Source organism: Oncorhynchus mykiss, chromosome 30 (assembly GCF_057628025.1).
Source record: "Oncorhynchus mykiss isolate SJ-2025 chromosome 30, ASM5762802v1, whole genome shotgun sequence".
NCBI classification, from domain to species: domain Eukaryota; kingdom Metazoa; phylum Chordata; class Actinopteri; order Salmoniformes; family Salmonidae; genus Oncorhynchus; species Oncorhynchus mykiss.
Window position 1 is genome coordinate 6,885,001 of NC_143051.1, and position 115,000 is coordinate 7,000,000.

General features: G+C 44.7%; 2 protein-coding genes across 10 annotated transcripts in view; one reads left to right on the forward strand and one right to left on the reverse strand.

The window, feature by feature from the left end:
* LOC110489361 (CD276 antigen) overlaps positions 1 to 22,148 on the reverse strand; it is a 77,055-nt gene extending 54,907 nt beyond the window's left edge. For 2 of the 4 annotated variants that reach the window (XM_036971608.2, XM_036971607.2), the window contains exons 1-2: positions 21,197 to 21,458; positions 17,065 to 17,427 (exon numbers count right to left, since the gene is read on the reverse strand). In XM_036971608.2, the coding sequence (XP_036827503.1) occupies positions 17,065 to 17,427; positions 21,197 to 21,287 (454 nt within the window). In that variant the 5' untranslated portion in view covers positions 21,288 to 21,458. Of the gene's footprint in view, positions 1 to 17,064; positions 17,428 to 21,196; positions 21,459 to 21,737 lie in introns of those variants that run through there. The other 2 variants (XM_090228553.1, XM_090228554.1) reach the window with 2 other exon arrangements.
* An 18,036-nt stretch (positions 22,149 to 40,184) lies between these two features.
* Positions 40,185 to 75,033, forward strand: LOC110487852 (KH domain-containing, RNA-binding, signal transduction-associated protein 1). 6 transcript variants are annotated; one of them, XR_005041290.2, is made up of 11 exons: positions 44,532 to 44,878; positions 47,512 to 47,636; positions 50,406 to 50,522; positions 50,868 to 51,014; positions 59,883 to 60,034; positions 60,174 to 60,414; positions 64,759 to 64,826; positions 65,368 to 65,426; positions 65,725 to 65,934; positions 68,204 to 68,312; positions 73,982 to 75,033. XR_005041290.2 is itself a non-coding variant. In XM_090228558.1 (10 exons), exons 2-10 carry the CDS (start codon positions 43,574 to 43,576, stop codon positions 65,829 to 65,831), a joined length of 1,068 nt encoding a protein of 355 aa, XP_090084684.1. In that variant the 5' UTR covers positions 40,185 to 40,236; positions 43,516 to 43,573; the 3' UTR covers positions 65,832 to 67,144. The 6 variants fall into 6 exon arrangements, 4 of the variants coding, with proteins under 4 accessions (XP_090084684.1, XP_090084685.1, XP_036826780.1 ...); XR_016493774.1 differs by lacking the exon at positions 73,982 to 75,033 and adding an exon at positions 71,141 to 71,336; XM_090228558.1 differs by lacking the exons at positions 44,532 to 44,878; positions 68,204 to 68,312; positions 73,982 to 75,033 and adding exons at positions 40,185 to 40,236; positions 43,516 to 43,625 and having other exon boundaries at positions 65,725 to 67,144.
* The last annotated feature ends 39,967 nt before the right edge of the window (positions 75,034 to 115,000 follow it).

Below are 115,000 nucleotides of genomic sequence, written 5' to 3' on the forward strand. Positions count from 1 at the left end.
AGGTAAATTATTATTTAAGATAGATTCCCTTAGGTAAGGGTCAATTATTATTTAAGATAGATTCCCTTAGGTAAGGGTAAATTATTATTTAAGATAAATTCCCTTAGGTAAAGGACAAGTATTCCTTAAGGGATGAAGTTTTATGCAACTGGGCCCTGGGTTTACCTTAAGGAATAATTACCCCTTACCTAAGGGAATTTAACACAATGCAGTATGTTCATTTAACACTGAAAAGTGTGGACCTGCATAGACACTGGACCAGTGTTAAACTTAACACTCTCAATGTTAGAATTCTCTGTGTGTGTGTATGTGTGTGCGTGCGTGCGTGTGTGTGTGTGTGTGTGCTATGGTGGAAATGACAAGATGATGTTATAATGCTATTATAGCATCAAATGGTTGCTTTATGCAACAGAACATGGGGTTGTTATAGAGCACTCGTCTGTGTGTGTTCTACTGAGGATGGGCCTCTGGGAAATTTAACACTGACTGGAGATTTATTTATCTTTTGGGTGATAAAAACCTAAAGAGCATTCCAGAGAACATGAGTTAATGTTTCTGTTCTGTACCGTACCAGGGAGAGATGTACCTGTCACGGTCGTCCTCCTCTTCACCTGAAGAGGAGAGGCGAGAAGGCGGCGTGGTTTGTGTTCATGATGAATTATAATAAACAAAACACTGAACACTGAAACACACTATACAAAAACAATAAACAAATTAACGACCGTGAAGCTAATTAGACCTGTGCTGAACACAAGCCACTGACATAGACAATCACCCACAAACAAACAGTGCAACCCAGGCTACCTAAGCATGATTCTCAATCAGAGACAACTAATGACACCTGCCTCTGATTGAGAACCTTACTAGGCCGAAACATACAAATCCCGAAATCATAGAAAAACAAACATAGACTGCCCACCCCAACTCACGCCCTGACCATACTAAAACAAAGACAAAACAAAGGAACTAAGGTCAGAAAGTGACAGACTCTGGTCTCTGGTCTCTACACAATGACAACTGTATTTACAGCAAATACTGTCTACTGTGAATTATAGGTATCTTTCATACAAATCTTAACCTTGTGACCCATTCTGTACATCTGTTGTTCGTCATGTAGGTTGAAAGGGGTGTTTCTTGGCTATAAAATACCTTTGTACTTTTTGTCTCAGGGCTCTCAACAAATTATTTGGGGGTGATTTGTTGACCAGCCATCATTTTCGTAGAACACTTTATATATGTGTGTTGTATTGACCTGCTCCCTTAAGAGAATAAAGATTTAGTTTAACAATAACTCTGACTTGTGTGATAAGTTTGTCTCTCCTCATTTGATAGTAAAGAAATTAACCGCCCCTGTGACCGTGTGTGCGTGCGTGTGGTCACTGTGCGAGAGATGAATGACAAAAGCCAATGGGAGTGGAATAGAGAGAACAGACAGGCTTTACATGAAGGGGGGAACAGTGAGAGAACATACAGGCTTTACATGAAGGGGGGAACAGTGAGAGAACAGACAGGCTTTACATGAAGGGGGAACAGTGAGAGAACAGACAGGCTTTACATGAAGGGGGAACAGTGAGAGAAGAGACAGGCTTTACATGAAGGGGGAACAGTGAGAGAACAGACAGGCATTACATGAAGGGGGAACAGTGAGAGAACAGACAGGCTTTACATGAAGGGGGAACAGTGAGAGAAGAGACAGGCTTTACATGAAGGGGGAACAGTGAGAGAACAGACAGGCATTACATGAAGGGGGAACAGTGAGAGAACAGACAGGCTTTACATGAAGGGGGAACAGTGAGAGAACAGACAGGCTTTACATGAAGGGGGAACAGTGAGAGAACAGACAGGCATTACATGAAGGGGGAACAGTGAGAGAACAGACAGGCTTTACATGAAGGGGGAATAGTGAGAGAACAGACAGGCTTTACATGAAGGGGGGAACAGTGAGAGAACAGACAGGCATTACATGAAGGGGGAACAGTGAGAGAACAGACAGGCTTTACATGAAGGGGGAACAGTAAGAGAACAGACAGGCTTTACGTGAAGGGGGAACAGTGAGAGAACAGACAGGCATTACATGAAGGGGGAACAGTGAGAGACAGACAGGCATTACATGAAGGGGGAACAGTGAGAGAACAGACAGGCTTTTCATGAAGGGGGAACAGTGAGAGAACAGACAGGCTTTACGTGAAGGGGGAACAGTGAGAGAACAGACAGGCATTACATGAAGGGGGAACAGTGAGAGAACAGACAGGCATTACATGAAGGGGGAACAGTGAGAGAACAGACAGGCTTTACATGAAGGGGGAACAGTGAGAGAACAGACAGGCTTTACATGAAGGGGGAACAGTGAGAGAACAGACAGGCATTACATGAAGGGGGAACAGTGAGAGAACAGACAGGCATTACATGAAGGGGGGACAGTGAGAGAACAGACAGGCTTTACATGAAGGGGGGAACAGTGAGAGAACAGACAGGCATTACATGAAGTGGGGAACAGTGAGAGAACAGACAGGCATTACATGAAGGGGGGAACAGTGAGAGAACAGACAGGCTTTACATGAAGGGGGAACAGTGAGAGAACAGACAGGCTTTACATGAAGGGGGAACAGTGAGAGAACAGACAGGCATTACATGAAGGGGGAACAGTGAGAGAAGAGACAGGCTTTACATGAAGGGGGAACAGTGAGAGAACAGACAGGCATTACATGAAGGGGGAACAGTGAGAGAACAGACAGGCATTACATGAAGGGGGGAACAGTGAGAGAACAGACAGGCTTTACATGAAGGGGGGAACAGTGAGAGAACAGACAGGCATTACATGAAGTGGGGAACAGTGAGAGAACAGACAGGCATTACATGAAGTGGGGAACAGTGAGAGAACAGACAGGCTTTACATGAAGTGGGGAACAGTGAGAGAACAGACAGGCATTACATGAAGGGGGAACAGTGAGAGACAGACAGGCATTACATGAAGGGGGAACAGTGAGAGAACAGACAGGCTTTTCATGAAGGGGGAACAGTGAGAGAACAGACAGGCTTTACATGAAGGGGGAACAGTGAGAGAACAGACAGGCTTTACATGAAGGGGGAACAGTGAGAGAACAGACAGGCATTACATGAAGGGGGAACAGTGAGAGAACAGACAGGCTTTACATGAATGGAGAACAGTGAGAGAACAGACAGGCTTTACATGAAGGGGGAACAGTGAGAGAACAGACAGGCATTACATGAAGGGGGAACAGTGAGAGAACAGACAGGCTTTTCATGAAGGGGGAACAGTGAGAGAACAGACAGGCTTTACGTGAAGGGGGAACAGTGAGAGAACAGACAGGCATTACATGAAGGGGGAACAGTGAGAGAACAGACAGGCATTACATGAAGGGGGAACAGTGAGAGAACAGACAGGCTTTACATGAAGGGGGGAACAGTGAGAGAACAGACAGGCTTTACATGAAGGGGGAACAGTGAGAGAACAGACAGGCATTACATGAAGGGGGAACAGTGAGAGAACAGACAGGCTTTACATGAAGGGGGGACAGTGAGAGAACAGACAGGCTTTACATGAAGGGGGGAACAGTGAGAGAACAGACAGGCATTACATGAAGTGGGGAACAGTGAGAGAACAGACAGGCATTACATGAAGGGGGGAACAGTGAGAGAACAGACAGGCTTTACATGAAGGTGGGAACAGTGAGAGAACAGACAGGCATTACATGAAGGGGGAACAGTGAGAGAACAGACAGGCTTTACATGAAGGGGGAACAGTGAGAGAACAGACAGGCTTTACATGAAGGGAGAACAGTGAGAGAACAGACAGGCATTACATGAAGGGGGAACAGTGAGAGAACAGACAGGCATTACATGAAGGGGGAACAGTGAGAGAACAGACAGGCATTACATGAAGGGGGAACAGTGAGAGAACAGACAGGCTTTACATGAATGGAGAACAGTGAGAAAACAGACAGGCTTTACATGAAGGGGGAACAGTGAGAGAACAGACAGGCATTACATGAAGGGGGAACAGTGAGAGAACAGACAGGCTTTACATGAAGGGAGAACAGTGAGAGAACAGACAGGCATTACATGAAGGGGGAACAGTGAGAGAACAGACAGGCTTTACATGAAGGGGGGACAGTGAGAGAACAGACAGGCTTTACATGAAGGGGGGAACAGTGAGAGAACAGACAGGCATTACATGAAGTGGGGAACAGTGAGAGAACAGACAGGCATTACATGAAGGGGGGAACAGTGAGAGAACAGACAGGCTTTACATGAAGGTGGGAACAGTGAGAGAACAGACAGGCATTACATGAAGGGGGAACAGTGAGAGAACAGACAGGCTTTACATGAAGGGGGAACAGTGAGAGAACAGACAGGCTTTACATGAAGGGAGAACAGTGAGAGAACAGACAGGCATTACATGAAGGGGGAACAGTGAGAGAACAGACAGGCATTACATGAAGGGGGAACAGTGAGAGAACAGACAGGCATTACATGAAGGGGGAACAGTGAGAGAACAGACAGGCTTTACATGAATGGAGAACAGTGAGAGAACAGACAGGCTTTACATGAAGGGGGAACAGTGAGAGAACAGACAGGCTTTACATGAAGGGGGAACAGTGAGAGAACAGACAGGCTTTACGTGAAGGGGGAACAGTGAGAGAACAGACAGGCATTACATGAATGGAGAACAGTGAGAGAACAGACAGGCTTTACATGAAGGGGGAACAGTGAGAGAACAGACAGGCATTACATGAAGGGGGAACAGTGAGAGAACAGACAGGCTTTACATAAAGGGGGGAACAGTGAGAGAACAGACAGGCATTACATGAAGTGGGGAACAGTGAGAGAACAGACAGGCATTACATGAAGGGGGGAACAGTGAGAGAACAGACAGGCATTACATGAAGTGGGGAACAGTGAGAGAACAGACAGGCATTACATGAAGGGGGGAACAGTGAGAGAACAGACAGGCTTTACATGAAGGTGGGAACAGTGAGAGAACAGACAGGCATTACATGAAGGGGGAACAGTGAGAGAACAGACAGGCTTTACATGAAGGGGGAACAGTGAGAGAACAGACAGGCTTTACATGAAGGGAGAACAGTGAGAGAACAGACAGGCATTACATGAAGGGGGAACAGTGAGAGAACAGACAGGCATTACATGAAGGGGGAAAAGTGAGAGAACAGACAGGCATTACATGAAGGGGGAACAGTGAGAGAACAGACAGGCTTTACATGAATGGAGAACAGTGAGAGAACAGACAGGCTTTACATGAAGGGGGAACAGTGAGAGAACAGACAGGCTTTACATGAAGGGGGAACAGTGAGAGAACAGACAGGCTTTACATGAAGGGGGAACAGTGAGAGAACAGACAGGCTTTACATGAAGGGGGAACAGTGAGAGAACAGACAGGCATTACATGAAGGGGGAACAGTGAGAGAACAGACAGGCTTTACATGAAGGGGGAATAGTGAGAGAACAGACAGGCTTTACATGAAGGGGGGAACAGTGAGAGAACAGACAGGCATTACATGAAGGGGGAACAGTGAGAGACAGACAGGCATTACATGAAGGGGGAACAGTGAGAGAACAGACAGGCATTACATGAAGGGGGAACAGTGAGAGAACAGACAGGCATTACATGAAGGGGGAACAGTGAGAGAACAGACAGGCTTTACATGAAGGGGGAACAGTGAGAGAACAGACAGGCTTTACATGAAGGGGGAACAGTGAGAGAACAGACAGGCATTACATGAAGGGGGAACAGTGAGAGAACAGACAGGCTTTACATGAAGGGGGGACAGTGAGAGAACAGACAGGCTTTACATGAAGGGGGGAACAGTGAGAGAACAGACAGGCATTACATGAAGTGGGGAACAGTGAGAGAACAGACAGGCATTACATGAAGGGGGGAACAGTGAGAGAACAGACAGGCTTTACATGAAGGTGGGAACAGTGAGAGAACAGACAGGCATTACATGAAGGGGGAACAGTGAGAGAACAGACAGGCTTTACATGAAGGGGGAACAGTGAGAGAACAGACAGGCTTTACATGAAGGGAGAACAGTGAGAGAACAGACAGGCATTACATGAAGGGGGAACAGTGAGAGAACAGACAGGCATTACATGAAGGGGGAACAGTGAGAGAACAGACAGGCTTTACATGAATGGAGAACAGTGAGAGAACAGACAGGCTTTACATGAAGGGGGAACAGTGAGAGAACAGACAGGCATTACATGAAGGGGGAACAGTGAGAGAACAGACAGGCTTTACATGAAGGGAGAACAGTGAGAGAACAGACAGGCATTACATGAAGGGGGAACAGTGAGAGAACAGACAGGCTTTACATGAAGGGGGGACAGTGAGAGAACAGACAGGCTTTACATGAAGGGGGGAACAGTGAGAGAACAGACAGGCATTACATGAAGTGGGGAACAGTGAGAGAACAGACAGGCATTACATGAAGGGGGGAACAGTGAGAGAACAGACAGGCTTTACATGAAGGTGGGAACAGTGAGAGAACAGACAGGCATTACATGAAGGGGGAACAGTGAGAGAACAGACAGGCTTTACATGAAGGGGGAACAGTGAGAGAACAGACAGGCATTACATGAAGGGGGAACAGTGAGAGACAGACAGGCATTACATGAAGGGGGAACAGTGAGAGAACAGACAGGCTTTTCATGAAGGGGGAACAGTGAGAGAACAGACAGGCTTTACGTGAAGGGGGAACAGTGAGAGAACAGACAGGCTTTACATGAAGGGAGAACAGTGAGAGAACAGACAGGCATTACATGAAGGGGGAACAGTGAGAGAACAGACAGGCTTTACATGAAGGGGGGACAGTGAGAGAACAGACAGGCTTTACATGAAGGGGGGAACAGTGAGAGAACAGACAGGCATTACATGAAGTGGGGAACAGTGAGAGAACAGACAGGCATTACATGAAGGGGGGAACAGTGAGAGAACAGACAGGCTTTACATGAAGGGGGGACAGTGAGAGAACAGACAGGCTTTACATGAAGGGGGGAACAGTGAGAGAACAGACAGGCATTACATGAAGTGGGGAACAGTGAGAGAACAGACAGGCTTTACATGAAGGGGGAACAGTGAGAGAACAGACAGGCATTACATGAAGGGGGAACAGTGAGAGAACAGACAGGCTTTACATGAAGGGAGAACAGTGCAGAGATGAGAAGAAGAGAGGGGGCTGATTGATATATGTAGCTCGATAATGTAGCTCAGTTGGCCCTGGTATAAAGCAGTCGTCTGGATAGGGAATATGGGGCCATTCGGGAGGTAGCCAGTGAGGTGGGGAAGACTCCAGACCAAAATGACATGAATGTTTTTCCTGAACTTGTTATTCTTAGTCAGGACGAGGCTAGCTGACCGTATATTATTTACTCAAACACCGTCATCTTTCCTACCACGGAATCTAAATCATGTATTTTCACAGCCACCGAGATAACAGACATGTTTTTTTCCCCCACCAATATTCACACCTCCTTACGGGATCTAGTCCTGTGTAGTTCCACTAAAACTGGAAATGAGTGGAAGCCAAAAAATGGCCGGAACCTCTCCGGAACCTCTCCGGTTAAGCATACTTCTAGAGTAAAATAGAGGGACTCAATTGAGGTCAGCATGTCTGCTTCCAAAGCCAAAAATGAATCTAGGTCAGGGAAGAGCTGTGGCAGTCATGGCATTTTGTCAGCTTGTTATTGTCAGACAAAAGACTGCCGTGTCTCACGGTAATTTACCGTTAATTAGCATACACATTTAGCAGGCTTTACATTTAGCACCTTTTGAACAACATAAAAAAAAGTCTAACCATCACAATAAATCTATAATTCATCAGGTCCAAAGAAACACCGCTATGATATGAACAAAATGACACGCTTCAGAACAGAATATGAGTTGGTCTACTGTATGTTCTCTGGTTATGCTCCACATAGGCTGTAGGCATATTGCCAATATAGATACGTCATTTGACCCTTATTTAACTAGGCAAGTAAGTTAAGAACAAATTCTTATTTTCAACGACGGCCTAGGAACAGTGGGCCTGTTCAGGGGGCAGAACAACAGATTTGTACCTTGTCAGCTCGGGGATTTGAACTTGCAACCTTCCGGTTACTAGTCCAACGCTCTAACCACTAGGCTACGCTGCCACCTCTACACTCTAACCACTAGGCTACCCTGCCACCCCTACACTCTAACCACTAGGCCACCCTGCCGCCCTACACTCTAACCACTAGGCTACCCTGCCGCCTCTACACTCTAACCACTAGGCTACCCTGCCGCCCTACACTCTAACCACTAGGCAAATCTGCTGCCCTACACTCTAACCACTAGGCTACCCTGCCGCCTCTACACTCTAACCACTAGGCTACCCTGCCGCCCTACACTCTAACCACTAGGCAAATCTGCTGCCCCTACACTCTAACCACTAGGCTACCCTGCCGTCTCTATTCTCTAACCACTAGGCTACCCTGCTGCCCCTACACTCTAAAGACTAGGCTACCCTGCCGCCTCTACACTCTAACCACTAGGCTACCCTGCCGCCCCAGGTTAAACAGTACAAACATCTCACAGGCTTTACATGAAGGGGGAACAGTGAGAGAACAGACAGGCTTTACATGAAGGGGGGAACAGTGAGAGAACAGACAGGCTTTACATGAAGGGGGAACAGTGAGAGAACAGACAGGCATTACATGAAGGGAGAACAGTGAGAGAACAGACAGGCTTTACATGAAGGGGGAACAGTGAGAGAACAGACAGGCATTACATGAAGGGAGAACAGTGAGAGAACAGACAGGCTTTACATGAAGGGGGAACAGTGAGAGAACAGACAGGCTTTACATGAAGGGGGAACAGTGAGAGAACAGACAAGCATTACATGAAGGGGGAACAGTGAGAGAACAGACAGGCTTTACGTGAAGGGGGAACAGTGAGAGAACAGACAGGCATTACATGAAGGGGAACAGTGAGAGAAGAGACAGGCTTTACATGAAGGGGGAACAGTGAGAGAACAGACAGGCTTTACATGAAGGGGGGAACAGTGAGAGAACAGACAGGCATTACATGAAGGGGGGAACAGTGAGAGAACAGACAGGCTTTACATGAAGGGGGGAACAGTGAGAGAACAGACAGGCTTTACATGAAGGGGGAAAGAGTGAGAGAACAGACAGGCATTACATGAAGGGGGAACAGTGAGAGAACAGACAGGCATTACATGAAGGGGGGACAGTGAGAGAACAGACAGGCTTTACATGAAGGGGGGAACAGTGAGAGAACAGACAGGCTTTACATGAAGGGGGAAAGAGTGAGAGAACAGACAGGCATTACATGAAGGGGGAACAGTGAGAGAACAGACAGGCATTACATGAAGGGGGGACAGTGAGAGAACAGACAGGCTTTACATGAAGGGGGGAACAGTGAGAGAACAGACAGGCATTACATGAAGGGGGGAACAGTGAGAGAACAGACAGGCTTTACATGAAGGGGGGAACAGTGAGAGAACAGACAGGCTTTACATGAAGGGGGAAAGAGTGAGAGAACAGACAGGCATTACATGAAGGGGGGACAGTGAGAGAACAGACAGGCTTTAAATGAAGGGAGAACAGTGAGAGAACAGACAGGCTTTACATGAAGGGAGAACAGTGAGAGAACAGACAGGCATTACATGAAGGGGGAACAGTGAGAGAACAGACAGGCTTTACATGAAGGGGGAACAGTGAGAGAACAGACAGGCTTTACATGAAGGGAGAACAGTGAGAGAACAGACAGGCATTACATGAAGGGGGAACAGTGAGAGAACAGACAGGCTTTACATGAAGGTGGGAACAGTGAGAGAACAGACAGGCATTACATGAAGGGGGGACAGTGAGAGAACAGACAGGCTTTACATGAAGGGAGAATAGTGCAGAGATGAGAAGAAGAGAGGGGGCTGGTTGATATATGTAGCTCGATAATGTAGCTCAGTTGGCCCTGGTATAAAGCAGTCGTCTGGATCGGGAATATGGGGCCATTTGGGAGGTAGCCAGTGAGGTGGGGAAGACTCCAGACCAAAATGACATGAATGCCTTTTCCTGAACTTGTTATTCTTAGTCAGGACGAGGCTAGCTGACCGTATATTATTTACTCAAACACCGTCATCTTTCCTACCACGGAATCTAAATCATGTATTTTCACAGCCACCGAGATAACAGACATGTTTTTTTCCCCCACCAATATTCACACTTCCTTACGGGATCTAGTCCTGTGTAGTTCCACTAAAACTGGAAATGAGTTGAAGCCAAAAAATGGCCGGAACCTCTCCGGAACCTCTCCGGTTAAGCATACTTCTAGAGTAAAATAGAGGGACTCAATTGAGGTCAGCATGTCTGCTTTCAAAGCCAAAAAATGAATCTAGGTCAGGGAAGAGCTGTGGCAGTCATGACATTTTGTCAGCTTGTTATTGTCAGACAAAAGACTGCCGTGTCTCACGGTAATTTACCGTTAATTAGCATACACATTTAGCAGGCTTTACATTTAGCACCTTTGGAACAGCTACATAAAAAAAAGTCTAACCATCACAATAAATCCATAATTCATCTGTGTCAGGTCCAAAGAAACACCGCTATGATATGAACAAAATGTATTTCAGAAGAACAGAATATGAGTTGGTCTACTGTATGTTCTCTGGTTATGCTCCACATAGGCTGTAGGCATATTGCCAATATAGATATTTCATTTGACTAGGCAAGTCAGTTAAGAACAAATTATTATTTTCAACGACAGCCTAGGAACAGTGGGTTAACTGCCTGTTCCGGGGCAGAACGACGGATTTGTACCTTGTCAGCTCGGGGATTTGAACTTGCAACCTTCCGGTTACTAGTCCAACACTCTAACCACTAGGCTACCCTGCCGCCCCTACATTCTAACCACTAGGCTACCCTGCCGCCTCTACACTCTAACCACTAGGCTACCCTGCCGCCCCTACACTCTAACCACTAGGCTACCCTGCCGCCTCTACACTCTAACCACTAGGCTACCCTGCCGCCCCTACACTCTAACCACTAGGCTACCCTGCCGCCTCTACACTCTAACCACTAGGCTACCCTGCCGCCTCTACACTCTAACCACTAGGCTACCCTGCCGCCTCTACACTCTAACCACTAGGCTACCCTGCCGCCCCTACACTCTAACCACTAGGCTACCCTGCCGCCTCTACACTCTAACCACTAGGCTACCCTGCCGCCCCTACACTCTAACCACTAGGCTACCCTGCCACCTCTACACTCTAACCACTAGGCTACCCTGCCGCCCCTACACTCTAACCACTAGGCTACCCTGCCGCCTCTACACTCTAACCACTAGGCTACCCTGCCGCCCCTACACTCTAACCACTAGGCTACCCTGCCACCTCTACACTCTAACCACTAGGCTACCCTGCCGCCCCAAATTAAACAGTACAAACATCTCCCCTTATATGCTTATAAGTCCCGTTCTGTTATGTTATATTTTTAGATGATATTATAGTAACAATAATATAATTGAACAGTGTGGTCGGGCCACGGATGTTGGGCGATTAGGCTTGGCTCGCAGTCGGTGTTCCAATTCATCCCAAAGGATGTTTGATGGGGTTGAGGTCAGGGCTCTGTGCAGGCCAGTCAAGTTCTTCTACACTGATCTCGACAAACCATTTCTGTACAGACCTCGCTTTGTGCTCAGCATTGTCAAGTGGGAACAGGAAACAGGAAACTGTTGCAACAAAGTTGGAAGCACAGAATAGTCTAGAATGTCATTGTATGCTGTAGAGTTGACATTTAACCTTCACCTGAACTATGGGGCCTAGCCTGAACCAAGAAAATAGACCATTATTCTTCCTCCATCAAACTTCACAGCTGGCAGTTGGTAGCGGTTTCCTGGCATGCGCTTAACCCAGATTAGTCCTTTGGACTGCCAGACAGCAAAGAGTGATTCATCACTCCAGAGAACGTGTTTCCACAGCTCCAGAGTCCTAATGGTGGCGAGCTTTACACCTCTCCTTGGCATTGCGCATGGTGATTCATTAATGAAGCTCCCGAAGGAACAGTTATTGTGCTGTCGTTGCTTCCAGAGTTTGGAACTCGGTAGTGAGTGTTGCAACCGAGGAACTGATGATTCTTACACGCTTCAGCACTCGGTGGTCCCGTTCTGCGAGTTTGTGTGGTCTACCACTTCGCGGCTGAGCCGTTGTTGCTCCTAGACGTTTCCACTTCACAATAACAGGACTTACAGTTGACTGGGGGGCAGCTCTAGCAGGGCAGACATTTGACTAACTGACTTGCTGAAAATTTGCATCCTACGACGGTGCCACGTTGAAAGTCACTGAGTTCTACTGCCACTGTTTATTCATGGAGATTGCATCAATGTGTGGTTCATTGTATACACCTGCCAGCAACGGATGTGCCTGAAATAGCAGAAACCATTCATTTGAAGGGTAGTCCACATGCACTATTTACAAAAAAGTATATATCTCTCTCTCTCTCTCTCTTTCTAACTCTCTTTCTCTCTCTCTACATATATACAGTACCAGTCAAACGTTTGGACACACCTACTCATTCAAGGGTTTTTCTTTATTTTTTTACAATTTTCTACATTGTAGAATAAAAGTGAAGACATCAAAACCATGGAATAACACATGGAATCATGTAGTAACCAAAAAAAGTGTTAAACAAATCAAATTACATTACATATTTGAGATATTCTTCAAAGTAGCACCTTTGCTTTGATGACAGCTTTGGCATTCTCTCAACCAGCTTCATGAGGTAGTCACCTGGAATGAATTTCATTTAACTGGTGTGCCTTGTCAAAAGTTAATTTGTGGAATTTATTTCCTTCCTAATGAGTTTGAGCCAATCAGTTGTGTTGTGACAAGGTAGGGGTGGTATACAGAAGATAGTCCTATTCAGTAAAAGTCCATATTATGGCAAGAACAGCTCAAATAAGCAAAGAGAAACGACAGTCCAACATTGTTTTATTAAAACTTGAAGGTCGGTCAATCCGTAAAATGTCTTCAAGTACAGTCGCAAAAACCATCAAGCGCTATGATAAAACTGGCTCTCAAGAGGACCGTCAAAGGAGATGAAGACCCAGAGTTACCTCTGCTGCAGAGGATACATTCATTAGAGTTAACTGCACCTCAGAAACTGCAGCCCAAATAAATGCTTCACAGAGTTCAAGTAACAGACACATCTCAACATCAACTGTTCAGATGAGACTGTGTGAATCAGGCCTTCATGGTCAAATTTCTGAAAATAAACCAATACTAAAGAACACCAATAAGATGAAGAGACTTGAAATGTAGCATATCTGAAGTTGAATAGGACGGCCTTGACTAGAATACACTATATAAACTCTGCAAAAAAAGAAACGTCCTCCCACTGTCAACTGTGTTTGTTTTCAGCAAACTTAACATGTGTAAACATTTCTATGAACATAACAAGATTCAACAACTGAGACATAAACTGAACAAGTTCCACAGACATGTGATTAACAGAAATGGAATAATGTGTCCCTGAACAAAGGGGGGGTCAAAATCAAAAGTAACAGTCAGTATCTGGTGTGTCCACCAGCTGCATTAAGTACTGCAGTGCATCCCCTCCTCATATAGGGGTTGTTGCCATCCTGTACCTGTCCCGCAGGTGTGATGTTCGGATGTACCAATCCTGTGCAGGTGTTGTTACATGTGGTCTGCCACTGCGAGGACGATCAGCTGTACGTTCTGTCTCCCTGTAGCGCTGTCTTAGGCGTCTCAGTACGGACATAGCAATTTATTGACCGGGCCACATCTGCAGTCCTCATGCCTCCTTGCAGCATTCCTAAGGCATGTTCACGCAGATGAGCAGGGACCCTGGGCATCTTTCTTTGGGTGTTTCTCAGAGTCAGTAGAAAGGCCTCTTTAGTGTCCTAAGTTTTCATAACTGTGACCTTAATTGCCTTCTGTCTGTAAGTTTTTAGTGCCTTAATGACTGTTCCACAGGTGCATGTTTATTAATTGTTTATGGTTCATTGAACAAGCATGGGAAACATTGTTTAAATCCTTTAAAGTGCAGAGTTGAGTAACCAGGTGGTAGCCGTCTAGTAACAGTGACTAAAGTTCAGGGCAGGGTATTGGTCAGAGGACTGCTAGTGGTGACTATCTCAATGTCTGACGGCCTTGAGATAAAAGTTGCTTTTAACTCAAGGCCGTCAGACCTTGAGATAGAAGTTGTTTTTCAGTCTCTCGGTCACAGCTTTGATGCATCTGTACTGAAAAAAGTTCAGGAGTAAAAATGTGCTTAACTAGTCACATGATACGTTGCATGGACTCACTTTATGTGCAATAATAGTGTTTAACATAATTTTTTAATTACCAACTTATTTCTGTACCCCTCACATACAATTATCTGTAAGGTCCCTCAGTCGAACAGTGAATTTCAAACAAAGATTCAACCATAAAGACCAGGGAGGATTTCCAATGCCTTGCAAAAAAGGGCACCTATTTAAAGATGAGATTGAATATCCCTTTCAGCATGGTGGACAGATCTTGGGGGGACAGCTGTACCCTCTGCCCGAGACGATAACCGGGGTCCGGTGGCGGTACGCTTGTCGTCGATTCTTGGAGGTGGTCTTGAGAAGAGTTGACCGGGCTCTCTTCCAGGTACGACGACAGCGGCGGACAAACATTTGGGCCGAGGGTATGCCGACCTCTTGCTCTGGGAAGCGTGGGGGCTGATAACCCAGGGAACACTCAACAGGCGATAGACCTGTGGCAGAGCAAAGAAGGGTGTTGCGGACATATTCAACCCACACTAGTTGCTGGCTCCATGTGGTGGGGCTGGCGCAGACCAGGCAGCGAAGAGTCATCTCCGGGTCTTGGTTGGCTCACTCCGACTGGCCGTTGGACTGGGGGTTGAACCCGGAGGAGAAACTGGCCGACAACCTACTGAGTGTGTGGAACGCCTTCCAGAACCGGACGAGAACAGAGGACCCCGATCGGAGACCATGTCTATGGGCAGTCCATGGATCCTTAAGACCTGCTGGAGCAAGTCACGAGCAGCCTCTCTCCCAGACAACAGAGAATCAAACACCTTCTGAGCCTCCAGACTGAGGCAGACGGTGGACTGTTGCTCCCACACCACCGTAGCCCAGGCGAGTGCCCTCCCAGTCATCAGCGTTATGATGTACGCTATCCTTGAACGGTCAGTGGGGAACCAAGAAGGCTGCAGCTCAAAAATGAGGGAGCACTGGGAGAGAAAATCCCGGCAGGTTCCAGAATCTCCAGCGTAGCGCTCCGGAGGAGGTAAGCGGGGTTCTCAGGACAATGGGGTAGGCTGGGAGATTACTGGTGTGACCCGTTGCCCAGTAGGGAATCTGCGCAATTGCTCCAGCAATGCGTCGAACGCCTGGTCACGGCATTCTGCCAGGGTATGGAGTCCCTTCATAAGACATTGCAATAACTCCTTGTGTCTTCCAATGGTGACTCCTTGCTTGGAGACAGCATTGTTTCCATGGCCTCCAATTGCTCTTAAATACTTGTAAAACTAAATGCATGCTCTTCAACCGATCGCTGCCTGCACCTGCCCGCCTGTCCAACATCACAACTCTGGACGGTTCTGACGGTTCGGACAACTACAAATACCTAGGTGTCTGGTTGGACTGTAAACTCTCCTTCCAGACTCACATCAAACATTTCCAATCCAAAGTTAAATCTAGAATTGGCTTCCTATTTTGCAACAAAGCATCCTTTACTCATGCTGCCAAACATACCCTTGTAAAACTGACCATCCTACGATCCTTGACGATGTAATTTACAAAATAGCCTCCAATACTCTACTCAATAAATTGGATACAGTCTATCACAGTGACATCCGTTCTGTCACTAAAGCCCCATATACTACCCACCACTGCGACCTGTATGCTCTCGTTGCCTGGCCCTCGCTTCACACTCGTCGCCAAACCCACTGGCTCCAGGTCATCTACAAGACCCTGCTAGGTAAAGTCCCCCCTTATCTCAGCTTGCTGGTCACCATAGCAGCACACACCTGTAGCACGCGCTCCAGCAGGTATATCTCTCTGGTCACCCCCAAAATCAATTCCTCCTTTGGCTGCCTCTCCTTCCAGTTCTCTACTGCCAATGACTGGAACGAACTACAAAAATCTCTGAAACTGGAAACATTTATCCCCCTCACTAGCTTTAAGCACCAGCTGCCAGAGCAGCTCACAGATTACTGCACCTGTACATAGCCCATCTATAATTTAGCCCAAACAACTACCTCTCCCCCTACTGTATTTATTTATTTTGCTCCTTTGCACCCCATTATCTCTACATTGCACATTCCTCCACTGCAAATCTACCATTCCAGTATTTTACTTGCTATATTGTATTTACTTCGCTACCATGGCCTTTTTTTTTGCCTTTACCTCCCTTATCTCACCTCATTTGCTCACATTGTATATAGACTTAATTTTTCTACTGTATTATTGACTGTATGTTTGTTTCACTTCATGTGTAACTCTGTGTTGTTGTACGTGTCGCACTGCTTTGCTTTATCTTGGCCAGGTCGCAATTGTAAATGAGAACTTGTTCTCAACTTGCCTACCTGGTTAAATAAAGGTGAAATAAAAAAATAAAAAAATAAAAATTGTGGAGCTGGTCTAAGTCTGCTGGGTCAGTCATGGCCAGTTCGTACTACAAGAACTCAGGATAAGGGACAGATGCAGACAGATGTTTATTGACCCAAACAGGGGGCAGGCAAAAGACAGGTCAAAGGGCAGGCAGAGGTTCAGAAACAGGTCAGAGTCAGGCAGGTACAGAATGCCAGGAAGGCTCGGAGCAGGCAGAATGGTCAGAACCGGGGAAACTATGAAACAGAAATGAGAAAGCAGGGAGATGGGAAAACACGCTGGTAAGACCTGACAAGACAAGACGAACTGGCAACACACAAACAGAGAACACAGATACAGTATAAATACCCAGGGGATAATGGATAATTGAACAAAATACATCAGGAGAATTAGGAGGAATAGAGAAGGGAGAAGAAAAGAGAACCTACCTGCGTATTTGAGCTGGACCTCAGCCTTTCCTGTCCCCTTCATGTTATTAACCGAACAGAGATATCTTCCCTGATCCCCTGGACCTACACTCTCCAACCTGAGGGATGCGTTTCCCCCAGAGAGCTGGGAATGGAACAGTCCAGTGCGGTTGTGATACTCTCCGCTCTGGCGCGCCAGTTGGTCTGTTCCGTAGTAGAAACTGTGGACCACCCGCAAATCTTCTACCCTCTGCCATGTCACCACGAGACCCTCTTCCAGGGGGGAACCAAGGTCAAGGCTAGGGGGGAACACACAGCCCAAAACAGCCGGTTGGTTATAGACGGCTACCACTCTGGGCTGGGGCGCCTGTACTTCGAAGGCATCTGAGGGAACAAAGGAGAGACTTGAGTTTGTGTGTCTGGGTGTGTGTGTGTGTCATGGTAGGGACAAAAAGGTTAGTAAGATATTAACTTATAACAAAGGGGAGAGATGTGGTAGTGTGTGGTAGTGTGTGATGGTTTGTAAAGCAGAGGCGCTGGATTTCCCACCAGTACTCGGTTTCCATAAGCCGTAGGCTGGATTTTCCATCAGTACTCGGTTTCCATAAGCCATAGGCTGGATTTTTCATCAGTACGTACTCGGTTTCCATAAGCCATAGGCTGGATTTTTCATCAGTACTCGGTTTCCATAAACCGTAGGCTCCACAACGCACATAAATCATGTCCATAAATGCACACATCTTCAATTTCACTCAGTTAACAACCTGCCTACCAGTTCTGATCCACGGCCAGTGTAGAAGTCTAATGTAGGAAGATACAGTACGTTAGATTGCCCTGCAAAGAGGCGAGGAATAAAGGGGAAATCTGAGATTTCTACATCCAATTCCTGTATTTTTAAATGAATGACATATCATCATTGATTCTTGAATAATATATTATTAAAAGCCTCATGAGTTCAACTGTCTTAGTGTACGACATCAAACAGTCCAACAGTTTTACTTTTAATAGTAAATAAACACTAGTTAGTTTAAAAAACAACAACATTCCTTCCATTGTCTATGAATGTAAGAGTGGTTTTGGACAGTACAGTACTGGAGCTGGTCCAACTGGAGGTCAAATACATCTACTCATTTTCAGCCAAAATATTTTCACATCACCCTTCCCTTGTACTGTAAAATTATTTGTACACCCTCCCCAATCCTAATATTTACTCAAAACGAATGATTACTCCCACAAATGGAATTTGTGGCACAATCTATGCTTCGCAGGGCTACAGGCCGGAAGTTTGAGGGTTCGCCGACCACCATGGACAAGCTACCTCTTCCCTGCCTGTTTCATTACACAGAGATCAGAGATGAGACATCAGAGCCGGATACAGACAATCATCAGCTAAATGGAAATAAGATTTTCAACATTTATATTTATATCTATACTGTATAAAATCATTTTTATATGCAATGATTTTTCACCGACAGGTTTCTGTCCCAATGCACCACACTTAACCAGTAAGCAATGCATTACCGACTGCTGGTGCTTCCTCATGGTTTGTGTTTTTCATCAAACCAATCAAATAGAGTATGTCAATATGACAAGCAGAAAACACATCCCTCCCATCCCAGTATCAAAGGCTTGCCTTAGTTTGCTTGGGAATATGGGCAATATGGGCGGACCGTGTTTTGGGTGTTTCTGGGAAATAGTTTGACCTCCATCATCTAGGACGTGACGATGGTTCATAAAATCTACCCATTTCTGCCCATTTTTTTTTGCGTCTTACAGGCCTTCTCATACAGCTGCAACTGTATATGCATTTGTAAAGCAGGACCTTTCTTGAGTTGGGCTCTGGGATGGTGTAACTGTTGAGAATGGGAGTTTATGGTTGTGTGGGGGTAAAGGGTTTAGTGTGTGTGGGTGTATGTGTGTGTGTGTGTATGTGTGTGTGTGTGTGTGTGTGTGTGTGGGGGGGGGGTGTGGGTGTGTGTGTGTGTGTGTGTGTGTGTGTGTGTGTGTGTGTGTGTGGGTGTGTGGGTGTGTGGGTGTGTGGGTGTGTGTGTGTGTGTGTGTGTATGTGCGTATCCCACAACTGTTGCGAAGGAGTAAAAGATGTTAAGGTCAATATAGAATGATTCACAATAATTGTTTGCTAATATAATAATTGCTTGCAATAATGTAATGGTGAGACTGGTGAGAGGTAAAATCTTTTGCATAAATTGCCTACATTACTACAAATATTAATAGCTAATTATGGGAAATAAGAAACAGGATTTAAAACAAATATATATATATATATATATATATATATATATATATATATATATATATGTTTTGACGGCTATATATAATACAAATCGAGGTGAGGGCGATGGAAATGCATTTGGCAGTTCATCTACTTCTGTTCTGTAAATGGCACTGTGTGCTCTTTTCGAAGGATGGATCACAGTCTCTTCACGGATACGGGTGGGTCGGGGGTGGTCTGCCGGGCATTGGGATGACAATCCAACTCGGGATGAGGAGGGCTTTTAGTGGGTGAAATAGTGGGGACCAATTGGAGGTAGCAATGCAAATATCATGGTACAGCTATATAGACACTCCATCATCATGTTACTTTTTAATGGTACGTTTACAAACATATATTTTGATAAATAGAATTGAAAGTTGTGTATCATTATGGTAAGTGGTGAAATAAGTATAGCCAGTTACAATTGTAATGGGCTAGCAGATAATAAGAAAAGACGATCAGTATTTACCTGGCTAAAAGAGAAGGAATATCTATTGTTTACAGGAAACTCATTCAACAATTTTAGATTAAGTTTTGTGGAAAAAGAACTGGGAAGAAATTCAAAATGGGTGATGGTTTTAATTAACAGTAATTTTGATCCAAATTTGCAAATTGTCCAAACAGATTATCAAGGTAGATGGATTGTTTTAAATATGTTATTGGACAATAAACAGAAATGGCTCATTAACCTAATCGGTCAAAATAATGATGATCCAAGCTTCTTTAAAAATATATCTAAGAGTTTATCAACTCTACAAGCTACACTAGACTCTATTATTATGGTGGGAGATTTTAATACGGTCTTAAATAGCTCTATGGACCGGAAAGGAAATCACATTACAAACTATCACCCTCAGGCACTTAAGGAAATCATGAATGTCATGGATATATTGGAATTAGTGGATATATGGAGACTTAAATATCCTGACCTGGTGAGATATATAGATGGAGGAGGCTTAATCAAGCTAGTCGTCTTGACTACTTACTTATGCCATTCTCTCTGCCACCAAAAGTTTAAAAAGTGACTGAACTCCTCTCTACTTAACTACAGAAATAGGACAACGTGTAAGTGTTTGTCACGCCCTGGCCTTAGTTATCTTTGTTTTCTTTATTATTTTGGTTATGTCAGGGTGTGACATGGGGGATTTATGTGTTTTTGTACTGTCTAGGGGTTTTGTATTTTTATGGAGGTGTATACTATATAGGTGTTTATGTATGTCTATGGTTGCCTTCATTGGTTCTCAATTAGAGGCAGCTGTTTATCGTTGTCTCTGATTGGGAACCATATTTAGGTAGCCATATTCTCATAATAAACGCAGAGAACTAAAATATTGTGTTATTGTTACGCGTATTATTACTAGGAAGGGAAGGGAAGGGAAGGGAAGGGAAGGGAAGGGAAGGGGAGGGGAGGGGAGGGGAGGGGAGGGGGGGGGGTAATTTTCCTGAAAAGGTTATTCAAGGACCCATTAAAATGGGTTATTTGAAGAACCCCCAGTCTCACTTCGTAGAACTCCTAAAGGCAGGAAACGTTTCTTTTTAGAGTAAATGTCGAACTCTCTCTTACATTTCTCCAGACTTATCCAGCTGTTCACCAGAATAGCTATTTTCCCCTTTAAAGGTTTCGCTGTACACTTGTAAATTATATTTTGTCTTTAAATCGCTACAGTAGCCTTGCAAGAACGTCCTTCGCCCAGCTACTTTAAACTGTTTTAAACAATACCCACGGCAGAAGGCTGCGTAGGCTATTACTGTGTAATAATGAAATATTACTTTGATTTAAAAACCCGTTGGAACTGGCACAGCTACGGTATCTCAATACGTGTCCTTTTCATATAGAATTACAAAACAATCTGAAAATGTATTTATATTAAAACTTACCAATGTCACTGAGTGCAGCGATGAGCAGAATAAAGAACCACCCCGACATCTCGAATCCTTTGAGGGGACGCTGTAAAATAGACTTCACCATCGGGATAGGCGATCTCAAATGGAGTATACCGTAACACGTCTTACCGTTTTTTTCGATTGCTAAACTACAGTGGGCACAACTGGAGTCACATGCGCAAAACTCTTAACTACAGTCTGCACTACCAACAGTCACCTAACACTATGCACAACCCTCACTGAGATAACACACACTGTCACTCAGAACACACTGAGAGTAAAAACACTAGCATCAAACACCAATACAGAAAATACAAACGTTTCATCTTTACAGTTTGAACAATTTCAGTGACTTCATACAAAGTAATATTTTCTTCAAAGAAAAGAGTGACATTCTTTCACATGATTTATGAACATTTTTAGAACATAACAATTCTTTAAGGTAAATGAAAATTAGCAGTTTGCTTCAATAGTCTGTAGTAATTTACGGAATTACAGTAATGAGAAAAAAAAGGTAGAAACTAAAAGTACATACTGTAATTCGAACAAATAATTGAGGGGCTAATCCTGCCTCTCTCTAGCATCAGGCCACATGTTTTCTTCAACATCACATCTAATGTTTTCTCTTGCCATGCACCTGGGGAAGAACCTTCTGGAGTGCCTTATCCATCCCTGGCAGTCCTCTGGACTCGTGTCCTCACATCCGGCACGCATGGCTTCCAAAAGAGACATTTGGTCATGTGGGTGGTGACCAAACACTTTCCACCTCCAGGCAGAGAAAAACTCCTCTATTGGGTTGAGGAAGGGTGAATATGCAGGCAGGTACAAAACCATAAATCTGTTATGTGCTGCAAACCAATCTGTGACAGCTGCAGAGTGGTGAAAAGCAACGTTATCGCAAACTATGACAAAAACTTGGGGGTTTCTTACTGGCTCCCCCTGTTCTGCTGGCACTAGCTGAGCATAGAGCTGTTCTAGGAAAGCTATAAGCCTTTCTGTGTTGTATGGGCCAATGAGTGGTGTGTTGAGAAGCAAACCATCATTGGCCATTGCAGCACACATGTTGATATTTCCCCCCCTTTTGCCTGGAACCTCCACTGTGGCCCTTTGACCTATAACATTCCTTCCTCTGCGCCGTGTTTTGGCAAGGTTAAATCCAGCTTCATCGATAAATACAAATGAATGTGGTCTTTCCAGTGCTTCCACCTCCATTACTCTCTGAAAAACAGTAAGTGCACAGTTTTACTGTAGAAATGCTAGTGTTTTTTTTTACTGTAACTATTTTGTATAGCTGTGTACGTAACCTCAGACGTCTTACCTGGACATATTGGTATCTTTGCTCTTTTACCCGTTCACTGTTTCTCTCGAACGGTACAGTGTATAACTGTTTCATTGTAACTTGGTGTTTCTTTAGGACTCGAGCAATAGTTGTTGTGAAAATATGGAGCCTTGCGCCGTGATTGGCTCAGTGTTCTGTCACTCATCAAATCAAATCAAATCAAATTAATTTATATAGCCCTTCGTACATCAGCTGATATCTCAAAGTGCTGTACAGAAACCCAGCCTAAAACCCCAAACAGCAAGCAATGCAGGTGTAGAAGCACGGTGGCTAGGAAAAACTCCCTAGAAAGGCCAAAACCTAGGAAGAAACCTAGAGAGGAACCAGGCTATGTGGGGTGGCCAGTCCTCTTCTGGCTGTGCCGGGTGGAGATTATAACAGAACATGGCCAAGATGTTCAAATGTTCATAAATGACCAGCATGGTCGAATAATAATGAGGCAGAACAGTTGAAACTGTAGCAGCAGCACGGCCAGGTGGACTGGGGACAGCAAGGAGTCATCATGTCAGGTAGTCCTGAGGCATGGTCCTAGGGCTCAGGTCCTCCGAGAGAGAGAAAGAAAGAGAGAAAGAGAGAATTAGAGAGAGCACACTTAAATTCACACAGGACACCGAATAGGACAGGAGAAGTACTCCAGATATAACAAACTGACCCTAGCCCCCCGACACATAATCTACTGCAGCATAAATACTGGAGGCTGAGACAGGAGGGGTCAGGAGACACTGTGGCCCCATCCGAGGACACCCCCGGACAGGGCCAAACAGGAAGGATATAACCCCACCCACTTTGCCAAAGCACAGCCCCCACACCACTAGAGGGATATCTTCAACCACCAACTTACCATCCTGAGTCAAGGCTGAGTATAGCCCACAAAGATCTCCGCCACGGCACAACCCAAGGGGGGGGGGGGGGCGTCTCTGACATGGGTAGGCAGACCGTTCCATAAAAATGGAGCTCTATAGGAGAAAGCCCTGCCTCCAGCTGTTTGCTTAGAAATTCTAGGGACAATTAGGAGGCCTGCGTCTTGTGACCGTAGCGTACGTGTAGGTATGTACGGCAGGACCAAATCAGAGAGATAGGTAGGAGCAAGCCCATGTAATGCTTTGTAGGTTAGCAGTAAAACCTTGAAATCAGCCCTTGCTTTGACAGTAAGCCAGTGTAGGGAGGCTAGCGCTGGAGTAATATGATAATTTTTTTTGGTTCTAGTCAGGATTTTAGCAGCCGTATTTAGCACTAACTGGAGTTTATTTAGTGCTCTATCCGGGTAGCCGGAAAGTAGAGCATTGCAGTAGTCTAACCTAGAAGTGACAAAAGCATGGATTAATTTTACTGCATCATTTTTGGACAGAAAGTTTCTGATTTTTGCAATGTTACGTAGATGGAAAAAAGCTGTCCTTGAAATGGTCTTGATATGTTCTTCAAAAGAGAGATCAGGGTCCAGAGTAACGCCGAGGTCCTTCACAGTTTTATTTGAGACGACTGCACAACCGTTAAGATTAATTGTCAGATTCAACAGAAGATCTCTTTGTTTCTTGGGACCTAGAACAAGCATCTCTGTTTTGTCCGAGTTTAAAAGTAGAAAGTTTGCAGCCATCCACTTCCTTATGTCTGAAACACATGCTTCTAGCGAGGGCAATTTTGGGGCTTCACCATGTTTCATTGAAATGTACAGCTGTGTGTCATCCATATAGCAGTGAAAGTTAACATTATGTTTTCGAATGACATCCCCAAGAGGTAAAATATATAGTGAAAACAATAGTGGTCCTAAAACGGAACCTTGAGAAACACTGATGGGGACATTAAATCACTGCCAAGTGTAAGAGGAGACATTGAAAATTATAGCCATTTGGCTGCTGATGTTATAAAGTGCCCATCCAAGAAGTCTCAAGGTCATTGGCCACAGATAAAAATATGTTAAATCACGTAATATGTACAGTAGCTTCGAATGGACTGATCATGTCAACATCATATTTTCACAATCTTTGCTTGTAGTCATCATGAGTCAAGTATTCAATCTACTGGCAAATCCTTTTAAATCCTTGTCGTATGAAGAGAAATAATGGAGAGAAAGTATTGATAAAATGTGTCGGTGCTCATCGGCCATTGGACATAAACATTACACGACAAGTTGAACATCGCAAATTCAACGAGTGGTTAGGGAAGGAATCAGTGACAGTGGCTGTGTGGTACCAAATCTGGGATTAAGGCGCTCTTTTTCCAAGTTTAAAATGATAAACATTCAACAATGAAGCATGATTTGTGTCGCGGTCAAAACAACTGGTAACACGGAGGACCACCTGTTTAAGTGAGTCCAAAAATGTGAGTCCAAAAATGTCTTGTATGTTGCTACATAAATCATGTAATATGCCAGAGAGATATGTATACTGTAGCTAAGAATGTAATACTGTCACGCCCTGGTCTTAGTATTTTGTGTTTTCTTTATTATTTTGGTCAGGCCAGGGTTATTTATGTGGTGTGTTTTGTCTTGGTTTTTTTGTAGGTTATGGGATTGTGGTATAGTATAGTAGTCTAGGAAAGTCTATGGTTGCCTGGAGTGGTTCTCAATCAGAGGCAGGTGTTTATCGTTGTCTCTGATTGGGAACCATATTTAGGCAGCCATATTCTTTGAGTGTTTCGTGGGTGATTGTTCCTGTCTCTGTGTTTGTTTGCACCAGATAAGGCTGTTTAGGTTTTTCAGTTTACGTTTATTCTTTTGTATTGTTCGTTATTATCTTTATTAAAGTTGTATCGAGATAATTACGCTGCATTTTGGTCCTCCTCTCTTTCGACGGAAGAAAACCTTAACAAATACGTTGTGTGGTTGTCACACCCTGACCATAGTTTGCTTTGTATGTTTCTATGTTTTGGTTGGTCAGGGTGTGATCTGAGTGGGCATTCTATGTTACATGTCTAGTTTGTCTATTTCTATGTTTGGCCTGATATGGTTCTCAAGCAGGTGTTAGTCATTGTCTCTGATTGGGAACCATATTTAGGTAGCCTGTTTGGTGTTGGGTTTTGTGGGTGATTGTTCCTGTCTCTGTGTTTGCACCAGATAGGGCTGTTTAGGTTTTCGCACGTTTATTGTTTTGTTAGTTTATTCATGTATAGTGTCTTTATAAATTAAACATGAATAACCACCACGCTGCATTTTGGTCCGCCTCTCCTTCACCTCAAGAAAACAGTTAGTGGTTAGTATGTGCATCACCCTAACAATTTGGTCTATTTAAGGCACTGTTTTAGTGCAGTTAATGTTTAGTACTGTGTTGTGTAGTGGCTTGGCTGGCATGCATTCTCCAATTATCTAGTTTTGCCCCACCAAAAATGACATGCTAAAATCCCCACTGTTATTGCTGCACTGGTAAGATGGTGCCTTGAGAGGATGGCTGCAGTTTTATTGCCTCTTAACCAACCGTGCTATTCTTATATATTTTTTTGCATTGTTTGTAACCTATTTTGTATATAATGTTGCTACTACCATCTCTTATGACCGAAAAGAGCTTCTGGACATCAGATTACTCACCTCGATTTGAACAAATCATTTTTCTTGAATGAGTCGGGCGGGAAGGATATACTCCAAACACCTGAACAGGCCCTCATCCCCGTCATTCGCAGGAGAAAGGAACAGATGTCGCGGAAGGAGAATGGGGTTCCTTGTGAGGATCAGGCAACGAGTGGCTAATCTGTTTTCGCCATCCGTACAGTTGGCCAATGTTCAGCCGCTGGAAATAAATGGGACGAACTAAGAGCACGTATATCCTACCAACGGGACATTAACAACTGTAATATCTTATGTTTTCACTGAGTCGTGGCTGAACGACGACATTAATAACATACAGCTGGCGGGTTATACACTATCGGCAGGACAGAACAGCAGTCTCTGGTAGGACAAGGGATGGAGGCCTGTGTATTTGAACACAACAGCTGGTGCACGATATCTAAGAAAGTCTCGAGGTTTTGCTCACCTGAGGTAGAGTATCTCATGATAAGCTGTAGACCCCACTATCTACCAACAGAGTTTTCATCTGTATTTTTCATACTGTCTACATACTAACACAGAAGATACTGGCATTAAGACCGCACTCAATCAGCTGTACACCGCCATAAGCAAAAAGGAAAACGCTCACCCAGAGGCGGTGCTCATAGTGGTCCGGGGACTTTAATGCAGGGAAACTTAAATCAGTTTTACCTCATTTCTATCAGCATTTTAAATGTGCAACCAGAGGGAAAAAAACCTCTAAACCACCTTTAGTCCCACAGAGACACATACAGAGCTCTCCGTCCCCCTCCATTTAGCAAATCTGACCATCATTATATCCTGCTGATATTAGCTTAGAAGCAAAAATTAAAGCATGAAGCACTTGGTCAGATGAAGCAGATGCTAAACTACAGGATTGTTTGGCTAAAACAGACTGGATTCTTCCGTTGATAATGAGGATTACACCACATCAGTCACTGGCTTCAGCAATAAGTGCATTGATGATGTCATCCCCACAGTGACTGTACGCACATACCCCAACCAGAAGCCATGGATTATAGGAAACGTTCGCACTGAGCTAAGGGGTAGAGCTACCGCTTTCAAGGAGCAGGACTCTAACCCGGGAAGCTTATAAAAAAAATCCCGCTATGCCCTCTGCCATGGAAATATTCAGTCAATAATATTTCTCAAATACCGGAGCCTGTGAGTTCAATTAGACTTTATTACAAAGTAATATAAGCCGAGCTGGTTCACGACACATCTATCTTTCCAGCCTTGGCACACACTTTTTATACAGGTTTCAGCTTTACGTACTGAAAAAATTCCAACATCTCCCATAAACCATCAAACAGGCAAAGCGTCAATACAGGGCTAAGATTGAATCATGCTTCAACGGCTCCGATGCTCCTCGGATGTGGCAGGGCTTGCAAACTATTACAGACTAAAAATGGAAGCACAGCCGAGAGCTTCCCAGTTACACGAGCCTACCAGACGAGCTAAATAACTTCTCTGCTCGCTTCGAGGCAAGTAACACTGAAACATGCATGAGAGAATCAGCTGTTCCGGACGACTGTGTGATCATGCTCTCCGCAGCCAATGTGAGTAAGACCTTTAAACAGGTCAACACAAGGCTGCAGGGCCAGACTGATTATCAGGACGTGTACTTTGAGCATGTGCGAACCAACTGGCAAATGTCTTCATTGACATTTTCAAGCTCTCCCTGTCTGAGTCCGTAATACCAACATGTTCTTTAACCTCAATTCAGAGGCCAGGCCTTAAAATAACGGGACTAGACCCGCCTGTGCACAGTTTTCGGCGTACTACCTTCGGACGACAGAGACAGGTTTGGAAATCCGTCTCGAAGGACCAATTGTCAAAGGACTTTGATTCCTATATGTTTATTAACCAATTCAATCAATACACTCAGCCCATTTCTAAGAATTTGTAAGATACTTATTTGCATAAAATAGACAGACCAGTCTCAAAATCAATCAAAAGCGTTTATTCTCGAGAGTACTGATCATGGTACAATTTACAACAGGTTATAAACTAAAAATGACGTCATAAGTTTTAAACGGTCCTTCCTCCACTCCGATACAATGGCAGTATAGTTCACAAGCCTTCCCACATCGTCCACCACCTGTTAGATCATTTACTACCAGCCCGAGGTCTCTCTGTGTAGAGATAAGATGTCCCGTGAGGAACACAGCGTTCTAGCCAGTCTGATGATAACTTCATTTGTTTCTACCAAGGAACAGACAGTCTTTGTTGTAATTCTTGATTATAATTACACACATTATATTCAGTACTATGATTATAATAAGATTCATACATCCATACAGTAACATAATAGTATTCTGTTTAGTCATAGTTCTGCTTGAAATTTCAACACACCAAGACAGTCGTGAAGAGGGCATGACAAAACCTATGCCCCCTCAGGACTGAAAAGACTGAAAAGATCTGGCATGAGTCCCCAGATCCTCAAAAGGTTTTACAGCTGTTTGTCGTCTCTGATTGGGGATCCTATTTAGGTCCCATTTCCTATATATACACCTAGACAAACCAAAATCCCATAGATGTACAAAAAACCCTAGACAAGTCAAAAACACACATACCACCCTCATCACATCCTGACCTAACCAAAATAATAAAGAAAACAAAGATAACTAAGGTCAGGGCATGATAGTACCCCCCCAAAGGTGTGGACTCCTGGCCGCAAACTTAAACCTATATGGGAGGGTCTGGGTGGGCATCTAACCTTGGTGGTGGCTCTGGATCTGGACGCCGCCCCCTTGTTTACACTAATCATCTCTTGTAGCACTGACCCGTGGATCATCGTCGGAGGTTTTGGACTGCGGATCCTCGGCGTAGGCCCCGGGCTGGAGACCCTCGCTGCGTGGATCATCGCTGTATGGTCTGGACTGGGGACCGTCGCTGCGTGGCTCATCGCTGGATGTTCTGGACTGGGGACCGTCGCTGGAGACTCCAGACTGGGGACCGTCGCTGGAGACTCCGGACTGGGGACCGTCGCTGGAGACTCCGGACTGGGGACCGTCGCTGGAGACTCCGGACTCGGGACCGTCGCTGGAGACTCCGGACTGGGGACCGTCGCTGGAGACTCTGGACTGGGGACCGTCGCTGGAGACTCTGGACTGGGAACTGTCGCTGGAGACCCCGGACTGGGGACTGTCGCTGGAGACCCCAGACTGTGGCCCGTAGTTGGAGGTTCCGGTCTGTGAGCTGTCGCCGGAACCTCTGGACTGGGTACTGTCGCTGGACGCTCTGGACTGGGTACTGTCGCCGGACGCTCTGAACTGCCGAGGTCGCACTGTAGGCCTGGTGCGTGGTACCGGCACTGGTGGCACCGGGCTGTGGACACGCACCTCAGGGCGAGTGCGGGGAGCAGGGACAGAGTGTACTGGACTGCCGAGGCGCACTATAGGCCTGGTGCGTGGTGCCGGCACTGGTGGTGCCGGGCTGGGGACACGCACCTCAGGACGAGTGTGGGGAGGAGGAACAGGACGTACTGGACCCTGGAGGCGCACTGGAGGCCTGGTGCGTGGTGTCGGCACTGGTGGTACTGGGCTGGTGACACGCACTTCAGGGCGAGTGCGAGAAGCAGGAACAGGACTCACCGGGTTGTGAAGGTACACTGGAGACCTGGTGTGTATAGCCGGCATCAATTTTTCCGGAACTTTAACACATGTTTCAGGATGAGTACGAGGAACTGACACACGTGGCATCGGACAGCTAACACGCTCCTCAGGGCGATTGCCGTGCATACTACGCCAAACCAACAGCTCTCTCTCTTCACTCTCCTCCAATTTCATCAACAACTCCTCGAATGTCTCATATTCTCCCCTCCGTTCACTCTCCTCCAATTTGTCAAATTACTCCTCGACAATCTCAGACTCACCCCTCAATTTCGCCGACTGCTCCATGTGCCCCCCCAATTTTTTTTATTGTGGTTTCTGTGGCCTACCTCCCCGACGTCATTGCTGTCCTCTCTTACTTCGCCGTTCCTCCAGCGTTGTTTCCATCTGCCTCCATGGTAGGCGATCCTCTCCTGCCAAAATCTCCTCCCACGTCCAGGATCCTTTACAGTCCAGTATTTCGTCCCAGGTCCATTTTTCCACCAAGTGCCATTCTTCCCTTTCACGCTTCTTGGTCCTGGTTTGGTGGGTTATTCTGTCACGTTCGTCATAATGAGGAGACCAAGGCACAGCGTGATAGGAATACATTCTTCTTTAATTAACAAAGAACACTTAAACAAACTAACAAAACGAACGTGACGCTATGCTAAACCGAGTGCTGACGCAGGCAACTACACATAGACAATAACCCACAAAACCAACATGGAAAATGGCAACCTAAATAGGATCCCCAATCAGAGACAACGACAAACAGCTGCCTCTGATTGAGAACCAGTTCAGGCCACCATAGACCTATATATTCCTAGACAAACCAAAACCCCATGGATGTACAAAAAAAACCTAGACAAGAAAAAAACACATACCACCCTCGTCACACCCTGACTTAACCAAAATAATAAAGAAAACAAAGATAACTAAGGTCAGGGCGTGACAGCCCCTTTCTTGGGGCTACAGGTCACATATCTTGCTGCTGTGATGGCACACTGTGGTATTCCACCCAATAGATATGGGAGTTTATCAAAATTTGATTATCTCTCTCTCTGTCCCTATATAAGGAACCATAGGAGAGTAGTGCACTATGTAGGGAACATGGCGCTATTTGGCATATGTCAGTCAGCTCTCATTAAAACAAGAATGTGGTGCTGAAATATTCCTAAGTCCCAAATGGCATACTGTTTGTAACGCTCGATTAGTGATGGGTGTGGAGTCAGGCGCAGAGAGCAGAAGATTCGAGGGAAAAACGCTTTAATGTCCAAAAACAGGAACACGTACAATGGGTGACACCTCGGGGACGAACCGGGGGACGAGGCGCAGGGCGATCCGGATGGAGGTCGATGGAACTCCCTCAGCATAGATGGATCCAATATGTCCCCCACCAGGACCCAGCACCTCTCCTCCGGCCCGTACCCCTCCCAGTCCACGAGGTACTGCAGGCCCCTCATCCGGCGTCTCGAGTCCAGAATGGCCCGTATCGTGTACGCCGGGGACCCCTCGATGTCCAGAGGGGGCGGAGGGACCTCCGGAACCTCACCTTCCTGCAGGAGACCAGCTACCTCCGGCCTGAGGAGAGACACATGAAACGAGGGGTTAATACGATAATACGAAGGAAGTAACAATCGATAACACACCTCGTTTATTCTCCTCAGGACTTTGAATGGGCCCACACACTGCGGACCCAGCTTCTGGCAGGGCAGGCGGAGGGGCAGGTTTCGGGTCGAGAGCCAGACCCTGTCCCCCGATGCGAACACGGGGGTCTCACTGCGGTGACGGTCAGCGCTCCTCTTCTGCCATCCACTCGCCTGACGTAATGACTCCTGGACGGCCCTCTGCACCCACTCCTCCACCGCAGGAGCCTCGGTCTGGCTCTGATGCCATGGTGCCAGGACCGGCTGGTACACGCACTGAAACGTTGACGTTGGTAGAGGAGTGGCTTAGTGAGTTCTGGGCCATTTCAGCTCAGGGGATGTATCTCGCCCACTCCCCCGGCCAGTTCTGGCAATACGACCGCAGAAACCTACCCACCTCCTGGTTCACTCTCTCTACCTGCCCATTACTCTCCGGGTGATACCCTGAGGTCAGGCTGACCGAGACCCCCAGACGTGCTATAAACGCCTTCCACACTCGGGATGTAAACTGGGGACCCCGATCAGAAACGATGTCCTCGGGCACCCCGTAGTGCCGGAAGACATGGGTGAAAAGAGCCTCCGCAGTCTGCAGGGCCGTAGGGAGACCGGATGGAATTGAGACCTCGATAATCAATGCACGGACGCAAACCACCCTCCTTTTTCTTCACAAAAAAGAAACTCGAGGAGACGGGTGACATGGAGGGCCGAATGTACCCCTGTCCTAGAGCTTCAGTGACATATGTCTCCATAGACAACGTCTCCTCCTGGGACAAAGGATACACGTGACTCCTGGGCAGTGCAGCGTTTACCTGGAGGTTTATCACGCAATCCCCCTGTCGAAGGGGTGGTAATTGGGTCGCCTTCTTTTTACTGAAGGCGATAGCCAAATCGGCATACTCAGCGGGAATGCGCACGGTGGAAACCTGGTCTGGACTTCGTGGACTCGTCGCACCGATGGAAACTCCTACACACCTACCTGAACACTCATCAGACCACCCCTGGAGAGCTCCCTGTCTCCACGAAATCCTAGGATTGTGAATAGCCAGTCAGGGGATCCCCAGCACCACCGGAAACGTAGGTGAATCGATAAGAAACAGACTAATCCGCTCCTTATGATCCCCCCACGTAATCATCTCCGGAGGAACCGTGGTCTCCCTGACCAGCCCTGACCCTAACGGTTGACTATCTAAGGAGTGCACGGGGAAGGGGGGGGTCTAAATGAAATAACGGAATCCTCAACCTCTGGGCGAGTCCGCGATCTATAAAGTTCCCAGCTGCGCCTGAATTGACTTGCGCCTTACGATGGAGAGAAGGAGAAAACTTAAGGAAAAAAATGTATAAAAACATGTGACCAACACGAAGCTCTGGGTGAGTGTGGTGCGGACTCACCTGGGGTGACCGAGAAGTGTTCTACCTGCCCTGTCGACTCCCAAATGGACTCCTCCAGCACCGACCAGAAGTGTGCCCTCTCCGGCCACAGCTGGTGCAGTAGGAGCCTCCTCCTCCTCCAGTCTCACTAGATGCAGCCCCCCCTAGCTCCATATGTATGGGAGCGGGAGGGCCAGGAGGTGGAACAGACAGGACCCTTTCAGAACGTCCGCGAGCAGCCAGCAGATTGTCGAGCCGGATCGACAGGTCTATGAGTTCGTCCAGGGTGAGCGTGGTGTCCCGACAAGCCAGCTCCCTGCGGACGTCCTCTCTCAGGCTACACCTGTAATGGTCTATCAGGGCCCTGTCATTCCACCCCACTCCAGCGGCCAAGGTCCAGAACTCCAGCGCGAAGTCCTGCGCGCTCCCTGTCCCCTGCCTGAGATGGAATAATCTCTCACCCGCCGCTCGGCCCTCCGGAGGGTGATCGAACACGGCCCCGAAAACGGCGGCTGAACTCCGGGTAGTGACCCCACGCCGAGTCGGGCCCGTTCCAGACGGCATTGGCCCACTCCAGGGCTCTAACCGTCAAACAAGAGACGAGGACACTACGACCTCGTCCGAGGGAGCCGGCCGAACGGTGGCCAGGTAGAGATCTAGTTGTAGTAGAAATCCCTGGCACCCCGCCGCCGCTCCATCGTACTCCCTCGGAGGTGCAATACGCAGGGCGCTGGTACCGGATCCCGCTGGAGGGGATGGTAGAGTTGCAGGTGGGAGGGTTGGAGGGGAAGTAGGGAGACCACTCCTCTCCCAGCGGTCCATCCTCTCCATCATCGAATCCATCGCTGATCCAATGCGATGGAGGATGGACGTGTGATGAAGGACACGCTCCTCCATCGTCGGGAGAGGGGTGGTCGCTGCTCCTGCTGACTCCATACTTTTGTGGTGCGGGCTTCTGTAACGCTCAAAGAGTGATGGGTGTGGAGTCAGGCGCAGAGATCAGAAGATTCGAGGGGAAAATGCTTTAATGTCCAAAAACAGGAACACGTACAATGAGTGACGCCGAACACAGGCGAAAAACACAACCCAAGTACCACTGGTACATACCGGACAGCGAAAACCCAACAATAATCAAATACACCTCTTACATAAACAGCAACAAGCCCGCACAAACACAAGCGGCCTAATTGAACTTGAATAACACCAACCCAAAAACCACAACAAGGAACAGGTGAAAACAATTAGACAAAACCAAACGAAAAGGGAAAAAGGGGTCGGTGGCAGCTAGTAAACCGGTGACGACGACCGCCGAGCGGCACCCGAACGGGAAGGGGAGCCACCTGCAGTGATATTCGTGACACTGTTCCTTACTACTTTTGACCAAGGCCTATATGGCAATGTCGTGTGTGTGTGTCACCCTATCCCTTATTCACCCTATCCCTTATTCACCCTATCACTTATTCACCCTATCACTTATTCACCCTATCACTTATTCACCCTATCACTTATTCACTCTGTCACTTATTCACTCTGTCACTTATTCACTCTGTCACTTATTCACTCTGTCACTTATTCACTCTGTCACTTATTCACTCTGTCACTTATTCACTCTGTCACTTATTCACTCTGTCACTTATTCACTCTATCACTTATTCACTCTGTCACTTATTCACTCTGTCACTTATTCACTCTGTCACTTATTCACTCTATCACTTATTCACTCTGTCACCTATTCACTCTACTTGATAAGTGATAGGTACAGACCTAGATGATGTACATAATGTCCATTTATATTACAGTTTTTCTCAGTCGCTTTGGTGCATTTTTCACATCAAATCAAATCAAATCAAATCAAATTTTATTTGTCACATACACATGGTTAGCAGATGTTAATGCGAGTGTAGCGAAATGCTTGTGCTTCTAGTTCCGACAATGCAGTAATAACAAGTAATCTAACTAACAATTCCAAAACTACTGTCTTGTACACAGTGTAAGGGGATAAAGAATATGTACATAAGGATATATGAATGAGTGATGGTACAGAGCAGCATAGGCAAGATACAGTAGATGGTATCGGGTACAGTATGTACAAATGAGATGAGTATGTAAACAAAGTGGCATAGTATAGTATAAAGTGGCTAGTGATACATGTATTACATAAGGATACCGTCGATGATATAGAGTACAGTATATACGTATGCGTATGAGATGAATAATGTAGGGTAAGTAACATTTATATAAGGTAGCATTGTTTAAAGTGGCTAGTGATATATTTACATCATTTCCCATCAATTCCCATTATTAAAGTGGCTGGAGTTGAGTCAGTGTCAGTGTGTTGGCAGCAGCCACTCAGTGTTAGTGGTGGCTGTTTAACAGTCTGATGGCCTTGAGATAGAAGCTGTTTTTCAGTCTCTCGGTCCCAGCTTTGATGCACCTGTACTGACCTCGCCTTCTGGATGATAGCGGGGTGAACAGGCAGTGGCTCGGGTGGTTGATGTCCTTGATGATCTTTATGGCCTTCCTGTGACATCGGGTGGTGTAGGTGTCCTGGAGGGCAGGTAGTTTGCCCCCGGTGATGCGTTGTGCAGACCTCACTACCCTCTGGAGAGCCTTACGGTTGAGGGCGGTGCAGTTGCCATACCAGGCGGTGATACAGCCCGCCAGGATGCTCTCGATTGTGCATCTGTAGAAGTTTGTGAGTGCTTTTGGTGACAAGCCAAATTTCTTCAGCCTCCTGAGGTTGAAGAGGCGCTGCTGCGCCTTCTTCACGATGCTGTCTGTGTGAGTGGACCAATTCAGTTTGTCTGTGATGTGTATGCCGAGGAACTTAAAACTTGCTACCCTCTCCACTACTGTTCCATCGATGTGGATAGGGGGGTGTTCCCTCTGCTGTTTCCATCCCACATCATCCCTAACATGTGCAAAATAATAAGTGCATTTCTCAGAACAATTTGTACAAACTGCAATATACAATAGATGTGTTTCTAAAGCTAGTCAGTCACTAAAAATCCTTAGTACATCTCTCAAAAGTAAATATTCATGCCAATGATCATGTCAGTGTCATCAGAATGATAAGTCATTGAGTCATTGTTCACGAACAAGGTCGTCAAAATGTTTAGGCATGTTGTCAATGTAACTGTGTACTTTGACAGTATTACCTGATGTAAACTTAGGCTACAGTTTGGATGACAGTTACTGTATTGAAAATGCACAAGGCTGCACTTCTATGGCATATATCAATTTCAACAGTACTATTTACATATTATACTGTATGTGGGGTATGGATTGAAAGAGACTGGACAACCCAAGGGGCACAAAGGGGAAAAAAATGAAATTAGAAAGAAACACAGGAAACCACCCCTAAGGCACAACTTTGCCCGCAGCACTGTTGTGCTGTCTCTACACATCCAGATGTTCCTGTCTGTCGGCCCACATATTCTCATCCACATCACACCGGATATTTTCCCTTCCAATGCAACGTGGAAAGAATCTTTTGGAATGCCTTATCCATCCTCTGCAGGATGTGATGTCCTCACATGCTGCATCCATTGAAGCCAGCAGGGTCATCTGTGTGTGTGGCTGACGATCGTACACCTTCCACCTCCATGCTGAAAAGAACTCCTCAATTGGTTTAAGGAATGGTGAATAAGGTGGGAGGAATTCTATGAGCATCCTCGGGTGGGTCATAAACCATTGCCTTATAATGTTTGATCGATGGAAACTCACATTATCACAAATGACCACATACTTTGGCAAATCCCCTCTAAACAGACCCCTCTCATCATCAGGGATGAGAGCCCTGTAGAGAGTCTCTAAAAAGTTGAGTAGATGCTGGGTGTTGTATGGCCCAATAAGGGGGATATGGGTTAGGACACCATGCTCCGAAATAGCAGCACACATGGTGATATTTCCTCCCCGTTGGCCTGGCAAATCCACAGTAGCTCTGTGACCGATGATATTCCGACCCCGCCTTCTGCATTTGGTCAGGTTGGAGCCAGCCTCATCCACGTATACAAAGTTGTGAGAGGGTTCACTTGAGTCCAACTCCAGCATACGCTATATCCCAGAACACACAGTTGAATTTGTTTTGGTAAGGAAGAGTGACATAAAATGTACATATATTGCATGTTCCTTCCACAGCAATGGGAATGTGTGCAGTTTATGCTTACTGTACTATGTATCACTATAAAATGTTGCTGTAAAGTAGTTACATAGATATATGTTTTACCTGTAGATACTGGTACCGTAGCTCCTTAACTCTGTCCTCATTCCTTTGGAATGGTACACGGTACAGCTGTTTCATACAATAATTTTGCACGCCCAATTTTTCAGTTTTTGATTTGTTAAAAAAGTTTGAAATATCCAATAAATGTCGTTCCACTTCATGATTGTGTACCACTTGTTGTTGATTCTTCACAAAAAAATACAGTTTTATATCTTTATGTTTGAAGCCTGAAATGTGGCAAAAGGTTGCAAAGTTCAAGGGGGCCGAATACTTTCGCAAGGCACTGTATGCTTGCCAATTGATTCTTCATGAGATGCACCTTTTGAGCAATTTAGACAACTGGTTGATTGTTGGTTGAACTAACACTTTACATTCCTTAATGAGTGAGGGTCAATTTCACCTGCCCAATTTTTCAGTTTTTGATTTGTTAAAAAAGTTTGAAATATCCAATAAATGTCGTTCCACTTCATGATTGTGTACCACTTGTTGTTGATTCTTCACAAAAAAATACAGTTTTATATCTTTATGTTTGAAGCCTGAAATGTGGCAAAAGGTCGCAAAGTTCAAGGGGGCCGAATACTTTCGCAAGGCACTGTATGCTTGCCAATTGATTCTTCATGAGATGCACCTTTTGAGCAATTTAGACAACTGGTTGATTGTTGGTTGAACTAACACTTTACATTCCTTAATGAGTGAGGGTCAATTTCACCTGCACGATTCATCAATTCACGTTTTTGTACAAAAGGTCTAATAGAAATGTGTAAAACTATGCTTGACAGTTTATGACAAATAGTTCAACAATTTTGCATGTAATGGCTTAAGCAAGGAACTAATGCCTAGATGTTTTGAGGGGTAAGACTATTCAACAGAGAACCAGCTACTATATTTTGATCAACATGACATGAGCAATTGATAATGTGGAAAAAAGCTGACACTTGTACATTATCAATTGCAATTTGTTCCAAGGAATAAGACATTGCTTTAATGATGTGCACAAGTGACTAGATGATTTGGTATTTGTACAAGTAGTATCAAGAATTGCACTTTTTATCTAAGAAATGCACCAAATCGACTGAGAAACACTGTAAGTAGTTTGTAAGGATGGTGAATTAATACTGCAAAGAAAGTGGTTGTTTTCCATGTGATTTGATTAAGAAAAATATTTAATTTGATGTGGATGTTTTGTGTCTTTGCCCATAACTTCGCACCTTTCCATGTAAATGTTTGAAAACAGGGTTGTGTTCTTTCTGGATTCCATTAGAAGGACATCACAGAGAAAGAGACAGGGTTGTGTTCTTTCTGGATTCCATTAGAATGACATCACATGGCTTCAACTCTTACAATTCCAACTATTGAATCCTACAAGATACTCTTCTTAATTTTTCCAACCACCTTTTTTTTTTGCCAAAGCAGAGATGCTGCATTTTTTTTTTGGAGGGGGGCGGGGGGGGGGGTTGTGCTACAGATATCTATTTCAGTCCACCAGTACTAGTAAAGGCCCAGGGCACTACTTTTGTAAGAAAAAATGTTTTATTAAAAAAATATATACAGTATATATTTGTATTAATATATTTGTTTAATTCTGAATTTTCAGGAGTGCAGCACCTCTACTTCCTGTGGCTATGGACTGAAGGCAAAGGGAGTGAAAGGGAGAGAACAAGTGCAGACGGAAGGCAAAGGGAATGAAAGGGAGTGAACAAGTGCAGACTGAAGGCAAAGGGAGGGAAAGGGAGTGAACAAGTGCAGACTGAAGGCAAAGGGAATGAAAGGGAGTGAACAAGTGCAGACGGAAGGCAAAGGGAATGAAAGGGAGTGAACAAGTGCAGATGGAAGGCAAAGGGAATGAAAGGGAGTGAACACGTGCAGATGGAAGGCAAAGGGAATGAAAGGGAGTGAACAAGTGCAGACGGAGGGCAAAGGGAATGAAAGGGAGTGAACAAGTACAGATGGAAGGCAAAAGGAATGAAAGGGAGTGAACAAGTGCAGACGGAAGGCAAAGGAGTGAGCTTTCGTATATGGAACTGCACGCACTTGCCAAGAAAAAGTCCAACCTTCTTTTATGAGCCAATTGCTATTCAGTTGACACAGCATCCATTTTGTCAATGACAAGAGCCATCAGGACAACCATGCAGCCCCCCCCCCCCCCCCCCCAGTGCTAACAACATAGTGTGGGTCCCAAATGGCAGGGGCTCTGGTCGAAGGTAGTGCACTTCATAGGGAATAGGGTGCCATTTGGGATATTACCATGGTAATGGTCAGAGATAGATCAGCTTGAGTGCTGAGAGTTAAAGAGAGGACGTAGACGCCACGACCTCCCATAAGCATTCACTGCCCACCAAATTTACCTTTCATTTATTTAAAAATGAACTCATGCTCGGGTACACACAGGGGGTCGGTGGTAATAGTTTTTCTCTCCAGGAGAGGATTGACGAGTCACTGTTCAGTGTTTATTCACGTTGACTTTTACAGCAGAGTAGTGGAGGTATGAAACCGTCCCATTCCACCGGCTACAACCACACTTCAATCACAGACTCTAACGTCAACCCTTATCACAACACACTAACTCTTGTCGTGTTCAGCTAAGTCAAGCTTTCCTCCAATTGTATTGACTTATTGCTGGCACCAGCTTCATTTGGGTAAATGAGTACTAATGGAATACTGGTTTCCTGCAGCTGGGTTGTATTCATTAGGAACCCGACGGAAGAAACCAGAATGTTTTCTGGGAGGGAAACAGGGAGGGACCACCTGGACTCATTTTCGTCTTCCGTTGCACAACATTTTGAAACGTTTTGAAAGCGTTTTGCTACGGTGTGTCCTCGTTAATTCTACCCTGATGGTCCCCATTGGTGATTTACTAGTGGATCACACACAGAGGCTATAGGCTACTGACACAGTAGATTGATCTGTGTCTAAAAATACAGTTTAGTGAGTTTGAGGAACACGTGAAAGCTATTAGGTGGGTCACAAGTCACAACAATGTGAAACCATAACCCCTCACTGATCTATAGAGCCATTAATGGGGAGGGCGGCAGCGTAGCCTAGTGGTTAGAGCGTTGGACTAGTAACAAACCCCCGGTTGCAAGTTCAAACCCCCGAGCTGACAAGGTACAACATCTGTCGTTCTGTCCCTGAACAGGCAGTTAACCCACTGTTCCTAGGCCGTCATTGAAAATAAGAATTTGTTCTTAACTGACTTGCCTAGTTAAATAAAGGTAAAAAGTAATGACTGCTTTTGACCACAGAGGGGCAGCATAGATCCTAAAATGAATTGTTTGGAGGCTTCCGGGTCACATCCCCAGACATACAGGAACCTCCCTCAAGCCAGGGTTGGAATACCAGCAGCGCTCAGGTTTGTATTTTTACAAATATATTATATTATATTACAAATATATTATATTATATTACAAATATATTATATATTTCTATATTTTTTATATATTTTTATATTTACTTACGACCAAAAGTATTGAGACAGTGACACATTTTTTGTTGTTTTTGGATCTGTACTCTGGATTTAAAGATAGAGTACAGACCATAATCTTTAGTGGGTATTTTCATCCATATCGGGTGAACCGTTGAGAAATTACAGCAGTTTTTGAACATAGTTCACACATTTTAGGGAACCAAAAGTATGTGGAAAAATGACAGGACAGTCAAAGTACTCAAACATTTAGAATTGGTTCCATATTCATTATTTATTTATTTTACTATTTCACTAGGTGAAATACGGTATAAATATTCAATGTTTGAGTACTTTAATACTCATAAACTCAGCAAAAAAAGAAACGTCCACTTAACATGTGTGAATATTTTTATGAACATAAGATTCAACAACTGAGACATAAACTGAACAAGTTCCACAGACATGTGACTAACAGAAATGGAATAATGTGTCCCTGAACAAAGGGGGGTCAAATCAAAGTAACAGTCAGTATCTGGTGTGGCCACCAGCTGCATTAAGTACTGCAGTGCATCTCCTCCTCATGGACTGCACCAGATTTGCCAGTTCTTGCTGTGAGATGTTACCCTACTCTTCCACCAAGGTACCTGCAAGTTCCCGGACATATCTGGGATGAATGGACCTAGCCCTCACCATCCAATCCAACAGGGCCCAGACGTGCTCCATGGGATTGAGATCCGGGCTCTTCTCTGGCCATGGCAGAACACTGACATTCGGTCCCCTAAAATGGGGGGACTATGTACAGAAAGTGCTGTAATATCTAAACAGTTCACCCGATATGGATGAAAAGACTCTCAAATAAAAGCTGACAGTCTGCACTTTAACCTCATAGTCATTGTATAATTTCTAATCCAAAATGCTGGAGTACAGAGCCAAAACAACCAAAAATGTGACACTGCCCCAATACTTTTGTCACTCCCTCATCTGTTTCACCTGTCCTTGTGATTTTCTCCTCTCATGTTGCCGTTTATTTTCCCCAGTTTATTTATCCCTATGTTTCCTGTCTCTCTGTGCCAGTGTATTTATCCTAGTGTTTCCTGTCTCTCTGTGCCAGTTTATTTATCCCTGTGTTTCCTGTCTCTCTGTGCCAGTGTATTTATCCTAGTGTTTCCTGTCTCTCTGTGCCAGTTCGTTGTGTATGTTTTCAAGTCAACCAACGTTTTTCCCCAAACTCCTGCATTTTGCTATTCTCCTTTTTCCTTTGTCCTCCCAGTTTTGACCCTGTTTCTGCCACTCTGTACCTGCCTGCCTGACCATTTTGCCTGCTTTGACCACGAGCCTGTTTCTGCCACTCTGTACCCGCCTGCCTGACCATTTTGCCTGCTTTGACCACAAGCCTGTTTCTGCCACTCTGTACCCGCCTGCCTGACCTATCTGCCTGCTTTGACCACGAGCCTGTCTGACCATTCTGCCTGCTTTGACCACGAGCCTGTCTGACTATTCTGCCTGCCTTGACCACGAGCCTGTCTGCCACTCTGTACCCGCCTGCCTGACCATTCTGCCTGCCTTAACCAAGAGCCTGTCTGCCACTCTGTACATCCTGGACTCTGATCTGGTTTTGACCTTTTTGCCTTTCCATTCTTTCCTACCCCTTTGGATTAATAAACATTTGGGTGTATTGAGAGGCGTAGAGTAGGGAAACTTGTCAGCTGCTTGGTAGCAGAGTTACTTCACTTTTACTGACTTTATTGTCCCCGTGGGAGACAGTATCATGTGCACATTTAAAATCTAGTGGTTCAACTGTTATGATATTCTGGCTGCTTCTACGCCAATCCATAAACTATATGAGAGAGAGAGAGAGAGAGAGAGAGAGAGAGAGAGAGAGAGAGAGAGAGAGAGAGAGAGAGAGAGAGAGAGAGAGAGAGAGAGAGAGAGAGAGAGAGAGAGAGAGAGAGAGAGAGAGAGAGAGAGAGAGAGAGAGAGAGAGAGAGAGAGAGAGAGAGAGAGAGAGAGAGAGAGAGAGAGAGAGAGAGAGAGAGAGAGAGAGAGAGAGAGAGAGAGAGAGAGAGAGAGAGAGAGAGAGAGAGAGAGAGAGAGAGAGAGAGAGAGAGAGAGAGAGAGAGAGAGAGAGAGAGAGAGAGAGAGAGAGAGAGAGAGAGAGAGAGAGAGAGAGAGAGAGAGAGAGAGAATTTTTGCAGGAAAGATAAGCATCTCAAATGTTCTGAATGTTGCAACACACGGCAAGGCACTCAGAGCCCTATATATCAATGTTTGGCCTTTGCTGAACCGATGAGTTAAATCCATTCTGGCAGAGGCCCACCAGTTTTGAGCCCCACATTTTAGCAAAAAAATATGCCCCAAAAAATATATGACACTTTTTTCTGTTTTTTGCATGTTATTTTGGCACTAATACCTGTCACATATAAGTTTGCAAACAGTGTAAAAATAAATATATATCATTTAGTTAATAACGCTGCATACAAACATGGTCTATTTTTTATTTTCTTGAGTAAGGCAGCTCCAAAATGCATGTGTTTCATTCTGCCTCCGTGCTTTGTGTGTTGGTGGGGCAAGCCAGCAGAAAATATGGAGCGTTGCGCCGTGATTGGCTCAGTGTTCTTTCACTCACGGGGACACTCTACGTCACCGCCAAGTCTAAGGGAAGAGCTATAAAATTCTAGCCCCTTGGGTGCTGCTATAGAGTTACATTAGAAGTGCCCATCCAAGAAGTCTCAAAGTCATTGGCCACAAATACAATGATGTCAAATAAAGTATGTACAGTAGCTTTGATTGGACAGATCATGTCAACGTCATACTTTCATCATCTTTGCTAGTAGTCATCATCATAAACATTACAAAACAATTTGGAAATTGCAAATTCAAAAGTGATTGGTTTGGAAGGAATCAGTGACAGTGGCTAACTACAAGCATTGCAAAGCAATCACTAGCCTGCTGTACAGTGGAGTGGCTGTGTGGTCCCAAATCTGGGTTTAAGTTTCTCTTTTCCAAGTTTAAAATGATAAACATTCAACATTGGCCATGCTGTCAATGAAGCATGATTTGTGCCGCGATCAAAACAGCTGTTAACTCGGAACTGCGAAAACTTGACTTCAGTGAGTTCAAGAAAACTGGGAAAAAATACGTATTGAATGGTCATCCAACTCGGAATTGTAAATCCGGCCTCTTTCTAGAGCTAAGACCTGAAGATAAACCTTGTTTTTTTCCAAGTTGTCTTCAAAGCTCCATAAATCCAGAGAATGCCAGGCTTTGACGACAAAATTTGGCCATGACGGACCACCCTGCCCACCTTCCTGTTCAAGTGAGCACAGCACAACAAGGTGAGTCCATAAATGGCTTGTATGTTGCTGCATAAAGGATGTAATATGACAGGGAGATATTATACTGTAGCTAAGAAAGTAATACTAAGTGTATGTTGTGTAGTAAGATGTTAGTAGCCCATGTGCCTTACCCTAATAATTTGGTCTATTTACCTCTCTTAATTTCACCTACTGTTCTAACTTGGTGGTTCTGACTTGGTGGTGCACATGTAGCCTATAGCCTGTTTAAGAGACATGTAATCATTGAATATTGTAAGAGCTTTCATTGTCTGCTTTTATGCCCCCTTTACTTATTCTACATTTCTGACTTGGTGTACAGGAAGAATACTGTAAGAACGGCCATGTTCTGAATTCTGTCGCTGTACATTTCAAAAGTGCTAAACAAATAGTTATATTGACTATGTCTGTCCGAGCTCGCTCAATAATGTCTTAATCAAAATTACGGATTGCCTCTTATCCACTTGTCATCCCATTATGCCATAGTTTGTACATTTCAATTGTCATTAGAAACAACATTTCTTTAAGCAAGTCAGCCATATCAGCTATGTTTTTTTAAAGGCACTAAATGAGGCTGAAGGAACTGTTTCGCTGCCAGACAAGGCTCAGCTGATAGACAGGAGTAGCAGTGGTAAGATGTTGGGACTTCTGTTGGGACAGCTTTATGTAGGCCATTTGTGGGCACCGTTTGTCACCGTTATGGTGCAACTAATGTAATGTAATGTATTGTTTAGTGTTGTGTTGTGTAGTGTAGTGGATTTGCTGGCATGCACACCACCTTTTTTGTTTGTTGCCACACCAAGATTTATATGCCAAAATCGCCACTAGGTGGCGCCAAAGCAGCGGGCAGTAAACCTATCTCACTGAGCTCACTTCCGTTAATTCTTTATTCGACAGTCGCATGCATCCGTCTCCATTTTCAACAGGCAAAGCGCCGCGACAGGAGCACCCAGCCGCCCTCGTCAGCAGCCGTGCGGTAACAGCGAGAGCAATACATGCGAAGCAGCGAAATTAATCTGCACGAATAAGTGGATATTTACACACTGATTACATCATTTTACTGGACTATTTATTCTACTGTTGTTGTTTATGTTTTCTATCCACCCGAAGTTTGTTTTTAATTGCACAATTCGCATTTCTAACTGATTTCCAACTCAAAATGGAGAATCAAGAAGGCAAATACCTCCCGGAGCTCCTCGCGGAGAAAGACAGTCTGGACGTGTCATTTACGCACGCGATGAAACTTTTATCCGCAGGTAAAAACAAATGTCATTAGCAACATTTTGCCGCGTCCTTCATTCAAAAGGATGTATATTTTATGGATAGCGTTAAGTTTTTTGTTGTTGCTTTGTGCGTTTTGAAAAGGACGCACCCTGGCTGGATTGTGTGCACCAAACGGGACGGGTATAGCGGTTCTGTAAAACCCTGCAAACAACACATCCTTTCATAGCCTTTCTACGACCCGTCGCCACACCGCAGTTCGGCTACAGTGTGACACGTGATCTAGACACGGTTTTAGCAAGCGTTGGAAACAAATGGTTGAATGGGAACCATTTCTAGTCGAGTTTACGAACTTCCCCTTTCTGAAATACCGAACTCACTTGAAAATGCGCAAGAAGTAGCCTAACCGAAATCCTACTTTCAAAGCTGCAGCTCCCTCTATACATGGACCGAATGGGCTTTCTATAGCCAATGTCCGCAACCCGGAGAGGAGTATGATAGGATGCTCTCGGTCTTTTTTGTTGTTGTCTGGCAGATACAGTACAGCCCTTTATTATGTGTGTGTGTGTGTGTGGTATAGTACTAGGTCACAGCAAATCACTATCACCAAAACTGAAAAGAATGTTTGCTGTTCTCTGGTTGGTAGGCCTAAAATATAGTTTATTTTGGATAGAAAGAATGATATTCAGAGCTGGATGCGGGTCACTTTGAAATGTGTATAATCACATGTCAACGCTTACCAGTTGTGGTTGTTTATTTTGTATAGCCTACTATTGAAGCGAAAGTTGTGAGCGTGGAAAAGACAACTAGGCTACGTTGTCGTAACCGCTTCAATTTGATACATTATAACAGGTGTGTCGATATGTTGACACGTTGTAACTGCGTGTGTAACAATATTTGTATCGCCACAGTGTAAGAATGTATGGTAGCGTTTGTCTGCAAAAACACGTGTCCTGTTCCTATTCGGTCAGTGATAGACGCTATGTGTTTATGGGCCGGTTTCCCGGACACCGTTTATGTGTAGTCCTGTACCAAAAAATGACCTTCAATGGAGAGTCCTCATTGAAATTACAGTATGTTTTAGTCCAGGCCTGCGCTTAATTTGTGTTTTGGAAACCCGCCCCTTCCGTTAAATCAGACGATCAAAATATTACAGGTAAGACGTTGAAAGGTTTTTGTCTGGAGAAGCACAGCAGTGAGTTAGTTGTTAAACGTATCCGGAAGGTGTATAGCCTCGACTTCCAGCTGGATCTGACACACTTTTTCCATGATGAAATATGTTTTCTCCATAGGTCCTTTCCACCCATGTGTTTCTCATTACAACACGGACCTTCTGGAATTAAAATCTAGCGCTGTACTCTAGCCTACCATTTGATGGGGGTGCGGATCTAGTTTTATAGATAATTGTGGAGCCGGATGGCCTAAATTGTGAGAGAGAAAAAAGCGTTAAGTCAGTTTTTTTCTAAATTGTGTGCGTGTGTTGTTGGGACGCGTGTGCAACACTATCAATACCACTCAGTGTCTTTTGTGATCACACATGAAGGCATGCTTCTTCATTGCCGCTAGATAAATGGAGATACTGTATCGCAGTGAATCGCAATGCAACCTGGAAATGCCAGGTTAAATCAGCCCGATGCTGTGTTTGATGTTACTGACCTCGATAAAGATAATCTGTCACGAGCTCATCCTAAAGACCCAGACTGGGACCCGGCTGTGACTTTGTCCTGTCACCTTTTTAAAAATTTAAATTGCAACCAAATGCTGTCTGAACGATATGGCTATATACATGCCTACTATTCAGGCGTGTATGACAGGTGCAAAACAGGTTGCATAAGTTAGCTACTGTTTATCTCACCGTGGCTGTGTCCCTTGTGGTACCTTTGTCCAGACCTGCTAATCATTCAGATTGTTGTGCTAGATATGACTAGCGTGCTACAGAGCCTGTACATGACTGTAGTAGTGTTGTGACTGGCTGGTTAAATAAGAACAGAACAATAGATGCATAGTGGCACATGGTTCAATGTGTGTGCAGCACAGCAGCCACCCAGACACTGCTGCTAGCAGACCTCTGGCTCCCAGCTGGTAGTGTAGTTGACACGTTTGCATGTGGCATGCTGAGACACTGTCGTCGCAGGGAGTGAGGCGGTGGTCCGAAATGAATGGCGTTGTACCGTACTATAGACTTTAAGGCTCTTCCATGGCTCTATGACTTCTAACAAGTCAATGGTCTGGCAATTAAAGGTGCAATATGCAGAAATAGCTCTGCCATTTCCTGGTTGGAAAACTTGGACTAGTTTAGATAAACTGAAACGATTTGACCCCCCCCCCCCCAAAAAAAAAGATAGTGTAGAGAATCATTGTACCATCTTAACCTCTGTGAAATATATTTTCAATAACCCAAAATTCTTACATTTTTCAGCTGTTTGAAGCTGATGTACAAAATCGAAAGTAAAAGCAAGAATAGAGAGCATAGAAATATCTCACATAGATCGTATCTACAGATCTATCGCTCACATTTCTATGTGAATTTGGTCAGGTCGCCCCCCCCCACCCCAATTTTTTTTTTTTTTTTACCTATTGCGTTTTTAATGTTTTCACAGTGATTACATTAAATGGTTATATCATAGTAAGATTTTTTTGTGAGAATGAATTTAATTCTCCCTTGTAGAAATCGAGAGAATCCAGAAAGGCGAGCCCAAGAAGGAAGGAGGAGACTCGTATCTGGACCTTTTCACCGTCAAGAATATCAAACTGAAGGAACGCGTGCTCATACCCGTCAAACAGTATCCGAGGGTAAGCCTTCCACCTCTCCTTTCCCCTTCCTTCATTCAGCAGCAGGGCTTGAATTGCATGGGTGACTGTGGGGGTGGGGGGGGGGGGGTCAAACGAGATTACAGAGTAGGAGTGTCTAAACGTTGGCCAATTTACCGTGCCGATACGATATGTATAGAATTCCTCATGATTCTATATGTATTGTGATTCGATACTGTGATTTATATATATCATATGTCTGATGCAGAGGGACACGAGAGAGCCATGAGAAAAACCAGCTTTGATCAGTCACGGAAAATAAAAGTACTGAAAACGAATTGTCTCCCTGTTTAAATGATGGAGAACAAGCTATGAATGAAAAATACTGGAGTTTTAGTGCAGATGTAGCCAACTAGCGCAAAAAAATAATAATATTGCAATATTGTCACAACTATACGATTTATATATCGTCAAACATTATTTCCCAATATGTACCTGTATTGACGCCTCCCATCACTAGTAGGCATATGACAAATATAAGTGTGGTTAAGTGGTTCGCCGAACTAGGCTTCCTTCCGTGATGATCATTTTTTTCTTCTTCCTGAGACTGCAGGTTTGTGTAGGCTTCAAAAGCTCTAGGCTTTAGCCTCAGTGGACCGATACATTGATCTGTCACTTGTCAAATCACATTTTATTGGTCAAATACACGTGTTTAGCAGATGTTATTGTAGGTGTAGTGAAATGCTTGTGTTGTGTAGCTCCAACAGTGAGGTAATATCTAACAAGTAATGTCTAACAATTTTACAACAATACACACACACACACACACACACACACACACAAAACTCCAAAGTAAAGTAATGGAATTAAGACATTTGGACGAGCAATGCCAGAGCAGCATAGACTAAGATGCAGTAGAACAGACTAAGATGCAGTAGAACAGACTAAGATGCAGTAGAACAGACTAAGATACAGTAGAACAGACTAAGATACAGTAGAACAGACTAAGATACAGTAGAACAGACTAAGATACAGTAGAATAGACTAAGATACAGTAGAATAGACTAAGATACAGTAGAATAGACTAAGATACAGTAGGTGACTCCACTTAGACCAGGGAGACTGTCAACTTTCTTTAGACAGGGTTCCTTAAATCAGAGCTTTGATGTCTAGAGTAGTTCTGGTTGTATTTGAGTAAGGTTCACTAATCGGTCAGAGATTCTGGTCACCCAGGGTCCCAGTTCTGAGTCAGCAGCTGATTAGAAGGAGAGAGAATGAGAATAAGAAGTGTTTTTTTTAAAATTATGAATCCATTTCCTGGTCCCTCGCTATTTTAAGTAGCACTAAAGCTCTATTTATATGGTGATTACATGGTAGGCAGAACTTTGCATGATGTGTGACCACGGGCTGCCTGTGACCATGGGCTGCCTGTGACCACGGGCTGCCTGTGACCACGGGCTGCCTGTGACCACGGGCTGCCTGTGACCACGGGCTGCCTGTGACCACGGGCTGCCTGTGACCACGGGCTGCCTGTGACCACGGGCTGCCTGTGACCACGGGCTGCCTGTGACCACGGGCTGCCTGTGACCACGGGCTGCCTGTGACCACGGGCTGCCTGTGACCACGGGCTGCCTGTGACCACGGGCTGCCTGTGACCACGGGGTGCCTGTGACCACGGGGTGCGTGTGACCACGGGCTGCCTGACCACAGGGTGTGGGTGTACAGCCGTTCTACCAGTCTGCGGCTTGCACAATTGTTCCATTACAGTTGCTTCATGTTTTTTTTGTTGCCCAGTTCCTTACACGATTGAAGGTCTGACACATTTGTATTGGGAAAGGCAATATGACCCATAGTGATGTGTGGGTTGACTTAAAACCCGCTGTTCCTGTGGTTATATCCGCAGGGCAGGCGTGTTTAGGGTCATGACATGTTGCGTGGATGAAGGGTGGGTGGAATAAAGAAAAAAACGATACCTTAAAAAAATCCATAAATGCATATTTATTGTGCAATTTTATATATTTTGGCTAAATCAAGGTTTTTCCCCTCCATTATTTGAGGCTATCTGGCATAGTGCGTAAGCCTAATCTTTAGGTCCTAACTGTACGCATGCGAAATAGCCTACAGGCTAATCGCCAAATAGTTTTGGGAACAGGCAGAAAAAAAATATCTTTGCTCTGCAAAAGAAGAAGAAATGACAGAGAAATGTATTGACGTCAACTAGATTGAATGAAGGCTTCAATCCCTTTATGACATTCTGTTGAGCAAGAGTTTATTTAGTTTTCTATAGGGCAACATGTAACGACAGAAGAGAAGCTGCATCTATCTAATTATAGGCAAGTTGACTATCAAATAGCCTCCCAAAAATGTTGGGAATTCTAAGAAGAAACATCTAATTTAGGCCCCCCAAAAATGGTGCACCCCCTGTAAAAAAAAAAATAAAAAAAAAAAAATCGTGCACCCCTCTGTCAAAAAATAATTCTGCCGTCTCTGACTGTAGCCTACAGAGCATGTTCTATATTAGCAGGTCGGGGTCGGGTGTGGCCTCTGACTTCCACTTAATCACATGTATAGTCGGGCAGCTACGTGTGGGTTATTAGCAGCTACGTGTGGGTTATTAGCAGCTACGTGTGGGTTATTAGCAGCTACGTGTGGGTCCGGGTGACCCATGCACCACTAATGACCCACACTGAAACACTATGGTTCATGCAACAAGTACAGAACACACAGCCATATGCTTCCCTGCACGTTGGTACACAAGGAACCTCGCAGATATTCTGTGGTCTAAACCTGTCTTGTTTGTCCTGTTTCCAGTTCAACTTTGTGGGGAAGATTCTTGGCCCTCAGGGCAACACAATCAAACGCCTTCAGGAAGAGACTGGGGCCAAGATCTCTGTACTGGGCAAAGGTTCCATGAGGGACAAGGCGAAGGTGAGTGAGCTGATGCACACCTGTTACACTCACCTGGAACGTTACACAGCACCTGGCGCGTTACACAGCACCTGGCACGTTACACACACACACCTGGAACGTTACAGACTCACCTGGCATGTTAGACTCACCTGGCACGTTACAGACACACCTGGCACGTTACAGACACACCTGGCACGTTACAGACACACCTGGCACGTTACACTCACACCTGGTACGTCACACCCACCTGGCACGTTACACTCACCTGGCACGTTACACTCACCTGGCACGTTACACACCCAGACCGAGGTGGCTGGTCTTCCTCAATTAACTCTCTAACTGTCCTGTGTTGTTGTGTTTCAGGAGGAGGGTCTGAGGAAAGGTGGCGAGGCCAAGTACGCACACCTGTCTATGGAGCTGCATGTCTTCATCGAGGTGTTTGCCCCCGTGCCCGAGGCTTACCTACGTATGGCACACGCCATGGAGGAAGTCAAGAAATTCCTGTTTCCTGTGAGTGGAAGTAGACTTTTATTAAGTGTGGTGGTTCTGTAAGTTCCAGTGCTTTGTTTCGTAACTTATTTTCCCTGTCTGCCCCTAAAATAAATAATAATAAAGGTGCAAGATGAATCCAACTATGGTTCTTCAGAGCAGTGCTGTACGGGAACCATTTTAGTGTCTCTGAAAAAAAAACACAAAATGGGACTGTTCTATGAAGAACCAAACAAAACCTGAAACGTTTCGGCCCTCTAGGACCAGAGTTGCTGTGTGGTTTTACGCCTTATTTGCATATTTCCCAGGGTTCCCTTTTCAAGTGAATTTTCAAGTTACTGTTACCACCATGGCTGTGTTTGCTAGTGACAGAGACATGATTGTTGTATTCATTTTTTTTAGTCTTGTGGCCTTCACCAAGTGGCCTCCTAAGTGAATGTTGTCATTGAAATTACAATCCATATTTCACAAGGCCTTTTTTTAAGGGCCTAGTTTTACCCTAATACAGTGGCCTGAAACTCCTAGTTTACTCCCTTTTTTAAGGGCCTAGTTTTACCCTAATACAGTGGCCTGAAACTCCTAGTTTACTCCCTTTTTTAAGGGCCTAGTTTTACCCTAATACAGTGGCCTGAAACTCCTAGTTTACTCCCTTTTTTAAGGGCCTAGTTTTACCCTAATACAGTGGCCTGAAACTCCTAGTTTACTCCCATTTTTAAGGGCCTAGTTTTACCCTAATACAGTGGCCTGAAACTCCTAGTTTACTCCCATTTTTAAGGGCCTAGTTTTACCCTAATACAGTATCCTGAAACTCCTAGTTTACTCCCATTTTTAAGGGCCTAGTTTTACCCTAATACAGTGGCCTGAAACTCCTAGTTTACTCCCTTTTTTAAGGGCCTAGTTTTACCCTAATACAGTGGCCTGAAACTCCTAGTTTACTCCCTTTTTTAAGGGCCTAGTTTTACCCTAATACAGTGGCCTGAAACTCCTAGTTTACTCCCTTTTTTAAGGGCCTAGTTTTACCCTAATACAGTGGCCTGAAACTCCTAGTTTACTCCCTTTTTTAAGGGCCTAGTTTTACCCTAATACAGTGGCCTGAAACTCCTAGTTTACTCCCTTTTTTAAGGGCCTAGTTTTACCCTAATACAGTGGCCTGAAACTCCTAGTTTACTCCCTTTTTTAAGGGCCTAGTTTTACCCTAATACAGTATCCTGAAACTCCTAGTTTACTCCCTTTTTTAAGGGCCTAGTTTTACCCTAATACAGTGGCCTGAAACTCCTAGTTTACTCCCTTTTTTAAGGGCCTAGTTTTACCCTAATACAGTATCCTGAAACTCATAGTTTACTCCCATTTTTAAGGGCCTAGTTTTACCCTAATACAGTATCCTGAAACTCCTAGTTTACTCCCTTTTTTAAGGGCCTAGTTTTACCCTAATACAGTGGCCTGAAACTCATAGTTTACTCCCTTTTTAAGGGCCTAGTTTTACCCTAATACAGTATCCTGAAACTCCTAGTTTACTCCCTTTTTTAAGGGCCTAGTTTTACCCTAATACAGTGGCCTGAAACTCCTAGTTTACTCCCTTTTTTAAGGGCCTAGTTTTACCCTAATACAGTATCCTGAAACTCCTAGTTTACTCCCTTTTTTAAGGGCCTAGTTTTACCCTAATACAGTGGCCTGAAACTCCTAGTTTACTCCCTTTTTTAAGGGCCTAGTTTTACCCTAATACAGTGGCCTGAAACTCCTAGTTTACTCCCTTTTTTAAGGGCCTAGTTTTACCCTAATACAGTGGCCTGAAACTCCTAGTTTACTCCCTTTTTTAAGGGCCTAGTTTACAGGCTGCATCAAACTGCAAATCACATTATACTGGCTTGCGAAGTGAGTGTGGGGATATCCAACATTTGGATTTGTTATTCACCTGCAACATGCAATCAGAATGACTGCCAGGGTAGGATTTAAAATATCACACTACATAAACCATTTAAACTGGAACTAGCATTTCAGCAACGGGTGCAATAAGTCCAAGTAACAGATTGGAATAGTTTAGAAAAATGCTTTAATTTATGTTTAGGGGCTCTCAAGTGGCGCAGCGGTCTAAAACACCTCAGTGCTAGAGGCGTCACTACAGATCCTTGGTTCGATTCCAGCCGGTAATTGGGAGACCCATAGGGCGGCACACAATTGGCCCAGCGTCATCCGGGTTAGGGTTTGGCCGGGGTAGGCTGCCATTGTAAAATAAGAATTTGTTCTTAACTTACTTGCCTAGTTAAATAAAGATTAAATTAAAAATATTTGTGAAGCATAACATTAATTAATCAATCAATGTACCTGCAGAAACAGATATTGAAACAAACACTTCTAAAAAAAAATCAACCTGCAATAGAGCATGCTGGGAAATATGATGTGTGGTTAAACTCTGGTTATTAACACCAACACTGGGGTTCTTTTTACACCACCTGATTTAACTCTTGAATCAACACTAGAAACGTTACACTGAAAAATCAACACTAGAAACGTTACACTGAAAAATCAACACTAGAAACGTTACACTGAAAAATCAACACTAGCTAAGACTGCCCAATTTGCTGTGTGCTGGTATGAAAGGGACACAGCTGCAGGCTTCCATACATTTTCAAGAACCTTGTAGAATTCTGAAGAACCATTTGATGCCATGTCAAGAACCCCACACTTCACTCAAAGGTTATTGTATCTGGCAAGAGCTCTCCAGGGAACCTGAAGAGCTGAGGAAGAACCATTTAAGAAACAGTGTACCTTGTCAAGGTCATGATCAGTTGCAAAAAAACCTGTAGTATTTTTCTTAGGCAAGTGCAGGCTGCTTTTCAAGACATAAAGAAAATAGCATATTTTTTTTCATTATTTGGATGAAATGGTTCTGGTTCCCTTAACAGTTATCAAATGCTATTGATTGGTTTGTTTGAACAGTTTGACACGATACACAAAGCAAGCACCACGTCATCCGACGATGCGTCTGCTCACCTGGAATAACCAGCCTTGATAGGGGCAGCGAGTCTGAGCCTCTAAACAATCAGCTTAAAAAGAATTGGGTCACTTTCACCGTGCCAGCAGGGTGCCCCCATATGGCTCTAAATATCCGTAAGCCTCCTGTGTTAGAAGAGGAGGGCAGTGCTGCCCAGAGACACTCCTCTAACTGCAGAGTTACACTGGGGCATCTGGAAAATAGTTGTCTTTTTAACTGCTTCTCTGGATCCGTAGCTATGCCAGCATGAGCGGATTTCTTGAAAATAGAGTGGAATTTTACACTGTGCAGTGCGAACGTCTCGCGAAGCTGTGTTGCTTACTCCCAGGTTTCATTGAAATGAACAGGTTACACATACAGGTTGTGAAGGCGTTTGTTCGGCATAGGCCAAGAACATAGCACTGATACTACAAAACAAAAGGTACCTCCTAATATTTAGAAAAATTCTTAGAAACGTTTTGCATATAGAGGTTACTGTTATCCCAGATCTGTTTCTGTGGAGACCTTGAGTAACAGCATTCTGAGAAAATGTCCCCCAGCTCAATTCTGGTGGCCCATTCCTGTAGCATTGGGGACTGCCATGTTGCCTCTAATACTTTTGGAAGGATTCGAAGCTGGAGAATTATGGTTGGAATTCTGGAATCTGATGAACTCGTTTTAATATTGTTATCCTACAGATGTAGGATATTAATTTGATCAACCTGTAGTTGCAGGAAATGTCCTGTACAGAAGGAAATGCGAACTTGTAGTGTATTCGAGGCTTCTAAAGTTTGTAATTTCCACTTGAACATTTCTGACTTAATTTGCCCTAACTAAAAATGTATCAACCCCTACAAAAAGGTCCACGGAATATTTTCCTGCTGTGAGAAACTGGTCAAATGAATATCCTATATCTGTAGCTATGCAGTATTTTGTTGTGACTTTACTTTCATTAATTTGATGAGGGTTATTTATCGAATCAACTGTGTATAATTGTTACCCGATTTTTTTTTTTTTTTTTTTTTTTTTTTTTTTTTTTTTTTTTTTTTTTTTTTTTTTTTTTTTATTGATCATGTAATTATTAACCCATTAGGAATTTGGGGCACCACGAGAGCGGTTGTTTTAAAGAGTGACCATCTCCCGAATTAAACTCAAAAGGTCCTTACCTATCATATCCATAAAACAGTCAAAGTATTAAAAGTAAGAAATGTATTTAGGCCGTTTATCTCGGAACCAGCCCTCCTTCGGAAGAGTGTTTGTTTTTTGCCTTTCGGGGTTCCCCTCCTTTTCCCCGTCTTCGTTCTGCTGTTAAATCTGGACGATGCTCCTAGGGTAATGGTTAGCCAGCCGTGTCGACGGTTCCCGTCGGTGATGCGAGTTGGAGAATACGGTTATGTGAGAATAGTAGTAGGATGGGATGGTTTGAAAAGTAGTAGTATGGTACCACTTAAAATCACTTTTCTTGATATCTGACTTAGGACAGCTAATCAGCCGTACTGGTGATTGTCTGGGAAATGAGCTTCTCTCCTACACCTCATGTTGATATTCGTGTTCAGGATTCAGGCCACTTTACACGCACAGCTGCAACCTGGCAATGTTCTCGTCTAGTATGTTAATTCTTAGCTAGTCCTTTTATGCACTCTGGTCGAAAAGGACGGTTCCATCAGGCAGGCACACTCTCTGACCTCACTCGGGGCCTGGCTACTTACTATGCAAAGGTATATGATAGCAAATTATCTCTTATGGCTCCTTCAATTACATTCCTATCTTAACAATAATACATTAATCATTTGGCATATTATATGCACATAGTATTGGATGGAAACATGACAGATAAAGGGGATATTCTTTCCAAGTTACAGTATTTTGTTTATACCATTTTTAATGACATCACAAAATAAAAACCAACATGACATTAGTTTTCTATAGCTCCCCACTCACCATTCCCCACATTCTTATGTTAGAAATAGTGTTCCAGTATTCACTTTTGAACGTGTTAGTTTTGTCAGGAAAAGCCTGCTAACAAAGACATTTGTTTTGTTCATACTGGAGGGGGGAGAAAGAGTCCCCTTCTGCTGTAATTTACAACAGGGTGTGAACTGTCAACCCCTCCAGCAGCTCCCTCCTCCTCCCCCCTCTGTGGGTGAGAGAGGGTCTGGTTACTGTCATCCATTTCCAAGCTGATCTAACCCATTCTGATCCTCACAAGACAGTCATGACAATTTATTACACTGTTATGGTGTTATTCCTATATGCTACAGAAGTTGTTTGGTTATTGATATTCTAGCTATGCAGTAATTGCATATCTTAATTTCTCTGTAAAGAAGATGCACAAATCATATACAATACCAGTCAAACGTTTTGACACCTGCTCATTCCAGGGTTTTTCTTTATTTTTTTACTAGTTTATACATATACATATATAGTTTTGATGTCTTCACTATTATTCAACAATGAAATAACACCTATAGAATCATGGAGTAACCAGAAGTGTTAAACAAATCAAAATATATTTGAGATTCTTCAAATTAGCCACCCTTTGCCTTGATGACAGCTTTGCACACTCTTGTCATTTTCTCAACCAGCTTCATGAGGTAGTTACCTGGAATGTATTTCAATTAACAGGTGTGCCTTGCTAATTTCATTTGTGGAATTTATTTCCTCAATGCGTTTGAGCCAATCAGTTGTGTTGTGACAAGGTAGGGGTGGTATACAGAAGATCGTCCTACTTGGTAAAAGACCAAGTCCATGTTATGGCAAGAACAGCTCAAATAAGCAAAGAGAAACAACAGCCCATAATTACTTTAAGACATTAAGGTTTTTATTTATATTTTATTTAACTAAGCAAGTCAGTTAAGAACAAATTCTTATTTACATTGACGGCCTACCAAAAGGCAGAAGGCCCCCTGCAGGGACAGGGGATTAAAAATACAACATCAAATTAAAACAGAGGACAAAACACACATCACGACACAAAGCGAGACCTAAGACAACATAGCATGGCAGTAACACATGACAGCACAAAATATGGTACACACATTATTGGACATAGACAACAGCTCAAAGGGCAAGAAGGTAGAGACAACAATACATCACACGAAGCAGCCACAACTGTCAGTAAGAGTGTCCATGATTGAGTCTGAGTGAAGAGATGGAGATGAAGCGGTCTAGTTTGAGGTTTTTTTTGCAGCTCGTTCCAGACGCTAGCTGCAGCGAACTGAAAAGAGGCGCAACCCAGGGATGTGTGTGCTCAGGGGACCTTTAACAGAATGTGACTGGCAGAATGGGTGCTGTATGTTGCGGATGAGGGCTGCAGTAGGTATCTCAGATTGGGGGTAGTGAGGCCTAAGAGGGTTTTATAAATAAGCATAAATAAGTGGGTCTTGCGACAGGTTTACAAAAATTACCAGTTTACATAGTAGTATAGAGTGCAGTGATGTGTCCTATAAGGAGCATTGGTGGCAAGTCTGATGGCCGAATGGTAAAGACCATCTAGCAGCTCTAGAGAACCCTTACCTGCAGATCTATAAATGATGTCTCCATAATCTACCATGTGTAGGATGGTCATCTGAATCAGGGTTTGTTTGGCAGCTGGGGTGAAAGAGGAGAGATTACGGTAGAGAAAACCAAGTCTAGATTTAACCTTACCTTCAGCTTTGATATGTGCTGAGAGAAGGACAGTGTACCATCTAGCTATACTCCCAAGTACTATGAGGTGACTACTTCAACCTCAAAACCGTCAAAGGTAGTTATCACACCGGTGGGGAGAGGGGCATTCTTCTTACCAAACCACATTACCTTTTGTTTTGTAGGTGTTCAGAAAAAGGTTAAGGGCAGAGAAAGCTTGCTGGATACTAAGAAAGCTTTGTTGTAAAGCTTTTAACGTCAGTTAACGAGTAGAAGGTCAGTCAATCCAGGAAAATTTCAAGAACTTTTAAAGTTTCTTCAAGTGCAGTCGCAAAAAAACATCAAGCGCTATGATGAAACTGGCTCTCATGAGGACCGACACAGGAAAGGAAGACACAGAGGTACCTCTGCTGCAGAGGATGAGTTCATTAGAGTTACCAGCCTCAGAAATTGCAGCAAATAAATGCTTCACGCAGTTCAAGTAACAGACGCATCTCAACATCAACTGTTAAGAGGAGACTGTGTGAATCATGGTTGAATTGCTGCAAAGAAACCACTACTAAAGGACACCAATAAGAAGAAGAGACTTACTTGGACCAAGAAACACGAGCAATGGACTTCTGGAAATCTGTCCTTTGGTCTGATGAGTCCAAATTTGAGATTTTTGGTTCCAACCGCCATGTCTTTGTGAGATGCAGATTAGGTGAAATTATGATCTCTGCATGTGTGGTTCCCACCGTGATGCATGGAGGAGGAGGCGTGATGGTGTCGGGCTGCATTGCCGGTGACACTGTCAGTGATTTTATTTATAATTCAAGGCACACGTAATCAGCATGGCAACCAAAGCATTCTGCAGCGATACGCCATCCCATCTCATTTGCGCTTAGTGGGACTATCATTTGTTTTTCAACAGGACAATGACCCAACACCCCTCCAGGCTGTGTAAGGGCTATTTGACCAAGAAGGAGTGATGGAGTGCTGCATCAGATGATCTGGCCTCAACAATCACCTGACCTCAACCCAATTGAGATGGTTTGGGATGAGTTGGACTGCAGAGTGAAGGAAAAGCAGCCGACAAGTGCTCAGCATATGTGGGAACTCCTTCAAGACTGTTGGAAAACTTTCCAGGTCATGGTGGTTGAGAGAATGCCAAGAGTGTGCAAAGCTTTCATCAAGGTAAAGGATGGCTACTTTGAACAATCTAAAATATATTGTTATTTAACACGCTAAATAAATGATTCCATAGTTTTAATGTCTTCATTATTATTATTCTACAATGTGTAAAATAAAGGAAAAACCCTTGAACGAGTAGGTGTGTCCAAACTTTTGACTGGTACTGTTGGTTAGCCTTGTTTGTTTGGTGTAACAGTGTGATTTCCCAGACAGACTTGTTTAGATTGGACTGGAGTGCTCCGTATTACTCCCATTAATTATCCCTCTGAAAATTATTCTAGGTTAGCGAGCTTCATTTGTCTAGTTTGAAGTGGTTTGATTTTTTTCTAAGCTGGGGAAGGCACTGTCCCTGGCCCCCTCCAAAAACCCTCTGTTTAGTCTTAATAATTAGTTAGCCTAGGTAGAAATGATCCAATGTACTAACTGTCTAAATTGTTAAACAAACCAAGGCAATGCCGTGTTGCCCTTGGCCATGGATTAATACTATAATCAGACAAATGGTGGTGTTCTGTGTGTTGTCACTCTAGAGATGAGTGGAGAACATGGCTCTCTAAAGGGCTCCCTATTCCTTACATAATGCATGCAGTACGTTTGAGCCTGGGCCCATAGTAGTGGGAACAGTATGAAGATGGCGGTGCTTTGAGACACCACATCGGGACCGTGGTTCTAACCCCCCCTCAAAATGACTCTCTGGAGAAAGACTATGTTTTGATGCTTGGTGTGTGAAAGGTTCCCTACTGCAGGGGTATGTATCATTTATTTATCTGTTTTTAAACCTCTCCAATAAACAGAGGAATATGTGGAAGATTTACCACTAGAGTCCATTTTCACTAGTTCTTTTACCTTGCCTTTGTAGGGACTGGGGTGCTGCGTTGACACACTTTGCGTGAGACACACAAACTGTTTTGAAAGGCTTTATGAGACATGCTGTTTATTGCCTGCTGCCTCGCTCTTTTAGTCATTAGAGGAATGGTTTGTATTGAGCGGCTTAGTAATTACCTTTCCTCTCTTCCCTCTCTTCCCTATCCTCCTTCCGTCTTTACTACCAACCCTCCTCCTTTCTGTCTGTCCTCTTCCTCTCTCTCTCTCGCTCCCTTCTTCTTTCTCTGTCTGTGCAGGACATGATGGATGACATCTGTCAGGAACAGTTCATGGAGATGGGTTATCTGAACGGGGGCCAGGAGCACGGGCCAGGGGCCCCACGAGGTAGAGGCGGACCACCGGGCCCCAGGGGCCGAGGAGGGCCACCGGGTCAAACAGGGGCCTCCAGGTAACCAGACAGACAGACAGACTGACTGACTGACTGACTGACTCAGGATGACATTTATCAAGGTGGCTGGTGGGAATTTGTCTGGTCCATCTATGTCTGGTCCTCTTCTTTCCTTCATTTTCTCTTCCTCCATCTCCAGGGGTAGAGGTATGCTCCCACGTGGAGGTGTCACAAGGGGAGGTGCGCCCCGCGGAGGGCCAGCGAGAGTTGGAGTAGTGAGGGGGTCACCGGCAGGAAGAGGGGGACCTCCAGCTGCCCCCGCTCGAGGGGCAGCAACACCCCGAGCCAGACCCCCTGCCCCTGGGGGACCACCGAGGATGCCCCCTCCACCCCCCCACCAGCACCAACACGGCCCAGGACCGGAACAATATGAGGAATATGTAAGTTAAAATATCAATTCATTTTAAAATTACTGTTCAGTCCTTTATCATTCCATACATGAAACATGTATTTATTCAATGACGTTTGAGTCGTAAGATCTCTTACATGTTTTATTAGCTAGTAGATTATTTTTTCGCCCACCAATCATGTTGTAGTTATTAAGATGCATTGTAACAATGACCATGCTAGGATTCAGAGAACACCTTCATTGTGGAAAGCTTTGAAGCCGATAATGAATAGGTACGAAGGTAATCTGGTTAGTTAACCCTCTTATCCAGGTCAGTTGAACTCTATTTCATCAGGGGAGATCAGATCTAGGTCAAGACGGTACTAGTAGTGGGAGTCGACTAGTAATGTGTTATTGTAGAGAGCAAATCGAGTGAAGCAACAGCCTTGCTTTTTATAAGACATCGGTACAGTGGCATTTTAAAGAACTACCCTGTTTTATATTTGGATTCACGTTTATTTTATCTACCTCTGGTTTGGTAATGACCGCTCAGTACCTCTGGGTTAAGGTTTGGTAATGACAGCTCAGTACCTCTGGGTTAAGGTTTGGTAATGACAGCTCAGTTCCTCCGGGTTAAAGTTTGGTATTGACAGCTCAGTACCTCTGGGTTAAGGTTTGGTATTGACAGCTCAGTACCTCTGGGTTAAGGTTTGGTAATGACCCTCAGTACCTCTGGGTTAAGGTTTGGTAATGACCCTCAGTACCTCTGGGTTAAGGTTTGGTATTGACCGCTCAGTACCTCCGGGTTAAGGTTTGGTAATGGCAGCTCAGTTCCTCTGGGTTAAGGTTTGGTAATGACAGCTCAGTACCTCTGGGTTAAGGTTTGGTAATGACAGCTCAGTACCTCTGGGTTAAGGTTTGGTAATGACAGCTCAGTACCTCTGGGTTAAGGTTTGGTAATGACAGCTCAGTACCTCTGGGTTAAGGTTTGGTAATGACAGCTCAGTACCTCTGGGTTAAGGTTTGGTAATGACAGTACCTCTGGGTTAAGGTTTGGTATTGACAGTTCCTCTGGGTTAAGGTTTGGTAATGGCAGTACCTCTGGGTTAAGGTTTGGTAATGACAGTACCTCTGGGTTAAGGTTTGGTAATGACAGCTCAGTACCTCTGGGTACGCTCAAGGTACACAACATTGCAGTAAAACCAGCTCTAACAGAGCCCCTTAGTGGAAGTTCTTCTTTGCCAGTTTATTTACAGTCTAGTTCTCATCTACAGGTGAATGGAAATCAAATCACATTTTATTCGTCACATTCACATGTTTAGCAGATGTTATTGCGTGTGTAGTAAAATGCTTCTGTTTCTAGCTCCAACAGTACATTAATACCTAACAATTCACAATAATACACACACCCTAAAAATAAATATTGGAATTAAGGAATTTAAGGATGAGCAATGTCGTAGTGGCATATATGCAAACATTATTAAGGTGACAAGTGTTCAATTATTAAAGTGGCCAATGATTTCTAGTCTGTATATGGAGCAGCAGCCTCTAAGGTGCAGGGTTGAGTAACTGGGTGGTAGCCAGGTAGTGATGGCTATTTAACTGTCTGATGGCTCGAGATAGAAACTGTTTTTCAGTCTCTCGTTCCCTGCTTTGATGCACCTGTACTGACCACGCCTTCTGGATGATAATGCGGTGAACAGACAGTGGCTCAGGTGGTTGTTGTCCGTGATGGTCTTCTATTTTTTTTTTCTTAAGGTTTTAGGTGCCAAGCCAAATTTCTTCATCCTCCTGAGGTTGAAGAGGCACTGTTGCGCCTTCTTCACCACACTGTCTGTGGGTGGACCATTTCAGTTTGTCAGTGATGTGTATGCCGAGGAACTTGAAGCTTTCTGCCTTCTCCACTACGGTCCAGTCGACGTGGATAGGGGCCAAAGTCCACGATCATCTCCTTTGTTTTGTTGACGTTGAGTGAGAGGTTGTTTTCCTGACACCACACTCCCAGAGCCCTCACCTCCTCTCTGTAGGCTGTCTTGTCATTGTTGGCACTCAAGCCTACTACTGTAGTGTCATCTGCTAACATGATGATTGAATTGGAGGTATGCGTGGCCAGTCATGGGTGAACAGGGAGCATGCACCCTTGGGGGGCCCCTGTGTTGAGGATCAGCGAATTGGAGGTGTTGTTTCCTACCTTCACCACCTGGGGGTGGCCTGTTAGGAAGTACAGGACTCAGTTGCACAGGGCGGGGTTCAGACCCAGGGCCCTGAGCTCGATGATGAGCTTGGAGGGAACTATGGTGTTGAATGCTGAACTATGGTCAATGAACAGCATTCTTACATAGATATTCCTCTTATCCAGATGGGATAGCGCAGTGTGATGGCGATTGCATCGTCTGTGGATCTATTGGGGCGGTAAGCAAATTGAAGTGGGTTGAGGGTTTCAGGTAAGGTGGAGGTGATATGATCCTTAACTAGCCTCTGAAATACCTTTGCTTTCATGGGTACAAGAACAATGGTGGCCATCTTGAAAGCATGTGGGGACAGCATACTGGTCTTAGGAGAGATTGAATATGTCCTTAAACACTCCAGCCAGCTGGTCTGCGCATGCTCTGAGGACGTGGCTAGGGATACCATCTGGGCCGGCAGCCTTGCAAGGGTTAACACCCTTAAATGTCTTACTCACGTTGGCCACGGAGAATGAGAGCCCATAGTCCTTGGTAGCGGGCTGCGTCTGTGGCACCGCGTTATCCTCAAAGCGAGAGAAGAAGGTGTTTAGCTCGTCCGGAAGCAAGAAGTCGGTGTCTGCGACGTGGCTGGTTTTCCCTTTGTAATCCGTGATTGTCTGTAAACCCTTCCACATACGTTTCGTGTTTGAGCCGTTGAATTGCAAGTCCACTTTATCTCTATGCTGACGTTTTGCCTGTTGGATTGCCTTACGGAGGGAATAACTACACTGTTTGTATTCGGCCATATTCCCAGTCACCTTTCTATGGTTAAATGCGGTGGTTCGAGCTTTCAGTTTTGCGCAAATTCTGCCATCAATTCACAGTTTCTGGTTAGGGTAGGTTTTAATAGTCACAGTTGGTATAATCTCCTATACAATTACTGATTAAACTCCATCACCGTATCCATGTATTTGTCTATGTTATTTTCAGAGGCTAGACCGGAACATATCCCAGTCCGCTTGCTCAAAACACTCTTGAAGCGTGGATTCCGATTGGTCAGAACAGCGTTGAATATTCCTTAGCACCGGTACTTGCTGTTTTGAGTTTCTGCCTACAGGAAGCTAGGAGCAAAATTAAGTTGTGATCAGATTTGCTGAAGAGAGGGTGGGGAGGTCCTTTTTGCATCCCCGAAGTTGGAGTAGCAGTGGTCGAGTGTTTTAGCAGCGCGAGTACTACAGTCAATGTGTTGATAGAACTTGGCAGTGTTTTCCTCAAATTTGCTTTGTTAAAATCCCCAGCTACTATAAATACGGCCTCAGGATATGTGGTTTCTAGTTTGCATAAAGTCCAGTGAAGTTCTTTGAGGGTCGTCATGGTATCAGCTTGAGGGGGGATATACATGGCTGTGACTATAACCGAAGAGAATTCTCTTGGGAGGTAATACGGTCTGCATTTGACTGTGAGGTATTCTAGGTCGGGTGAACAAAATGACTTGAGTTTCTGTATGTTATCACAATCACACCATGAGTGGTTAATCATGAAACATACATCCCCGCCTTTGTTCCTCCCGGAGAGTTCTTTATTTCTGTCTGCAAGATATACTGAGAACCTAGCTGGCTGTATGGACAAAGACAGTATATCCAGAGAGAGCCATGTTTCTGTTTGACTATCCCTGATGTCTCTCTGGAAGGAGATCCGCGCCCTGAGCTCGTCTACTTTATTATCCATAGACTGAACATTAGCGAGTAATATACTCGGAAGCGGTGGATGGTGTGCGCGCCTCCCGAGTCGGACTAGAAGTCCACTCCGAATACCTCCACCGGCTGTGTTTTGGATCAGCCTCTGGAATCAGTTCAATTGTCCTGGGGGGTATGAACAAATTCGGGAAAGTCGTATTCCCGGCCGTAAATGCTGGTGAGTTACTGCTGCTCTGATATCCAAAAGTTATTTCAGACTGTATGTAATAACACCCCAAAAAAATTGTGCTAATAATGTAAGAAATAACAAACAAAAAAAGATATATACTGCAAAGTTGCTTAGGAGCTAGAAGCAGAGCTGCCCCACCTGTCCGCGCCATCTTGCATCATCATCAGGTCACAGGTCAATGGTCAAATAAAGGCCTTATGTTTATTTTTACTCTCTCTCTCTGCTACTCTTTCTGACCCCCCTCCCACTCTTTCTGTGTCTCTTTCTCTCTCCATCTCTCTGTCTCGCTCTCCCCTTCTCACTAGGCTTATGATGAGGGCTACACAGAGCCAGCGTACGAGTCATACGACAATTACTACAGTCAACCACAGGCGTGAGTCACCCATCTCTCTCTATTGGCAACAAACAACACACACACACTAGCGCATACACACTCGCGCATGGTCTTGCTCTCTCACCTCCTTGCTCTTCACGGTTGCACTTACCCTACTTACAAACTGGATTATTGAGTTATGGGGACTGTAGGGACTGAAATAGGCTATATTTTTGAGTTCATAGGATTAACTGTCCTACCCCTTTGGTTGGATTATTTTGAGTCTACGTGTTAATCGGAGGAAGATATGGGCTGCTGTTTCAGCTAACTGTGACTAGGTTATCGCTTGGCTAACATCTGTTATTAAAGCTATTCTATTTACATATTAAGTGATTTTATGAATGAAATGTAACTCAAAGATGACAGCTGGTTTGCTTGGTTTGCTGGCTAGCTTGTGTTTCTGGCTAGCTGTGCAAGCTAGTTAGCGGCATATCTGGTTAGCTTGATAAGCTAGTTAGCAACCTACCTGGTTAGCTTGTTTAGCCTGCTAGCTTGGTGTGCTGCTATTGGAAATGTTCTTTCTCCTCTGTTCTTCTCTTAGAGAGCCAGAGTACTACGACTACGGACATGGAGAGGTACAGGAGGCATATGAACCCTACGGTAAGACATCACTACTCCACTCTCAAGCCGAACCTCTCACCCTTTATGGAGAGGGAAATCTGTTTTCTCGCTTGATTATATGCTCTCAGCATGTGCCAACATTTGGTTTGGTTCTGTAGTCGGTAAATTTCATGCATAATGCCGACAACAACACGTGTTCAATACATCCTGGTTGAAGTGCGCTTGGGAAACGGAAGGAAATCGTGTTTTAGTTGGAGATGTCTACGTGACAGTCAAGCTCGTTTTGTAATGACATTTCTGTTTTTGTCTCTCTGTTCTGTCTGGTTCACCCTTCTAGCCCAGGATGACTGGAACGGAGCCCAGAGAGCGGCACCGGCGGGGAAGGCCCCACCTTCCAGAGCGGCTAAGGGCCCTTACCGAGAACACCCCTATAGACAATACTGAACTCACCATGACAGCGCCTAGCGACCAACGCTAACGAGTTGCCCTGACAACCAACCAACCTGTCTACCACGGCAGCTCTCGCTCTAAGCAACCCTCGACAAAAGTAATTGTCCGTTTTTGTTTTTGTTTTGGTATTTTCTACTACGATGGACTTTTACAAACAGGAAATGAGGATCTTGACTGATTGAAGCTGGTTTGATATTTCATTCAGAGCAACCCTAAAGCATTTTTTTTTTTTTAGATGGGTTAGAGAATATAACTGTATTTTAGTTTGGTTTGAAGTTTTAGTTAATCTGTTTTTATCTCTGACCCTATCTCTCCCTTGGCTTTTTTTTTGCATTGTTGACCGTAAACTTTTTTTTTTTCTTCTTTTTACATTTTGGATTTAAACTCATTTCGAGTGGAGTTGGAGACTGCTTATCCACTTGTTAGCATCTTAAGAAAACCATTTTTTAATTATTTTGTTTAAAAAAAAAAAACTTTGTTAAGGGACAGTTGCAGATTCCCATTTAGGCTACATTTCAAAATTCTGTTTTAATATAGCGGAGTAAAAGAAAAATTCAACGCTGTTTCAGTTATGTAATATAGACCAAACCAAAAAAAACGTAAAAATCAAGTCAAGAGGAAATAGTAAAAACAAACAAATGTTAATGGAATTTCTAGCAGCGATCTATTCATTCTTGATTTATAATTCCCATTTGTTTTAAATAGTATTTTAATTAAAAGTTGTCAATTTAGATTTAGGCAGCAGGGATTATATATAAATGATATTTTGTCATTGTACATTTAGAGTTTTGAAATATAGGCCTATATAACCACTGTTGAGATGGACTGTCCTCACATACTTCATTTGTTCATTAAAGTTGTTCAACATTTTTAAGTACATTTTTATTATGGCTCTGTGTTGTTCTACTTCTTAGAAGTAGAATATGGCCTTAGATGATAAAGGGAAAACAACACGTGCTACTACAGGATCTTATTGGTTGAATCTGAGTCTATAAACTGCATGTAAAAAAAAAAAAATGACGCAATGAAGGATTGGGACAAAAATCTCCACATGGGTTTTCTCTTTACACAGAGAAGGGATCCTGCAGTTCATTAATCTGGTGTCTTTGTACATACTTTAAAAAATAAAAATAAAAACTCCAAACTGTACGTATCCACTATTCTGCCACTGGTATATGTACCCTCTCCATTAAAAATGCATTATGCTCTATGTGTAAGGCTTGTCTAAATAGGTACTACTACATCTGCCCAGAAGATGTTTTGTAGCAGTTTGTCAATAAAGATTTAGTTTGTTTTTTTCTATGAAACTTCCGGAACGTGGTTTATTTCTTGAATCTTTTTAAATAACCTTTAACAGCCTGGTAGTTAGAGGTGTTGTTATTTGTATTTCTCTACAAAAAAAAAAAACTTTTATTTTTTTTTAATTTAAATGATTTGTATTGTAATCTGAAGCCCCTTAACGTATACTAAATGATGTCTTGATTGATTTGATTTAAAAAGCAACACAACTTATTCTTTCTCTCTCTTTCTATACTTTTTTTTAAAAAAGGAGCCAGAGGTAAGAGCTCTAAAATAACCTGGATAGCTTCCTAATGTGTTTTTTTTTTTAGCTCTAAAGCATTGAATGCCTTGGGTATGTATAACTAATTTTTCAATCCATCTTACCTGTGGTCGTAGACGGTAATGAGAAATGCATTGCTAGACTCTCTTGTTAGTAAATTAACTGGACTCCGACCATTTTAAGTCTTTTAGGTTTCAGGGTTTGACCTCGATGTTCATGTCATGTGTAGTGGCCGACGCGGTGGCTTCTTTAGGAAAGAGAGTAATGGCAGTGCAATGGAGAGGATGGTTTAAACCGTAATCGTTCCACTATAAAGGTAACCTTAACCCCCTAAAATGTGTCATTTTTGATAGTGTGTTTATACATTGAATTAAGCTGCTGGTAAATGCGTGCAATTTAGTAAAAGAAGAATTCTAGTCATGTCAACAACAACAACAACAAAAAATCTAAAGTAAAAGTAACTTCCAATATTATTGTAGTTGTAGATTTACTAAAAATAAATATTCTGTGTACTAACAAAATATCCTACAATAGTGTTAATAATGTTAACTCTTGCTAAAATGAAAATCTGCAAAGCCGAATCTTTATCAATATCTTCTGAAACCAGTTGAGCTGCTTTTTCTTTGCGATATTTGTGTAAACATTGCATATACTGTAACACGTTTTACATATTTTGTAGAACGTAATGGACTAAAGCTTGAGTTGCACGACTACAACTACTCTGTCCATTTTGCATGATTTCAACTTGAACTGTCCACTAGTGTTTTCCCATTGGTTATGGATTTAGTGTGTCTCTTCCCCTCAGGTCCAACTATTAGTCAGTCATGGACCAATCAGAGGGTGGCTTACTGGAGAGAGAGAGAGAACCAATCAGAGGTCGGCTTACTGGAGAGATGATACCATACATACCTCAGGTAGGCATTTGTTTCGCTAATGGGTTTTTGTCAACCTATTTTGCCAGTGTCTGGTTTCTCGATATCGATGGAATTTAAGCTTATTTAAAACTTTTAATTTGAATTTAAAACAAGTGTTTTTTTAACGATGCATCTTTCCTGCAACGGCTGAAGATGTAACATTCGTTTCCCAAAACACCTTGCGGAGAGAACGGTCGCTAATTACATCGTTGGAGCTGATAGGCTGGACAGAAAGGGTGCTCTTGGATCAGTTTTCTCCGTTCAAATCTTTCCTTAACATTATAGTTATTTCAACATGAGCTCCTAGAGAGGTATTACCACCTACGGCTAACAAATATTGAGGCGGCTTATTCTAATGCTTGTGCCCTACAATGCACTAATCTCAGATTTGGCACACTTTACACATCGGTAAATATATTGAGACAATTTTCAGATGGTAGCTTACAAGTAGAAAAATATAAATACATGTTATGTTCAATCCATTGAGTTCTATGTGATTGAAAAAGGTCTCCTTGTCCGAGAGAGTTTTTTTAACATGGTTATCAGAATGTCACACCAGGGTAAGCCTACGCGAAAACACAGCCCATATTTGAAGTGTTTCTAAAATCACCCATGGGGAACAATGAATGGTGGAGAAACTATTGGAACCATTTTCCCTGTTTTGACTGCTATGTTACAGTGCCTTGCGAAAGTATTCGGCCCCCTTGAACTTTGCGACCTTTTGCCACATTTCAGGCTTCAAACATAAACATATAAAACTTTATTTTTTTGTGAAGAATCAACAACAAGTGGGACACAATCATGAAGTGGAACGACATTTATTGGATATTTCAAACTTTTTTAACAAATCAAAAACTGAAAAATTGGGCGTGCAAAATTATTCAGCCCCTTTACTTTCAGTGCAGCAAACTCTCTCCAGAAGTTCAGTGAGGATCTCTGAATGATCCAATGTTGACCTAAATGACTAATGATGATAAATACAATCCACCTGTGTGTAATCAAGTCTCCGTATAAATGCACCTGCACTGTGATAGTCTAAGAGGTCCGTTAAAAGCGCAGAGAGCATCATGAAGAACAAGGAACACACCAGGCAGGTCCGAGATACTGTTGTGAAGAAGTTTAAAGCCGTATTTGGATACAAAAAGATTTCCCAAGCTTTAAACATCCCAAGGAGCACTGTGCAAGCGATAATATTGAAATGGAAGGAGTATCAGACCAATGCAAATCTACCAAGACCTGGCCGTCCCTCTAAACTTTCAGCTCATACAAGGAGAAGACTGATCAGAGATGCAGCCAAGAGGCCCATGATCACTCTGGATGAACTGCAGAGATCTAGAGCTGAGGTGGGAGACTCTGTCCATAGGACAACAATCAGTCGTATATTGCACAAAGCGGGCCTTTATGGAAGAGTGGCAAGAAGAAAGCCATTTCTTAAAGATATCCATAAAAAGTGTTGTTTAAAGTTTGCCACAAGCCACCTGGGAGACACACCAAACATGTGGAAGAAGGTGCTCTGGTCAGATGAAACCAAAATTGAACTTTTTGGCAACAATGCAAAACGTTATGTTTGGCGTAAAAGCAACACAGCTGAACACACCATCCCCACTGTCAAACATGGTGGTGGCAGCATCATGGTTTGGGCCTGCTTTTCTTCAGCAGGGACAGGGAAGATGGTTAAAATTAATGGGAAGATGGATGGAGCCAAATACAGGACCATTCTGGAAGAAAACCTGATGGAGTCTGCAAAAGACCTGAGACAGGGACAGAGATTTGTCTTCCAACAAGACAATGATCCAAAACCTAAAGCAAAATCTACAATGGAATGGTTCAGAAATAAACATATCCAGGTGTTAGAATGGCCAAGTCAAAGTCCAGACCTGAATCCAATCGAGAATCTGTGGAAAGAACTGAAAACTGCTGTTCACAAATGCTCTCCATCCAACCTCACTGAGCTCGAGCTGTTTTGCAAGGAGGAATGGGAAAAAATGTCAGTCTCTCGATGTGCAAAACTGATAGAGACATACCCCAAGCGGCTTACAGCTGTAATCGCAGCAAAAGGTGGCGCTACAAAGTATTAACTTAAGGGGGCTGAATAATTTTGCACGCCCAATTTTTCAGTTTTTGATTTGTTAAAAAAGTTTGAAATATCCAATAAATGTCATTCCACTTCATGATTGTGTCCCACTTGTTGTTGATTCTTCACCAAAAAATACAGTTTTATATCTTTGTTTGAAGCCTGAAATGTGGCAAAAGATCGCAAAGTTCAAGGGGGCCGGATACTTTCGCAAGGCACTGTATATGACTTATGAGTCATAATACCCTTCTTAAAACAATTCCGAATGTCAGTTTAGAACCCCCCCCCCTCCCCCTCCCTAATGACTAGTGATGTGGGGTGGGGGGGGGAAGCATCTAACGGCGTATTTTGCTGATCTACGAGGGATCTGAGGCAGGCGTTAGATTGCAAGCGTTTTCAAGTGCAACGTTGAATAAAAATGGTTTTGGGAAACAGCTCGGAGATGTAACAATGCTCCTACAATGCATTTGGAAAGTATTCAGACCCCTTGACTTTTTTCCAAATTTATTCTAAAATTGATCAAATTGTTTTTTTTCCCCCACAATCTACAAACAATACCCCGTAATGACAAAGCAAAAACTGTTTTTTAGACGTATAAAAAAACATAAGTATTCAGACCCTAAAACAGAGATGTTTTACTCAGTTCTTTGTTGAAGCACCTTTGTCAATGATTACAGCATCAATTCTTCTTGGGTATGATGCTACAAGCTTGGCACACCTGTATTTGGTGAGTTTCTCTCATTCTTCTCTGCAGATCCTCTCAAGCTCTGTGAAGTTGGATGGGGAGCGTCGCTGTACAGCTATTTTCAGGTCTCTCCAGAGATGTTTGGACAGGTTCAAGTCCGGGCTCTGGCTGGGTCACACAAGAACATTCAGACTTGTCCCGAAGCCACTCCTGTGTTGTTTTGGCTGTATGCTTGAGGTCGTTGTCCTGTTAGACTGGGGCGAAGGTTCACCTTCCTAGGTTTTGAGTGCTCTGGAGCAGGTTTTCATCAAGGATCTCTCTGTACTTTGCTCAAAGTGACCATCGGGTTCTTGGTCACCTCCCTGACCAAGGCCCTTCTCCCCTGATTGGTCAGTTTGGCCGGGCGGCCAGATCTAGGACGAGTCTTGGTGGTTCCAAACTTCTTCCGTTTTAAGAATGATGGAGGCCATTGTGTTCTTGAGGACCTTCGATGCTGCAGAAATGTTTTGGTATCCTTCCCCAGATCTGTGCCTCGACACAATCCTGTCTCGGAGCTCTAAGGACAACTCCTTCGACCTCGTGGCTTGGTTTTTGCTTTGACATGCACTGTCAACAGTGGGACCTTTTTATATTGACAGTTTTGTGCCTTTCCAATTCATGTCCAATCAATTGAATTTACCACAGGTGGACTCCAATCAAGTTGTAGAAACATCTCAAGGATGATCAATGGAAACAGGATGCACCTGAGCTTCATTTTGAGTCTCATAGCAAAGGGTCTGAATACTTAAGTAATATGGACAGGAAGGACCTGATCCCCTAGATCAGCACTCCTGCTCTGAGACACTATGAATACAGGTCCAGATTTATAGCCATAATGTCAGCTATACTGATACTGAAACTCCACATTCCAGGAGTGTGTGTGGCTGATAAACCAAAACATGTTACTTCTAGAACCCTACATGCTTTCTAGAACCCTACGCGCTGTCCGGAACCCTACGCGCTGTCCGGAACCCTACGCGCTGTCCGGAACCCTACGCGCTGTCCGGAACCCTACGCGCTGTCCGGAACCCTGGGCGCTGTCCGCAACACTGGGCGCTGTCCGCAACACTGGGCGCTGTCCGCAACACTGTGCGCTGTCCGCAACACTGTGCGCTGTCCGCAACACTGGGCGCTGTCCGCAACACTGGGCGCTGTCCGCAACACTGGGCGCTGTCCGCAACACTGGGCGCTGTCCGCAACACTGGGCGCTGTCCGCAACACTGGGCGCTGTCCGCAACACTGGGCGCTGTCCGCAACACTGGGCGCTGTCCGCAACACTGGGCGCTGTCCGCAACACTGGGCGCTGTCCGCAACACTGGGCGCTGTCCGCAACACTGGGCGCTGTCCGCAACACTGGGCGCTGTCCGCAACACTGGGCGCTGTCCGCAACACTGGGCGCTGTCCGCAACACTGGGCGCTGTCCGCAACCCTGGGCGCTGTCCGCAACACTGGGCGCTGTCCGCAACACTGGGCGCTGTCCGCAACACTGGGCGCTGTCCGCAACCCTGGGCGCTGTCCGCAACCCTGGGCGCTGTCCGCAACACTGGGCGCTGTCCGCACCTGTAAGTCTCTCTTTTATAAGGCTCTTGTGGAGGTTAGGTTCCAAGCCTTCACAGCCAAGTTAGCGTGTTACACTTGTACTATAGTTGGGGCTTTTGGTACATTTCGTAGCACCACCCTGGAGAGCCAAGGATCATGCTGCAGTGATAACAGGACTTGATCTGCGTCCCACCCTATTCCCTATGTCGTGCAATATAAAGGGAAAATGGGGCCATTTGGGACGCAGACCTGCTTTTTCATAGACCCTTTCCCCAATAGCTGTTCTCCACTAGCCAGTCCCAGTCAATGAGTATGCTCAGTTGGTGTCAGCTGTTACCTTGGGAACAGGACTAATGAGAATGTACAGATTCTAGAGTTGTGAGGTTGTGACAGGACCGTAACCATGGAGCCCAGAGGGGTTGTGACAGGATAGTAACCATGGAGCCCTGGGGGGTTGTGACAGGACAGTAACCACGGAGCCCTGGGGGGTTGTGACAGGACAGTAACCACGGAGCCCTGGGGGGTTGTGACAGGACAGTAACCATGGAGCCCTGGGGGGTTGTGACAGGACAGTAACCACAGAGCCCTGGGGGGTTGTGACAGGACAGTAACCACGGAGCCCTGGGGGGTTGTGACAGGACAGTAACCACGGAGCCCTGGGGGGTTGTGACAGGACCGTAACCATGGAGCCCTGGGGGGTTGTGACAGGACAGTAACCATGGAGCCCTGGGGGGTTGTGACAGGACAGTAACCATGGAGCCCTGGGGGGTTGTGACAGGACAGTAACCATGGAGCCCTGGGGGGTTGTGATAGGACAGTAACCATGGAGCCCTGGGGGGTTGTGACAGGACAGTAACCATGGAGCCCTGGGGGGTTGTGACAGGACAGTAACCATGGAGCCCTGGGGGATTGTGACAGGAAATTGAACCTGCAGGAAAGGGCTACAAGCAGTAAAAATTTCAAGTGACAATAACATCAGAACTATGTTGCGAAGCTAGTTTTTCTTAGCGGTGGGTGGTGATTTTAAACAAGCTGTTCTTCAGCCCTTCCTAGTATAGCCAGGCTGTTGTTGAAGTAGAGGGGAGGAATGACCAACCATCCTCTTGGAGAGATAAAGGCTTCTAGCCTTGATCCAATGCTCATTTATACTGCCAATAAAGATCCTGGTCAGCTAATAGTCTAATACTTGAGTGGAATGTTGAATATATTAATGTAGATTGGTTCTTGTTCTCCTTCCTCGAGGCATGTTGAATATATCAATGTAGATTGGTTCTTGTAAGAATGAATGCTAACATAATTGTTTGGTTGTGTTCTCTTTGTTCCCCTCTGCAGTGAGGTGGTACAGGAGCAGCAGGGCTCTACATGACAGAGCACTGGATCGCCGTCAGGCTCCACAGTGAAGAACTGACCCAGTAGAGGGCACCAATACTGGGGTAGAGCAGTCTGCAAGGAGGGCAGGCTGCCCAGAGGACCAGAGAGCAGATATAGCCTACAGAGGAGAGAGAAGGGAGCCTTGGCCCCGCTAGAAAAATAAGAGGGGTGGTTCTATGAGGCTCTGTATTAGAATCTGAATGAGGGGAGAAGATTCTGGAATGTGAAGCTATGAAACTTTACTGTGAAGCTATGACACTACTGTGAAGCTATGACACTACTGTGAAGCTATGACACTACTGTGAAGCTATGACACTACTGTGAAGCTATGACACTACTGTGAAGCTATGACACTACCGTGAAGCTATGACACTGCCGTGAAGCTATGACACTTTACTGTGAAGCTATGACACTACTGTGAAGCTATGACACTTTACTGTGAAGCTATGACACTTTACTGTGAAGCTATGACACTACTGTGAAGCTATGACACTTTACTGTGAAGCTATGACACTTTACTGTGAAGCTATGACACTACTGTGAAGCTATGACACTTTACTGTGAAGCTATGTCACTTTACTGTGAAGCTATTACACTTTACTGTGAAGCTATGACACTACTGTGAAGCTATGACACTACTATGAAGCTATGTCACTTTACTGTGAAGCTATTACACTTTACTATGAAGCTATGACACTACTATGAAGCTATTACACTTTACTGTGAAGCTATGCTTGTGATGTCTATGTTTGACTGCGGTGTTTTGATACCGTACTGCTTATTCACTGCTAGGCACTTTTTTTGTTGTTGATATGAATCACTTTTATATTGTTGTGTAACGTGAACAGTTTCCAAGACCTTTTACAGTGAAACTTCACTGTTATGGAAATGTACTATGGCAATGACCACTCAGGCTGTAACCAGCTGTGAAATTGGTTTAAATGTCCCTTTAATTGGTTCTTATCCCCCCCCCCCCATAAACACATTAATTGTTAAATATACTCTTTAACAGATACGGCCTGTGTCCATGTCTGTTTTGTCTTTATGGTTTTAAATATCAGGGTAAATTATGCTATGTGCTTGTGAAATCAAGACGCCCTAAGAGTGAATCCTGTTTCTGTTCTGCTCGAGTCCTCTGCTGCTCGCCACGTCGTTCACACACCGAATATCACACACACACACGCGCGCACGTACAACAGACAATCCCTGGCATAACCCAGCCTATGTTGCCCTAAAGATATGAAATGCTAATGTGAAATGCATTTGCATGTCCTTTTTCCGCTCAAATGTGCAACGCTTTCGCAACAAATGTTGGCTTGCTCAATGTCCAAGTCTGATAATGCTGTGAGATCTGGCTGTGAGGGATGTGTGTGTGAGGGAGATAGATTACCAGCATTTGCTCTCTACCTCTCTGGCTCCACTGCTGACCCCCCCCCCCCTCTCCTGTCTCTCCTACTCTCTCCCTTCCTCCTTTCTCTCCTGTTCTCCTCTGACTCCCCCCCCCTTTCTCTCCTGTCTCTAGTACTCTCTCCCTTCCTCCTTTCTCTCCTGTTCTCCCCAGACTCCCTGCCTCCTTTCTCCCCTGTCTCCATCCCTTTCTCTCCTGCTCTCCAGACTCTCTCCCTACCTACGTTCTCCCGACTCCATCCCTTTCTCTCCTGTCTCTCGTACTCTCTCCCTACCTCCTTTCTCCCCTGTCTCCATCCCTTTCTCTCCTGCTCTCCCCAGACTCCCTCCCTACCTCCATCCCTTTCTCTCCTGCTTCCTCCTGACTCCATCCCTTTCTCTACTGCTCTCCCCCTGACTTCCTCCCTACCTCCTTTCTCTCCTGCCCTCCCCCTGACTTCCTCCCTACCTCCTTTCTCTCCTACTCTCCCCCTGACTTCCTCCCTACCTCCTTTCTCTCTTGCTCTCCCCTTGACTCCTGTCTATCCTGCTTATTCTATTACTTCATTCAGTCAGTTCTACCAATTACTACTAATGGCCATCTGTCAATTCCCTGGAGTAGGGTGTGTGTGTGTGTGTGTGTGTGCTGACAATGTTAGTACAGTAACTGTGCATTACTGTATTAAACATTTTTTAATCAATCTGTCCCCAATGTGAGGCTTAATCAGCATCCCAAATGACTTCCCTATTCTCTTAATAGTGCACTACTTTAGACTAGTGCCCATAGGCCGAATGTATAGGGAAAAGGCTGCCAGTTGACACGCAGCCGTCCTCTGTCTCCATGTAACAACTGGAAGATGGGAAGGGAGGGAGGGAGGGGTGGGTAGGAGGGAGGGGTGGGTAGGAGGGGGGAGGGGTGGGTAGGAGGGAGGGAGGGGGGATAGGAGGGAGGGGGGGATAGGAGGGAGGGGGGAGGGGTGGGTAGGAGGAAGGAGGAAGGAAGGGGGGATAGGAGGGAGCGAGAGGGGGGAGGAAGGGAAGGACGGGGGTTGGAAGGGAGGGGGGATAGGAGGGAGGGGTGGAAGGAAGGGAAGGGGGGGTAGGAGGGAGGGAGGGGGGAAGGGGGGGTGGAAGGAAGGGAAGGGGGGGTAGGAGGGGGAAGGGGGGGTAGGAGGGAGGGAGGGAGGAAGGAAGGGGGATAGGAGGAAGGGAGGGAGGGGTGGGTAGGAGGAAGGGAGGGAGGGGTGGGTAGGAGGGAGGGAGGGAGGGGTGGGTAGGAGGGAGGGAGGAAGGAAGGGGGGATAGGAGGGAGGGAAGGAAGGAGGGAGGGAAGGAAGGGGGGTGGGAGGGAGGGAAGGAAGGGGGGTGGGAGGAAGTGAAGGAGGGAAGGGAAGGTGGGGTAGGAGGGAGGGATGGAGAGGAGGGGGGTAGGAGGGATGGAGGTAGGAGGGAGGGGTAGGATGGAGGGAGGGAGGGGTAGGATGGAGGAAGGGGAAGGGAGGGAAGGAAGGAGGGGGGGTAGGAGGGATGGAGGGAGGGGAGAATGGTTATGGTTTGGGATATGGTTAAACCATTAAGTTTAGTCACTCATTCTGAATGGTTATGGTTTGGGATACGGTTAAACCATTAAGTTTAGTCACTCAACCATTCAGAATAAGGTTATGGTTTGGGATACGGTTAAACATTTTTAAATATGAGTTTTCCACCAATGGGATAGAACTCATAACCTTCTGATTGATAGTCCTATTTGGTAAAAGACCAAGTCCATATTATGGAAAGAACAGCTCAAATAAGCAAAGAGAAATGACAGTCCATCAGTACTTTAAGACGTGAAGGCCAGTCCACCTGGAAAATGTCAAGAACTTTGAAAGTTTCTTCAAGTGCAGTCACAAAAACCATCAAGCACTATGATGGAACTGGCTGTCATGAGGACCTCCACAGGAAAGGAAGACCCAGAGTTACCTCTCCTGCAGAGGATAAGTTCATTAGAGTTACCAGCCTCAGATTGCAGCCCAAGTATCACACCTTAATATCAACTGTTCAGAAGAGACTGTGTGTATCAGGCTTTCGTGGTCGATTTGCTGCAAAGAAACCACTACTAAAGGACACCAATAAGCGGAGACTTGTTAGGGCCAAGAAACACGAGCAATGTACATTAGACCGGTGGAAATCTGTCCTCTGGTCTGATGAGTCCAAATTTGAGATTTTTGGTTCCAACCGCCGTGTCTTTGTGAGACGCAGAGTAAGTGAATGGATTATTATATTTTTTTAATCATTATTAGTATATATATATTTTTTTAAATGATGCTCAACTCACTAGGCCCCTTGATGATGTGAGGCCTGAGCCAATTGCCTCTTCTGCCTAACGATAAATCCGCCACTGGGGTTGGTGAAAGGATGCTTTCTTTATTTCCTCACATATTCACAGCCTGCTATCTCACTGAGGATGATGATGAAGATGTTCAAAGTCATGTCTGTTCAGCTCATTTTCCCCATGCCTTTACTCTAGATAAAACCTGATCTAGGTTCAATTTACATCATAAATCTTAACCTAATCCTCGTAGCGACAAAATCAACTCCATTCTACTGTCCCTTTTTAAAGAGTTATCAAACGCTACACTAAACACAGCAGAACTTCCACCCAAAGTTCTCGACAGACAGACAGCGTCTCAGACATAGTTGTCTTGATGATGTATTGTCTTCAGCCGATTTTCACTTTGTGTCTGTGAGTTATAGAACAGGAAAAAACAGCACCTTGCCAAGCAATATCCATCAATCATCAAATGTCATCAATCGATCATCGTTCGTCAATAAACACCGTAGATTACATTTTTATCACTGTCTGCTGTCTCAACGAGATGAGAAAATGCCCTTAAAACTGTCGTTGTCTTTTTATTAGGTGAGTAAAATGCAGGCAATGAAGACACTTAGTAATCTCTCTACAGTATATACTCACAAAGTTATCTCCCTACAGTATATACTCACAAAGTAATCTCCCTACAGTATATACTCACAAAGTAATCTCCCTACAGTATATACTCACAAAGTAATCTCCCTACAGTATATACTCACAAAGTAATCTCCCTACAGTATATACTCACAAAGTAATCTCCCTACAGTATATACTCACAAAGTAATCTCCCTACAGTATATACTCACAAAGTAATCTCCCTACAGTATATACTCACAAAGTAATCTCCCTACAGTATATACTCACAAAGTAATCCCCCTACAGTATATACTCACACAAAGTAGTCTCCCTACAGTGTCTACTCACAAAGTAATCTCTGTACAGTATATACTCACAAAGTAATCCCTACAGTGTCTACTCACAAAGTAATCTCTGTACAGTATATACTCACAAAGTAGTCTCCCTACAGTGTCTACTCACAAAGTAATCTCTGTACAGTATATACTCACAAAGTAATCCCTACAGTGTCTACTCACAACGTTATCTCCCTACAGTGTCTACTCACACAAAGTAATCTCTGTACAGTATATACTCACAAAGTAATCTCCCTACAGTGTCTACTCACACAAAGTAATCTCTGTACAGTATATACTCACAAAGTAATCTCCCTACAGTGTCTACTCACAACGTTATCTCCCTACAGTGTATACTCACAAAGTAGTCTCCCTACAGTGTCTACTCACAAAGTAATCTCCCTACAGTATATACTCACAAAGTAGTCTCCCTACAGTGTCTACTCACAAAGTAATCTCTGTACAGTATATACTCACAAAGTAATCCCTACAGTGTCTACTCACAACGTTATCTCCCTACAGTGTCTACTCACACAAAGTAATCTCTGTACAGTATATACTCACAAAGTAATCTCCCTACAGTGTCTACTCACACAAAGTAATCTCTGTACAGTATATACTCACAAAGTAATCCCTACAGTGTCTACTCACAACGTTATCTCCCTACAGTGTCTACTCACACAAAGTAATCTCTGTACAGTATATACTCACAAAGTAATCTCCCTACAGTGTCTACTCACACAAAGTAATCTCTGTACAGTATATACTCACAAAGTAATCTCCCTACAGTGTCTACTCACAATGTTATCTCCCTACAGTGTATACTCACAAAGTAGTCTCCCTACAGTGTATACTCACACAAAGTAATCTACCTACAGTATATACTCACAACGTTATCTCCCTACAGTGTCTACTCACACAACGTTATCTCCCTACAGTGTCTACTCACACAACGTTATCTCCCTACAGTGTATACTCACACAAAGTCATCTCTGTACAGTGTATACTCACAAAGTAATCTCCCTACAGTGTCTACTCACACAAAGTAATCTCCCTACAGTGTCTACTCACAACGTTATCTCCCTACAGTGTATACTCACAAAGTAATAACTGTGTTTCGTACTTGATGGTCCTGCAGTGCCTTCAGAACAACTTTTTTTATGCTACAGCCTGAATTTTAATTGGATTAAACTGATTTTTTCCCCCCCTCACCCATCTACACACAATACACCCATAAGGACAAAGCCTTCTAGATCACAATAAATATAATGACATGGATAGAGGGGGGATCTGATTCTATCAACACTCATTATACTCATACTCAGAGACACTTTGAGAATATGGGCCAGGTTACGTCCCAAATATTACCATATTCTTTACATGGTGCCCTACTTTTAACTAGGGCCCATAGCATCTATATGCACTACATAGGGAATAGGATGCCATTTGGGATGAACCCTTGGTCTAGTGGTCAAAGTAGGCCAGCTATATAAAGGTGATGGATCTTGGCCCCGAAGTGGTTGTTGGAGGACAGGGTTGTTTCTATGGAAAGACAGGGTTGATGCCTATGGATGTGTGTGTGTGTGTGTGTGTGTGTGTGTGTGTGTGTTTGCGTGTGTGTGTGTTTGCGTGTGTGCGTGTGTGCGTGTTTGCGTGTGTGCGTGTTTGCGTGTGCGCGTGTGTGTGTGCGCGCGTGTGTGTGTGTGCGTGTTGGTTGGTCGGTCAAACACCCGGCCCCATAGCTATGAAGTTCAAGGCTGCTGTGTTGTGGTACTGTAGGAATTAAATCTCCGGAGCAAAATCTCATATAGAGAAAGATTGAAAAGATATAGACACATTTAAATCATTTTCTTATATGTTCTACATGGAACTTGTAAGAAATTCATGGTATATCATTGTATTATCTGACTTCTATGGGTGGCTAACATTTACATTTAATTTACATATCATTTACTTATAATAACATTGACATGTAATAGATTTTGCATGTATTATATGTTAAAAAAGATATACAAACATTTTAGATACATGTAAGCTAAGCCTTTTAAGGTAGATGAGGAGTAGAAGGAGGATAGGGGAGGAAGAGAGGATGAAGGAGGACAGGAGGAGGAGGAGAAGAGGATGAGAGGGGGAGGAGGAGAAGAAGAGGGGAAGGAGAAGAGGAGGAGGAAGGGGAGGAGGAGGAGAGGAAGATGAGAAGGGGAGGAGGAGCAGAAGAGGATGAGGGGAATGAGAAGAGGATGAGGTGAGGAGGAGAAGAGGAGGAGGACAGGGAGGAGGAGGAAGGGGGGAGGAGGAGCAGAAGAGGATGAGGGGAAGGAGAATAGGAGGAGAAGAGGAGGAGAAGAGGAGGGGGGCAGGGAGGAGGAAGTGGAGGAGGAGGACAGGGAGGAGGAGGTGAGGAGGAGGAAGGGGAGGAGTAGGACAGGAGGAGGAGAAGGAGGGAGGAGGATAGGATTCCCATTATGTCACGAACCGGCTCGAAGTTCGTAACAAAAGGGAGACAACGTGGAGACAAGGAATAACAAATATATATATTAAAGAAAGTAAACTAAATACAATTTAACAATGGTGTGTGTAATCAGTAATCAGTAGTGTAAGTGAGTGTTTACATGCATAAATGTGATAATGCCGGGTGTTGAAAGGTGCCAAAGCAAGCAAACAAAAACAGCCACAAAAATACCACAATATTAGACGCCGCCAATGGAGACAGGTAGTCTTACTGGGGGTCTGACACATAACGAAAAATACATTACAGACAACATACATTTAACATGACCATGTAGTGTGTGTATCTATCAGTTACACATACAGGTCAGTACATACACAGAACATACATTTAACATGAACATGTAGTGTGTGTATCTATCAGTTACACATACAGTACATACACACAACCAGTAGGTCACATGTCAGTACAGACACACAACCAGTAGGTCACATGTCAGTACATACACACAACCAGTAGGTCACCTGTCAGTACATACACACAACCAGTAGGTCACATGTCAGTACATACACACAACCAGTAGGTCACCTGTCAGTACATACACACAACCAGTAGGTCACATGTCAGTACACACAACCAGTAGGTCACCTGTCAGTACAGACACACAACCAGTAGGTCACCTGTCAGTACAGACACAACCAGTAGGTCACATGTCAGTACAGACACACAACCAGTAGGTCACCTGTCAGTACAGACACACAACCAGTAGGTCACCTGTCAGTACAGACACAACCAGTAGGTCACCTGTCAGTACAGACACACAACCAGTAGGTCACCTGTCAGTACAGACACACAACCAGTAGGCCACATGGGGGAGAGGCGTTGTGAGGTGTTGATTTATCTGTTTTTTTAAACCAGATTTGCTGTTCAGTTGCACTATATAAGATGGAAGGGAGTTCCATGTACTCATGGCTCTGTATAATACTGTATGTTTCCTTGAATTTCTTCTGGACCTGTGAAAAGACCTCTGTTGGCATGTCTGGTGTGTGTCAGTGCTGTGTGTAAGTTGACTATGCAAATCATTTGGAATTTCCAACACATTAATGTTTCTTATAAAAACAAGAAGTGACGCAGTCAGTCTTTCCTCAACTCTTAGCCAAGAGAGACTGGTTTGCATAGTACTAATATCAGCCCACTGATTACAATGGAGAGTAAGACTTGCCGCTCTGTTCTGGGCCAGCTGCAGCTTAACTAGCTCTGTCTTTGCAACACTTGGCCATATGACTGGACATTAATCAAGAGAAGATCAAACTAGAGCCTGCAGGACTTTGTGGAGTGTGGTGTCAAGAAAGCAGAGCATATCCTTATTATGGACAGACCTCTCTCCATCTCTTTATTACAGACAGACCTCTCCCCATCTCTATATTACAGACAGACCTCTCTCCATCTCTTTATTACAGACAGACCTCTCTCCATCTCTATATTAGTGACAGACCTCTCCCCATCTCTTTATTACAGACAGACCTCTCCCCATCTCTTCATTACAGACAGACCTCTCCCCATCTCTTTATTACTGACAGACCTCTCCCCATCTCTATATTACAGACAGACCTCTCCCCATCTCTATATTACAGACAGACCTCTCCCCATCTCTATATTACAGACAGACCTCTCCCCATCTCTATATTACTGACAGACCTCTCCCCATCTCTTTATTACAGACAGACCTCTCCCCATCTCTTTATTACAGACAGATCTCTCCCCATCTCTATATTACAGACAGACCTCTCCCCATCTCTATATTACTGACAGACCTCTCCCCATCTCTATATTACAGACAGACCTCTCCCCATCTCTATATTACTGACAGACCTCTCCCCATCTCTATATTACAGACAGACCTCTCCCCATCTCTTTATTACAGACAGACCTCTCCCCATCTCTTTATTACAGACAGATCTCTCCCCATCTCTTTATTACAGACAGACCTCTCCCCATCTCTATATTACAGACAGACCTCTCCCCATCTCTATATTACTGACAGACCTCTCCCCATCTCTATATTACAGACAGACCTCTCCCCATCTCCTTATTACAGACAGACCTCTCCCCATCTCTTTATTACAGACATACCTCTCCCCATCTCTTTATTACAGACAGACCTCTCCCCATCTCTTTATTACAGACAGACCTCTCCCCATCTCTATATTACAGACAGACCTCTCCCCATCTCTTTATTACAGACAGACCTCTCCCCATCTCTTTATTACAGACAGACCTCTCCCCATCTCTTCATTACAGACAGACCTCTCCCCATCTCTATATTACAGACAGACCTCTCCCCATCTCTTCATTACAGACAGACCTCTCCCCATCTCTTTATTACAGGACAGACCTCTCCCCATCTCTTTATTACAGACAGACCTCTCCCCATCACTTTATTACAGACAGACCTCTCCCCATCTCTTCATTACAGACAGACCTCTCCCCATCTCTTCATTACAGACAGACCTCTCCCCATCTCTTCATTACAGACAGACCTCTCCCCATCTCTTTATTACAGACAGACCTCTCCCCATCTCTTTATTACAGACAGACCTCTCCCCATCTCTTTATTACAGACAGACCTCTCCCCATCTCTTTATTACAGACAGACCTCTCCCCATCTCTTTATTACAGACAGACCTCTCCCCATCTCTTTATTACAGACAGATCTCTCCCCATCTCTTTATTACAGACAGACCTCTCACCATCTCTATATTACAGACAGACCTCTCCCCATCTCTATATTACAGACAGACCTCTCCCCATCTCTATATTACAGACAGACCTCTCCCCATCTCTTTATTACAGACAAACCTCTCCCCATCTCTTTATTACAGACAGACCTCTCCCCATCTCTTTATTACAGACAGACCTCTCCCCATCTCTATATTACAGACAGACCTCTCCCCATCTCTTTATTAGGGACAGACCTCTCCCCATCTCTTTATTACAGACAGACCTCTCCCCATCTCTTTATTACAGACAGACCTCTCCCCATCTCTTCATTACAGACAGACCTCTCCCCATCTCTATATTACAGACAGACCTCTCCCCATCTCTATATTACTGACAGACCTCTCCCCATCTCTATATTACAGACAGACCTCTCCCCATCTCTATATTACTGACAGACCTCTCCCCATCTCTATATTACAGACAGACCTCTCCCCATCTCTTTATTACAGACAGACCTCTCCCCATCTCTTTATTACAGACAGATCTCTCCCCATCTCTTTATTACAGACAGACCTCTCCCCATCTCTATATTACAGACAGACCTCTCCCCATCTCTATATTACTGACAGACCTCTCCCCATCTCTATATTACAGACAGACCTCTCCCCATCTCCTTATTACAGACAGACCTCTCCCCATCTCTTTATTACAGACATACCTCTCCCCATCTCTTTATTACAGACAGACCTCTCCCCATCTCTTTATTACAGACAGACCTCTCCCCATCTCTATATTACAGACAGACCTCTCCCCATCTCTTTATTACAGACAGACCTCTCCCCATCTCTTTATTACAGACAGACCTCTCCCCATCTCTTCATTACAGACAGACCTCTCCCCATCTCTATATTACAGACAGACCTCTCCCCATCTCTTCATTACAGACAGACCTCTCCCCATCTCTTTATTACAGGACAGACCTCTCCCCATCTCTTTATTACAGACAGACCTCTCCCCATCACTTTATTACAGACAGACCTCTCCCCATCTCTTCATTACAGACAGACCTCTCCCCATCTCTTCATTACAGACAGACCTCTCCCCATCTCTTCATTACAGACAGACCTCTCCCCATCTCTTTATTACAGACAGACCTCTCCCCATCTCTTTATTACAGACAGACCTCTCCCCATCTCTTTATTACAGACAGACCTCTCCCCATCTCTTTATTACAGACAGACCTCTCCCCATCTCTTTATTACAGACAGACCTCTCCCCATCTCTTTATTACAGACAGATCTCTCCCCATCTCTTTATTACAGACAGACCTCTCACCATCTCTATATTACAGACAGACCTCTCCCCATCTCTATATTACAGACAGACCTCTCCCCATCTCTATATTACAGACAGACCTCTCCCCATCTCTTTATTACAGACAAACCTCTCCCCATCTCTTTATTACAGACAGACCTCTCCCCATCTCTTTATTACAGACAGACCTCTCCCCATCTCTATATTACAGACAGACCTCTCCCCATCTCTTTATTACAGACAGACCTCTCCCCATCTCTTTATTACAGACAGACCTCTCCCCATCTCTATTTTACAGACAGACCTCTCCCCATCTCTATATTACAGACAGACCTCTCCCCATGGTTACAACCATTGAATCTATATGTTTTGACCATGACAGTTTACAATCTAAGGCAACGCCAAGTAATTTAGTCTCCTCGACTTGTACAACAGCAACAACATGCATTACCAGGTCTAGAACTTGATTTGTACCAAATACAATGCTCTTAGTTTTAGAGCGGTTCAGGACCAGCTTATTACTGGCCACCCATTCCAAAACAAACTGCAACTCTTGGTTAAGGGTCTGTGTGACTTCATTAGCGGTGGTTTCTGATGAGTATGTGGTTGAATCATCAGCATACATGGACACACATGCTTTGTTTAACTTCTTGAATCTAGGGGACACTATTTTCATCTTTGGAAAAATAACGTTCCCTAAGTAAACGGGATATTTTGTCAGGACAAGATGCTAGAATATGCATATAATTGACAGTTTAGGATGGAAAACACTCTAAAGTTTCCAAAACTGTAAAAATATTGTCTGTGAGTATAACAGAACTGATATTGCAGGCGAAATCCAATCAGGAAGTGACTCTTATTTAGAAACCTCTGCGTTCCTATGCGTCCCTATTGAGCAGTGAATGAGATATCAACCATATTCCTTTTTCTATGGCTTCCCTAATGTGTCACAATACATGGAGAAACCCCTTTGAGTTCTAAGATAGATAGCTCTGAATCCACGACATGGCAGAGGTTGAAAAGCCATAACACATACAGTACTGTGCAAAAGTTTTAGGCAGGTGTGAAAAAATGCTGTAAAGTAAGAATGCTTACAAAAAATAGACACGTTAATAGATTGTATTTATCAATTAACTAAGAGCAAAGTGAGTGAATGGAAGAAAAATCTAAATAAAATCAATATTTGGTGTGACCACCCTTTGCCTTTAAAACAGCATCAATTATTCTAGGTACACCTGCACACAGTTTTTGAAGGAACTCGGCAAGTCGGTTGGCCCAGACATCTTGGAGAACTAACCACAGTTGTTCTGTGGATTCAGGCAGCCTCAGGTGCTTCTCTCTCTTCATGTAATCCCAGACAGACTCGATGATGTTGATCTGTTGGGGCCATACCATCACTTCCAGGACTCCTTGTTCTTCTTCACGCTAAAGATAGTTCTTAAATGACTTTCGCTGTATGTTTGGGGTCGTCGTCATGCTGCAGAATACATTTGGGGCCAATCAGATGCCTCCCTGATGGTATTGCATGATGGATAAGTATCTGCCTGTACGTCTTAGCATTGAGACCATTAATTCTGACCAAATCCCCAACTCCTTTTGCAGAAATGCAGCCCCAATCTTGCAAGGAACTTTCACCATTCTTCACTGTTGCCTGCAGACACTAATTTGTGTATTGATCTCCAGCCCTTCGATGAACAAACTGCCTTCTGCTACAGACAAATATTTTGACTCATCAGTCCAGAGCACCTGCTGACATTTTTCTGCACATCAGCTCCTGTGTTTTTGTGCATAGTTGAGTCTTTTGTCCTTGTTTCCACATCGGAGGTATGGCTTTTTGGCCGCAAGTCTTCCACGAAGGCCACTTCTTACCAGACTTCCCTGGACAGTAGATGGGTGAACCAGGGTCCCACTGTTTTCTGACAGTTCTGAGCTGATGGCACTGCTGGACATCTTCTGATTACAAAGGGAAGTAAATATGATGTGTCTTTCATCTGCTGCAGTAAGTATATTTGACTGACCTCTGTGTCTACTGTCCTCAATGTTGCCAGTTTCTTTGTGCTTCTTCAAAAGCTTCGGTAGTACATCTGGAAACCCCTGTCTGCCTTAATGTCTGCCTGGGATAGACCTGAGAGACCTGTCTGCCTTAATGTCTGCCTGGGAGAGACCTGAGAGACCTGTCTGCCTTAATGTCTGCCTGGGAGATTCCTGAGAGACCTGTCTGCCTTAATGTCTGCCTGGGAGAGACCTGAGAGACCTGTCTGCCTTAATTTCTGCCTGGGAGAGACCTGTCTGCCTTAATGTCTGCCTGGGAGAGACCTGAGAGACCTGTCTGCCTTAATGTCTGCCTGGGAGAGACCTGAGAGACCTGTCTGCCTTAATGTCTGCCTGGGAGAGACCTGTCTGCCTTAATGTCTGCCTGGGAGAGACCTGAGAGACCTGTCTGCCTTAATGTCTGCCTGGGAGAGACCTGTCTGCCTTAATGTCTGCCTGGGAGAGACCTGAGAGACCTGTCTGCCTTAATGTCTGCCTGGGAGAGACCTGTCTGCCTTAATGTCTGCCTGGGAGAGACCTGCGAGACCTGTCTGCCTTAATGTCTGCCTCTTAGAGACCTGTCTGCCTTAATTTCTGCCTGGGAGAGACCTGTCTGCCTTAATGTCTGCCCCTGAGAGACCTGTCTGCCTTAATGTCTGCCTGAGAGAGACCTGAGAGACCTATCTGCCTTAATGTCTGCCTGGGAGAGACCTGAGAGACCTATCTGCCTTAATGTCTGCCTGGGAGAGACCTGAGAGACCTGTCTGCCTTAATGTCTGCCTGAGAGAGACCTTGCTGATGCAGTATAACTACCTTCTGTCTTGTCGCTGTACTCTTGACTTTTGACAGTAAACTGTCTTCAGCAACCTCACCTTGTTAGCTGAGTTTGGTTGTTCCTCACCCAGGTTTATTCCTCCTACACAGCTGTTTCTGTTTCAGTTAATGATTGTGTTTCAACCTACATATTGAATTGATGATGATTAGCACCTGTTTGGTGTAATTGTTTAATCATTCACCTGACTATATGCCTACAAAATCCCTGACATTCTGCAAGTGTACCTAGAAGAGTTGATGCTGTTTTGAAGGCAGAGGGTGGTCACCAAATATGGATTTGATTTAGATTTTTCTTCTGTTCACCCACTTTGCATTTAGTTAATTGATGAATATAATCTATTAACATGTCTATTTTTTAAAGCATTCTTACTTTACAGTATTTTTTCACACCTGCCTAAAACGTTTTCAGAGTACTGTATGTTTTATCAACAACAGGTTATGGTCAATAATATCAAAGGATGCACTGAAATATAACAGTACCGCTCCCACAATCTTCTTATTTTCAATTTCTTTCAACCAATCATCAGTCATTTGTGTCAGTTTCAGTACATGTAGAGGGTCCTCTAACAACATGCTGAAAGTCTGTTGTTCATTTGTTTACAGAGAAATAACATTATATTTGGTCAAACACTATTTTTTTCCAATAGTTTGCTAAGAGCTGGCAGCAAGCTTATAGGTCTGCTGTTAGAACCAGTAAAGGCTCTTGGGTAGCGGAATGACTTTGGCTTCCCTCCAGGCCTGAGGATAAAGACTTTCCTCTAGGCTCAGATTAAAGATATGACAGATAGGAGTGACTATAGAGTCAGCTACCATCCTCAGTAGATTTCCATCTAAGTTGTCAATGCCAGGTTTGTCATTATTGATCGATAATAATCATTTTTCTACCTCTCAAACACTAACTTTTACAAAATTCAAACTTGCAATGATTTTCTTTCATTTTTTGTTTTTTTATGCATAAATACTATGGCTCACTGGTCGTTGTTGGCATTTCCTACCTAAGTTTGCCCACTTTGCCAATGAAGTAGTCATTAAAATAATTGGCAACATGAAATGTTTTTGTGATGAATAAGCCATCTGATTAGATGAAAGAGTTGAATTTGTCTTTCTGCCCATCATTTCATTTAAAGTACTCCAAAGTTAACTTTCCAACATTCTTTATATCATTGATCATAATATAGTTTCTTCTTATTTTTGTTGTTGAGTTTAGTCACATCATTTCTCAATTTGCAGTAAGTCAGCCATTCAGAAGTACAGCCAGACTTATTAGCCACTCCTTTTGCCCCATCTCTTTCCCATCTCTTTCCCGTCTCTTTCCCGTCTCTTTCCCGTCTCTTTCCCGTCTCTTTCCCATCTCTTTCCCGTCTCTTTCCCGTCTCTTTCCCGTCTCTTTCCCGTCTCTTTCCCATCTCTTTCCCGTCTCTTTCCCATCTCTTTCCCGTCTCTTTCCCGTCTCTTTCCCATCTCTTTCCCGTCTCTTTCCCGTCTCTTTCCCATCTCTTCCCCATCTCTTTCCCATCTCTTTCCCGTCTCTTTCCCGTCTCTTTCCCATCTCTGTCCCATCTCTTTCCCGTCTCCTTCCCATCTCTTTCCCATCTCTTTCCCGTCTCTTTCCCGTCTCTTTCCCGTCTCTTTCCCATCTCTTTCCCATCTCTTTCCCATCTCTTTCCCGTCTCTTTCCCGTCTCTTTCCCATCTCTTTCCCGTCTCTTTCCCGTCTCTTTCCCGTCTCTTTCCCGTCTCTTTCCCGTCTCTTTCCCGTCTCTTTCCCGTCTCTTTCCCGTCTCTTTCCCGTCTCTTTCCCGTCTCTTTCCCGTCTCTTTCCCGTCTCTTTCCCGTCTCTTTCCCGTCTCTTTCCCGTCTCTTTCCCGTCTCTTTCCCGTCTCTTTCCCATCTCTTTCCCATCTCTTTCCCATCTCTTTCCCGTCTCTTTCCCATCTCTTTCCCATCTCTTTCCCGTCTCCTTCCCGTCTCTTTCCCGTCTCTTTCCCGTCTCTTTCCCGTCTCTTTCCCGTCTCTTTCCCATCTCTTTCCCATCTCTTTCCCATCTCTTTCCCGTCTCTTTCCCGTCTCTTTCCCGTCTCTTTCCCATCTCTTTCCCATCTCTTTCCCATCTCTTTCCCGTCTCTTTCCCGTCTCTTTCCCGTCTCTTTCCCATCTCTTTCCCATCTCTTTCCCGTCTCTTTCCCGTCTCTTTCCCGTCTCTTTCCCGTCTCTTTCCCGTCTCTTTCCCATCTCTTTCCCATCTCTTTCCCATCTCTTTCCCATCTCTTTCCCGTCTCTTTCCCATCTCTTTCCCATCTCTTTCCCATCTCTTTCCCATCTCTTTCCCATCTCTTTCCCGTCTCTTTCCCATCTCTTTCCCATCTCTTTCCCGTCTCTTTCAACCATACATCACCACACATTTAGTCAATCCCTCATCAATCCATGGAGCCTTAACAGATCTAACAGTTTCTTAACAGCTTTATCAATAATTGGAAGAAGCAATTTCATAAATTCATAAAGTGCAGCATCTGGATGCTCCTCATTAATCACATCAGACCGACAAATATGTTTGACTTCATCCACATAAGAGTCACAGCTAAATGTTTTGTATGATCTCTTATACATTATTTTAGGCCCAGATTGTGGAAGTTTGGCCTTCCTGTATATATCCACTATATTGCGATCACTGCATCCAATGGGTACGGATACAGCTTCAGAACAAAGTTCTACAGTATTAGTTAAAATGTGATCGATACATGTGGATGATCTTGTTCCTGTAGTGTTTGTAAACACCCTGGTAGGTTGATTAGTAACCTGAACCAGATTACAGACACTGGTTACAGTAAGAAGCTTCCTCTTGAGCGGACAGCTTGATTAAAAACCAGTCAATTATCAGGTCCCCAAGAAACTTGACCTCTCAGTTTACTTCACATACACTATCAAGAATTTCACACATATTAATAAGATACTGACTGTTAGCACTTGGGGGCCTACAGCAACACCGCAAAAGAACAGGCTTTAGATGTGCCAAGTGAACCTACAACCACAAATAACACTTGACATGAGATCTTATCTAAGCATTACAGGGATATGGCTCTGAATATATACAGCAACACCTCCCCCATAAGCGTTTGTGTCTATTCTATAGATGTTATATCCTTGTATTGCTACTGATGTATCATCAAATTAATTATCTCAAGTGAGTCTCAGAAACGGCTAATATCTGAATGCTATCTGATGTTAGCAAGTTATTGATTTCATGAACCTTATTTCTAAGGCTACTTATATTAATATGGACACAAGTCCTTCCTGTGTAGCTTATCAGATATAGACATAATATGGAAAAGAGAAGAAAAAAAATGCAAGATCAATAATTATACATTCAGCAATCCATTGATCAGTTGATGCTGTAGGGTTAAAGCTCATCCCTTCCATGCTTTTGCTTCATGGCTCTTTCAGGAACAGTTACCTTATCATTGAACCTCAGGAACTTGTCCTTGAGGAGAGGAGGAGGAGGAGGATGCGGAGGAGGATGTGGAGTATGTGGGAGAGGAGAAGGTGGAGGAAGAGGTGATTGAGGAGGAGGTGAAGAAGGAGAAGGAGGAGATCGAGGAGAGGTGGAGAAGGAGGAGATTGAGGAGGTGGAGAAGATGAGGTGGACAGGTGGAGGAGGAGGAAGAGGAGGAATAACTTCAAGAGCAGCAGTGATTCTATTTAGTTATTAAGTGGAGATCTCTCAAAAATCATTCTCACAATAGCACATTGGTAGTAGTCAGTGAAAAATGTCAACTCTTACAAAAATGAATTTGTTACTGCAAACTTCCTGCAACTTTGTGGCAAATTTTCTGAAAACTAAATTGTGTGCCACAAAATGTTGCTAGAAGTTTGCAAACATTTGCCACTAGTGGTGAATCTGTGGTAAACCTTTGGTAACAATAATATTTATTGCCATCAGTGGGAAACAGTTTAATAAAAACTGTTTCTGGTGAACACATGAGTTCCAACTCCTGCAACTGTTGATGTCCAATCAAGGGGATTAGAAACATCTGTTGGAAAATGGAAACCAAGCTATCTAGCTAGCTACAGTGCCTACCAAAGTTGTCAGGGGAGTGTCTAACTTATTCATTAAGCTTCCTACTAAACTTGAAGATTTTATTGGATAAGTGATGTCAATGTCATGTTTTATGGGATAAGGTGAAAAACATTTTGTTGAGTGCCACTGATTCATTCTGTCAGCGCCACTGATTGGCTAGCTATTTTTAGCTATCATATTTTTGCACAATTCATGTGATAGGTAGCTAGCTAACTAATGATTTGTGTTTATTTGTAGGTGCATATGTTGCCGTATTTTAATATCAATATGCATGTCAATATGCTTGTGTCATGGTTCAGTAGCATGTTTGCTAGCACAACAGTTAAAGTAGCTAGCTAGCAACAATATGAGTTGATTTAACATAAGAGCAAAACTTCACTTTTGCAGATGAGTAGTCCCCACAAATGTTATTTGCCCTTTTTCGCCCCAATTTCGTCACGCGATTTCTGATATGTTTTTTTTCTCTAATTTCTCTTAATATGACAAGGATTGAAAAGGATTTGACTGTAGATTGTCAACGTGATTCATGATGATGACTGCTTGTCTGGCTAGCTAGCTTGCTAGGAAGTTGACATGATCAGTCCAATCAAAGCTACGATGGATATAAAGTGTTTTGACATAATTTTATCTGTGGCCAGTGATTGTGATCCTTCTTGGACGTACACTTCAAATGTAAATCTACGGCAGAACCCAAGGGGGCTTGAACTGCCTAGCTCGCCCTGTAGATTCAGCGGTGACGTAGTGTCCCCATGAGTGACAGAACACTGAGCCAATCACGGCGCAACTCGGAGAAGATTACCAAAGTCATCGCTCTGTGCTTTCGCTGGCTGCCCTCTCCACCACAGAAAGCACTGAGCCAGGCTGAAACATTTGCATTTTAGGAGCTGCCTTCCTGAAAAAAAAGAGACCATGTTTTTTATGCAGCGTTGTTGACCTGTTTGGGCTAGGGTTCAGCATTTTCACGTTTGGATGAAAAGCGTGCCCAGAGTAAACTGCCTGCTACTCAGTATCATTAGTAGATGTGGATAGAAAACACTCTGAAGTTTCTAAACCTGTTTGAATGATGTCTGTGAGTATAACAGAACTCATATGGCAGACATATACATGAGACAAAATTCAACCAGGAAGTAGGAAATCTGAGGTTGGTTGTTTTTCAACTCAGCTCCTATTGAAGATACAGTGGGATATTGGTCATGTTGCACTTCCCAAAGCTTCCACTAGATGTCAACAGTCTTTAGAACCTTGTTTGATGCTTCTACTGTAAAGGAAGGGGGAATGAGAGGGGAATGAGTCAGAGGTCTGCATTCATGTGAAAGTTACCTCGCGTTCCATTGCTTTTCTACAGACAAAGGAATTCTCTGGTTGGAACATTATTGAAGATTTATGATAAAATCATCCTAAAGATTGATTCTATACATTGTTTGACATGTTTCTACGAACTGTAATATGACTTTTCGTCTGAACTTTCGCCCGCACCTTGTGAGTTTAGATTGTGTACTGAACTCGCGAACCAAAAGGAGTTATTTGGACATAAATTATGGACTTTATGGAACAAATCAAACATTTATTGTGGAACTGGGATTCCTGGGAGTGCATTCTGATGAAGATCATCAAAAGTAAGTGAATATGTATAATGTTATTTCTGACATCTGTTGACTCCAACATGGCGGATATCTGTTTGGTTGATTTGTTGTCTGAGCGCCATACTCAGATTATTGCATGGTTTTGCGTTTTTAAATCTGATACAGCCGTTAAATTAAGGAGAAGTATATGTTTAATTCTGTGAATAACACTTGTATCTTTTATCAAGGTTTATAATGAGTATTTCTGTACATTTATGTGGCTCTGTGCAAATTCATGGGATGTTTTGGAGGCAAAGCCAAATGTAAACAGAGGCTTTTGGATATAAATATGAACTTGATCGAACAAAACATACATGTATTGTGTAACATGTTGTCCCGGGAGTGTCATCTGATTAAGAATATCAAAGGTTAGTGATTCATTTTATCTCTATTTCTGCTTTTTGTGACTCCTCTCTTTGGATGGAAAATCGCTGTATGCTTTCTGTGACTCGTTGCTTACCTAACATAATGATATGCTCTGCTTCACCGAAAAGCTTTTTTTGAAATTGAACACTGTAGTTGGATTAACGAGATCTTGTATCTTTAAAATGGTGTCTAATAATTGTATGTTTGAGAAATTTGAACCATGAGATTTTTGTTGATTGAATTTAGCGCCATGCAATTTTGTTGGCTGTTGGCAGGGGTTCCTAGACAGGTTAACTCAAGGATTTATTTAGATTTTATTGTTTATGACACAAATTAATAGAAAACAATAATATTATTTTTGTCCCAGCTGTTTTTGAGCCCCACCTGCCTTCAATGATGTGTTGCCACTGAAGACGTTTGGGAGATAAAGCTGTGGAGTTTAGAGATAATAGTCCTGCATCTTTGTTCTGTTTTCATGCGTACTGGCTGTTGCCTGTCCTTTCCCGTCTCCATCTCTGTCAGACAGAACAGCTGTTCCCCTCATCCTGTTCTAGTCATACGGACAAATTTGGCAAAGCTACCAGCTGCCGGCGAGGGTGTGTGTGTTAGGAGGTGTGTGTGTTAGGAGGTGTGTGTGTGTGTAAGAGAGAGAGAGAGAGAGAGAGAGAGAGAGTGGGAGTGTGTGTGTGTGTGTGGAAGAGAGTGTAAGTGTGTTTGTGTGTGTGAGAGAGAGAGAGTGTGTGTGTGTGTGTGTTTGAGAGAGAGAGTGAGTGTGAGAGCGAGAGAGAGTGTGCGTGTGTGTGTGTTTGAGAGAGAGAGAGAGAGAGAGAGAGAGGCAATCTTTTGCTACAGCAATGTGTGTGCGTGTGTGTGTGTGTGTGTGTGTGTGTGTGTGTGTGTGAGTGTGTGTGTGTGTGTGTGTGTGTGTGTGTGAGATGATAGTAGTCTACCGGTAAGCCAGCACCTGTCACAAGGGACATCATTAGGCACGTTGCGGCAGAGCGAGATGGAGGGAGAGAGTAGAGGGAGAGATGGAGAGAAGAGAGAAGAGGATGACTTTGGGACCCATCATCCTCTCCCCCCATCCTCTCCCGTCTTGTTCCCGTAATCAGCTCCTTCACACACACACACACACACACACACACACACACACACACACACACACACACACACACACACACACACACACACACACACACACACATTGCTGTAGCAACAGATTGCCTGTCCCCAACCACAAGGCTTTCCCACTCCTCCCTTACTCTTGCCTTTCCTCATATTCATTAAAGGAGAACTGCATCCACTGATTTGGCCTCTTTTATCAGTTTGCTCCTCAAGAAATGCTGGCGGCCATGACAGAAGCCAAACGTGAGTTGTCTTGAGGGTGTGGTTTGATGTGGGTGTTTCTTGGGTGTGTCCTTGCCACCACCAAGACACACCCCTCTGTCAGAACCTTGTCCACAGCTGTTCCCTCCCCTCCACTCAATCACAACAAACCTCCCCTGCAGATTGAGTTCAATAACTACAGACAGATGTGTGGTGAGATGCCGGAGGAAGCCTTGAATAGGTCAGTAGCCCACAGATGAATATGCGAAGAATGCAATTGCTGAATTGATATAGATATCTTTTAAACTAAGTGTTTGGATAACTTTCAAATGTAGTAACAGGTCCATGTAAAATAAACAACCTTTTACAGAATACCACAGAAGAAGTGTTCTGGTTATGTAAGAATGTGTAAAATAAACAACCTTTTACAGAATACCACAGAAGAAGTGTTCTGGTTATGTAAGAATGTGTAAAATAAACAACCTTTTACAGAATACCACAGAAGAAGTGTTCTGGTTATGTAAGAATGTGTAAAATAAACAACCTTTTACAGAATACCACAGAAGAAGTGTTCTGGTTATGTAAGAATGTGTAAAATAAACAACCTTTTACAGAATACCACAGAAGAAGTGTTCTGGTTATGTAAGAATGTGTAAAATAAACAACCCTTAACAGAATACCACAGAAGAAGTGTTCTGGTTATGTAAGAATGTGTAAAATAAACAACCTTTTACAGAATACCACAGAAGAAGTGTTCTGGTTATGTAAGAATGTGTAAAATAAACAACCCTTTACAGAATACCACAGAAGAAGTGTTCTGGTTATGTAAGAATGTGTAAAATAAACAACCTTTTACAGAATACCACAGAAGAAGTGTTCTGGTTATGTAAGAATGTGTAAAATAAACAACCTTTTACAGAATACCACAGAAGAAGTGTTCTGGTTATGTAAGAATGTGTAAAATAAACAACCCTTTACAGAATACCACAGAAGAAGTGTTCTGGTTATGTAAGAATGTATAAAATAAACAACCTTTTACAGAATACCACAGAAGAAGTGTTCTGGTTATGTAAGAATGTGTAAAATAAACAACCTTTTACAGAATACCACAGAAGAAGTGTTCTGGTTATGTAAGAATGTGTAAAATAAACAACCCTTTACAGAATACCACAGAAGAAGTGTTCTGGTTATGTAAGAATGTGTAAAATAAACAACCCTTTACAGAATACCACAGAAGAAGTGTTCTGGTTATGTAAGAATGTGTAAAATAAACAACCTTTTACAGAATACCACAGAAGAAGTGTTCTGGTTATGTATGAATGTGTAAAATAAACAACCTTTTACAGAATACCACAGAAGAAGTGTTCTGGTTATGTAAGAATGTGTAAAATAAACAACCTTTTACAGAATACCACAGAAGAAGTGTTCTGGTTATGTAAGAATGTGTAAAATAAACAACCTTTTACAGAATACCACAGAAGAAGTGTTCTGGTTATGTAAGAATGTGTAAAATAAACAACCTTTTACAGAATACCACAGAAGAAGTGTTCTGGTTATGTAAGAATGTGTAAAATAAACAACCTTTTACAGAATACCACAGAAGAAGTGTTCTGGTTATGTAAGAATGTGTAAAATAAACAACCTTTTACAGAATACCACAGAAGAAGTGTTCTGGTTATGTAAGAATGTGTACCTTTCATCGATACAGGAAAGGGAAAGGGGGATACCTAGTCAGTTGTACAACTGAATGCATTCAACTGAAATGTGTCTTCCGCATTTAATCCAACCCCTCTTAATCGACATCCATGTCATCGGCGCCCGGGGAACACTGGGTTAACTGTCTTGTTCAGGGGAACAGTGGGTTAACTGCCTTGTTCAGGCAATTTAAAATATAAACTCTGCAAAAATAAATAAACATCCTCTCACTGTCAACTGTGTTAATTTCCAACAAACTTAACATTCGTAAATATTTGTATGAACATAAGATTCAACAACTGAGACATAAACTGAACAAGTTCCACAGACATGTGACTAACAGAAATGGAATAATGTGTCTCTGAACAAGGGGGGGGGGGGGGGGGGGGGGGTCAAAATCAAAAGTAACAGTCAGGATCTGGTGTGGCCACCAGCTGCATTAAGTACTGCAGTGCATCTCCTCCTCATGGACTGCATCATGGACTGCACCAGATTTGTCAGTTCTTGCTGTGAGATGTTACCCCACTCTTCCACCAAGGCACCTGCAAGTTCCTAGACATTTCTGGGGGGAATGGCCCTACCCCTCACCCTCCGATCCAACACGTCCCAGCCGTGCTCAATAGGATTGAGATCTGGGCTCTTCGTTGGCCATTGCAGAACACACATTCCTATCTTGCAGGAAATAAAGCACAGAATGAGCAGTATGGCTGGTGGCATTGTTGTGCTGGAGGGTAATGTCAGGATGAGCCTGCAGGAAGGGTATCACATGACGGAGGAGGTTGTCTTCCCTGTAACGCACAGCTTTGACATTGCCTGCAATGACAACAAGCTCAGTCCGATGATGCTGTGACACACCGCCCCAGACCATGACAGACCCTCCACCTCCAAATCGATCCAGAGTACAGGCCTCGGTGTAATGCTCATTCCTTCGATGATAAACGCGAATCAGACCATCACCCCCGGTGAGACAAAACCATGACTAGTAAGTGAAGAGCACTTTTTGCCAGTCCTGTCTGGTCCAGCGACGGTGGGTTTGTGCCCATAGGCAACGTTGTTGCCGCTGATGTCTGGTGAGGACCTGCCTTACAACAGGTCTACAAGCCCTCAGTCCAGCTTCTCTCAGCCTATTGCTGAGTGAGGGGGCTGATGGAGGGATTGTGCCTTCCTGGTGTAACTCGGACAGTTGTTGTTGCCATCCTGTACCTGTCCCGCAGGTGTGATGTTCGGATATACCAATCCTGTGCAGGTGTTGTTACATGTCTGCCACTGCGAGGACGATCAGCTGTCCGTCCTGTCTCCCTGTAACGCTATGTACTACTCCCTTCACAGAACAGAGAAAACTGGCTCTAACCAGAATAGAAAGAGGAGCGGGAGTGAAGAGGCGACTCCGGGATGCTGGCCTTCTCCATCTGGCCTGATTGGTTTTATTTGATGTATTATGTACTTAACCTTTATTTAACCAGGCAAGTCAGTTAAGAACACATTCTTATTTACAATGACGGCCTCCCAAAAGGCAAAAGGCCCCCTGCGGGGACGGGGCCAGGGATAAATTGTATAAAAAAATATGATTTAAATATAGGACAAAACACACATCACAGCAACAGAGATAACACTACATAAAGAGAGACCTAAGACAACAACATAGCAAGGCAGCAACACATGACAACACAACATGGTGGCAACACAACATGACAACAACATGGTAACAACACAACATGACAACAACATGGTAACAACACAACATGGTGGCAACACAACATGACAACAACATGGTAACAACACAACATGGTGGCAACACAACATGACAACAACATGGTAACAACACAACATGGTGGCAACACAACATGACAACAACATGGTAACAACACAACATGTAACAGCACAAAACGTGGTACGAACATTATTCGGCACAGACAACAGCGCAAAGGTCAAGAAGGTAGAGAGACCAATACCTCACACAAAGCAGCCACAACTGTCAGTAGAGTGTCCATGATTTAGTCTTTGAATGAAGAGATTGAGATTAAACTGTCCAGTCTGAGTGTTTGTTGCAGCTCGTTCCAGTCGCTAGCTGCAGCGAACTGAAAAGAGGAGCGACCCAGGGATGTGTGAGCTTTGGGGACCTTTAACAGAAGGTGACTGGCAGAATGGTTGTTGTATGTGGAGGATGAGGGCTGCAGTAGATATCTCAGATAGGGGGGAGTGAGGCCTATAAATAAGCATCAAACAGTGGGTCTTGTGGTATGCAGAAATGACCCGTTTACAGAGGTGTATAGAGTGCAGTGATGTGTCCTATAAGGAGAACATGGTGGCAAATGGTGGAAAAACTGTTGGCCGAATGGTAAAGAACATCTAGCTCCTTGAGAGTACCCTTACCTGCCGATCTATAAATTATATCTCCGTAATCTAGCATGGGTAGGATGGTCATCTGAATCAGGGTTAGTTTGGCAGCTGGGGTGAAAGAGGAGAGATTACGATAGAGAAAACCAAGTCTAGATGTAACTTTAGCCTGCAGCTTTGATATGTTCTGAGAGAAGGACAGTGTACCGTCTAGCCACACTCCCAAGTACTCTAAACCCTCAGAGGTAGTAATAACACCAGTGGGAAGAGGGGAATTATTCTTACCGAACCACATTACCTTTGTAATTGGAGGTGTTCAGAACAAGGTTAATCTCTCTGGGATATGTGGGACGCTAGCTTCCCACCTCACCAACAGCCAGTGAAATTGCAGGGCGCCAAATTCAAAACAACAGAAATTCCATAATTAAAATTCCTCAAACATACATGTACTTTACACCATTTTAACGATTTCAAAAATGATTTATGACGAAAGCACACCAAATGATTATGTTGGTTGTGGTAGGGGGATTGTGGAGGCCAGGTCATCTGATGCAGCACTCCATCACTCTCCTTCTTGGTCAGTACCTAGTCACAGAAAAACACAGCCATTTTTCCAGCCAAAGAGAGGAGTCACAAAAAGCATAAATAGAGATAAGATTAATCACTAACCTTTGATGATCTTCAACAGATGACACTCATAGGACTTCATGTTACACAATACATGTATGTTTTGTTCGATAAAGTTCATATGTATATCCAAAAATCTCAGTTTACATTGGGGGCGTTACTTTCAGTAGTGTTATGCATGGAACTTTAGAGAAACTTCTCCTTAATGCAAACGCTGTGTCATATTTCAAAAAAGCTCACCATGCAATAATCCGAGTACAGAGCTCAGACAACAAAACAAGTTATACAGATATCCGGCATGTTGTGGAGTCAACAGAAGTCAGAAATAGCATTGTAAATATTCACTTACCTTTGATGATCTTCATCAGAATGCACTCCCAGGAATCCCAGTTCCACAATAAATGTATAAATTGTTCGATAAAGTCCATAATTCATGTCCAAATACCTCCTTTTGTTTGCGCGTTTAGTACACAATCCAAAGTCATGAGGCGTGGGCAAGTCAAGGCGAAAGTTCAGACGAAAAGTAATATTACAGTTCATGGAAACATGTCAAACGAAGTATAGAATCTATCTTTAGGATGTTTTTATCATAACTCTTCAATAATGTTTCAACCGGAGAATTCCTTTGTCTATAGAAATGCGATGGAACGCAGGTCGCTCTCACGTGAACACGCGTGATCAGCTCATGGCACTCTGGCAGAGCCCTGACTCATTCAGCTCTTATTCCCCCCTCCTTCACAGTAAATCAAATCAAATCAAATGTATTTATATAGCCCTTCTTACATCAGCTGATATCTCAAAGTGCTGTACAGAAACCCAGCCTAAAACCCCAAACAGCAAGCAATGCAGGGGTAGAAGCACGGTGGCTGGGAAAAACTCCCTAGAAAGGCAAAAAACCTAGGAAGAAACCTAGAGAGGAACCAGGCCATGTGGGGTGGCCAGTCCTCTTCTGGCTGTGCCGGGTGGAGATTATAACAGAACATGGCCAAAATGTTCATAAATGACCATCATGGTCAAATAATAATGATATTCACAGGCAGAACAGTTGAAACTGGAGCAGCAGCACGGCCAGGTGGACTGGGGACAGCAAGGAGTCATCATGTCAGGTAGTCCTGAGGCATGGTCCTAGGGCTCAGGTCCTCTGAGAGAGAGAAATAGAGAATTAGAGAGAGCACACATAAATTCACACAGGACACCGGATAGGACAGGAGAAGTACTCCAGATATAACAAACTGACCCTAGCCCCCCGACACATAAACTACTGCAGCATAAATACTGGAGGCTGAGACAGGAGGGGTCAGGAAACAGTAGAAGCCTCAAACAATGTTCTAAAGACTGTTGACATCTAGTGGAAGCCTTAGGAAGTGCAATATGACCCCATAGACACTGGAAATTAGATAGGCAACGACTTGAAAAACTACAACTACAAACCTCAGATTTCCCACTTCCTGTTTGGATTTTGTCTCAGGTTTTTGCCTGCCATATGAGTTTTGTTACACTCATAGACATCATTCAAACAGTTTTAGAAACTTCAGAGTGTTTTCTATCAAAATCTACCAGTAATATGCATATATTAGCAACTGGGCCTGGGTAGCAGGCAGTTTACTCTGGGCACCTTATTCATCCAAGCTACTCAATACTGCCACCCCAGTCCCAAATAAGTTAAGGGTAGAGAAAGCTTGTTGGACACTAAGAAAGCTTTGTTGTATAGCTTTTAACACAAAATCCATGGAGGGGCCAGCTGAGTATAGGACTGTATCATCCGCATATAAATTGATGAAAGAGCTTCCTACTGCCTGAGCTATGTTGTTGATGTAAATTGAGAATATGGAGTGCTGCAGATGTGTTTGTCCTTCTGGAAGCTTCTCCCATCGCCACAGAGGAGATGTTCTCCCATCTCCACAGAGGAGATGTTCTCCCATCGCCACAGAGGAGATGTTCTCCCATCTCCACAGAGGAGATGTACTCCCATCTCCACAGAGGAACTCTGGAGCTCTATCAGAGTGACCTTAAGGTTCTTGGTCACAGCCCTTCTCCCCCGATTGGTCAGTTTGGCTGGGCAGCAAGCTCTAGAAAGGGTCTTGGTAGTTCCAAACTTCTTCAGTTTTAAGAATGATGGAGGCCACTGTGTTCTTGGGGTCTTCGATGCTGCAGAAAGGTTTTGTTAACCTTGCCCAGATCTGTGCCTCGACACAATCCTGTCTCGGAGCTCTACGGACAATTCCTTCAACCTCACGGCTTGATTGTGTAACTTTGACATGCACTGTCAACTGTGGGACCTTATATAGATAAGCCTTTCCAAATCATGTCCAATCAATCTCAAGGATGATGAATTGAAACAGGAAGCACCTGAGGTCCATTTCAAGTCTCAAAGGGTCTGAATATGTAAATGTGATGTTTCATTTATTTATTACATTATTTTGCTTTGTCATTATGGGGCGAGGTAGCTAGCGAGGTAGCTAGCGAGGTAGTTATCTATCTAGCCTAGCTACACTATCTAAAAACGCTCGCTATCCTGCCTCGCTTAATCAAAAGATAGCTACCTACAGTAAATTACATATCCAGCAATAATGTAATCTAATGTCGTTAGCTAAATTGCTCAATTGCACCAGAGAGATCATTACACTTCAGTATCTCTGGTTGTATTCACCACCTCCGTCCATTTGCATATCAAGCTAGCATTACTGTTGCAGACCTGACGAACTCCAAGCATTTATTTCATACTAGAGTTCTTCGACAGGCAATCCGTAGTTGAGTGGGGAGGTCGATCCGTAAAGGGCCCGGGATCCTGTGAAAGCGTTGGGGGCCATGAAACAGCAGAGCTCCTTTCAATGAAGGGAAGAAAAGTGGGCAAAGGGGCATATTGCACATGGAGCTTGCCCTCCTCACCCTCTCCCTTCCCTTCCCCTCCTCACCCTCTCCCTTCTCTTCTCTTTCTCACCCTCTCCCTTCTCTTCTCCTCCTCACCCTCTCTCTTCTCTTCCCCTCCTCACCCTCTCCATTCTCTTCCCCTCCTCACCCTCTCCCTGCTCTTCCCCTTCTCACCCTCTCCCTTCTCTTCCCCTCCTCACCCTCTCCCTTCTCTTCCCCTCCTCACCCTCTCTCTTCTCTTCCCCTCCTCACCCTCTCCCTTCTCTTCCCCTCCTCACCCTCTCTCTTCTCTTCCCCTCCTCACCCTCTCCCTTCCCTTCCCCTCCTCACCCTCTCCCTTCTCTTCCCCTCCTCACCCTCTCCCTTCTCTATCCCTCCTCACCCTCTCCCTTCTCTTCCCCTCCTCACCCTCTCCCTGCTCTTCCCCTCCTCACCCTCTCCCTGCTCTTCCCCTCCTCACCCTCTCCCTTCTCTTCTCTTTCTCACCCTCTCCCCTTCTCTTCCCCTCCTCACCCTCTCCCCTGCTCTTCCCCTCCTCACCCTCTCCTTCTCTTCCCTCCTCACCCTTCCTTCCTTCCTTCTCTCTCCCTCTCTCCCTCCTCACCCTCTCCCCTTCTCTTCTCTTTCTCACCCTCTCCCTTCTCTTCCCTCCTCACCCTCTCCCTTCTCTTCCCTCCTCACCCTCTCCCTTCTCTTCCCCTCCCTCACCCTCTCCCTTCTCTTCCCTCCTCACCCTCTCTCTTCTCTTCCCTCCTCACCCTCTCCCCTTCTCTTCCCCTCCTCACCCTCTCTCCCTTCTCTTCCCCTCCTCACCCTCTCCCTTCTCTTCCCCTCCTCACCCTCTCTCGTCTCTTCCCCTCCTCACCCTCTCTCTTCTCTTCCCCTCCTCACCCTCTCCCTTCTCTTCCCTCCTCACCCTCTCCCTTCTCTTCCCCTCCTCACCCTCTCCCTTCTCTTCCCCTCCTCACCCTCTCCCTTCTCTTCCCCCTCCTCACCCTCTCCCTTCTCTTCCCCTCCTCACCCTCTCCCTTCTCTTCCCCTCCTCACCCTCTCCCTTCTCTTCCCTCCTCACCCTCTCCCTTCTCTTCCCCTTCTCACCCTCTCTCTTCTCTTCCCCTCCTCACTCTCTCTCTTCTCTTCCCCTCTTCACCCTCTCCCTGCTCTTCCCCTTCTCACCCTCTCTCTTCTCTTCCCTCCTCACCCTCTCTCTCTTCTCTTTCCCTCCTCACCCTCTCCCTGCTCTTCCCTCCTCACCCTCTCCCTTCTCTCCCCTCCTCACCCTCTCCCTTCTCTCCCTCCTCACCCTCTCCCTTCTCTTCCCCTCCTCACCCTCTCCCTTCTCTTCCCCTCCTCACCTCTCCCTTCTCTTTCCCTCCTCACCCTCTCTCTTCTCTTCCCCTCCTCACCCTCTCCCTTCTCTTCCCTCCTCACCCTCTCCCCTTCTCTTCCCCCTCCTCACCCTCTCCCTTCTCTTCCCTCCTCACCCTCTCTCGTCTCTTCCCTCCTCACCCTCTCTCTCTTCTCTTCCCCTCCTCACCCTCTCCCTTCTCTTCCCTCCTCACCCTCTCCCTTCTCTTCCCCTCCTCACCCTCTCCCTTCTCTTCCCCTCCTCACCCTCTCCCTTCTCTTCCCCTCCTCACCCTCTCCCTTCTCTTCCCCTCCTCACCCTCTCCCTTCTCTTCCCTCCTCACCCTCTCCCTTCTCTTCCCCTTCTCACCCTCTCTCTTCTCTTCCCCTCCTCACCCTCTCTCTTCTCTTCCCTCTTCACCCTCTCCTGCTCTTTCCCTTCTCACCCTCTCTCTCTCTCCCCTCCTCACCCTCTCTCTTCTCTTCCCCTCCCTCACCCTCTCCCCCTGCTCTTCCCCTCCTCACCCTCTCCCTTCTCTTCCCCTCCTCACCCTCTCCCCTTCTCTTCCCTCCTCACCCTCTCCCTTCTCTTCCCTCCTCACCCTCTCCCTTCTCTTCTCTTTCTCACCCTCTCCCTTCTCTTCCCCCTCCTCACCCTCTCCCTTCTCTTCCCCTTCTCACCCTCTCTCTTCTCTTCTCCTCCTCACCCTCTCTCTTCTCTTCCCCTCCCTCACCCTCTCCCCTGCTCTTTCCCCTCCTCATCCTCTCTCTTCTCTTTTCCCCTCCCCCTCTCCCTTCTCTTCCCCTCCTCATCTTCTCTCTTCTCTTCCCTTGTTTCTCCAGTTTTCAGTAGCATCTCAGCCTGTGGCAGTCTTCAGTGCTCCCGTTCTCTCTTTCATCCCACTGAAATCCCCAGTTTGAGAACAATGAGGCTTTGCATTACAGGCCACACAGATGAGTATTATTACTAAGCCCACGGACACAGACGAAACAGCCACATAAATAAGTCATTCCTGTCTTGTCTTGCTACGGAGAAGAGCAGAGCAGGGGAGGGAAGGGAGAGAGGGAGAGAGAGAAAGAGAGAGGGATGGAGGGAGAGAGAGCGATATATAGAGAGAGGAGATAGGAGGGAAGGGGTGTGTCGAGAGGGGATAGGAGGGAGGGGAGAGGAATATAAGAGAGGGGATAGGAGCGAAGGAGAGGGCTATATGGAGAGGGGATAGGAGGGAGAGAGGGATATATAGAGAGGGGATAGGAGGGAGGGGAGAGGGATATATAGAGATGGGATAGGAGGGAGAGAAGATAGAGAGGGGATAGGGAGGGGAGGGGAGAGGGATATGTAGAGAGGGTATACAGAGGGGGAGAAGAGCGGGTGTGTTGAGGAGGGGATAGGAGGTATAGGGAAAGGGATATATAGAGAGGGGATAGGAGAGAGAGAGGGAGAGGGATATATAGAGAGAGGGGATGGGCAGGAAGGAGAGGGAGAGGGATATATAAGAGAGGGGATAGGAGGGGAGGAAAGCGGGTGTGTCCGAGAGGGGATAGGAGGGAGGGAGAGGGATATATAGAGAGGGGATAGGAGGGAGGGAGAGGGATATATAGAGAGGGAATAGGAGGGGAGAGGGAGTGGGAGAGGAGAATAAAGTGAACGAGAGTTTCTCCGAGTCTTCCCTCTCTCTCTCTCTCTCTCTCTGTCTCTCTCTCTCTCTCTTTCTCTCTCTCTCTCTCTGTCTCTCTCTCTCTCTCCCTCTCTCTCTCTCTCTCTCTCTCTCTCTCTCTCTCTCTGTTTCTCTCTCTCTCTCTCTCTCTCTCTCTCTCTCCTTTCCTAGTTTGTCTTGCCCAAATTAAATGTTAAACAAAACTACTTTTATGCTTTCTTAACCATCTTACTCTGTGAGATAAAACGTGTCTTTGAGCTGGGGGCTGGCAACATACAATTATTTTGCCTGTGCTTAACACCAATGTCGATACATTCATCAAGATAACACCGGATCACACCAGATCAAACTGGATCACACCAAATCACACTGATTCCCAGATAAACTATCGTCTTAGTGATTGGCTTAACCCCGATCCTGGTGTTATGTGCCTACTTTCTGACGGATAAATAGTTAATTTCAAAGGAGTCAGTTATTTGCGTTCTCTAAGTCTACCCTGCTTCCCCTTGAGGAAAAACATCAACCTCTTCTCTAGTGTCACATCTCACTGTTTTATCGCCTTCTATGTCCGTTTACAGAGGAAGCACTACTCATTTGAGAGGAGATATTTGAGCCCGCCCTCATCTAGGTTACGACCCCACTTTGACCTTTCACTATCACCTTTGACCTTGTGTTTCTTTAGTTTTTACGACTTGGTGTTACGACTCCATAAGGGATACTCACGGAGAGTGAACTTACCGAAGAACGACGGTGAAGAATATTACACAGATAATTTCACGGACCAACGAAGCAGATCAAATTAAAGCATGGATTACAAATATCCAGTCAGTTACGTGTGTTCCCATCCTTGTCCTGTCTGTAATTGTCAGTCCCAAGTCATTGTACTTATCAGGAGTTGACTGTGGGACAGATTTATTTATCGTTTGAACCTGGTGCAAAGTTTTTTTGAGTAAGGAAAACCTTTTTTTTTCAGGGTAGAAAACTAAACTTCTGGCGGAGCTAGCATCCTTCATTCTCTAAAACTAAACTTCTGGAGGAGCTGGCATCCTTTCATTCTCTAAAACTAAACTTCTGGAGGAGCTGGCATCCTTTCATTCTCTAAAACTAAACTTCTGGAGGAGCTGGCATCCTTTCATTCTCTAAAACTAAACTTCTGGAGGAGCTGGCATCCTTCATTCTCTAAAACTAAACTTCTGGAGGAGCTGGCATCCTTTCATTCTCTAAAACTAAACTTCTGGAGGAGCCGGCATCCTTTCATTCTCTAAAACTAAACTTCTGGAGGAGCTGGCATCCTTTCATTCTCTAAAACTAAACTTCTGGAGGAGCTGGCATCCTTTCATTCTCTAAAACTAAACTTCTGGAGGAGCTGGCATCCTTTCATTCTCTAAAACTAAACTTCTGGAGGAGCTGGCATCCTTTCATTCTCTCCTCAACATCTTCTCTTCTTCTGTATCTGCTGCTAAAGCCACTATTTCAAGATTCTGCCTCTAACCTGTTTTCCACCTTCTTCTCCCTCCTTAATCCTCCAACGCCTCCCCATCCCTCTCTGTGGGTGACGTTGTCAACCACTTTGAAAAGAAGGTTGATGACTTCTGCTCCTCATTCACTCAGCCTATTGAGTCCACTGGTCCCAGTTACACAGAACTACCCTACGCCTTGACTGCTTTCTCCCTTCTCTCTCCAGATGAAATCCTACAATTAGTGAGGTCCGGCATCCTGCTCCCTTGACCCGATCCCCTCCTCCCTTCTCTGGAGACCTTCCTTGAGACCTTCTCTGGAGACCTTCTCTGGAGACCTTCCTTGAGACCTTCTCTGGAGACCTTCTCTGGAGACCTTCTCTGGAGACCTTCTCCCATTCATCCCTTCCCTCATGAACTCAAACATAGGCACAGACACATGCATACACAGACTCACACACACGATAACATACGCACTATACACACACATGGATTTAGTACTGTAGATATGTGGTAGTGGTGGAGTAGGGGCCTGAGGGTATACAGTGCGTTGTGAAATCTGTGCATTTTTTGTAATGTTTTTAAAATGTCATAAACTGCTTTAATTTTGCTGGACCCCAGGAAGAGTAGTAATGGGGATCCATATTAAATACATAATACAAATACAAATCCCACTAGCTGCATCGCCTCTGATTTCAACATAGCCGAGTAGCTCCCATCCTCAAAAAAACAGCACTCGAATCCTCTGACGTCAAAAGTTTCAGCCCGGGATCCCTTCTTTTCTTTCCAAAAGTTTTCAGCTGTGACCATTCGGTTCCCGGGACCTAAACCCCGGCCCCCAACCACCGCAGCGCTGAGAAAGCCCTGGGCTGTGGTCCTAAACCCCGGCCCCCAACCACCGCAGCGCTGAGAAAGCCCTGGGCTGTGGTCCTAAACCCCGGCCCCCCAACCACCGCAGCGCTGAGAAAGCCCTGGGCTGTGGACCTAAACCCCGGCCCCCAACCACCGCAGCGCTGAGAAAGCCCTGGGCTGTGGTCCTAAACCCCGGCCCCCAACCACCGCAGCGCTGAGAAAGCCCTGGGCTGTGGTCCTAAACCCCGGCCCCCAACCACCGCAGCGCTGAGAAAGCCCTGGGCTGTGGTCCTAAACCCCGGCCCCCAACCACCGCAGCGCTGAGAAAGCCCTGGGCTGTGGTCCTAAACCCCGGCCCCCAACCACCGCAGCGCTGAGAAAGCCCTGGCTGTGCATGTGAATTCTTACGTGTACATACACTCACACTTTCTATGAAATCCCTCTGTGTGCGTGTGCGTGTGCGTGTGCACGTGTGCGTGTGCGTGCATGTGTGTGTGTGTGTGTGTGTGCGTGTGCGCGTGTGTGTGTGTGCATGTGTGTGTGTTGAGGCCTATTCTGAATGATCTCAGAAGACATTCTGCTCTATAATGAAGTATTGATGCCCTGGTTTTAGTGATAGACATGTTTTGATTGATGACTATGGCCCTGTTTCCTCCTCCTGTTTCCTCTTCCTGTCTCTTCCTGTCTAACTGAGAATGAATGACTCAATACCAAATGACACCTTTAATCCCTATGGGCTCTGGTCTAAAGTAGTGCACTATATAGGGAATAGGGCTCTGGTCTAAAGTAGTGCAGTACATAGGGAATAGGGCTCTGGTCTAAAGTAGTGCATTGTATAAGGAATAGGGCTCTGGTCTAAAGTAGTCAATGCCCACTATTGTTTATACAAATCATTCGGGTAACTGATATGTCATCCGCGTTGAAAATTTACAGAACTGTTATGTCATCCGCATTGATAATTTACATAACCGATATGTCATCCGCGTTGGTAATTTACATAACTGATATATCATCCGCGTTGGTAATTTACATAACTGATATGTCATCCGAGTTGGTAATTTACATAACTGATATGTCATCCGAGTTGGCAATTTACATAACTGATATGTCATCTGAGTTGGTAATTTACATAACTGATATGTCATCTGAGTTGGTAATTTACATAACTGATATGTCATCCGCGTTGATAATTTACATAACTGATATGTCATCCACGTTGGCAATTTACATAACTGATATGTCATCCGCGTTGTCGTCATCAATAATGAAACTGTAATTCAGGAACTGCTGTCAGAGTGATGTCAAAATGACATAACCCTTCATATACCAGGTATGTATATGAATCACTGCATATGTCCATAAAGATAAGTCTGCCATTAATAATATCCGTCTTTATAAGGACATTTCATCAACATGGCTCATTGTGGCCCTCCTTCTTCTTCTTCCACTCTTCTTTCAATGTGACAGCTTCAGTTGTTCACTTTTCATGTAGACTGGTCCTCCTTCACTGGGTGCTAATGAAATACTCCCCACTGTGTCTGATGTGGAGATGCCCAGACGGCATCGACAGCCCGAGCTGGCTGAGTAACACACACAGACACACAGACACACAGACACACAGACACACAGACACACACACACACACACACACACACACACACACACACACACACACACACACACACACACACACACACACACACACACACACACACACACACACATTTCTTTCTTCTTTTTGCTCCAATACTCAGAGACCTCATTCACAGGCAGGTTCAGATGATTCAGAGCCAGGAAGCAATGAACCAGGAAAAACACTCTGTCACCCAAATCCAGTCCCAAAATACACACCCTGGATGCATCTCAAACCCAATTAAACTGCCTATGTGGTGGACTACTTAATAGGACACCATTTTTGGCACATAGTCCCCGATCCATCTCCTGGTGTCTCGGGTCAGAACTACTGCTTGCACTCCCTAGCTTCTTTTCTCTTCTAAATTTTAGTACCCGCCAAACACCAGTCTCAACGTCAGCAGGGAAGAGGCGAATCTGGGATTCTGGACCTTCTAGGCAGAGTTCCTCTGTCCAGTCTCAACGTCAGCAGGGAAGAGGCGAATCTGGGATTCTGGACCTTCTAGGCAGAGTTCCTCTGTCCAGAGTCTGTGTTAATTTTGCCCATCTTAATATTTTATTTTTATTGGCCAGTCTGAGATATGGCTTTTTCTTTGCCACTCTGTCTAGAAGGCCAGCATCCCGGAGTCGCCTCATTGGCAGATTCTGCAGGTAGAGCCTTGGGGTTAGTGACAACATCTAAATATGAGAGCTCCGTTCCTTTCCTTTCATCTCCCTGTTCACAATGCCTGGAGAAGAAGAATCATTTAACTTTTTGTGTAGTGGAGCTGGATGGTAGATGGTAGATGGTTGTGTAGTGGGGCTAGATGGTAGATGGTTGTGTAGTGGGCTAGATGGTAGATGGTTGTGTAGTGGGGCTAGATGGTAGATGGTTGTGTAGTGGGGCTAGATGGTAGATGGTTGTGTAGTGGGGCTAGATGGTAGATGGTTGTGTAATGGGGCTAGATGGTAGATGGTAGATGGTTGTGTAGTGGGGCTAGATGGTAGATGGTTGTGTAGTGGGGCTAGATGGTTGATGGTTGTGTAATGGGGCTAGATGGTAGATGGTAGATGGTTGTGTAGTGGGGCTAGATGGTAGGTGGTTGTGTAGTGGGGCTAGATGGTAGATGGTTGTGTAGTGGGGCTAGATGGTTGATGGTTGTGTAATGGGGCTAGATGGTAGATGGTAGATGGTTGTGTAGTGGGGCTAGATGGTAGATGGTTGTGTAGTGGGGTTAGATGGTAGATGGTTGTGTAGTGGGGCTAGATGGTAGATGGTTGTGTAATGGGGCTAGATGGTAGATGGTTGTGTAGTGGGGCTAGATGGTAGATGGTAGATGGTTGTGTAGTGGGGCTAGATGGTAGATGGTAGATGGTTGTGTAGTGGGGCTAGATGGTAGATGGTAGATGGTTGTGTAGTGGGGCTAGATGGTAGATGGTAGATGGTTGTGTAATGGGGCTAGAAGGTAGATGGTAGATGGTTGTGTAGTGGGGCTAGATGGTAGATGGTAGATGGTTGTGTAGTGGGGCTAGATGGTAGTTGGTTGTGTAGTGGGGCTAGATGGTAGATGGTAGATGGTTGTGTAGTGGGGCTAGATGGTAGATGGTTGTGTAGTGGGGCTGGATGGTAGATGGTAGATGGTTGTGTAATGGGGCTAGATGGTAGATGGTAGATGGTTGTGTAGTGGGGCTAGATGGTAGATGGTAGATGGTTGTGTAGTGGGGCTAGATGGTAGATGGTAGATTGTTGTGTAGTGGGGCTGGATGGTAGATGGTTTTGTAGTGGGGCTAGATAGTAGATGGTTGTGTAGTGGGGCTGGATGGTAGATGGTTGTGTAGTGAGGCTGGATGGTAGATGGTTGTGTAGTGGGGCTGGATGGTAGATGGGTGTGTAGTGGGGCTAGATGGTAGATGGTTGTGAGTGGGGCTAGATGGTAGATGGTAGATGGTTGTGTAGTGGGGCTAGATGGCAGATGGTTGTGTAGTGGGGCTAGATTGTAGATTGTTGTGTAGTGGGGCTAGATGGTTGATGGTTGTGTAGTGGGGCTGGATGGTAGATGGGTGTGTAGTGGGGCTAGATGGTAGATGGTAGAAGGTTGTGTAGTGGGGCTAGATGGTAGATGGTAGATGGTTGTGTAGTGGGGCTAGATGGTAGATGGTATATGGTTGTGTGGTGGGGCTGGATGGTAGATGGTAGGTGGTTGTGTTGTGGGGCTATATGGTAGATGGTTGTGTAGTGGGGCTAGATGGTAGATGGTTGTGTAAAGGGGCTAGATGGTAGATGGTTGTGTAGTGGGACTAGATGGTAGATGGTTGTGTAGTGGGGCTGGATGGTAGATGATAGATGGTTGTGTAGTGGGGCTGGATGGCAGATGGTAAGTGGTTGTGTTGTGGGGCTAGATGGTAGATGGTAGATGGTTGTGCAGTGGGGCTGGATGGTAGATGGTTGTGTAGTGGGGCTGGATGGTAGATGGTTGTGTAGTGGGGCTAGATGGTAGATGGTTGTGTAGTGGGGCTGGATGGTAGATGGTTGTGTAGTGGGGCTAGATGGTAGATGGTTGTGTAGTGGGGCTAGATGGTAGATGGTTGTGTAGTGGGGCTGGATGGTAGATGGTAGATGGTTGTGTAGTGGGGCTGGATGGTAGATGGTAGGTGGTTGTGTTGTGGGGCTAGATGGTAGATGGGAGATGGTTGTGCAGTGGGGCTGGATGGTAGATGGTTGTGTAGTGGGGCTAGATGGTAGATGGTTGTGTAGTGGGGCTGGATGGTAGATGGTAGTTGGTTGTGTTGTGGGGCTAGATGGTAGATGGTTGTGTAGTGGGGCTAGATGGTAGATAGTTGTGTAGTGGGGCTATATGGTAGATGGTTGTGCAGTGGGGCTAGATGATAGATGGTTGTGTAGTGGGTCTAGATGGTAGATGGTTGTGTAGTGGGGCTGGATGGTAGATGGTAGATGGTTGTGTAGTGGGGCTAGATGGTAGATGGTAGATGGTTGTGTAGTGGGGCTAGATGGTAGATGGTTGTGTAGTGGGGCTAGATGGTAGATGGTTGTGTAGTGGGGCTAGATGGTAGATGGTTGTGTAGTGGGGCTAGATGGTAGATGGTTGTTTAGTGGGGCTAGATGGTAGATGGTTGTGTAGTGGGGCTGGATGGTAGATGGTAGATGGTTGTGTAGTGGGGCTAGATGGTAGATGGTAGATGGTTGTGTAGTGGGGCTAGATGGTAGATGGTAGTTTGTTGTGTAGTGGGGCTGGATGGTAGATGGTAGATGGTTGTGTAGTGGGGCTAGATGGTAGGTTGTTGTGTATTGGGGCTAGATGGTTGTGTAGTGGGGCTGGATGGTAGATGGTAGATGGTTGTGTAGTGGGGCTAGATGGTAGATGGTTGTGTAGTGGGGCTGGATGGTAGATGGTTGTGTAGTGGGGCTAGATGGTAGATGGTTGTGTAGTGGGGCTAGATGGTAGATGGTAGATGGTTGTGTAGTGGGGCTAGATGGTAGATGGTTGTGTAGTGGGGCTAGATGGTAGATGGTTGTGTAGTGGGGCTAGATGGTAGATGGTTGTGTAATGGGGCTAGATGGTAGATGGTAGATGGTTGTGTAGTGGGGCTAGATGGTAGATGGTTGTGTAGTGGGGCTAGATGGTAGATGCTTGGGTAGTGGGGCTATATGGTAGATGGTTGTGTAGTGGGGCTAGATGGTAGATGGGTGTGTAGTGGGGCTAGATGGTAGATGGTTGTGTAGTGGGGCTAGATGGTAGATGGTAGATGGTTGTGTAGTGGGGCTAGATGGTAGATTGTTGTGTAGTGGGGTTAGATGGTGGATGGTAGATGGTTGTGTAGTGGGGCTAGATGGTTGTGTAGTGGGGCTAGATGGTAGATGGTTGTGTAGTGGGGCTATTTGGTAGATTGTTGTGTAGTGGGGTTAGATGGTAGATGGTTGTGTAGTGGGGCTGGATGGTAGATGGTTGTGTAGTGGGGCTAGATGGTAGATGGTACCTGGTTGTGTAGTGGGGCTAGATGGTAGATGGTAGATGGTTGTGTAGTGGGGCTAGATGGTAGATGGTTGTGTAGTGGGGCTGGATGGTAGATGGTAGATGGTTGTGTAGTGGGGCTAGATGGTAGATGGTTGTGTAGTGGGGCTAGATGGTAGATGGTTGTGTAGTGGGGCTAGATGGTAGATGGTAGATGGTTGTGTAGTGGGGCTAGATGATAGATGGTTGTGTAGTGGGGCTTGATGGTAGTTGGTAGATGGTTGTGTAGTGGGGCTAGATGGTAGATGGTAGATGGTTGTGTAGTGGGGCTTGATGGTAGGTGGTAGATGGTTGTGTAGTGGGGCTAGATGGTAGATGGTTGTGTAGTGGGGCTAGATGGTAGATGGTTGTGTAGTGGGGCTGGGTGGTAGATGGTAGATGGTTGTGTACTGGGGCTAGATGGTAGATGGTTATGTAGTGGGGCTAGATGATAGATGGTTGTGTAGTGGGGCTGGGTGGTGATGGTAGATGGTTGTGTAGTGGGGCTAGATGGTAGATGGTTGTGTAGTGGGGCTAGATGATAGATGGTAGATGGTAGATGGTTGTGTAGTGGGGCTAGATGATAGATGGTAGATGGTAGATGGTTGTGTAGTGGGGCTAGATGATAGATGGTAGATGGTAGATGGTTGTGTAGTGGGGCTTGATGGTAGGTGGTAGATGGTAGATGGTTGTGTAGTGGGGCTAGATGGTAGATGGTTGTGTAGTGGGGCTAGATGGTAGATGGTAGATGGTAGATGGTTGTGTAGTGGGGCTTGATGGTAGGTGGTAGATGGTTGTGTAGTGGGGCTAGATGGTAGATGGTAGATGGTAGATGGTTGTGTAGTGGGGCTTGATGGTAGGTGGTAGATGGTTGTGTAGTGGGGCTAGATGGTAGATGGTAGATGGTTGTGTAGTGGGGCTTGATGGTAGATGGTAGATGTTAGATGGTTGTGTAGTGGGGCTAGATGATAGATGGTAGATGGTTGTGTAGTGGGGCTTGATGGTAGGTGGTAGATGGTTGTGTAGTGGGGCTAGATGGTAGATGGTTGTGTAGTGGGGCTAGATGGTAGATGGTTGTGTAGTGGGGCTGGATGGTAGATGGTAGATGGTTGTGTAGTGGGGCTAGAT

Excerpts from the sequence above, each read along its gene's own strand:
- LOC110487852 (XM_036970885.2), top strand. The coding sequence starts at position 44,782 with ATGGAGAATCAAGAAGGCAAATACCTCCCGGAGCTCCTCGCGGAGAAA. Across the intron at positions 44,879-47,511 it reads GATGAAACTTTTATCCGCAG|AAATCGAGAGAATCCAGAAA; the intron begins GTAAAAACAAAT and ends TCTCCCTTGTAG. Across the intron at positions 65,427-65,724 it reads GGAGGCATATGAACCCTACG|CCCAGGATGACTGGAACGGA; the intron begins GTAAGACATCAC and ends TCACCCTTCTAG.